This window comes from Megalops cyprinoides, chromosome 23 (assembly GCF_013368585.1).
Source record: "Megalops cyprinoides isolate fMegCyp1 chromosome 23, fMegCyp1.pri, whole genome shotgun sequence".
Taxonomy (NCBI): domain Eukaryota; kingdom Metazoa; phylum Chordata; class Actinopteri; order Elopiformes; family Megalopidae; genus Megalops; species Megalops cyprinoides.
The window spans coordinates 13,302,393-13,446,571 of record NC_050605.1 but is presented as its reverse complement, the minus strand read 5'-3'; the positions used below and the strand labels follow the sequence as shown (position 1 = coordinate 13,446,571).

The following is a 144,179-nucleotide window of genomic DNA, read 5'->3' as shown; positions in this document are numbered from 1 at the left end:
GCCAGATTAATTAGCATTGAATATTTTTGAGAAATCCATTTGCTCCAGGGTAATGCATGGTATCACTGAGATGTAAATTAAACCACAGCTATGCATTATATTTTCCTCAACTGCTGAGACATGTTCTGCCTTAAAAACAGAAATATTAAGGTTTTTACAATAAGGATACTATGATTAAAATGAAAATGGATCCCCTCTTTTTGAGAGTATTTAATCAAATGAATGTCAACTAGATGTGGACTAGTGTTACACTGCAGTCGTCCTTAAGTACACTCTTGGTCTGTTCTTTCTAAACACTTCCCACCATCCATTATCCTTTCCCTAATATAATTTTATGATCTACAATGTTCTTATGAATCTACTTCTTTTGATATCCAGGGCTAGTAATTGTGTCTTTGACTGATTCATTCCACAGAGATGGAGAAAAGCTCCAGCTCTCTGATCTAACAGCTGTCATGGCTGGGGCACTGGCCCCTGATATTATGGACTTCTTTAATAAAGAGGGAGTATTCACTTGCCAAAGGACAAAATCCCACTCTTTCTAATATCATAAGCAAGGGACTCCCCTTTCCAAAACACCCCAATGAAATGGCGGCTGTTGCATGTCTCTTAGTCCCATCAGAGACTTTATTTTGTCTTTGTCTTTCTGCGCGTCTGTGAAGGAGTTAGGATCCTTACCTACAGAATCAAAGACATGTCTCTGCTCGGCTGCTGAGAGCAAGGACCATTAGTTAAGATATGCCTGTAAAGAGCTAAAACGTGTTTGTAGTTTGCTTTTTTTTTTCATTCCGTCTATTTGTTCTGAGGCCAAATTGTTCTCAGAAGGGCTGCAGAAACAAAACAACGGGCATTATCTCCAGGTCTCTCTCCATGTGTGTCATCCGCAGTTGATAAGATGTCTGCAGCAAGTGAAGTCTGCACCGCTCTCCTTTCTCCAGGTAGTCTGGAGCTGTTCCCAGCCCTCCCCTGTTGAACTCAGACAGGACCGTGCTGAAAGATGATCTCCCCAGTTCTGTGCCACGTGCTTTTCAACTTTTTTTTTTTTTTTTAGCAAGTGATATGGCCCTTGTGGAATTCCCACTCATGCGCAGATATTATGACACGTGGCAGGAATGCTCGTGGCCATTGGCCGGTCCAAGTATGCTGTGAGGGGTTAAATAATCCATGTTTCCTTACCAGGGGTCATAAATCTTGCATTTTTCTCCAACAACTGGCATGTCCACAGAATCTAAAAATGCTTACCAATGCTTTGAATGTGAACAATTCTTTTCTGACCATACAGTGATGGGCATGTCATTTGTGTGCACCAGTGCAGTCAGAGAATTATTTTCTATGTCCATTTTCTTTCACTTTAAGTAATGGTGTGTTAAGATGGCAAATAAACATTTTTAATCTTATAGAGGGAATGAGGATTGTGATAGCAAGATTCCTGTTTTGCACCTTTGACTGTTTCTACATTGTGCTGTGAATGTGTATTCCTAGATTTGTGAGCTAGCCACATAGAGTGAAAATGTGAAATGTCTGGTTTTGATATTCTCTAGGATTCTTGAAAATATATAACCATGTAATGCACTTTAAATCTACAGTATATTATGCATTGTTTTCCAAACCTAATGGTGTCAGGACTTGGATTCCAAGGAAAAGCCAATGTGACACAAACATTTTCTTTCTTTTCCATTCAGACATGGATTGATTATTTAATAGCTATATGGTCAGAGTGAGCGCTATGGGGGAGTATTAGACAGCACATGGAGGATGTGGACATTCATCTAACTAGTTTTACTTTCACAAGACAGTGGGAATTCTTTTTACTGTGTATTCTTGGATTCTCTGAAGGTGAAAGAGGTCTCAGGAGGACAGTAAATATGAAAAGAACTGTATAAATATTTCCACAATAGTGGAGGCTCCACACAATGTCAATGGATGGCTGGAGATTTATGAACTTCTGGATGTTTGAAACTGTAAAAGCGTTCAAGTCATATCTGTCCCTGTGGAAGGAAAGCTGTAAACCTCTGCTTGGCATCCGGTAGAGAGCTGTGGTAACATATGTTCCCAGGATATCATTTCTGATATGCAGAAATAAAAAAGTGAACTTTTTTTTTCCTGTGCAGCGAAAACACCGGTCAAGGCTGATTTGAAACACATAGAATTTTTACAGAGCCTGAAGCTGTGTGATTGGTGGACTGGAGGAAACCCTCCTTGGTAAAACTCGCATAACTGATTTTTATGCCATTATGTAGTCGCCATTTTGACTGCGGCCTTTTCCCATTTTCCCGAAGTTTCCTGTGTCCCAAAAAGTGGCATTGAAAACTTCATGTGTTATAGTGTGCATCAACAAATTGGACTGGAAAGGCGGTGTTGCGACTGCAAACCGAAGACTCGCACATATCAGCTCACAGGGCCTAGGGGACATGGAGAAGCACCATAAACATCTGTAAGACTGTCCCTCAGATGTGGAACACAGGCAGAATGACAATACATGAATGATAACACTAAAGTTCAAATTACAGTTATTCAAAATGAGAAACAAGGCCGACTGAGTCTCTTTACCCCACATACCTCCTTATGACCCAGGTGTCTGAGCCTCAGCAATGGAACCCTCCTGGAGAGTTACACACTTTTCTCCTGGACCACTGGCATCCAGTGATCTCTGCCAATACTGACTACATCCAAAAAGGGTAGAATACACAGAGAAGCAGTAACCCAGGTTGCTGGTTCGAGTCACAAGCAGGCCACTGCTGTTATATCCTTTGGGCAAGGTACTTGTCAAAAATTGCCTTAGTAAATATCCAGCTGTATAAATAGATAACGTAAATAATGTCTGTTTTGTAAGTCACTCTGTGTGTCATTTGTCTGCCAAGTAAATCTAATGTAATGTGACATGCCATCTGACACCTAGGAAAGAGGGACACATGTTACACAATGTTATTTTACATTTCTTTACAGGAAGGAGACCTTCTTTTCAGCTGCTTTTTCTCATTTAGTCTTCTCTCTGTGTTTTTATTAGATTTTTATACAGCTGCCCTTTATGTCTGAATATGCAAGGATATCCCAACCTCAGAAGAAAACCTGAGTCCAGGAGTCATGCACTGAACACAAGATTGAAATGTAGCCCTGAAACTATGTTGCATGTAGAGTCCCATATTGGGTATTTTGTTTAACTGTATCACTACCATACAAACAAATGTGATGTGGAGATGACAGTCTGTACTGATCATCATCACTTGATAACATCCATTTAGCCTTGGCTGCTCACTGGCTCAAAGCTAAGCGCAGGTAATACTGAGGTGATTGGGCAATCAAATCATACATTGTTCCTGTCTTTCTGTTGGAAATCTGAAATCTCTAAAGGAAAAGAAACATGGTGCATGTAACATGCTATGCCTTGGCAGGTTGCCAACTTAGATTTCAACACAGTGATCAGTTTTTTGAGAACAATCAACCGAACCGAACAAGTACAAGTTCTCTGATTTATGCATTAATCAGAGAGAGACTCAAAACGTTTAAGTTGTTTTGTTTTTTCGACTGAAAAAAGATATCACACTCCAGATGTTCTCACAGTTACAACTACTTTTCCAAAGTGGATAGAGGCATCAACAGCATGAGGGTTTTTGGGATATTTATTGAGTTAGAAGAATGTAAAGGGTTGGATCCTGGAAATCCAATGGTTATTTCATGTGTTTTAAATGAGGACAAAGCTTTGTCCTCTGAACTTTGGAAACATGTTGTTAACCACTGTTCCACATGACAATGTAAATTGCTTTTCAGAATGTGTCTCTAATGGCTCAACTTGTAAAATATGGATTATGTGGTTTCCTGCTTGGCTTTTGATTTTTAAAGGTGGAACAAAACTTGTCTATGGGATTAAGCATAATTCATCTTAAATGTTCCCATGAACAATACTTTGAAGTTAAGAGATGCAGTGAGCCAAGTATTAAAGTGAATGGATCAGACTACAAATACTTGTTTAAAGGTGACCTTTGGATAATTTAATTAGCTATTTTTTATCTGTTAGAAATGATTGATTTGTAATCCCTTTGTTCTTTGATTTAGATCTCATACTCCACTTGCGATTCCTCTTGTAATATGGCACATTCCTACATGAAAGAATTATCTCCCAAGTTTAACCTCTCTTAAAAGTACAGTGAGTGAACACACACACACACATCATTATAATGCAAGAGGTCCAAAGTGTTACTGTGGGAGCTGGAAGAGCCAAGTTAAAATATGTTTCTTTATTTTTAATGTCTGTCTGGACGAAGGCCTCTAAAATATTGCGTCATTGGGAATTCAGCAGGACGGAGCTCTCATTGATCCTGTCCCCTGAGTTAAGCCAGAAATTGCTCAGTCTCCTCCTGGAAGCATTAATGGTTGCAGATAGATCCAAGAAAACGTTTTATCTGAGTTTCACACATTTCTCAAAGTAGTCAAAAAAACCTCCCAAAGCCGTATTTTGTTCAGGTATTATCTCTCTACCTTTAAGGTTAATGTTACGGACTTCTGTAAAGCAGGGCTTATCTCTTCTGAGCAGAGGTATAGCTGGTTCAAGGCCAAAAATTCACTTTTCATGGCTCTTGTTTTGGCTGCGAGTATGGGTGCGCGGAGGAGTTGGTGGCCTCTTCTTTTTTCAGCCAGTTGCGTGGGTCAGCAGGAGTGTGCTGAGGGACCACAGAGGGGCGAGGAAGTAAGCGGTAACGTAAACCCGAGGACGAGACCGGAGACCTGATAATCCTGTTGTTCATGGGCCGTAAATTGTGGCACAGCGGCGGTGGCGTCCACCTCCTCTGGCATTCCAGGCATACCAGACTGCAGCCCCAGCAGAGCGCTGGAGTCACAAGACAGGCCAACGTGGGCCCTGTTGGGCTCGAGGGCGCATGTTAGCAGGGCCTCAAGTCATTTCTGGAGGTGACAGACTTGCAGACAGTAAACACTGGTGAGCAGGACCTTGTTACACTGTCCAGACCCCTCCCAGGAGGGTCAGATAGCCCACTCTAACCAGCCATCATACTGTGGAACGCTTAGTATAATACTGTGTGTGTGTGTGTGTGTCTGTGTGTTTGAATGCACATAACTCACATGCATGAAGGCTTACACACAACCCAGATCTGTAATGATGTGGGTTTTGATATAAAGTCAAAGAGACAGAGACAGGGAAAGAAAGAGAGAAAACAAGTAACGTTTTAATTTCAGATTTAAGTAAAGATCGGTTTCCTGTTACTGGCGAAGTGATGTAATTGTGCAAACAACGCTGAAGTCCTGAATTTGCCAAATAAATAAACAAATTGTTCCTGTTCTGTAAACCAGAGAGGATATTCATGTTGAGCCTCTTCATTTTCAGAAAGGGACTCAGCATCTTCAAGCAATTATGGGCCATAAAACATTACAGAGGGGTATAAGTGAATAAAGGAAACAAATCCAACATTAGCCAAGATGTTGCCTGGCAACCAAAAAAGAGGGGGCAGTGTAGCCAGTGAAAACTAGGTGAAAAAAAACTTTGTCCTCTGTGTATCACAAACCACAGGAGCTCCTTCTCCTCCTGTTCTCACATCAACAGTGCTTTTCGAAAACCTTTAAATCTATAGGTAGATTTATAGTAGTCTCCCTTTACAAGCTGACAAACGAGGGTGCATACTTGTGTGAGTGGAAGATTAATATTGTTAAAGCAATAAAAATTCTTTGGAATATTATTCTAGCTTTATAAATTAAAAGTAAAGCAATAGGAAGAGCTGTCTGTGTCCACATTCTCCTCTGAAGCCATGGCTGTCATTATTCTTATGCTTTTCTGGATGGCAGGTCATCAAAGCTCGTCTTCTGTCTCAGAGAGCATGACTTCAGCGGAAAACAGTTTTAAGAGGTTCACGTGATGCAGATTAAACACTGAAGGCTACAGCAGAGGCATTCTTTTCACTATACGCCATAAGACCATTTGGGATTTCATAATGTAAATCAAGGTGAGAGATTTTAAACATAATCTTTTGTAATCTTTTCTTAAGAAGTCATGACTTGAGAATCTGAATTTATGTAACTGAATACACAAGCATTCCAAAAGTTGTTGAGTATGGACAGTGTTAAAGATGTGTTAAAAATAATCATAGTAAAGTAAGAGTGGGAAAAGATGTTTTGTCCTGTCATGTTGTTCAAATGGCACACTTGAGAAGTAAATAATAAAAATACTGCCTTTCTGGCAGCAGGAAATAGAAAAAATGATGAAAACAACATTTTACACTTTAATACTAATGATCAGGAGTATACAGGATAAGAATGAGACAAACATTCAAATGCCAATTTTATAAGCAAACTCAATTCATATGTATTTCATGCGTGATTTTTGCCTGCTATGTGGCCCCTTCTCTCCAGCCTGCTGCTTGGGAGTCCATGTTGATAGGCAGCTCTGCCTGCCTGAGCCTTGCTTTGTGGTGATAGGTGTCCTTCACCCACCGTCTCGCTTACATTGCATCTGGAACTGGACCCCAGCACTACAGAGAGAACAATGCAATATGAGTAGAGAATATAATTCCAGCAGTGCCCCTCTTGGCCTCTCCCAAGGCAAACGGGCTTACCTTCCCTGCAGCACTTTGAATTACTGCAGTGGAATCATCTTTTGCAGATTTTTTAAAGACCTGCTTGTAAATTGCTAATCTGCCCGTGGGCCTACTTCCTGAAAACGGCTTTATTGCAAACAGGTGGAGGATTAGCGAGAACGCCCTGACGAGTGAACTCAAGTCTTCGGGTTACCCCCCTGTGACAGCGGAGATGATATAGGTGTCTGTTCTAGGGCAGTGACCAGAGCGCAGTTAGCATCTGTTCGCCCCCACAGATAAGGGCTGATTAAGTCCCCGCTTCTTCCGTAAAGCCCGTGCCACTTTGTAAAAGGCCTTCTATTAGTGACTTTACTAGAGGCGTCCGGTGTCAACAATGAGAATATCTCAGCGATACGGTCATTCCACTGCCATCTGTTTGCATTTTCACTGTCTAGAATTTAATCCGTGATATACGACTTTCATCCGTCCGAGTTATTAATAAAAATAAAAGGGGAAGTGTCGCTAAATCCGTATAACAACATACCGTTTCCTCTGAGATATGTATACTGTTGTCTCACCTGTGGTGGTTTGACTCAGATGGTTTTACATTTCCATTAAAACAGTATTTTTCAAAAGGCTGCGGATCAAACTTCCTGATCATTCAGTGTTTGTCTGTCATAGATTGCTTAAGGTATTTAACTAAAATGATTGAATATTTTGATTTTATTAAAAAAAAGGCTTGTGAAGTTCTACAGTATATCTCCAGCCTAACTTTAGTTTGCTGCCTAAGGTCATGACATTATAGAAAGAATTCTACAGCTGAACTGAAAGGCCTCTTTCCCTTCCTTGAGGTATTTGTGTAAAATACCTCAGTCAATAGTGGTGTGCAGTGGAATTCTGCAGATGGCAACAGTGCCAGATTTGGGAAACGTTACAATTACATTTATTCATTTGGCAGACGTTTTTATCCAAAGTGGCCTACAAGTGAGACAGAGTACAACACAAGCAAAAAAGCCATATAAGGAGTCAACGACCTTTCAAACATCTCTTGGTTCTTTGGCAACTCAGTAGACAGGGGGTATAACTGCTGCAGAGACAGTCAAGGCCTACAGAAAAACCCCATCTTAAATTCCTTTCTAGGGAGAGGTGATGATTGGAGGCAAGCAGACCCACGATGCATCGCTCCTTTGACTTAAACTCAAAGTTGCTGATGTGTCGACAGCACAACTGTGAACTTCATGCCATTAAATGTCTGTGGGATATACTAAGCTTGTATGATTCCGTAAATCATTTCGTGCACATGATCAGAGATTTAGTGCTCAATTAAAGTTTTCCCAGTGTACATGTCACACACTATTTATAATGGTGCAGTTATAGTAAACACATGCATCCCTACTATATTCCCTTCAGTGTGATATTTTTTAAATGAGAAAAGGGGCATAAAACAGAATGGAGATCAGATCTACAGAATATAGTCATGAATCTGTTCTCGGAGAAATTTCTGAAAAGATTTTTAATGTGTCTCCACTTGCCTCTGTGAGGAATGTGTCATCTCAGGTAGGATACTATCCATATGTAGTAATACAGTTCTGGTTAAGCCTTGACTTGCTATAAAGGAACCAGACTCAGCAATTATAATCATAATATTAATTATACATTATATTTGAAAGTATATATTATACTTATGATGATAATTTTCTGCTTGATCATTTCTAAAAAAAATCCCCCAAAAATCCTTACATCAAAATAAGCAAGAGCATTAAATCCATATGCGGTGGAATTTCTTGTCACATTTAAGTTGCCGTGTTTTTTCCACAACGTTTGTTATTTTCAGTGACTACCAAACTTATGATCATGTTCGAACCAAAAAAAAAAAAAGAAATGTTATACTTCCTTACATTTGTTACTTAAACACAAAGGACAGAGGTTAGACTGAATCACCCCCTGTACATTCTGTTCAAGATTTTTTATACACAGAGTTCTGGCATGATCTGCAGCTTCCCCCACAGTTTATCCATACTGAAGGCCTGGCCTGTGTAATACCACATTCACATTGTGTGCCTTGGTTTCCTTCCTGACATTTCTGCATTATACTAGAGGTCTTGATAGGATTAACAAAGTTATTAATTCAGTGCTATGTATACTGAATGGACCTATGTTTGCATTGTTGAGAAATTAATTATGGTAAAGATTGAATGAAGAGTAATATTCAGAATATTAATGAGTCAGATGGAGGTTTATTGTAAATGTAAGAAATTAGGCTTCTGTTTGATTATATTTAAACCCAGTGCTTGTTGTGTAATTAAACAGACATTAAGAACCACTGTGGTCCTTGGAAGATTTACATTTTGTAGATTCCTATACAATATTTTCTATTAAATCCAGCAAACAGCAAATGATCAAACAGGACATAGGGAACAGGGAACACAACAGCAGTGCAAATTCAGCCTATATTTTTGCACCACCAACAGTTCTCTCAGTTACGTCAAAGAGATCTCCAGTTCATCTCTGTCCAATATCTCGGCCATTTCAGGATGTAGAAACATTTTTCTCTTTTTTTCTATGTACCAGAAATACAGGTATTTATTGCATGCTGTCCAAACAGATGTCAGTAAAAAAAAGAATTGCACACGATGAAGACATAATCTCTGCCTTTTGATACCTGCAGTGTATTCAAATGTGTGTCAGCAGGGACAACAAAATGGAATTTAATGATTACTGAAAGCACTGCTTGCCTTTCTCACCATAGCTGACATGGTTGAGAAAGGAATTTGATGATTTGATGATCAATGAATCCTAAATCTCTTCCTGGTTATGAACCTTTACCTCCTTTTCACCCTGTGAGACCACAAGGAGGCCAAAGATCAAGCCCCCTAACCCTACTCCTTACAATATCCCTAACCCTACTTGTAACCTAACACTAATTTTCAGAACCCTAACCCTTAGCCTTAAACCCAACCCTAAAGAAAAAACCTGACCCTAGTTATGTATATTGATTTAATTTTCACCCCAGTGGCCGACTATTAACCACTATTCACCTAGTAACTTATATTAGTATCTACCGTATTAATATGTAGGGTCAACTTGTACCTTACCTTTCTCAATGGGCTCCACTCCGGTTTCTCCCATAGCTTTCCTTAACCCTAATATAGACATCATGACCATTCACAGCAGCATAATTGACAACCATTTACCCGTATATATTTTTGTTGGCATGTGAGGTATGCCATAAAATTATCTATTTACTTTTTTAGTGTCTTCCATTTTAAACACTGTATTTTTTAAAAATCATCTTCCAAAAATCCTTAATGTGAAGTGGCAAGCCATTCCAAAACTTCAAATCAATATAAAACAGGAGTGATATGTCATTAAAATATAATGCTCTCACACTAATGTAACCACCTCCTTCACTATATGTGTGTCTGGGATCAAAAACTGGGAACTCTCATAGGAGTTGGTGTTCCGATTTGTCACAGTGCACCAGGGTGACGTGGACCCAGTGTTGATGTTTTCAAAAGATCCGGTCTCAAGGTTGCACTTTAAACAACCTGGCAATGATCTTAATATAACTTGTAAGAGTCAAGATTTTGTTGTTAATAATGTCTGTGCAATGTGCAGGAGCAAGCATCGGGGATTCTCAAGGATGTTTTTAGCATGTGCGTATTGTGATATCTCACCTGTGTCCTCTTGTCAATATTTGGTGTAGACATTGCTGTGTGGTATTTTTGTAAGTACTTGGCAATGATCTGAATATAACTTGCATGAGTCATATTATTTCAAATGTTTCTATATAACGTCCAAGGTAATCCTCATCTCTGCGTAATTCCTCCACCATTTGATTTTGACAGTTACATGTTTTTCATTACAGTTATGGTATGACTATTTTCATGCATTGTGGAAACCTGCCATATTAGGTTGCAATCAAAATATAACCCAAAAACGTTATTAGACCATCAGATGTTCCACTGGGTAGGGTTTATCTTGTTATAGCTGAGGCTCTACATACAACACATATGCACAAATCCACAGGCTGCCAACAGTGTTTGAAAACATTCCTAAAGCCTTAACAAAATAGCACATATGTTTCCAAAATAAACCCACTCCAATGTGACATACATTTGTGTCTCAGAATAGCTGTAGCTGTGAGATCATGTTCTCCCTTACGTGTTATTGCCATGTCTATGCCTAGGACTGACACAAACGGAGATGGACAATTTTTTTATTCTTTGCAGCACTTGTCTGAGTCATTTGATGGATGCATGTGTAAATTACACACCTTATGGTACCAAAGAAAGTGAAGCACAGACATAAACACATAAACTGAGTTTGATGCTGCTAATTTTCAGAGCAATGGATAATTGCCTGCCTGCAAAATAAATATATTTCTTAGGGAACAACTGCATCACGTGTGTCTCGTACCTCCCATGATGCCTGAGTTATGTAAGTATAATGGTCTGATTCAATTTCCATGAAAGTTTTTCATTGGTTGCACCCAGAAATTCTTCACTGATAGGATGTCTGCTATAAAGTAATATTGTGGCTGTCAAGTAAATTCTGTCCTTATCTCTTCACATTTGTTTCTGATTGAACAAAGTGCTGTCAGTTTAATTTTCACCTGCAGCAGGGCTTTAATCTAACTCCAGACCAGAACTCACCACTTAATATAAATTCAATCTCACAGTGTCTCTGTTGCCTCTTTGAGACTGCTATGATGTTAATCAACCTTCAGTACATTTTAAGTGTGGCAACTGCATTATGTAATGAAGGATTATAAACATTACAAGACAAAAAAAGAGGAAAAAATAATAAACAATGCTCATTGGATCATTTTTCAAAAGTAGTGCAGATATACTGTATGTCAGCAATTAGATAAAAGCTGGGTTCATACTCATATATAACATAACCATAATTATTACAAGTCAGTAGCAGATGAATAAGTCAGTGACCAAGGACAGTCAATCTGTGATGTAACAAAAGACCAGGGTATCTGGAAGTATCTGGAGTCCATGGAGTAAGGCCATCAAAACAGTAGCTGCTTAATTACACCATCAAGCCCCATGTCACATGTATTGTGCGCATGTTATTCCACAAAGCCTCCGTAATTTAAAGCATGAGCTTTCTGAAATCAACATGGAAGAAAAAGGAGTGTAGTATAGCCTCAAACATCATCAGTCAAAATAACCCAGACACATAAAGATGTAATAGGATGCAAATATTTTTCTGGACAATTTTGTTGCTTGCGGAAGAGGCCAAACTCAGAGGGTCTCTCTCAGAAAGGTTTCCCCCATCTTACATCTATACGATAAAAATGGCTTTGATATGAAATGAGATACTCCCTTCAGTAGTACAGCAGCTACCTGGTGCTTTACGGGGCCATTTTCATTAAGCAATAAGCAGTTGCATAAAATTATATGAATAACAGGATGGAAAACAGTTGCATAAAACGTTATATATAACAAGATGAAAAACATCACTCCCTGCCTCACACAGAGCCACGTGTCCTGTAAGATGTTTGCATGGTTGGACTCTAATGTCAGAGATTGCCTTCTTTGTTTACTTTCTGTGTTGTCATGCTGTCAGCATTAATAACGTCTCAAAGAGAGCTCAGATTATTCAATGTTCTGATTATTTACATGTTGTTGGGTCCCATCATCTCACATCTGAAAATGTCACAAATGTTGACATTGTGGAAACTGACATTGTTGATGTCTGCCTTGAGTCACATAAACACTTCCTGTTGACAAACGGAAATATTCCTGTGGACATACAAGAATTGAGTATGGCACAGCTGAAGGCAATAACTCCAGTCCAAATGGAAAACAGACTCTATGAAGTAACTGAGTCCAACGAGATGGGATGTGTCACGTCATTAGAGTTTTTTCTTGAACAAACAAAATGTGTCACATTATAAATGTATTCAGCATGAAAAGAGATATCAGGCATATTTTATAGACAGAGGTAACCAAAATGTTGCTTCTATGAATTGACTAAGCTTGGAAGAGATTCATTCTCTGGCAGAACATAAGCTTTGCCACTTTGAGACTGAGTGTGACATTGACCTTACCTGACCCTTACCCTAAGCTAAAGCTAAACAGAGTCTTGCTATCAGTACATGCTTACATTTCTCCTAGGTCTACTTCCCTGTTTACAGATACAATAAACTCCCTGTGACCCCAGTGGTGTTTTGTCTGTAACCCTACCCAGCCAGAGATCAGGGGTATGGGGGTATCTGGGATTGAGGAGGCCAGAGGTCAAGCCTCTGATTTCATGCTCTAATTGGGATTTTTGTAAGATTTACTTGGAAATGATTAGCAAACTAATTTAAGTCTGTAATGTGAGTTTTAGGTTGCTACATTGCAATTCTAAGATTTACCAGAATTGTATTATTTGTCATACTTGTATTGCCATTTACTTTTTATTTTAGTGAAAGGAATAACAAGTTGAGGTTAGAGGTAAGAAGTGGCTCAGCGATTTTAAGCAACTGTCATCATAATTACAACCGACAGCTAACCCCTGTATTTAATGCTGAACTGAAGCGGCTTTGAATATCTTCACCTTATGAGTGCAGAGCATATATATATAAGCAAAACATATAATTACCCATACTTCATAGTTACAAACTGAATAATTCCACTGACATTGAAAGTGACAGTGGGTTAATGCCATTTTAGTTCAACTGAAAATGGAAGATCTGAGCTGAGCTACTTTAGTGCAACTGTGGAGGAATCAATATCTGGCAGTAAACTTGGACTTCAGATATACCAGTCAGCTCATCAATAATATACCAATAAGATCGTCACCAGTATACCAGCAAGCTCTAACAATTTAGCCACTTCATCACAAATATACCATTACACCAGCTAGGTCATCTCTAATATGCCATTCAACTCATCACTTATACACCAGCCAGCTCATCATAAATATCATCATAAATACCATTCACACAAATGAAATGTGTGAACATAAGAGTTGTGTGTTTTGAGTTGCATGGAAAGACCATAGTCCTGAATGCAACAGGAAAATCATAAAACCCACAGACACCAATCCCTATCTGTACTGACTCTTTCAGCAGCTTGAATGATTTCTCTGGACAATTGAGAAAACATATGGGTCCACATTTAATTTGTTTTCTTTAGCAAATTAACTCAAAGTCTGACTCCCGTGGTAAATCCTCTGGGCTTTGTGTGGAAACAGACCGTTATTACAGAAATAAATGCTGAGTCTAGAGGGAGGGAGATGGGGAAGGGGAAGATTATTTCAATCTCCTCCGACCGAGGGCCACCCCTACTCCCATATGGGCCTACACTTCCTCAAGACCCCTGAGCCCTGGAATGTACAGTCTGACTGTGGTAATAAAACACATGTGGGTACACAGGCCAGGAATGGGGCGTGGTAGAAAAATACACATTTATTTTTTCTACACATGGTACCTACACATGAAAAGGCTTTCAGGTTGTCAAAATGATCAAAATATATAGCTTACAAAGTAATTCAAAATTATACTGTTCCTCAAGTGCCTAGGTAAGTTATATTTTAACTATGGTGGATTCCTGAATGCTAATTCCTTGTTTTTATCTTTTTTTTTTTCTTTTCAACACAATAAGAAAACATACCTGGGGAAAGTAATGTTTTTGGTTTTTTGCAACAGTGCCTTGGATTCTGTGCAAATGTTTTGCTCATATTACTGTTTTATGAATTATTGGTGCTGAACTACATAACCCCATTGGATACTTTGTTAAATCCACTGCACACAACTGCAACTATCAATGTGAGAGGGAAAGTTCTTTTATTTCCTAAATATCTGCGCAACAGAGAGATCTGGACTAACCTGTGCAGGTTTATAAAATATCATAGCTGGTACCGTCATGCTACTTAGCAAGCTAGCTTGATAATGTACGCTTTATATATATATATATATATATATATATATATATATATATATATATATATATATATATATATATATATATATATATATTAAAGAAGTCATTGTCTGAATGACACAATGTTCTTTCAGCTATGTTTCAGTTGAACTTGAATTAAAATTTTGTTTTAATTCAAGTTCAGAATTTCAAGTTCAGTCCCAGAATTCTTTGCAAGACTCATTGCTAGGAAAGCAATAAAGAAAAAGCATTTTGAATATAATATTTCACTTTCAAAGTGCATCATCTTGTAGCCTTGATAAACTCAACAAGTACATAACAACGATAACCAGAAACAGTCATAGCCCATTTTTAAACTATTTGTAACAACTGCATAAGGAGCCTCTTTCTGTCCAGTCTCAGTAACTACTATCCTGCAGAGCTATGAGCCAGAGATAACATTGGTGGGCAGAGAGCACAAGACAACTCACCCTGTGAAGCAGATGCCAGTCCACACAAGCACACAAACCAAGGACAGTTTAGTGGCGCCAATTACTCTAGACAGTCTTGAACTGTGACAGGAAACCAGTCTACCAGGAGAAAACCATAACAGCAATAAGTGAAACATGCCAACCCACATGGAAAACAAACTGACAGATTTGAACTCAGGGTCCTGGGGCTAATTTGTGGAAATGCTCATTGTTTTGAAAATAACAACATACGTACAAATCAAGTATCATTTTAAAGAAAGCTGATGCCTTGTTGTGTAGCTTCCAAGAATGTATGGTTGCACTGTTCCTACATCAGTACAATCCCAGCCATATCACTTAACAGTGGGAAGGGGCCTAACGATAAAGAAACAAATACACCATACAAAACACACCACTTATTGAGATAAAATCAGATCTGAAACAGATCTAAAACAATCCCCCTTAGACAGTTGTGTATGACCATAAGACTTTGTCAGAGTTCCTCCAAAGCCACAGAGGCTCCTTCCTTGGTGTACTGGGAATGCGACCGTGGCTGATTGCCTGCCAGAGAATCTGCGCTGTAGACCGCTGTGATCACAGCGAAGGAGATGGTTATCAGAACGCCCAGGGAAGTTAAGAGAGCACTCTGCGCTGGTCTCTGATGACCTCAGTTTAATTGTCGCCTTGGATTAGGTTTTAGCTTTCTGTGTTCCGTTTGGCATCTACCGTGATCAAAGTGTGCTTCGCTAAGCATTACCACAATCCTTCCAGTAATAAACAACACTCTGAAAGGCCTCGCTCTGGCTTCAGCTCAACTTAAAAGGACTTAAAAAAGCCTGTTTTTCTTTATTGATATTCCTATTTTTTGTTTACTTTGATGTGAGCTACAGTAAAGCCTTTTGTTGGTCTCTGTCCTGATTGACATACAAGCCAACAATGACTTTGGGTAAGGCTGGTTTTACTTTGTGCTAGCTTTTTTGTTATTGTGTTCAATCACTAACATAGAGAACATTATCATAGACTTGCAGGGAGATTTAAAGAACAGGGTGGGACACATACAGTACCTATAGAACTTATGAGAAACGGATACATACCCCAGGTTCACTGAACCCCAGGGGGTAAACAGATACACTGTGAGAGCTACATACAGTGTATTTAGTGTATGTAACAGCACTGTACTTATAAATACTGTATATCCTGATTGCTATAAATATAAAATTATTGGATCTTGGTGGAACCCCACAATTTTCAAATGTAGTTTATATGGTGACAACTGTGAAATCATGTTAAAATGCATTTATTTGGGGAAATGTGTTATTAAATGTTGAGTTAGACTACACAATAGTGCTCTAATAATGTGTCACATAGAGTGTCACATAGTAAAACTAAATGCGGAAAGCCCTATGATTTTCTCTCATCCTAATTGACACTTACTGTTTTTTTAACGTGATAGCCTTCCTTTAATATTTTATTTACCATTATATGACCTCATAAAACTATTAGCTTATGAGATGTTTAAAATCATACAGCAATCCAGCACCTTAACATTAGCTTATGCACATAGAACAGTTTCAAGAAGCAGTTATACAAGTCATGTTTATGAAAAGTATTTCATTTTTATAGAATATTTTTATTCATTTTCTCTGATATTCCCTAAGCATAGTATGTGCAGTCAAGGAACAAACGCTATGTCACGTTTGTAGTTACCCTTGACTGTACCCTTAACCTGAATTGTCTCAGTAAATTTTCAACTGTATTAATGGATGATGTCTAAAAAAATTAGAAGTCATTCTGGCTAAGACTGTCTGCCATGCAAGCACAAGGTAATGTAATGTTTTTGCAACCATTAAGCCTTGGCAATGTCGGCACACTGTTTGCTTGTAGGCCTGAAGTCAAAGACACGCTACTTACAAATGAAACGTTACAGAAGTGGGTTACTTTGCCTCAAGTGAAATGAGGCAAACATGCTCCAGCTCTGCGATTTCATCATTTATGCGCAGGGGCACGGCTGCTTTAAAGGTAGAAATGATTTTGTCTCTGTTCACACCACTACTAGCGACACTTTGAGTAATGCAAATCCATGGGTTGTTGGTCTGAAGTATTCACCACAAGCTGCTGCATAAACTGTATATTGTATATGTAAATAGACACTGCCACTTTTTTTTCCCATCAACACAAAAACTCTTAGTATTATATAAAGCAGGTGAAGGGCTGTTAAGAGAGGGCAAGGCCTGAGATCTTGAAACCTTCATGAGCTGCTATGTTCCACAGAGACAGGCTTGTTCAGGGGTCTTAGTCCATGCCCTAACATTGAATCTGCCATTGTTGTGAGCCATATATAGGGGACACGTGTTGGGTATATGATTTACAGTGGCAATAGCTCTGACAAGGATTTTGACCCTACAGAAATAAATGTCAGTGTGCATTATGAATGCAGCTTTCAAAACGTAGTAGTTTCTGTAGGGGAAGAAAAAAAAAGAGAAAAATGTACAAACTGAAATGACTACATTCTAGTGATTTTTAACATTCAGATAATTTGATTGAAATAAATTGATAAATAAATTGATAGAAAACTTTGCTGTAAATATGAAAATATCTGATATTACCTCCAGGAAACGTAGCACTGCCTGTAAACTTGCCCTGAATGAAACAGTGTTAGCAACAGCTGAACAGATACTATACAGTGCTTTAAAACCACCCTCACCACGGACACCTGTTTCTACTTAAACAACATTCCAGAATCCACTTACTTAAGCCAATAAACTCTGTTATCCAGTTGGAATATTGTAAAAGTACAAGCAATCAGCATGCTTTTTTAGCAGAAGAATGTTGATAGCTTTCCACTTTGTGGAGAAAGCATTTAGAAACTATAAATGCGTAGCTTATACTGCTGCTATGCTGTTGCCTGCAATGCTTCCCCTATCAAAGGGCACACATTCAGAGTAGTGACAGTACAAAGTAGTAATAGTATAAGGGAGAGAGACACTCCAGTGGCAAAATAGGTGAAATTGAACTGTAATTTACCATTTTTTGCTGTATATCGTATAACATTGCTTGGATATATGCACATATTACAGAAGTGATGATCTGAAGCGAGCTCTCAGACTCAGACACTACGTATGGGGTGGCGCTCATCTTGCACTGTTTGGGATTGTGTCCAAAACATGTGACCAAACCAGATCTCCTTTTCCGTATAGTAAATCACTGTATATGTCCCTCATAACATCAGAATTGAGGTGTTATGGCTCTCTCTGGTCTGGGGTTTTCCTATGTTCTGAATGAAAAGGCCTTTGCCAGAGGAAGACATCATTTGAAATGTGTTCCATGTGTTCTTATGCAGATACAGCCATTTTCGTCGCCTTTGCTGTTGTGTTTTGCTTTGGTTGTAAAGCATTTTCTTTGTTAATCTCAATTAATACTGGCTACCTTTGCCTAATAAAACCCCGATTGAATTTATGGCTGCGCTCCACTTTTTTGATTATATGTTTTCACTGCTCCTTTGAGCCCCCTTTTCCCTGTTCATGCCCTTGTTTTTGTTCAGTCTGTGCAATATTTTCTTGACATAGCTATAGTATATGGCTCAATATTTTATGATTACAGAAAATCAGTACATACATCATTGTACCAGTGGGCGACTTGCATACACAGGTGACTACCGCTTAAATAATTAAAAAATACAAGTTAAGACTAAAAGTAACGACGTTTAATTAAATTTTCATTTGATTTTGAGTTCAGGTGTGTTTCACATGTTCCCATGCACTGTTCCCTGTGGCTGTCTTTGTTTAAACAGAGGAGGAATGTTTATCATTTTCAATGGGGGCAGCTCTAATCAATTGAACACGGTATATGTCTGGTATCACCACTGACACGGTTGAAACTAAGTCCACAGTGAATCCATTTCACTGTTTCCCCGATCATGTATAAAACAGTCCTCATTTTACAGGACTTCATCAGTACCTCCTGTACATTTTCACCCCACAGCTCAGCTACCCTGGGCTTTTTCGATCCTGCGTAAACTTACTGTGCTGTCTGTGTCAATCTTTATGTTAAAGCAAGACCTAATTTCAGTGTGTGAAGAAATATGCTCAGCTGCATTTTGGTATTAAGACAGAGGACTTTGTTTATATATAAACTGTTTAAATTCCATTCAGATGAAATAAAGCAGATCATTACTGCTCAAATGGTGAATAACCATAATTAAGGAATTTATGACTGTTCACTTATTTGACAGAAACAATAACCAGGGGGGGCTTTGGTCAGTGTCACAATTTTTAATCACCGTCAGCATTGTCATCATCATTGTCATCACTCGTTGTCATCAATTGTTGTCATAAATCATCGCCATCGTCATCACAGAACAAAAAGAAAAGGAAACAACACAGTGAATATTTTTGGGGTTTCACTTCCTGTGATTCATTATCCAGCTGCCCACAAATATGTTCCCATTTGGCTGTGCTGTGTGGGGATTATCACCAGCAGAGAAAAGGGATGTTTAAATATTTATATACAGCTCCAGGGTGGCACAAAAAAGCCAGCCTGAGTGTTACCAGCACAGGCTGTAAATTTGATGTGCCGGGGGTGAAAGGACACTGACCAGAGCAGCACCTTACTTTATGAACCAGAACTGGAGCAGAAGGAGTCTCGTGTTTTGTAAACAGTGGAAACATCACAACAGGGTAACACTGGAGGGACCCAGCCATGCTTGAGCTAAAGCTCAGAATGCCGGTGTGGCTAATCCCATTGCCACTGAGAATTGGAGGGGGATTAGGCGTTTAGCCCTGATTCACAGAGGAGGTTCCTCTCTAAATAGGTTCCCATTAGTAAAAGCAACCCTCTGCCTCTGCTCAGTCAGGTTTCCAGCTTATCGTATTGTTCCCTTTGAGGGGATCGAAAGCCAGCGAAAAGCAAATGATGATTTTTGGTTTCCTGAAATGACCCTCGCTGTGTAGTCAGTAGGATACCGGGATTTTGTAGAGGTTCAAAGTTATTTATGATGAAGCAGAGATTAAAATGCCAAGTTTAAAATGATAAATGAATGGATAGAGGCCACTTGAAATGTATTTCTTTATGTATTATTTGTATTCTGCTCCCCATATTGTCAAATGTTCACTCATATTGTTTACATCCCCTAAAACAAGTGTGCTGGTTGGGCCAGAATGTATTCAAATAGATATTATTTGTCACCAGTCCCGGCAAAAGGGCTTGTGGGTATTTTGTAAACATTGTTCCTTTAAATCTTGAGCAGAACAAGGTGCTCAGAGACCCTGGGTCTTGCATTATCATTATAACAAACTTGATCATAATAATCCCAACAAATGAATGACATGGCAATTCATGTTTTCTTAGGCTGGCATAGGATGTCATAGGTCATGACTGATCATATTCTCTAACCAGGGCATGGAGAAAACATGAGGTTGTAACAGAAGTGTGTAAAAATTTCAAGGATCAAGGATAATAAAGATATCCTTGATCCCTGAAATGTCATAAATGACTGCAGAAATCTCCAGTTTATTTTCTCCAATATGACCCTATTGATACTAGAGGGCTATTCCCTCTATTACAGTGTGTGTCAGTGGTAGTGGGGTCTAATGCACTGTATCGATCCACTACTGTAATATAAGGCATCCGGGGACGAACAAAAGTGCCTTCCTGACAAGTGAATTGACACCGTCAGCATGTCAGGCTGAGGTCAATGTCATTGACCAAAATGAATCAAACAAGTCTCATCATGCATGACAATGCTCAAATCACATCTTTGTCACACAATTTGTTATTACATCTGACTGGAATTGAACTAGGTCGATCCACTACATTCCAGAAACATTACCAGGCCTCTCAGATGGTCCGCGAGATTTGTGAGTCTCTCAGGTTGTAGAAAACAAAGATAAGTTTCAACGTTTTAGCGGAGGAGCATATCGTCACTGTTCTATGCATTTGAAATGGCCTTCGGGTCTCAAATTAAGCACACAGAGTGCGTCACTGCCACTGCAGACTTAAAACTGTGTTAGCAATGCCCAGTTGCACTCACGCTGTGCTTCTGCAGCATGTTGCCCACAGCTTCTTTCTCGGTTAACTGTGAATTCACAGCGCCCCTCTGTCAGTGATGTGTTAGCTGTCAGCTTTCCACTGTCTTGCTGGTGGGATCTTTGGACAAGGACAACCATACAGAATGTTCTGGAAAGCCCATTCTGTGTAACTGTCTTGAGCATGAGCGCGCACGATAAATTACTCTCGCTCTTGTTAACCTTCTTGACGGTGATGGAGACATGGCCCAGGGACAATGTGTTGACAGTTGAAAAAAAAAAAAAAAAACAGGGATAAAATAGGAACTGTGGGATTGATTTACAATACATTATCAGCTGTTGCCAGCTCTCCTTTTTTCGAAGATTTCCATTTTAATGAAGGTAATTTATTACTCTGACAGGCAGTGTGCTACATCAGCAGCAGCTTTATCAGAGATGTTAATAATGTTTGAAACAAATGCCGTGATGAATTTGTAGAAGTGTGAGGTGTCCTACCAGTGCATTGATCTCAATCTTATTACAACACATTTTTTTTCTTTCAAATTGACTGCATTGAGGAGACTGTTGTAAAAAAAAAACTATGAATCTATATTTTAGAAAATTCAGAAATTGTACATCACTACAAACATTTTTCTTTGCTTTATTCCATACCATGAAAGTGAAATCATGCTGGGGGCTTGAATAAAGCTTCTACTGGTAACGGACACCTCCGGGCTCACAGTGCAGGGTCATGGAGAGTTCATGGCCTGGTATTGACTGGCGTTTGTCAGTGAACTTACAGAGCAGTGAAAACATGCAGGTACTGCCAATGGGTAAATGACTTTATTGTGTAAAATGCATGAAAAAAAATTTTGAGAGACCTGTGCTTCAACAATGACATGATTGCACTCAGTTTTTTCACATTTGCTTGTGGTTTTTATGATCACTCATGCAACTGCAGTTAACAATGCTCTCTGACCTCCACGGAATAGCATAAATATGTTGTGTTGTGTTATGTTGGACTGTATAGGAGTGCACTGAGTGTATTAAGTGTATTAAGGCATTTTAAATAGACCTCTTTTCTTTAACTCCCTGTGTGTGCGTGTGCAAGTCTGATAAATCAGTAATATCCTGTATGAAACCAAAATAGAACAAATTTGTCTTTTAATTAATTGATCAAATGGGAAAAAGTCCCATGATAATAATGAAAATAGATACAGACTAATTAATCATTTGTTCTTGGTGGCTCACAGGTCTAACACTCAATGCCAATACATTCTATCAGTCAGCCCTGCACCTGCTCTGCTGTTGGGGTGACTGAAAAGCAGACTTATGATATCTCCACTGGGGCAGAATGTGTTTGAACGATTTTAGGCGGTCCCACCATGCCTCCAAATCTGGGCCAGAAACAACAGCACTGTAAGACCAGGCTGATCTTCTGAGTTAGTGCGGCTGGTAATTGGGCTTAGCATCAGAACTAGAATCAGAATCACACTTTATTGGCCGAGCATGGTTTTACACATAGAAGGAATTTTACTCCATTTCCAGTGTCTCTTGCGGCGCTTTCATACAACGTCATGGTGACAACAACAAATTCCAAACAACAGCAGTGATACAACAACTGTCATGCAAAACACATAACTTAGAAAATTAGAAAATTCCACACATGGAATAAGGATGGAATGAATGAGGTATATAAAAATAAATATGAAGCTGCACAAAATTCAAGCACCGGTTGATGAATCAGCCTGTTGCAATTCCTTACCATGCTTGTGTCATGGGGCTGTTGAATTATTTTTTATGCTGTAGATGTTCTCCCAGATAAAGAGGATTTTCAGCAGCTGTGATTGATTTGCCACAAACTCAATGAAAACTGATCTCAGGTGTGCTTAACTTTGCTTGTGTGCTTTGTCCACACAAAATGTGACTGCACAAAGTTAAACTGCATTCACTAATTGTGCCTGTGGACATCAAAGTGTACATTTCAGAAACTGATATTTTCCCTATGCTCTGTTTGTCTGTGTACATGTTGAAATAAAGCTTCAAAAATCAAAGTTAACACAACACTTTCCTGATTCCCCACCCAAACACTCCCTCCCTCCTACCACTACTGATTGGTACAATGATTAAAGATATACGTTCTTAGAATCTGTTAAGTGCAGCATTCTCCTCTGCTTAACTACCTGCCTGTGTACATTCTTCTTCTTCTTCTTTTTATTATTATTATTGTTATTCCTCTACAGATGAGCTACTCTCTGACTCTATTAGTCATTTCTGATAATTGAAAACATCCAAGTAAAAGGTTACTGCGGAGAGGAAATGGTCAGGTACAAAGTGTAACAGCCACTCTCACTTGGCTGGGAAATTACTCACCAGATGTAAATCATTTAAAAAACATTTGTGCATGCATAAACAAAGAGTCATGCAGTGCCACATGACCTCTTATATTTGCATGCATTCACAGGCCCTCTCCAGGGGGTAAGCAGCCAGTTTGTCTTTAATAACTCCTGCAAGAGAGTTCCGGCACAGAGCAGCTCAAGTCCTCCTCATGGTCAATCAAGCAAATTAGGTTAATTGTACCTGCTGTTTCAATCATCTGACCTCCAATAGTGTGTCACTTCATTCTGGCTCCTAGGTAATAAATGCAGTCCTGCCCCAAGCTGGGGTCCCCATCCACCCCCTACACCTGGGAGCCCACTCTGTCACGCTGTACCCCGATGCCAGTACACTTTCAGCTGTCAGATTAGCCACCTGTCTTTGAGAGTTCCTCCCTCTTTAGTCTTATTGAGAGTCAACAGCTTGTTCATAATGAGAGCTGTGTCTCTTAGTGTCTGTCTATTGAGCAAAGACAAACCCCACAATTATCACCGGAGACAAAGATGCATTCGTTTTGAATACATAGTGTAGTGTCCATAAATTACTCTACGTTTAAGCGCCTTTCCAGTTTCCAGAGGACTCTTATGAAGTGCTTTACCTGCACTTCCCCTTCTGCAAAGAATGCAATAAAAATGTCTGAAAAGGGAAGTCATTTTATTAGCTTTGGCAAAATAGCCAATGACTTGTTTGATATGTTTTGGAATTAATGAAAACATGAAATAATACACCTTCTGCTAAATTTAATAATGTGGTAAACATTGACACAATAACACCCACAGCAAATGTATGCTGTTTTACCATAATAACCTATTGGAACGCTATTCATGATGAGGTAATACCACTATTGGTGTTAAATGACAGAGGGGTGTAGTTGAAGGTAAAGTGTAGTGTTGAAGTCGCAGGGCACACCACTTAGCCATGACATGTAGAGTGCCCAAGTGATGATGTTTATTAATGCAAATTACCAATAAAACAAACAAAAGACAGGATTTGGCAACCACAAGGTGCAAAGATTCACACTTATATACTGGCATAAATTCAGGCCCCCACCTAGGACGCTCAGTGCTACCTGCAAAGGACTGAATTTATGTTCATACAGAGAATGCCCCATCTAAAGTCCACCCAGTTTTAACCAAAGGACTCTTCACACCTCACTGTTATGTTACAGGTGCAAAGAAATAGAAACAAACAACAAACTGTCTGATATTAAATTAATCCATATTTGCCTAAAACAGATAATGTTAGAAATAATAAATTACATTTCTCTCAGTTTTATACATTCCCTCACTTTACATTGACAATGGTTACAATTCCCCCCGTATCACCCATGGAACGCGCCATAGGACATCACGGCCGCCCGTCTTAAAATGGCGACGTCCACTCTTCATTAGAAATGGTAAGTTACAAGTATTTACGCATATTTAAACATAGCGCAAGTTCGCCGTTGCTGTAAAATAGAGAAACGTTATACACAGATGTTATAAGTGACACATCTAAATACAGGTAGCATGCATAAAGACGTAAACGTTAATCTCCTTTTACGGTAACCTCCACAACTCAAAAGTTTGTTTGTTGAACCAGTGACGAAACTCGATCCACAACCAGTATTGTGTTGTCCGTGATTTTCAGCACAACTGAAACTTCCTTTGTTGCGAAAAAAAGAAATATTCTGTTTATCGCAACCGATCCAGTTACATACACAGTCAAGGTCAGCACAATGAATAAGGTGAATGCGCCCTTGTCTGCGTGCGTGTGTAATGGAGATAATGGACTTCATCGAGTTTCAACTCAACTTAAGCGGGTCCTAATCTAAATAAATGGAAGGTTTTACAGTGGTTTTGTGGCGAAAATGCCTAAAATATTCGATAATGCTTTACTTGTAATATTTCTCATACTATTGTGTTTTCTAAGATTTTCCCTTTATAAATATGTATTGATGGTTGTTTGTAAGAATGTTTGTTGGATGCAAGAAGCTCATATATGAATCGTCTGAATTCGTAATGTTGATGGCTGGAATATGCGATATTGCCTTAATTCTGTACAGTAAATGAATTTGAGTTTGGTTTGATGTGTCTGCTGCAAAGATCAGTGTCATGCGTGACATTGCAGTTATTAGGTATTACAAATTAACACCGTTTTAAGTGAAGTGTAACATTGAATGTCGTATTTATTTCCTTATGGGGTGTGGCAGTAGATAACAGGCTATGAGAGACTTCTGGGTAAGCAGGACTTCATTCATGGGTAGAGCGACCAACTGTTTTCTTGAGGTCTCGGTCCTCAGAATGTCCACTCCTATCCTGACCTGAAAGTGAGTTCTGCTGTCAGCAGCTTCTGTGAGCTGCCAGATTCCAGTCTTTCATCCTGGAGCAACGATGATGGTAAAGAATCACAGTGCATTCCTGCTGTTACTCTGCACCTCTTCCAGTCTTCAGCTTTGCATTCTTGAGTGATGTATAGATGCAGCTGACGATTAATATAATGCTGTGCCTGTATGGTATTTTGAATTTTAAAAACTTCATTCCCCCTAAGAGTGGGGAATGGTAAAAACAACATTAAAATAAGCTGTAATGAACTTGGAGTGAGCCATCATTTTGAATGTTGGCAGAAAAAAGGACCCCCCCCCCCCATGTATTTCTCATTTTGTTTTGGTCACTAGTTGTAGATGTTGAGATTACTAAAGCACACTTGTGTTCACAGCTCAAAAGGAGGTGGCACAGATCTCTCTCCTGAAATGACAGGAGTGTTTTCCATTTGCCTCTGTGGATCAAATATCCTTCCAACTGTCCCAGGGATCACAGACTCCATATATGGGTAAGCTTTAGAGGGGTAGAGCAGTGCTCCATCCATGCCCCTCTCAGTCACTCGATTTATTTACATACAGCCTTGGTGCAGACGAAACCGTGGAAAATGTCTCTTATCAGGCTCACTCTATATGCTTTCAGAGGGGAAACATTTTCACTATGTCTGGCTCAATGATATTAGGATTTATCTGTTTGTACATAAGCCAATTAAATCTTAAAACCAGTAACTAGGGATATGATAGGGTAAGGTTTTTCCACATAGTGCTATTCCTTTCATTAAAAAAAAAAAAACTGTTACATGGACTGTGGCCAGGACTTTCTGTGTGTTCGCAATAGTTCATTTCAAGACTAGGCCTTACACACCGGTTATTCATAGTTATCTAGAATTGTGCCCAATCACAATATAAACAACAATTTGTTATTGTATTTACAGTATAAATAACTCATTTAAATGTCAGTAAAGCAGTAATAAAGATCCAGAGATAGTGTTTTAAGCCCAGACTGTGGATAGGAGAGCATTTCCAAATCGGTCTGTCGGGTTAACCAGTGTGAAAAAGGTAGGGTGTTTTTACCCTTATTTAGTCATGTGACCCCCCCCTGAGTCAACATTAATCTGACACGTGAACAGAAGCCTTATTCAGAGTTGTGCGGACAGAGTCCCTGCTGCTTCAACCACTGCATTCTTTATCCTGTTCTCCACAAAGTCTGCATTTAAATAAATGTATACACACTCCCTGACTGTGAGACCATGTCCAGGTTTTCATCAAGTATGATGAGTTCTAGGCTAGTTATAGGAGTGTGAATCTCTCAGATGAATTATTCCTTGTTGAAACAGATATCTGTATTTGGGATTTAATTGTCACCATAGTCAGTTGCTAGTGGGTGTTGGTAGATCTTAGGTTTAGGCTTCAAAATAATCAGTCTCTAGAAACTCTGAGATTATGTAACCTGATTAACACATTTAACATGATTATTTTATGGAGAACCCTAATGGAAGTTTTAAAGCAACGGACTTTTGATGCTGGTCGTCGGCAGCAATTCATTTGCTGGCTTTTAGGTTTCATGCAATTATCTTGTACTCAAGTCCAGCCTGAGCCAATTAAAAATGATGCATGGTTTTATGTTCAGATGAGAGCTGCATTTCAGGAAACACACATCCATCAAGTAAACAAGCCGTCTATTTAGCTCTTGACAAAACTACATAATTTGATTGGTTGACACCAAAGGACAAGTAAAACTGGGTGACTGGTGTTAAGAAATGGAAGTGCCGTTATTGTTTTACCACTTTATTCAATTTTCTCTGCCTTCAATCCTATTTCCGCCTGTGCTGCTCCCCACAAAAATGCAATTAGTGACACTTCCATGCCCATTTCTGTTTTTATGTAGACAATCGGTGAGTTTAAATAGATGAAGTCATTGCAGCCCCTCCATTCTAAACGCTGGCTATATTAGAAACAGTTCAGAAAAAGAAAATTACCTTTACATTGGATCTCAACTCAAATGCTCACATTATTCAATGTTCCCTGCTTTCCAAGCTGTCAGTATATACTTTTTGAGGAAAACTGAAACACTACAAATCCCAACCATCAGTGAATCTTTTTGCAAGAGTTGACAACATCTCAGCTTTTGAATGTGTTTTGCTCTCAATATCAGCACTTCAAACCACATGCAAATAAAGCTAAGTCTAGGTAAAACAAATGTGTTCATTAATTACACAGTCAGACAGTTAGTCTAGCCCTCTTGATGATACAGCTGTCAGTTTTGTCCCTTTCCTTTACGTCTGATTTTGATATTATCGAAGGTTTGCCTCTTCATTTCTGCCAGCATTTGTTTGTCAGCTTTCAGACAACATGCCTGTGGTAAGTCAGTCTTTCTCTCTAACTCAGGATGATCTCACAACCACAATCCCATTCAGTCGGTGATGATGAAAGTACACCACATATATCCAGCTCTACCCACAGGGTGTGTGACGGAGCGGTGCCTCTGCGGATGCAAAGTAAATAAAGCTATTTGCTGGGATGCTCTTCCGCTGTCAGCATCATCACCTCAATTCAGGAAAGTTTGTGTTCCCTATCTTCAGGTGCCGTTTTTCAAACATTCTGTGAAATCCTTTGCTCTGACTGTTTTGACAAGCGAAAGTGAGTTGGCTTTCCTCTGCAGAGAAAAACCTAGACATGTGCAAGTCAAAATGAAATTGTACGGGCTTGCATGTAGAGAACTGCAATTTGCCTGTGTTTTTAATAACAATGTGAAGGCACGGAGTACTACCTTCTAATCTTTAAAGTTTTATGGTTTTATGGTGCAACAATTGTCAAGGTTTGTAAATGTCTGAAGATAAGACTGATGACTCATTTACATTTACATTAATTCATTTAGCAGATGCTTTTATCCAAAGTGACGTACAAAAGTGCGTATAGTGGGCAAACGGGCACAAGGGCAAGATGTGTACAGGTCATACGGTGCAGGTAGTGCTGAAGCTGAGCACAAGGTCGGTGTAGCGAGACAGAACTAATCTGATTTAAGGTTAGATATATACTGAATACAGTCACTGGGGCAATACATTGCTGCTATACTACCTAGGCAAAAAACATGCTACAAATACAAGGTAAGAGAGAGAGCTACAAGTACTCAAGTTAATATGTCCCTTAATGTCAAATACATGTAAAAAAAAAAAAATACATAAACTGCATGAGAGCAAGTCTTAATGCTCAATAATTCAATAATTTGAAATGGTGTCATTTAAGTTCACTCATCTCCCGAGAGGAGCCTCAGTTATGGGCATCCAAAGGGCAGATGGCTGCAGCAGAACAGATAATGAGGTAGTGGAGCCAGGCTGGGGACAATGAGAGCAGTCTATGGAGGCTACAGGCGTGTCCGCTGTCCTGAGCAGCACATCACTACCCTCTTCTGCAAGAAAGGGTGGGCAAAGACGAGACCCCACACTCAAATTACTCAGGTCTTCTCCAAGAGCAGGAGGAGTGAATTGGTGAGCTGTTGTTATCGTAACAAGATGGCTGTGCTGCATGCTTATGGTCAATTTCTGCCTTACATACAAATTAATTATTTCCTTGATTTGCTGAAACTGGAAGAAACAGCTGTAGATTATGGTGTTGTCTCTTATTTACCACCTGACTTATGGAGTGACTGGTTCCCTTTTATTAACGATAGTAACTTGTTTTTCAACATATAAAACAACATAGTGGAAAAGGCAGGCAAACCAATGTTTGTTCATTTCTTGGTTTCACAGATGCTTAGCTCCATAAGTGTGAATTCTGATTTTGGTATTTCGATTTTGGTAACTATTTTTGCATGTGCATACTAAACATAACAGACCGTCAAACATATAATTGCCCACTGATGAGTTAATTATTTCCACCAAAGGGTGTATCTTATTACCAACACAAAATCAAGAAGTAAAGCAGAAGCAATATTGAATGAAGGATAAAACTTGCGTGAGAAGCAGTGATTTCTGCTTGAATCTGTGGCGAATCCCTGTGCTGTTATATATATGTTAGCCAGCCAGCTCCATTTCCGGCCTGGGTGATGGCATGACTTTGGTGACTGGTCGGACTTGTGGCAGACTGAAAGCTCACCTCTTTGTATCTTTGTAGCCAGTATATACACGCAGCAGGTCCCGTGGGTCACTGGGTAATTACTTCTGAGTCAGAAAGGGCAAATGGAGTGTTTACTCTGCCCTGGGGTCAGTGTTGTATGAGAGCCAGACAGGGATCACATTGGTTCCACTTTGTATTTGTTGTCTCTCTTAAAAACCTAATTACCCTTTTACCATTTGCCCTTTAAGACCTGCAATTTATGCATTTTATTGCCTGCTTGTTTATTCCAGTGTTGTTGATGGCATGGTAGTGGTATAGAAAAGGGATAATTTGTCAGGCGAGGTATGTATTATACTGTCTCTTGGCCAGTCCAGAAAATTACATCAAAGTAATAAGATAATCAACTCAGAATGATCCTCCTTTTATTGTCATTTATTTGTGTAGTAGACACCCTCATAAGGGCAACTTGCATAGATCACATTTTACAGATTAACTTTTTATAGAGAAGTATTTTTCAATCATGCACTTCAGATGAAGAGTATTTCTCAGTGGTGATGAGGCAGTGTCTCATGGTAATTTGACCTACAACACTGTGGCTGCACCCGTAGTTCTCCACTGGGTCACAGACCCTCTGTCCCCATCTCATAAGGTGTTCCTTATCCCAGCATCCTGCAGCCAGACTTATTTTTGGCTAGAGGAGCGTCTGAATGATGAAGTCGTCTTCCATTTCTCCACATCTCCCCATGGCTTCTCAGCACCTCAGCTGTGGCGTTCGTCTCCCTTGGGGCTGACCTATGACCCCGAGCCACTGGGTTTTGCTCCCCGCTGAACCTCACGGCCCCGGGAGCAGGTCCCAGCTGGGAGCAGAGGCAGAGCCCAGGGGCAGAGAGACATGTAAACACACAATCAGCCATTACCACCGAACCATCACTCAATACACATCATCTCAGTCCTCAGCGGGAACACGTAACAGAACAGCCCAGCAGTGAGTCTCTTTTATGTGTGGTTACTTGTGCTAGATTAGCAAAGGCTTATAGGAAAGACTCAAGTCATTTGAATGCAGTTTTTACTGGAATGTTTGTTTGTTAATTTTTAAAGATAGTGGAAGTCATCATTTTTGTTTGTTTAGCATTAAGAGTTCACCAAAGCTCATGAGAGGGGAAAAAAAGATCAATTAGCAGCCATTTATGGACAATAATGATAGCTTTTCTCTCATTTGGAAGTGCAATTCAGATCCAGAAATTAAGATATTGCTCTCATGCTATTTCAGTTTTCAGTTTCAGGAAGGTAACTATACACACACTGCTTCTGTTTAAGTTTGCTGTTGATATGATCCCTGAACCCCCCCCCCCCTCCTTCCCAGGCCTCTTATTACTTGTCATTGTCACAGACTGAACAGCTGCATTGGGCTAGACTGGAAAGACTGACTATCACCCAGCATAAGAGATAAGAGGAGGGTTCCTTTCTTTTTTTGAATTACAATGCCAAACCTTCTCAATCTATTTAAAAAAAAAAAAAAACTGTGAACACAGCCACTTTCTGCACGTTCTTATCCCAATATACACATTATAGCACATTCCACTTTCAAAAATCAGTGACAAAACAATAAATTAATTTCAGTGTGCCGAACATCTGTGCCACACCAGCACAAAGCTGCATAAAATGCTTACCTTGCATGAATCAATTTTTTATAGGATTCAGATGAGAAGGGGGAGTTCTTTGCTTTGCACTGTACGATGGCTTTATTAAATGCAGTAATAAGCAACAAGTGATTTATGATTCCACTCTTTGGTGTCAATTCATTGATGTGAAATGTGTATCACTAGAGTTCATGTCTCATGAAGAGCACTTTGATTTGGAGATGGAGAAAAATCGGTAGTTCCACGTAGTGCAAAAACCTATTTGTCCAGTGTTCAAATGATCTTGTTCCTCTTTCATCCGTACTGCTTTACTTGGCAGTAAACAATGTGGACCCTCCAAACCAAAGTCTGCATGGTCTTAATCTTTTTCCCTGCTGCTTAATTGGCTTTAACTTCAATGTTCACTGAGCAATCATTCCAAGGCAAAAATACATAAATTAAATAATAATAATAATCCTGTTAATGAGTTAAAAAAAAAAAAAAAACCAGCAGTCCTTGTACAAATTCAGTTCATAAACATACCACAGCTACATCAAAGGCTCTGCTATTATGTTAGATGGCATGTCTAAATGGCTGTGTTGAGTACTGGTTGCTTGTAGCTTATCTCCCTTTTGCAAATAGCCACATATCAGTCCAATTGGAATATTGAATGGCCTCTGTGTGTTCCCTTTCTCTTGATTTTTTTTTTTTAAACTTGATGTTCTAAATAATAACAAAAAACCCTGCCTTTTCACTGAGTCATTGCCCCTCTGTAAACAATAATTTCATAAAATTGGAAAAATATGGGCTGGGCTCCGGTAAAGATAATAGATTTCATCTATTTCCTCCCATAAAGGTAGGGGAAGTATGATACAGCAATGACAGCAGGTTACTCAAAGCACGTCTTGTTGGGTGCCCTTTAAAAAAGTTGAAAGAGATCTTCTCTGGGATAAAGCCGTGAGTTTCCGGGCCAAATCAGCGGGAGGGCTAACCCAGACGTCCAATGGAGACTTTGAGGGCTTTGAGTGAAGAAAAGATGCTGTTTGAAAGTGACGCAGTTTTCACTATTTGCCTGTGAAATGGTACTGTTTGTGTGGCGTATTCTCTGCGCTGTGATGTTTTACTCCACTGCTACTTCTGCTGCTACCGTTTTACTCAAGGTAAGTGCTTAATCAGAGTTGCCTCAGGAAATATCCAGTTGTTTACATAGGTAATATGTACATTGAATGCTGTGCGTAGATGAGTGTTTTCTGAGCAAATAAATCATGTAATGTAATTTCAGCAGTCTAATACTCAATTACTCATTTACCTCATGAGCTTTGGCCAGCCCCAGAATGCCAAAATTTGAAGGTAAATTCAATGAATTGAGGTTTCCAGCAAACAGGTTTCATGGGACTCTATGCTACTGCTCCAGCTATACTCAAGAAGGCTCCTCCAGGAAAGCTCAGGCAGTGAGCACACCCATGGGATAGCTGAGCTGTTTGGAAACATGGCCTGCCCATGTGATCATCAGCCTGCATAGTGCCCAGAATTCCTCTCCCTCTCTCTCTGTTTCTCTGGCTGGACTCAGAGACTCTGATTATTACTCTCATAGGGGTGCATGCACGCTCGAGGTGCACAGAGGAGGATATGGGTGTGAATTCTGCCTACTCTGACGCCAGTGATGTCATGGCTGGATGCGGGCAGTCCGCTAAAACAGTGTTATGCTGACATGTTTTGAAAGCTGAATGTGCACCTTCAGTAATGAGGACATGCCCACACAATGTAGGTAGGAGATGTGACAGCTTCATCATGTTCCTTTGAGCTTTACATGTAAATTTAAATGTTAATTAGGCTTTTGTAAAAACTAAATCTGAATAGCCAAGCATAATTATAATGTTGTACCTAAATGGCCACAGTTACTTCCTTGAATGTATAGTAAAACTGAAGCCACAATTTACCCCATATAATAACCCAGAAGAGTTTGACTCAACAACGTATAGTTGTTAGTTATAGTGCATCAGGGGTTTATAAGATATGATAATAACTGCAATGAACACCCACCAAGCTGCAATTCAGTTTCTGGAAAGCTAGAAGATGTTCACCATGGTCATACTGAATAGCAATTATGACCTGAACGTTATTGTCAAATCTGGTAATGTGACAGCCATACTTGTAATGCACTTGCATATTTTGTAGAAAAGTTATAATATGTATTCAAGCACTTTGCAAGAATTTTCTATTTTCTACACTAAGGGCAAATTCAATCTAGGGTCAATAGTCTACATCCTTACTAAATATAAGTGCTACATTTTTTCATGTTTTATAAAACTTTTTATTTGTGTATTTCATTGGAACAGTTGCTTAAATTTTGCCCGAGGACAAAGCACACTATGCTCAGATTGATTCTGAACATTTTGCTGCAAGCTGAGAACGTTCAGCCAAGGTTTATTTCACCAACAAGAGTTCTGACACATCACATTTTGTTCAACCATGAACAACTGCTCAACAATAAATATTAAGATTGTGATTTATAATCCTTGCTTGAGCAACCACAAATATTTTGGCATCAGATGAAATCAGAGGCGATGCTGTGAATTGATTGTTTCAATCTGAAGTCATATTTCTCATTTTAATTAATATGACTTTGCATTTCCTGTGTTAAGGCGCTGAGTGTTTCTCATTAAAATGCTGTGGAAATGAGTCAGAGGAAGCTTGATGACTTACTGGTTGTTACAAAATAGGGTGATTGTCACCAAAGCAGACAGAACATGCATGGGTATTGCAGTAATATCTGATAACATTTCTTGCACATCACACTAGAAATATTTAATATGTAGCATATAGATAAATTAACACTCTATATACAATAATGCATAATCTCTGAAAAGAATGTATTCAAGACTTATGGGTGATATTAATGTATTGGCTTGCATTGTACTATAGTACAACTAGAGTTTAAACCTCCTTGTGCAGTATGAACAAAGAAGCAGGTTGATTGAGTCAAGGACATTAATCAACCTATAAAACTCTGTTCTAATTGAAACTGCTCTTTAGCCAAAACAAATTATAATGTTGATAAATACAGGTCAGGGTACAGGTGTTTGACATAGTCCTGTCCCCCTGATTGTCAAAACACTTATGTTTTTCAATCCCGCACTGAACAATATTATTAATATGAAAAATAAAGACTAGAGATAAATGCCAGAGCAGGGTATCAAATGAGCAGCCTCAGTCCAGGTGTGTGTGAGAGAAAGGCCACTCTCTCTGGAATGCTGTTGCTTGAAAAAACACATTTTTGTTCATGTAGTGAAGGAGGGAATGAAAACAAACTGAAACGAACAGGGACCCCAGAAGCCTGATCTGATCCAGAGACAGAAGCCAAGCACCTAACACTGCCAGACAGGATAGAACCTAGAGGGTTTGTCAAAATAGGGGACAAATAGGCATGTGGAAAAAAAATATGTGGATGTGGAAAATGTGGATTTTTTTTTGATTAGCTTTAGTTTGGGAGTTTTGGAGGGTTTCTTATATATGCTGCACTCTTTCATGAATCATCCTTGATTTATGAGGAAGTCTGGCCTTTGACATGCTGCTCATTTAACAGAGTGTGCGGCCATTTATCCATTTGTAAAACGTAACTTTATTGTCTTCCTTCTTGTTCTCATCCACTCATTTTAAAAACCTTCACTGTCACATCTCCCTAACACATTGACTTTAAGATGTCATTGAGCTTATTTGTATGTTGCTGGCAAGGTTTTGTTAGTTCTCAGTTTGCTGGATAAGAACAAATGCGGACAATGCATTAAAGAGCATAAATGTTTTTTAAAATAATATGTAAAATTCTCCTTTCTATTTTTGTTATGCAGTTGGCACTGTCTTGATCATATGACAAACAATGGAACAAATTTCACGAGTTTCTGTCTGAGAGCCCATTCTGCTGGAAACATGATGTTAAATAAAACTCAATGGTATGTATAAGTTAGATGTGTAGAAATGGAATTGAAATTGCATTAGTGAGAGTTAGAGAATACCATTTCCCCAGTGTTCCCCGGTGCACGTATTGCTTGGCATATGTAAATTCAACTTCACATAAGCCCCTTAAAAAAAGGAAAAAAATGAGGTAACAATGAATAAAAATATGTAAGAAAAATATAAGATGTGTAGTGTACACAGCACTTACTGTATTTATGAGGTAAACAAAGAGTAAAAAAATAAGAGTTGTGGCATTAATGTGTCGCACACTAACATAATGCTGGTAGGTTTATTTATGTGAGTGTATGGCTTAAGTGCAAAATCTTAGTTGTGGAATGGTTCCATTACGTAACTTGGGGACTGGCAGTATTGTTCACATAACTCATTAAGTCTCACTCTGGAAGAAAATGTGTAATCAAGGAGGAAATTGATGATGTTTGTGGTATTTTGTCATTAGAACTCATGATTCTGTACTACTGCAGCTAATGTGCATTCTGGGAGCTTTCACATCTCCTCACAAACCATGATATCTTAGCTTTTAGTTTTCCTGAGAGCTTGGCACAGCTAAACCTGAAAGCCTGGTGTGTGGTTGCTGTCCAGGGCGCATACTGTGTGCTGTAATGCTGAGTCATTTATAACAGGAACACGTCGAGTAACCATGGCACCAAGGCATCAGATAGTGCTCCCCCCCAAAAGGAATTGCCAAAATAGGAATCAAAGAAGGACCCATTGATATTACCCTTATGATACAAAGTGTTGTCTGTGACAAGTTCCCACTGGCTCTGAGCTTCAGAACCAGGAAAAGCAGGGCTTTCGGGCACTCGTCAACTGAGGACAGATACCGCTCTCATAGCTGGGAATAACCCTGGACCAGTGGTGTCTGGTAGATGAGAATTTACCCACCAGCTGATGCTGTTTACTCATCATTGATACTGTCCTGGGATGTGAGTGGGCCCATCCCGACAGTCACTATAACTTACACACAGCAAATCCCCTCATATTATTAAAACATATCCAGACAAATGGCTTTCTTCTCTTCCGGGAGCACACGCCTGAGCCCCTGCTGTGACTTTTCTGCTAGCGGAGTGAGTGGCGGTAACAAATGGAATATCGTGAAGCCTGCACCGCCTTCACTTCCATTTCCTTCCAGGTTTCACGGGTGGGCGTTTTAAGCAATCATGACTGAGAACTGCAAGTTCCAATAAACACGCTCTGTCTTTTAAAATGAGATGTTTCCCTTTCATGTTGTGATGATAACATAAACCATCATTATGACTTTTTTTGTCTTCACAAATTAGTTTAAAAGCAGCTAGATGTTTTATTTGTGTGTAGTACATTGTGTGCGAGTCATTACCCCCTATACCATGTAAATCAAAGCTGGCGTGGATTGTCTCAGTGTCGAGCCGGGTGATAAAGTTCCCTTCTGAATTAATAGCATAAAGTTCAGCCTTGCCGTGAACTGTGCTGTTGTGACTTCAGGAGAAGGCCGTGCTGCACACAAGAGAGGTGGAAAGAGGGAGTTTTTATAAAGTGCATGCATAAGATATATCCCAAAGTGAAACCATATGAGACGGTCTTCCATGAGTGTTTTCCACAGTAACAGAATGAGTTGTGCAAAGATGTCCAAAAATAAAAGAATCCGCTCCAGATGGAGCCTGCCATCGCCTGCTATTGATTGAATTTTGAGTTTCTTGCATGTAAAATAAATGGAGTACGGCGTCCATTGTGTTTTTTAGCCCTGTGTTCTCGGACAACGAAGCAAGGGGAGATTAGGTTCTCTGCACGTTTCCCCGTTAGTCTTGGCAATTGTCCTGTTTACATATTTGTGCAGATGTTGAATGATGCCGTCAGAAGATGTGGAAATCTGACACGCCCGCCTAAGTGCTGCTGTTTCGTGCCCTGATGGACTTAGTGCTGCACGGTTCCTTGCCCAGCTAAAATGTCTGACTGCAGTTAGACGTAAATGCATATTTCTAGAACAAAACTTTCCCAGATGATGTTCCTGAGATTTGCAGCTATTTTTTAACCCTTTAATTCAGACAGGGCAGAGCTCATTTTATTTCATCTGCTCTGGAAATCTGCATTCATATGACATTTAAAGCAATTGTTACTTCTGATAAAATTGAGCTAATAGTTCCGCTTTAACTGAAATCAAGTCAGGTCATATAACTGATTTAAATCCCTTTACGGCAATACAGCGAAATCTAGATTCAGTTGTAGATTCAAGAACAACGCAAAAAAAATTAAAGAAATAAAGCTTTTTCCTTCCTCCCCAGAGAGTGTAACAGAATGAAAGAATTAGTACAGAGGAGTAGGTGCAGTGATTGTTGTGTGCAGATACATCAGAGCTTTGAGGGATATCTGTCAAGGCACTGACTAGAGCCTGAACACTACATTATTATTGCCCAGAAAACACAAAGCTGGGTACAGAGTGTGTTTTGCATTTAGAATATTTCTTGGATATTAAAATAGAGCTACGTGCATCAATGCCTCAGGGAATTTCTCTTCTGCGGGTTTGCATGGCAAACTGCTCCTGAGAATGTCTCCCCCGTCATTACTCATTTGTGGCATTGGATCCATGTTCCTCATCATCTATTAAATGTCCAAATCCATTTCCACCTGGCCGCCGCATCCCTTAAGGGGCCTGTTTGGAAACAGAGGAGTTCCGCCATAGCAGCACAGTGAGAGCACATCAAGACCGATCAGCCCCCATATGTTTCTGTTCGTTCTCTCTGCACGCCAATTCGGAATCACATGTTCTCAATAAGACAGACTAATCACTAATCAAAAGCACATTCCCCTTCATTATACTTGGACATCTTTAACATGACAAAGGGATGCAAGCACCTTGGAATCTAAAAAAAAATAATGGATAACTCCAAAGTGAGGTCTTGTATGTGATCGATAGAGTGGGCCTCTTCTCCTCCTAAGAGCCCCCATGAGGAGCGGAGCAGAACAGAAAGGCTCAGCTGTTAGCAGTAGGGTGGGAGGTGTCCAGGATGGCAGATGTCTGTGGCACTGTGCTGCTGCTGCTGCATCGGAGGAGACGGATCTCCCAGCTGACCTCTGGCTCCAGGTCCCAGCTGCGCGGCGCCACCTTTGCGTGGACGTGGGAGACCCGGGGCCACAGCTGGCGCTGAGACCCTGCAGGCTGGGAGACATGTTCACTACATATGGGACAGGGTCCCTGTTTGGGAGGGGATTCCTCCAGGGATGCTTCAGAGACCAGGGCTGATCTCTTTCTCACCTGAGTGGCATAAGGCAATTGGCTCTACCTGATTTATGCTGAGCTGGTAGGCACTTCAGTCAGAAATGCTGTACATGATATGAATTATACTGCGGTGCATTTAGAAGTAATGAATCACCCTGCTCATTTAAAAGTAACTATACTGCTGCTGTTGTTGTTCATAGCCACTTTTGTAAGCAGAAGTGCTATCACCTGCTAATTAATATCGAACTTGGCTTGGGGGCATTTTGATATCCTTTATTCAGCCATTCAGCCTTGAGGATACTGTAAAACTTTTTATTTTTGCAAATATTTAAGAATGCAGTATGCTTAAATGGTCTCAGAGTGCATTGCCCTGAAAATGTTCATAATCTTTCTTATAATCTTAATATTATTCTGCATGTATTTTCAGAATCTCGGAGGAATTGTCGGTCCACTGGACACATTTATATTAAAATATTTACATAATTTAAAGGCTTTGTTCCCATTCAGATGCTCACCACTTCATTCGTCTTGTGTCCTTATATAACCTTTATAACCTTTATAAAAGGAGAATGTGACAATGAAAGATATAAATGAATGCATTTGTTAAATTTATCAGTCTTCAGATCAATTGGAGGAAATATTTTATATTTTTCTTTGACTCTTAAAATACTATATATCTAAAAGTCTGTGTATAAGAAAAAACATCAAATATATTTGACAGTTTTTAAGTGTCCACACTATATTTGTCAAATATTGTCACTAATTAAATGTAGTATTTTGGAGTACATATAACACATTTTACACCATGAGTTCTGGAATTTGTTAAAATGCACCACAGAAAACAAGGTGTAACCATAACTGGGCCAGACAGCCTGGCTGTGATCTGATCAGTGCAGATGTGGACTTGGTTAAGTAAGCCATTCCTTTCAGTTCCAGGACTGTGATCCATACTGAGGTGGATCAGACTGACATTTGCTGATGTGAAGAGCCCTTCATTCACTTCAAACATGATACAATATTTGCCTAAGAAGATGGATAGAGCTGTAATACAGGTGGCTGTTTCTGAGATGTTTGTTTTAAGTAAGGGGCTGATGAGGATGAGTATCATGCCAGTAATATGGGGCTGGCACCAGACTGTTTACTCAGCTCCTGTGCTAGATAGCCTCTATTCTGAGAACCTCTTCTTTTGGCTTTGTGCTGCTCTTTGTATATGTTTTAAATGGCCTTGTGGAAAGCTTGCTGGTACTTAAGTTGTTGTGGGATTCCACACTTGAATAAACCCGTCTAAATATAAACCAGTTCAATGAGTGTGGTCTGATATTGAAATATACATCCACGTTTATATCTTCCCAGACAAACCTTGTTAGGCCTTCTGTTTGTTTCATGTGGCTTCTAACCACAGAGAGGAAAGCAGTTGACATGAAAAGACAGCCAAGGTGAATGAGGACAGGATTCAGTTACCCAACCTGTTTCTCACAAGGTTTTGTATGTAATTTTTGAGGCGCAGATTTAAACGGCCTCGCATTGTGCCGCTGACAGAACATTCCCCCCCTGTGACTGATACGTCCTGATCTCTCCAGTGAAAAGGTTCTGATTGTTGCCGGAGAAAGGGGCCGAGTGTCTCAAGTGCCCGTCGCCAGAGGCGACTCGGGTCTCGCCCCCCCCCCCCGCTACCGTCCGTTTCAGCGAGTTTCAGGATCCCACCGTGGCCTAGAGAGTGGCTGACTGACGCAGGGAGGATGTGTTGTTTTAATGTGATTGATGGGGGCTTTTAAGGGGGAAAAGCTTCCCGGGAAATGACAAAGAAATCAGCTGATGGGGATACATACATAGATGTCATGTTATACCGTCAAAGCGACGATGACTTTGTCTTCTCAGACGGGCTTTCGAGCACATTGTAAATGATTTCAAAGCATAAACTGCTGGGAGTCACAGTCTATCACACTGTTTCACACACACTCACTGAAATTCAAAGGTCTTAGGTGTTTGATTTCTTTGAATACTTTATCACATAGATCACAGGTTTAAATGCTACCCTGGCTGTAAAGGAGGGTGCATGCATCCATCCAATGTATACAGTACATAGTGATTTATTTGGTTGTATTAAAGTAATACAGCCACAACCTTCATCTGTTTGTTCCTAAATCATTCTCAGATTGTGGACACCGGCTCTCATTCTTTCAGCTCTGTTGAATGATTCATAAATATGATAATGAGGTCGGCTGACCGTGAGCCGCATGTAGTCTTTGCATATGATCTGGACAATGAGGTGAGTCAGCTGTAGATGGAGGAGTTCCTGTATTTGCATCTTAATGCAGTACACACTCCAAAGGACCTCCAAAGAGACACTTAATAGTATCTTTTGAAATGGCCTTAAATGAGGACGGCCATTCCACAGAGCAGGATTTATGGAGATACGGTTCATGAAAGTACATGAAATGCAAGTGAAAACAACGATTCATTTGTTATGGCTGTTTTTGTATTCCCCCCCACCACCTCCTCTTCCAGCCATCTGATCTTTGGGGGCCATGTCACCTCTGTGATTGATTACTGGCCCGCATACCAGTTCTGATGGCAAGGACAAACAGATGCAAACCAGGGAGTGTGCGGATAAGCCACAGAGAACCTTCACCAAGGTCAGGCTGACACAGACAATATGAGGGGCATTAAAAAGGTAACCTTTCATACCTATCAGACATATTAAAGCACATTTTAAATCCCACACACATATGTCCAAAGCTGTCATTTAGCAGTTAACTTCCACAATAATGTCTCTGATGTATGGATAGACCACAAGGAAACTCACTGGTAGGTGCATCCAGGACATTTGGATTTGTTAAAAAGCAGTCAGAGCCTGCTTGCTGTTACTGACCCAGCCAAAAATCTATTCATGAATGAATGCTTATCGATTGTCTATGGCAGTGATGAGTGAGCCCTGGGATTGCACTACAGGGAGGGATAGACATGGCACACGCCCCGGGATTGGACAGCGCTGGGACCACCGTGCCACCAGCCAACATTCTCGCAGCTAGTGAGAGTGGCATGATGGGATACGCCACCCTGATGTGCGCCACCCGCAGTCATAAGCCCCTCACTCTGCAGCAGAACACATCTGGCCATTAGCGCGGCGCTGAAAATGTGTCACCCAGACGCTTTGGTTCATTTCCAATTAGAGATAACTCACTCTGTAAAATGAAATGGTTTGGAGATAAACATGGTTATCAGATGGCAAGGCATGAACAGGGCCGAGTGCTGTTTAAAAGATATTCTCGCATATTCTCAGATATTAGTAGATTCCTTCCCTTGCTCTTTGGTTGTGCATCCGTGTGAGAGAGCAGGCCTGTGACATCCTTTGATTGTCTTTTCTTGAGGCCGCAGTGGGCAGGTTGCTTTTAGAGGATGGAATTTGCACAATGCTCCATAACACACATCTACCTTGGGAAAGCCTGCTTGGAAATGTGGCTCTGTAGATGAATCATGTTTAAGAGGAGGTAAGATAAGTATCTCTCCTCAGACTCCTCCAGTCTCATCAGTATCTGTAACCTCAAAAGTGAAATTCCACACCACACACTTCAGATGGAGAGTGTATATAAATTATATTTCAGTCGCGTACATTTCATTGGTGAGATGATGTCTGAAATTACATACGCCTCACTCATTTGAATTTAATTGTCACTGCTGTTGTTGCACGTATTTATACCTTTGGTATGTTATGAAAGTGATAAAAACAATTGGACTTTGGATAAATTATGATAAATTTACACAATTCTACTCTGATGTGCTGGTCCATGCTGTATCATATAGTGGGTTTGTATGGTCTCGCTAACTGGTGTGTCTGATTAAAACATTATTAAGAACAAAGTTAGATAAACTAAAAGTGCAACAATTCACATTTATTCACACCCTTCATGGCGTTATCTGTGAAGTCACATGTGGGGAATAAGACGAAGGAGGCGAGTTTGAACAAGGAGTGAAAGGCTGATAAAGATCTGTTTATGGGAGGTTTATAGGAGAGTGCCGCTGGCCCCAGCAGCGGTCTGGGGCCACTTGGCAGCACTACCTGTACGCGGGGAGCCCAGCATAGGAGACGAACAGACTTTGTGGAGCACATGTTCTGGACTGGCTCTCAGCCAGGAGGATCAGGAGTAGACAGATTCCTTTGGGGTGGGGGCTGGGTCTTGAGTGCTTTTTCAGCCCTTCGTCCTTCAAGAGGTGTAGACAGACTCTCAGTGGCACGTGCCCAAGGAACAGATCTCAATATATAGACCCACTGCGTAGACTCATGAAACAATGTACAGCATAGAAAGGCAGATTTCTCTGGTTTAAGATTGCTAAACCATGGTACTGCTCTGTGAAATAAGTATGACTTGAATTTATATAAAGGAGGTCAACACTGCACAGTAAATCCATTTATTTGGTTCTGTGACCATTATATACAAGTCTTTAAGTATTGTGCCCGCTGCAGGGAATGGTACCATGAAACACCCCAGTTCTCTGCTGCGGTTTAAACATTTTTTGTGCCGTAACAAAGCTGTTTATGGTATTTTCCAAAGCAGCTCAACCATAGAATTCTAGCAACTCCGATTAAATTTCTGCTCTGTATTACAGCATACTGCTACTGACATGAAAAGCATTTAAACTTAAAACATGTATCTAAATTTTTTGAGAAAGGTGAACAGTGCTGCTTACTAATGTGAAATTCAAGAATTTGTGAATTGCCTTAAGTCAGTATGAGGGTCATGTTTTACGGCACGGATGTGAAGAATTGTATATTGTATATTTGAACAGTTCATATTACTATTATTGATCTATTGAAAATATTAAGCAAGAAAAAAGGTGATGAATTTTGTACAGCATTGGGTTTGGATATCCACAGAGTTCATCTTAATGTTAATATCTTTTATGTGTGGTTTTTATTGAGCTGTTTGTCAGATGGAAAGAGCTGTTGAGCTTCTAGCCTCAAAATGCCACATTAAATTGTCATTTGGACATGAAGTAATAAAGTCATCCTGTCGTTTATATTTCCCAAAATTCCAGTGCTTCACAGCGAGACAAAGATGTAAATCATCTGATGTAAAGACATCTGATACCAATGAAGAGCAAACTCCTTTCACACCGTCCCTCACTGTGGATGAATTCCCTCCTCTCACAAAGCGATCCTTAACAGCTTCCTTCCCAGTGGACAGGCGTGTGGTGAAATGTGTGAGGTGTTCACATGGCTCTCGTGAAAACCTGGGCGGCCGTGAGCATGGCGCGTCAAAGTGACGCGATTCCACGGCTGACAAACTGTGACACAGAAACTGAACACCCTGTCCCGAGGTTTGGCGTGGGCAGCGAACAAAGGCTTGGGCGAAAACTCAGTCTGCAGCTGAGGAGAGGGGGGGAACAAAACACAAAGCAAAGTGGCTGATTTAGAACAACCTGGTTCCTACGGTCAGCTGACATCAAGCAGCTCTTTTAACACCTCCTATCTCTGCAACAGAAGGAATCTGAACCGTGTGGTGTGTTTCTGCTGGGCTATCTCACAGACTGCAGAACACTGGCCTGGAGACTGTGCCGTGCACAAAGGGTCTCAGTTGGCCTCTCCAGACAAATTTCAGACAAACCATGAGTCATGAACCATAATTGCTGCAAAAAAATCATTAATAAGCTGTTATAATTTCCTTGTTTTTTCCTCGTTTGTTGTTGACGATCCGGCTAGAATTTACCCCAATGAGGTAAATCTCTGCAAGAAAGCACAGAAGCAAAACAAGCGTTTGAGGCAAACCTAATTTAACCTTGAAAGCACGTGTTTTGGAATGTCGCAATGTGTTATAGGCTGGCTTTCTCAGCGCCACCAGTCTTTTTGTGGGGAAGATCATTTTTAGACTTGGTCACATACCAGACTGCGTTGAATCCTTCTTGCAGGCACAGAGTACCATAGAGCTGCCCCAGGCATGGGCTAGAGGCCTTCCGATGTGATCTGCACGGACGGCAAGCATTGACTGACCTCCGGCTGACACCTCAGTTGCTCGCCATCCTTTTCACAGTCGCAGCAAGGACAACAAAAATCACAAGCAGAAAATAAAAAGCTGGCAAAATGAGGTAGGAGTGACGCAAGGAAATCTGTGAAATGACAGGAAATCTGTGAACGCGCAAGTGGCAGCCCAGACCAGTTTTTTTATGAGGCTTTAATCTAAAATGCACCGAATTGCATGAATTATTCATGTGTGCTGACGTGTGTACGGTCTCTCAGTGCTCCACAGCTTCCAGTACCTGTTTATCGACAAATATAGCATTTACAGGTAATCACATGACTGAAACACTCATCATTTAAAGTGTGACTATTAGTGGTTAGTGGTGGTGGGTGTGTGTGTGTGTGTGTGTGAGTGTGTGTACAGTACTTCTGTTCATTGTCCTGCCATGTGTAACATCATTATCATGCCAACCAACCAAACACATTTCACTGAGGAAATTGTCAAAACACCAATCACATCTGTCTGTTCTCCACTCTGTACCATTTGGCTCACATTTTATTTTCCTTTTTACCCCCCCCCCCCCCCCCCCAAAAAAAAAAAAAAAAATTCCCATACATCCCTTTGAGATCAGATACTGATTGAATATACTTCCTTCAGCCTACTTGAAGTCCAAAGTTAAACATCGCCATCGGAAAATATTTTAGTTAACTTTCAGGGGTGCTGTTCCGTGCATTCCTGGGAATACACTGCGGTCTTATTGCGTACAGTGGTTAAAATAGCAGGGAAAACCATTAATTTCAGGTGACTTGTCAGAACGATTCGCTCTCAGCCAGTTAGGACTGTGAGCACGGCGTGGTGGTAGGCTGTTTTTCCTGGTCTCCACCCCACCCCCACCCCCACTGACCCCCCCCTCACCCCCTTCTCACTGGCTGCCCAGCCCCTGGAGGGCTCTGTGACATTCCACAGCCTGACTCAGGAGCTGGGCTGCCATCAAGCACTTCCACTCACACGGCAACCCCCCGCCGACAGACCAGCCCAGAGGCCACTGCCATGGAGACGCCGGCGTTCCACGTGTTCTGGACACAGGGGTGAAGCTCCGCTTTAAATATGAAATGTAGACAAGACGGACGCTACATCTGTGGGCTGACTGCTCGAGATTATTACAGTGTGGTTTACGGTGTGAAAGCAAGAGAAAAGTTGCAAAAGGTACCCTGTCTTGCAAACATCCTGTACTAATGTGATCCATAACACAGCATTTTCAGATGCTAATAAACTTTTTAAAAGAACAGAGAAGGACTGAGAACGAATATGAACATTTTATAGTACATCTTTTTCACTAGTGAACGAGAATTGGAATTCGGCTACCTTCTACGCACTTGAAAAAGACTGGACACCCTTTTAGTTCTCGGTGCGTCTGCAAATGTGTCATTCCCCACCGACGTCTCTAACAACAGACAATGCAAACTGGCTGAGAGTGCAGGCCTTTCGGCTTTCAGGAGTCAGTCCTAATTGGCTTGTGTTTGAGCATGGAGAAAAGCCAGGTGACTTGTGTAACAGGGCCGGTGGCTGGCTCACATCGCTCAGCTCTGGTTGCTTGTTCTCTCTCTCTCTCTCTCTCTCTCTCTCTCTCTCTCTCTCTCTCTCTCTCTCTCTCTCTCTCTCTCTCTCTCTCTCTCTCTCTCTCTCTCTCATATGAATCCTACCATCTTTTCCCCATCTACCCTCTCCTCCTCACTCTGAAGTTTGAATGCATAAAGGATTTCTTTTCAGAATTCCCCTGTGCTTCATGTTGAATATTAGCGTATATTCATGTAAGGGATTTTATGACTTCCTTCAACACACCAAAGTCAAATATTTCAGCATCATGTCTTCATTTAAATGTATTTATAATTGCTATATGTGTTCTTGTGTTTCACTTGTGTTATATAGTCAAACCGTTGGTTCTCTTGAAAGAACATCAGGAGGTATTCTGACATTCACCAAGTTCCAAACAGTTAAGCAGTCACTGGCAGAATGCAATGAGATTCAACATTAACTAGCTTGTCAACGCTGAGAAACAAAAAGTTAGTGAAGTAGAGCAACTCCTACAAAAGGCATACATGCACTACAGCCACACAAACACAGTAAACAAATGGTGACAAATGAGAGCATGACAAACATGTACTGTAACCATTTGCTACACTACACAACACCTTTTAATCATGTTATACATTTATACAGCTGGATATTTAATGTAGCAAGTCAGGTCAAATGCCTTGCTCAGTTTTGCTCAGATACCTGGGAACTGAATGATAAATTCAGCTTGCAACCTTTGTATTACTAGTGCAGCTCTTTCACCACTACACCAATATGGTTTGATTTGTGCGCCCTCACTGACTTGTATTACCCTGCCTGCCATTGTCCTCTAGCTCTGTGTCACAGTCAGAATTACCATATGTCCTTTTAAGATGCATGCAGAAGTGAGAACTGACAGGATTAATGTAATGTAAAACAGTAAAAAGGACTATTTCCTATGTAACATAACTCCTGTTCAAGCTTGTGGTTTAACTTGGCTGTTACTATACATGACACATTTTTTTTGTGTGTAGCTTTTAAAGCATGCACGCCCTTACACTTCCTGCGTGGCTGGCAAAGACTTGTGAGCAAAACTTTTAAATAACTGAACAGGAGATATACTGCATTGTTCCTGGACTGACTTTGAGGCATGTTTAGCAACAGGGCTTATCAGAGTGGCCAGATTTACTCAGGAAACTTTCTCTCAGTTAATAAAAGAAAACAAAGCTCAAGCATTCTCTACGCTTATACGGAGTGGAATAGAAAGTCAGGAAGTACTCCAGAATATGGCATCTTGTCTAATTAGAGGGGGTTTGTTTGAGAGTTATCACAGCAGGGACGGCCCTAAGTGGTGAATCTTGTTATAGGGATTAAAGATTTAACTTGCGCTTTGAATGTATCTCAGACCTGACTAACTCTACCAATGACACAGTTTCCTCCTGTGAAAGCGAGCAATTTTTTTTCTGTGCCATTCCACATAACATTTTCAGCACATGACCTAGATGTTGACATCCCCAGCACTGAGGGAGGAGTTCTTAGTGACATAATTCTCTATTGCAATTCAACAAGCATGTAATAATCTGCGTTTATACTACCTAAAAGTGTATGTCAAAATGTATGTATTCAAGGCAATATTAGAATTAAAATGACAGGCTTATATAGCAGTAAATATGTATTTGAAACTAAAAATAATATATTTGTATATAATATATTTGAAACATAAACATTAATTTTATCAATTATTAAATTATGTTTATGGATGATTCAATGATACTGGTATAAAATTATTAATAATATTGCTTTAAAAGACTAAAGAATTATGTTTTAGCTTTTAATTGTAGAAAAGGAATATGTGGCACAGTTCCATTTCCTGTAGCATACATAATAGAATTTGAAAAATTGGTATTGCTTGTAAAGCAGACTTTACAAATTATGTAAAAAAAGCAAAAAAGCATAATGATTTTTTTCACTGTTTTATGATTCAGTTATATTGCTGAGAGCATTTTACCACTGACAGCCATAAATATTAAGAAAGATAAGAGATAGATAAGAGACAGAGTTTGCTTAAACACTCTGGTTTTACCAGTTCAGTCAGATGTAAATCAACATGACAGGTATGATATATGCATCAATTTTGTTTCTGCAGGAATGGCTGATTTTTTCTAGACTGTAAAGTGGTCCTTTTTTGATTGATTATCCTTCAATATGAAATGCGCAATATCTCTGATGAAAATACCTGGGAATAGCTCAGAGTTTTTGCTTCAGACTGGAATCATGGGTTATAGGTAAGTGGGTCATTCTATCCTGGCATTCTGCTCCTGTCTGGAGGACCAGGGTGATAGTGACATGAAACCACTTTGTCCCAAGCAAAGATACAGAACTCAAGTCAATGACAGCCAAAAAGAAGGACCACTGACTAGATCCATCTGTTGTTTGTGAAAACCTTCAGTACTATGAACCCTACAGTTGAATCCCGCTGCCAATGACTTGGACATTGATTGGCAGGTTTCGGTTTACCAAACCTGGTCCCACTTATGAGGCTTTCACTCTGGGAAGAAATGTGACGGACAGTGGGTCACGACCCAGGTCAACACAAGTCAGAATGCCCAGCATCAGACTGAAGGGGGCTTATGGGTCAAGTGTCACACAAATGGAATAGCGACTTTGTCACATTTATGATACACGTTGCTTTCAATGAAAAGATCCCGTTTCTGAAAAATGCAGCGTATAATCTGTTTCAGCATGGACCACAGCTTTATTGCATATGTGAGTGAATGTCTACATGGATGTGAGGATTTCTGGGATTAAAAACGGCTGCAATCACAATGCAACCAATTCTACATCAATCTGGCTGTGACAGAGATCATTTTCAAAGTAGGCCCCAAGTGTCTACCATAATAGCTGAAAAGAAAAAAAAAAGTAAAGTTAGTTAAGTTAAGCAAGCTTGATATCCCCTTTTCTACTGTAACCCATTGAAACTGTTTCATTAACAATGATTTCTGTGCACTTTAATGCAAGAAGACCCAGAGCCATTGTCTAATATAAGAAAGCACTGCTCTATACTTCCCCTTTCAATGTGTGAATATAGGTTTACCTTTTATTCTGCAATGTAAATAGGATGAATGTTATAGGGTCTGGTTAGCAACAAAAAGACAAAGTACACCCTGGAAAGCGATTTCCTTTAAAAGAGCTATTCTGTGGGGCTACAGAGAAAAGGTGAAGAAAAAGTAAATGAATGTGTGCGGTGCTTAGTTCAATAACTTGTCCATATGTCTAAATGTCACAGTTCGGAGACATCGGAGGTATCATGTAGGTCAATGAATAGAAAGATTTATTCCCACAGCCTTCTAACGGATCCATGTGGATGAGTTTATGAGAGAGCAGACTGTGGCTCATATATGTGCCTCATGAACAAGGCCATGGGCCTGACCTGGCCAGTGGAAAGGAAGTCTCCTGCAGTGTCCACTGTCCTTATGATTAATCTCATGAAGTGTTGTGTTAAAACTTGTTTAAACATTTCCTTAATTTCAGCCACCATAGTGGTCACGTTTTCAGTTCAGCGTACTGGAATTCAGTACTCAAAGTGACAAAACATACAGTGGTTTCCCTGTATCTGGATCTCTATAGAAGTGTCACTTAAATTTGAGGAGGTGAAGGCATGGGGTATTACAGGGTAGACATGTATTCTTAAGGACCTTGAGACCTAGGAGGTCTAAAAACACCGCAACACTCCATTTATGGAGAAAGTACTTTATTGATGAACAGGGGAAATGTACAGACAATCACAGATGCACACCAATCAATGAAAAGTTACATTTTGTAGACAATTAAGTGGATAACAATAAATGCAACAAAATTGACAACAGGCAAAACAATAAACACAGAAGCATACTACATTTCTAGAATTTCACCCAATGCCTCTGACTGTTGATTTGCCCTCTTTTACAACTGAGTCCAAACAATTTGTCCCCTTGCTGATGCTTTTCTTTAGTTTCAGTAGTAACAAATGGATAACAGTGAGCATTCCCTTGAATGGCATACTTAAAAGTGTTAGGTATGTATCTTAAAAGACACATGAACGTGGACTCTTGTCTTATATGAAGTTCTGCCCCAAAAGGATTTCCTTTTCAGCAGTTGTTACACACCAATACTTACTGACTGGTGGGACACTTCAGAATCTTTTTAACCATCGCCCTCCGTCGATGCACGCTTAACATCAGACTGCATTCTTTTGAACGTAATCAGAGGTGTAATCTGATTATATGGAACGAGAGCTTTGATATACCGGGAAAACAAACGTAAACGTTCACTTAGTTAATCAGAAACCAATGCCAGTGCTTTATTTTCTCTTACTGAACTTCAGGTTAGAAATGCAGAGAAGAGGAAAGGCAAACCTTCCATGTTTTCCAGACTGCCAAGAATGTCCGTCTCTCGAGGGTTGGTGGGGGTTGCTTGTTTAAACCAATAGGCAGGGAGTAATGTAATGTCATTTCAGCGTGCATGAAGCTCCGAGTCCATTACCCAGCGACGCACTATAGGAGTGTGTTTACTTCAATGCTGCTACTTATGCTGTTTGAGCTTTGACAAGATCCTCTCCCCCTGTCTTTTCTCAAAAATGCATGTACTGATGCTTTACCGATTCTGACGGGGTAGTTTCAGCAGGACACAGCAGCACTTTCGGTGAATTCTGGACATCGCAACTATCGTCAATGAGACCAAATGTGATTCTTGCTCGTAAATAAAGGAATAACTGACGCCGGCCACTTTGCATTACCCACTTGATCACTTTTAGGTGAGTATAACTTTTTATTGTCGTAAAGTAGTGAATATATTTCGTTAATGTGTCTCATGGCGTAAAATAACACGCAGTTTAAAAACGAATACAAGCGTTATATTTACCTTTGATAGACCCTCTGGTGTGCTGTCATTTAAATGTCTTGGCAGTTGTAAATTATTCGCTTGACTCCAGGACGTAGAAATTGAGTATCGTTTATGCTATAATCGTTAAAGCCGTACGCTGCGTCTGCCGTATTTTCAAGCTAAGTATTGAATTAAGAAGAGAGGCTCTTGAAAAAGTCCGTATTCTGTACATTTGGAATTGAGTCTAAACTGTCCAAGGAACAACATATTGTGAAAAATTAACATAAAGCTACAATTGTCCTCATTTAGTTTTATGAAAATATACTTACTGTTGTCATTGGGCTGTTCCTCCAGTTGGTCTTATAAAAGTTTGTATAAATGCGCTTCCCATGACAGAAATCGAATCTATCCTAATCCATCTAATTAAATGCCATAATTCATTTTACATATAACACCGAGAGCTTTTAAATCTCGTAAACAGACAACGTTTATGGACAAATAAAAAATCATACTACATTTGTATTATCAGGGTGATCTTCTTAAGTAAACAATTTACTGTTCTACGGTTAATGCAAAGATTAAACAAAGTAGAGACCCTCTCTCAGGGGCGTGGGGTGTAAGATTTCGGGTGTGTAGTGCCGAGCTCCACGGGGCTCCGGGTGTATGGATTCAGCTGTTGGCTGTCACTTAGCTGACAACTGCTAGCTGCGCGGAACGCTGATGAGTCTCCGCTATCCACTACGCCCCGGCGTTTATCAGCCCGAGTGCTTTTTGTGAATCCCACGGGAGAGGTTAGTGATTTTTTTAGCTTCTTTCAGCGCTATGCATCTCTTCGACCCGCCTCTCATTATTTTCTTGGCAGAAAGATGGATTCAGTCTTGACAGGTTTTTTGCCATTTAAAAAGTGAAGGGATTTGTCCTGGGTGATGGGACCCCACCCTGAAATCCGTAGCCCATTGCTCTTAACTCTTACACTACATGAAGGTAGTGAGCCGGGGCTGGAGTTGGGGGACGGGGGTTTGCCTCTGGATGTGGATAGTGCATTTATCGAGTCGCACCTCTCAAACAGTACTTGCTCTCACCAAGCGACAAGGGACTGCAAACTCAATCATGAGGCGTTCCAGCTCCTGTAATCTCTCAGGGGCTTGTTCGGCATGCCTGCAGTCTGGTCAGAGGGCAGGGTGGGCTATGGGTTTGAGGCTGGCCTGAAATCTGTCATTCTGACCACAGCTGGGGGGCAGAGTGGAGAAAAAAACAGCGTGCAAGGCTGATCCCAGCAGCCACATTTAAAGCCCATTAGCTGGGAAGGTGAGGCACTCTGGGTCATTTCCCAGACTCCCAAGAAGTGTAGTTAAAGGCCACAATTACATTCAGAGTTTTACAAAAGCAATTGGTTCTGTTAATGCATTATGCAGGAAAACGTTTTGCATTTTTCCCATTTGGAAATTGACTGAATCAGAGAAACAGAGTTGGTTACATAATGAGGGACTTTTTTCCAAATGACAGGTATTTAGTCTCTTATTTCTTTCTACATTTCAGACACATTAGCAATGTACTGTACTATAGGATCAGTTGAGAAAAATATGGATTTCTCATCTGAAGGTTGAAGTGGAACATACACTATTTATGGCAGTAATCAAGGTGGTGGTGTCACCTAGTGGCTAGATTTGTAGAGCGGGTCACTGGAAAATTTGTATATAGATGTGCTCTCTTCCATATTCTCTGTGAAGAAAATACTCATTTTTTCATCGCAGTGTAATTTTTTGTTTAATTGTTTTGACCCAGCCTTTTATTCAACATGATGCAATGTACTGAAGAGTGTTCTTATTTTCAGCTTTGGCTGTTGAATTGTCAAGTTCAGTTCCCTCTGTCATTCAGTAAACATGTGCTGTACTGTTCACTCAACCAGTGCAATTCAGTTTTGTCTTCACTTAGCACTGTTACCAGTGCAAGTCAAAGGTAAACCACCAAGAACAATCCAAGTGGGGGTCAGGTGACCTGTTTGCCTCCATATTGAAGCAAATGGCAGGCAGCCAAATTGGGCTGACTGAATGTATAAATTATAAAGTAATGTAAACACCATCTTCGGGGTTAATACATTATCCATTAAGGTTACATTTTGCTGTATCTCAGAAGAAAGGAATTTGTCTAGTTTTTTTTTTCCCTGCCAAGTGCTTTAACTCCAGGAAAATAGTATCAGTATGTATAGTATGTAATACAAATTATGTATTATTAGTATCTGTGGTCATTTGTGCTGTCTTCATGCGCATTTATTTATTTATTGTAATTTAATTCGAGATAGCGAATGAGAGATTTACTTCATATGCTGCCTTTTCTCAGCAAACCTCCCTGGCTCAGCTTCCACAATGCTCTGGAACATTGTTCTGTTTCTCCTGAAGTGATCTAATAGACATGGCATGCTTTGTAAGGTGTTTTTACAGCAGAGTTGAGTTTCGGAAGAAAACTATTTCCCTGCAATGTACCTCACTAAGGTGCAAATCAACTGTTTTGGGTAACTCGGTGATTTTGCTAGGAGAGGGGAAGTTTATGGTAGACACTTGTGCATATTTATGAAGGATTTTAGGGACAGGGCATATTCAGGACCAATGCCATGTAAGCTTTGAAGACTGATATATGACAGGGCATTCACTGACAAAAGCATGAGAAAGGTGATCTTTGCCACCAACAGAGCCCATTCTTTAAAGCTTTGTTAAGAAAATATGTCCTTTTCCATTTTTATTAAAATACAACGTTACTCCAGAGAGGAAATATGAACTGAGGTTTGTTTTGGTGTTCTTGGACACCTTTCTGGAAACATTTAAGAAACTCTTTGATCAGTTCTGCTTTGTATATATGATGGCTACTTCAAAAGTTTTTCAGGTTAAAAATAACATTTCTTCAAGTTTTTAAATCTATTTGTTCTTGTTTTGCAGTGGTATATAATCAGCAGTATGTCAGAATAAGAGAAGAATAAGGAACTAATCATGATAGTGTTTGTAGAATATAGAACAATGTTTGACCTGTGTGCAGTACAGGGCAAACCAAAATGGTGTCAATGTCAAATCTGTCATAATATTCATGTGGTGTCTTCCTCCAAGATGGATATGCTTACTGCTGTTGTCAGATATTACCAGTCAATCCAGTGCACACCGGGCTATGTAACACTGCACTCTGATAATGCCAACTAGGGAATGCTGATGGTTCTGTGAGATCAGTATTATTGAGAGTTAATGCTTTTGTAGGAGTCCTAAGGAGAGGCAAGAGAGAAAATAAATGAATCCCAATATGTACCTTAAATAGAAACATGCATTTGGCGTGCATGCGTGTGTGTGTGTGTGTGTGTGTGCGCGCGCGCGCTTGTATCTAAAGCCTACATCTATGACAGTGTTAGTGAGCAGGATGTGAGCCTTGTGCCAGCATGTATATATGTAGTTCTGTTGATTTAATACCCCAATGCAGCAAATGTACACAAAGCAGTGTTTGTGCTCAGTGGAATTAATCATATACATGTCTGGGTAAATCACACTAAACCCAAACACTTTGGCAGCCTTTTATCCCCAGAAGTTGTGGACTGTGCCAAGTCGTGAAAGGAAAAGCAGAAAGCCTCCACGTTACAGGGCTGCTGGAATAACACTGTCATTTATATCCAAGACGAGAAGCAGTGGGGGCAGAACAGAGCCGTGAACGGGCTGCAGAGCACGGCGTTGGCCGCCCATAAACGCTTTGTGGTTGGCTAGAGGGGAGCTCAATGATGTGTGGCCTGTTTAAAGGATGGTGGTCTGCCTGTCCATGGTCACAGACTGGCTGTAAACGGCTGTGTTGGTTCTTCATAGAAGTACCTATTATGGTTATTGAAAAGGGAGGAAACCTACTGGCACTTGATGCTCAAAAAGCAAATATGAATGCCTATTAGGTGTTAATTTTAAACTTTGCAGCTTTGCCAAGACATGTACACGTAGATGTGACATTGATATCTGATTTATTGTGTAATCAATGCCTTCCAGTGCAAGTCAATTTGGCTCCCTGTTACATGCACACGCTAATCATTATTAAAAGCTCGTAAAGTAGTCAGTGATTTATCCCTGTCAGACATCGCTGGTAATTGTCAATTCTGAGCTGATATGCCATTTAAATATACAACTGAGGAAACAGACTTGATTCAACTGTGTAGCAGTGTACTAGATCTCTTCCATCCTGAGAGTAATTACATTATTGGCATTTAGCAGATGCTATTATCCAGAGCAACTTACATCAGTTACAGGTTTTTACAATGTTATCCATTTATACAGCTGGATAATTACTAAGGCAATTGTGGGTTTAGTACTTTGCCCAAAGTTACAGCAGCAGTGCCCCTGTGGGGAATCAAACCAGCAACCTTTCGCTTACAAGTCCTGCTCCTTAGCCACTATGCTATTAGACCACCCTGATGGCAATGCAGCTTTTAAAACCAGTCTCTGGAGTTTTTTTTTAACCCTGTATTGTCATCATAAAGTAGCATTGTTGGAGTCTGCCATCTCATTTACATGTTTTACACCCGTCTCACTCATTCCTTATATTGTGTATAGTAACATAACCATTGATAAGATGCCCCTGGATTCTCCTGAAAGGTGTGGAGCATGTGGCCATGTTCTGATATGGATCTCTCAGTCCTCTGTTTCATCAGTGAACTGTAGTCTAGCAAATTAGTTATTTTACTGTTTTGTTTGGGACTAGTAGATTAGTCCTGTTTGTTTCACAAACAGTCTTTCAAGGGTCTGAAATTCATAAATACTCTCAGCTGGAACATCTTACATAGATCTACAGATATATGTTTTTGTATTGTTAATAGCTCTAAAGCCAGTTAAAATGGTAATGCTTCAATCAAGACTAGGTACAGTGGCAAACTAAGCAAAAATACATGTTCACTTTGCATGTAGGCGATGTCATCTTACACTGAAAAGTTGGTTCCACTGTAAGGACAGATGTCACTGTTGCTGAATGATTCACCTATCAATGCTAAGTTACAGTGTAGTCATGCAGTGACCTAATTAAATGCCCAGAATGCTTTTGACTATGTTATGGCAGAACGCAAGTGACAAGAATATTCCATAAACAGTCCTGAGAGATCCATTTTAAAGTTTATTTTTTTTTTATTGCAGCCTCACTGGCTCTGAGTCTACCTATATGTCACTGCCATGACAATATTCACTTTTTGTACCGCTGCACAATATAGCTTTGGAATTTTTATTGGGGTCTACAGTTAAATGACCACGTTAGTTATAGGATAGTCATGCATTGCTGTCTGGACTATGGCTTGGGTTATGCTTATTGTACCTTTATTGCACCGTCTTTTGAGTGCCTTGGCGGCTTGATTCTAGCAACCTTGTGGTCATTTTCAATCACCAGCCAAAGAAGTAACACACTGCACAAGGTCACACAGTTCCTCATAGAACTCAAGTGTTGTTTTCCGTGGAGTGTGGGTATAAACAGAGAAAACACTATATCCTGGTGTAGCTGGAGAATTTCTGTATAGTGCTTTTCAATCAATAATTCAGAAGGCACTGTGTTGCCATCATATTGTCACAAAGCCTCGGATAGAGCACATTCCCCACTGGTAGCCAATAAAACAGAAAGCCTAGAGGAAATCTGGGGAAACTTGAAAAAAAAAAATACTCCCTGACTTGAGAAATCAGTGGACAGGGGAAAAAAAATGATATTTCTGAAATGCTTCATGAACAGCCATAGAAATGTGTCCATTCACAGAGTGCTCTGATAGGCTTCCAGGTTTATGGAAGATTTATCTTGACAATTACATATGGACATTTAGGTAACAGAGTTGTCCACTGTGTTATTTGTCAGGTGACAGCTTGACAGCAGCTAAAAAAGCTCAAAAGGTTATGTACATTAGGTCCAAAGACCACTTGAGTCATATCACTATTAGAAACATATGCACACATTCAAAGTATACATTTCAATGTGATAATGTTTAAATACTTAATGCCACTTCAAATGAAAGTTTTGATTGTGAGCCAGTTCCCTTCAAAAACTAAGGTGTTATTTACATAATCGCATGTGACAATATGATATCTGTGGACTACTTCTTTCCTTGAATTTGTGCATATTCTAACTGACTGAATAAATCTAATGAGTTTATTGCTCCAGGTCAGATGGATTTAACTTGATCACTATTAAAAGTTTCTCCATAATGGTTCAGAGGATAAAAGTCACTCCATAATGGTTGGGAGGGTCTGTTTGGGAACCAGAATCCCATTTTAAGTCCTCAGGAAGGAGCATTGGCTGTTTTCACGTTCGTCAGTTCTGTCAGAAGATTTGAAAAGTTATTTTAGAACACAGAGACCTTTGCCTCAATCGATTCCTTCTCGCACATATTACCCCAGTTTCTTATGTTGTTTTTACATAAGATACACAAAGATGATCTTCCTGCCCTGCTAAAATTCTTTAATATAATCATCTGGCCATGGCGCATTTCTGCCTCGAGATATTTTGCAAGACTGACGCCTCTGTAATGAAACTTTGACCTCTTTCGCCTTCAACACTGACATTCACACATCTCGGTACACGTGGACTGGCGGAATTTGATTTAGCTAAGTGTTTGCGAGGCAGCCGGAGCTGTAGCCAGCGCCAGTACCCGGGGCCCGTAATTACAGAGGAACAGCCGTTGCTTATGTGAGACGAGGAGAATCTGTGCGCAGATGAAAGGGCAAGCTGTCCCCTCCTCTAATGACCCGCATGTGGACATCATTACATTGCCCAGGCTAATCCAAAGCATCCCCTGAATTTTTCTTCTGCAGATCTAATTATGAGATCTCACCAGTAGGGTCCACTTTTGTCCCCCTGAACACTTTACTGCCCCCAGTGTGAAGAATCCCTAAATGTTGTAATTGCAAGTTGTATATGTGGGAGAGCCACAGTAAGGACACAGTAAGGACAATGGACATGGTGCTGGCTTAGAAAGAGAAGGAGGAAAGAACTTCTGTCTGATAGCCAAAACTGTAGTATCTGATGTCACTCTGTCTGATTCCCAATATCTGGCCATCTGTACAGTTTGTAGTGGTTTGTAATCAGCCTTCCTTGACTGTAATTATCTCATTTTCGTGCACAAGAATGGCAAGATGCTGATGATAGTACAAGCTGAACGCTGTGGTGGTCCTGTTATTTGCTGGTAGCTCAGGGTTTCCTAGATTCCTCTGAGAATCACTGTGTTTGTACCAGCAGTCATTTTTATAGTGTACAGTCATTAGCTTAATATGCTAAATATTATTTGCCTGCAGTATTAAAGGCTGTTGGAAGAGGAATAGGTCGGTTCTAAGATGAGGAGTTAAGCATTTCTCAAACATATTTAACTTTTATTATAATTAAAACCAAACATTTGTGTTTTGAATCCAGTGTTTGAAAAGAAGATTACATATATTAGGTGATTTATTCATATGTATGCAAAATCTGTTGATTTCACTGACCCACTTTTATTTTGCAAAAGCACCGAGTAGATATTTTAAGATATTTGGATATGCTGCATGCATATGTTGTGTAGTTGAGATGTTTGTTTGTTCTCTTCATGGCCGTTCGTTTGAGTGAGGATTTATTTATGTGGCTCAGACAGTGATTTGTTTTCACAGAGCTCTGTTTACAGAGTTTCTTTGGGTGAGAGTAGAGTCCAATGCAGCCTTTGAGCAGTGATTGAGAAGTAAAGGGCTCCGCATTCCATGGTTATGGCCCTCACTGGAGCATAAAGATGGCAATCAAGAATGCTCGACTGCCTTATGTAGCACATTACATCTAGTTTGCAGATGGCAGCTCTCATTTTTATATAGTACTAATATATTTTATATGAAATAGTAAAGCTTGAGAGAAAATGTGTATGTGCTGTTGTAGAAGTAGCATAGCCTGATTGTAGCAAAGGACGAGAGCAGTCACCCCACCCGGCCTGCGACGGTATGGCAGTCAGAGCACATACTCAACCGTAGTGACAGCACTCTGTCACACTGATACTTTACAATATATGTGCCTATGGAGGATATGCGATGGCTACAAAAAAAATATGCTTGTGATATTACCTTGGGAGGCAGACATTGGCTTGGAAAGTAGGTATGATATGTGTTCATGCTGAGCTTTTTGAAACTGTGATGCAAAATTAATGACTCCTCAATGTTTACTGTACAACTTCAGACAGAACCAGCTGGCTAATTTAAGCGTGCCATCAGTGTGGAAGTTTGTACCCACGACCAAATGTGTATTCAAATGCATGCTCTGTGAATCTTTCAAGTGGAAGGGAAAAGTTCAAAGAGATTGACTACAAGAGAACAGAACATAGCTCATGTCATGGAAAACAAATCAAGTCTCGCGGCACTTTGATAAACACAAAGTAAGCATAACAACATTTCTGCGAGGTCTGCTTTAATTTGTAAGCTTTTAGTATGGATCATTCAGTTTTCTTGCTAACATTCTAGGAATCTTCTCAATTTAGTCACTGACAGCCTGCCAGATTTTCAAAAAGAAACCAATGAATAAAAGGTATTCTTAAAAGGGAAGTGCAATAAATCGTTGGCATTTTTACTAAATTAAGCTTTAATTACTGTTGATGGAATTAATGAAGTTAAATGAATTGTGCCTGTGTTTATGCTAGTGACCTCAATCACCACACATAATTTAAGTTCTTTTTTTTAGGTTAAATGACATTGAATACTCGGTGCAAGTTTCATTATCTCAAGTAAGTCAACTGTAAAACCCAAACAAGTGAGGGCCTGTTATGGAGGTCTCAGCATTTTCCACCAAAGACGGTCCCTCTGGAATTCCCCCCAGGGAACCATCTTTGCCATCTGGATTGGGATGGAAAGCTTACCTTTCAATCATTTATGATAGTTCCTCTCTGGAGACTGTAATTTCGATCATTATACATAAGTGGATAAGAAACTGGATCGGTAACCGGGAGGTAACGGGTTCAGATCCCAGATGGCTGTTATACCCTTGAACAAGGTGTTTAAAATAGGTTTTGAAAATAAATACAGCAATATAAATAATCATGAATTATGACATGATATCCTGGATGAGGACACCTTCTAAGAAAATGCATGCTTATAACGATTTGATTTAGAAATATAAGTAATACATTTCTTCTCCGCTGGAAGTGGTGTTTTTTACGTGTGTAGGGCTGAGAGCATTATCGTTACGCTGTGAAAACGGATGTACCGTGGTGAGGACAGCCGGCAGCTTGTCCCGCAGGTGGGTCAATATTGACCAAGGCTGCTAAGAGGATGTGCCTTTCATTGCGGCGGCTCCCGGCGAAAGGCCCGACAAAGACGGCCTGTTTGCCCGAGACTCGCGTGCCCCGAGGTCCGAGAGGGCCATTGACAGCACAGCGCGGGCGTGGAAGGCTTGCTTCAGCTTCCCTGTCGGTGGCTAGGGGGCAAAGAAAACAGTGAAGTGACAAACAGCCCGTGGTGCCCGCTTGCTCCACGGCACCTCTGACAGCACCGTGGGGTAATGAAAACATGGGCGGGGCGGGCGTCCCTCTGAGGTGATTCGTCACACTCTGTTGGGGCTGCATCTTCTGTTCATCCCCTGTTTGGATGCCCAGCATTCTAAACCCTGTAAGCAAAAACTATTTCGGGAAGCCAGTGTGTTGAGGTCTGTCAGAGGCTCCTGCAGAGACTCATGTGGAGTGAGGAGCTGTGTGGAGCACCATACTGTGAGCAGTAGCGCTTTGTGAGTATGTGTGTGTGTGTGTGTGTGTGTGTGTGTGTGTGTGTGTGACTTTTAGTGTGAGTGTGTCTGTGTCTGTATGTGTGTGTGTCTGTATGTGTCTGTATGTGTGTGTGTGTGTGTGTGTGTGTGTGTGTGTGTGTGTGTGTGTGTGTGTGTGTGTGTGTGTGCGCGCGCGTGTGTGTGTGTGTGCGCATGCATGTGTGTGTGAGTGCGACTGTGAGTTTGAGTGTGAGAGTGTGTGTGTGTGTCTGTTTGTGTGTGTGTGTGTGTGTTCCACTTCAATAACTACTTACCTGGGGGATATGTAATGCAACACTTCCCCTGGCCTATATCGTCAGCTGAGAAGTAAAGGAGAAAAGCCATCCTGTAATTATCTTACAAATTGGGGTGATGCAACCGCCCGTTATGTATGTCTTGCTATGGTATCGGATGTGGGTTTGTAAAGAGTTATTATTATTAAATAAAAATAGGAGTGCTCCTTTTGTATTTCCCCACTTTACTCAGCCCCTGTTTGGTGAATGGACCGTGGAAACATAATGATGTTGGCCCCTGTGACCTCATTTCTATGAGGCTTTCACAATGAAAGGGAATTTCACTCAATGGGATCTTTCACTCAAACGAGCAATTCCAATGGAATATATACAATAGCGTATGAAGTTGTTCAACAGTACAGGCACCTCTTCCGTCAGCCTAGAACAAGGCTACTAAAGCTTACTAAGCATAATTTAACGTGTGCCTGCTGAAGGCGTAAACCTATAGAGGACCGAAGCAATACTCCCAGATATGTGAATACAACCATGTTTATCCCTTCTTTCCGTTTGTATTATTTTTGTCTGGCCACCTTCCTTTTAGTGCTGACAGTGGGGTATTTTTCCACAGTAATTACAGGCATCGGTCTCCTTGTTAAGCAGATGTTTTCTATTCATCTGGGACGAAGGTAAATGGTTGTAATTGAGCAGATGTTGAAGCAAGGACCTCTCCGTTCATCCGAGTCCCCGGCCCAGCATCTCGGCAGTGGACTTGGGGATGTATGAATGGGTGGTCTGCAGCCTCCATGCATGCAGAACTCTTTAACACTTATTTCACATCTCGTCAAAAGTGTAATAATACCAAGGGGGGTGGACTGCTCCAGGATTTCCTGTTTCTAATAAAGTGGTTACTGTTTCCTTCTGTAGCTTCAGATGTAGGTTGCCATTTGCGTGGCTATCTGAGAGATACCTAAGGCAGCTCTGACAGGAAATAAAACCCAGGGAACGTGTCTGGCTGGATGTAAGAGCCAGGCATCTACTCGATGTGTGAAGGGTTCACATCTTACCGATATTTGATTGAGTTATTCCTCTACTCTCTGTCTCAGTAAGGCCGTGTTTTTGTAGTTTTGTGGTTTACTTTTGCTGTCAATCACTTCTTAGCTAAAGCTGCATTAGTTTTATTTTTTGGTATGTTGTTCATTACTGTAGATTTTGTGGATGCAAAACTCCTATCATGCATCTCAATTAGCACTTTCCCAATGGTTCATTTTCAAATATTTATTGACATTTTCTTGAAACTTGATATCTGTTTCAAGGCCTGGTTAAAAATACATGATATGATAATTTCGGGAAAACTATTGATCATATTTTCAGAAAGCAGCCCTAGGTGCTCATTAATGAAGCAGTACATTGACAGCTCTTCTGAAGTATGGTAGCAGTTTAGTGCTTTTCATGTCACTAAATATTAGCCCCATCCACTTTTTTAATACTTTTCTAACCATAGCCTGCACCCACTGACTAAAGCAATTATAGTCCCTACTTTTTGGGTCTGAGAGAGTAGTGTGAGGAGAATGCCATATGCACTTTGATACATTGGTCTCTGCCCTGTTCCCACCTTCGGTCCAAAGCCATCTCCAAGCATCTCCCACACTGTGCAAATAGCTGTACCCTAGCTTCTGTTTAAACTGCACTGGCCGTGGATTGTCAACAGGTGGAGCCCCACACCTAAGCCACTTCAGACCCCCTTGAGCAAGGGTGTGGCCCCACATGTTTGATTGGGACCACCGCCTCCCACACTGAACAGCAGGCGGCAACGTCCACTGCCTCCCCTGTAAATCACCTCCCCCATTTAAGGAGAGAGGGGTGGGGCTGTGAGCACTGACCAGAGTGGAAGCAGAGGTTCAAGTTTGGAGAGGAATGGCCATGGTTACGGCCCCTAGTGACAGGAGATTTATTTGTTTAGTTTTGTACGGCATACGAAGTTCACGATTTTATTGGGTAGGGGGGAACGGAAGGTTTGACCTCCGTACCCTTGCAAAGTGAAAAGTATCAGTTACAGTATCAAATTAGCCAGGGGGGTGGAAGCAGTGGAGGGATGGTGAGCCGTAATGAAACTTGGCTTTTATGTGCACGCAAGTGGACCCTCCATCTGGAACCTGCTGGATGAAAGGTGAGGTCACCCAGGCTGCAACCACAATCCAGAAGCAGGCTTAACCAACTAGTGAACACTTTCAGAGCATATTACAGACCATATCAGGGCCCAAGCTAGTGCCTCAGACAGTTTTGTTACAGCTGTGACCTGCCTCGGAGCAGGGGTTAGGGGACAGGGCTGAACATCAGAGCCAGGGGGGAGTGGGATGGCCCAGGGATTATGTATGCTGGCTCCTTTTACTGCCTCCCCTAATGACTTAAATTGTGTCTTATTAAGCTGAGACAAAATGAAGCTTCCCCACTTGTCGCGGTGAGTCTACCCTCTGTAAAATGGCAGTAGAGCATTAATGTTTTTAATTTGCCTGTTTTAAAAAGACTTTACGGAGCGTTTCTCAAGGAATGTTAATGATTAGTGGGGTCCTGACTGCGGAGCGTTTAACTGTTTCAGAGGATTGTCGAACGCACCAGTCCTTTTGAAGCTTTTGAGAGCTGGAAACGCTCCCATGTGTGGGCAACTGCGCGCTTTACTGCCCCCACCCAGCTCCAAGCGCTAACACTCACACTCAGCGAGGCTGCCATGTGCCAGTTTCATTTGGGGCCGAAAGAACAAGAAAACGTTCCCACACCACACTGACGTGCGGTTCTGCCCTCGGTTTGAAGTTACAGAAAAGGGGGCTATCCCTGGTTTATGGACTTTGAGTATATAATTACAGTGGAAACGTTCACATATGAGTTCAGTCTGACCACAACAATAGGACAAGAGAAACTGGTATGGGGAATGCAAGCAAAAAACTTCCCATTACCAAATAGCTCCTACAGTTCTGAGCAGTGGTGTGGATAAATTTCAGGGCCTTGGTTTCATAATGAGTTTCATTTATACAGTGCCGTTCATCACTTCATAGATCTCAAAGCACTTCACAGTTGGAGTGGGAGCGCATGACTCACCTCGACCTCAACTCACCTAGCACCCACCTAGGTGATGCACGTCAGCCGTTTTGCACCGGAACACTCACCCTTCATCAAATGAGGTGCAGAGGTAGGGATTTATTTACGCAATTAAACTAGGGGAATGATTATACAGGCAGATTTAGGCAGCTACATTGGGAGTTTCACTAGGACACCAGGGAGCCCCCTGCTCTTATCTGCAATAAGATGTTTTATGAGCCTCTGCTGAAGTTGATTCTGAAGTTTTACCGTAGAGGATTTGGTATTAAATAGCTCCACTGGTGGAGTGAACCAGTGAGCAAGCACATTTCTCTTTTAATGTGTTCAGACAAGATGTCTTTATGAACATCACTGCAAAGCTGAATCAAACTTCTCTATCCAGTTAGCACTTCAGCTTTTTTGAGCGAGGAAAATGCTTTCATTTGAAAGCTGGCTGTTAAACAAGGACATTGTGGATGAAAAAAAAACTGAAATATTGATAAAACTGACTGTTTTAACAACTTAACATTCTGTGTTTTGAAAATCCCTCATTTCTAGTTGCACAAACCCTTTCATGTTTTACATGCATTTTTAAAGAATGGGAATGCCAAAGCAGCACTGGAGGAGCCATTTAAAAATACATAACACTTCTTAACTCTCAGTTTCACTGCAGGCAAGCAGAGTTCTTCAGAAAGAATGCGTGAGTGTCAGAACTCCTTCATTCCAAGTCTATTCTGTTGACTGTTGCATTCACTCTTTGTTAGATTATAGTGTCTGCAAATAAAAGAACTTCCTCCATTTAACTGCCCTAGGGAGTTCAGTTGTTCTTGCAATTGTTTCGAGTGAGCTCCGGATTTTACAACTAGGTGAGAAGGTGTCAGATTGAGGGTGAAAAACGATGTCCTATCCTATATTTCAGTGTAGCTGGCCTCAGAGGGCTGCTGACAAAGTGAAGTGGTGACCCGTGATTCTAGGTTGCTCTTCATGTGTAGGTCAAATGTTTGTTTTTGTATGTTTATACTTTTATGAGTTTTGCATTCTTTCCCAAGACTTTCCATAAGTTCTAGCTCAGCATTTCCCAAACCTCTCCTGGAGGACCCCTTTGTCCTGCATGTTTTAGATCTCTCCCTACTCCAACACAGCTGATTTAAATGATCAGTTTGTTATTGAGCAGCTTCAGGAGTTCATAACGAGTTGATCATTTGAATTAGCTGTGTTGGAGCTAGAGGGATCTAAAACATGCAGGACAAGGGGTCCTCCAGGAGAGGTTTGGGAAATGCTGTTCTAGCTAATTAAATATTACCATCCCACCTCTGCATCCTGCTTGACAAACCTCTGTCACTAAAAAGTATGATCATTCAAATTTAAGCATATCTTAACTCAGTGCAGTCAAAAACTTAATTTGCCTTTTTTTGCCACATAAGCTTAAAATAATACTGCATAAGAATTATACTTGTTCAGTATTAATGCTCAGCTGAAAATGCAGTCTTCAGCACTGTAAGGAAGTGTACAGGTTATGCAAGTGGTGGCATATTTACTATGAGAGAAGAGTAGTGAGAGTATTCTAGCTGGTTGCTTTATTAACTGATTCCAAAACACCTTGTCAAGTATTGGCATTGACAATTTTCCCAAGCTCCAAAGCTCAATGTGTCTTCATGGTGCATTGTTTCAAAATCTTTAATATCGTAAAAAGTGCAGTTGAGAATTATGCTCGTTATTATCACCAACAGATGCTGTTAGGACATTGTGCTTGAGGTTGCTGAATGCAGTCACATAATGTAATTCAAAAAGTCAAAAACAGTTGGCACATTACGTACAGAAAAGATTTTAGTTTGAATGCAGTGTTGCCAGGAAGCACTGTTTTGCGTAGAGGAAGCTGCAGGAGAAACAAAAGAATGCCAATGGCTGGATAATCCTCCCCATAAAACGAAGAGATTCATTTTTTATTTGAAACAAAGATCAAGAATTAAGCAGCACTGCAATTTCATGTAGCATTAAACAATTCCCACTGATAATGTGATGCCTACACTGAAGTGAAATGAAGTGAATAGAAGGTCAAGTGTAACATGATTTCCAAATCTTCCGAATCTGCCGTGCTGTTCAGACTTTACTAAAACACTGAGAGGAAAGGAAAATTCTGAGTGTGTTTCATGTCCAGTTGTTTCAGATTTGCCCGTATGATGGTTGTAAATGGGGTTATCTAGGGGTTATACGGCTAATAAGCGCACTGTATGGCTTGGGTTTGTCAGACCAAATCTAACGACAGTAAAGTGTAGGGCCTTCAAGATCAGTTGACCTTTTCTCTTTCAATGGGAAGAGGGTGGTGATGACAGTAGAATGTCAGCTTTTATTGGGTTTTATTGCTCAGGCTTTTGTTGTCGTTGTCCTGATAACATCCATTGGCAAGCAATTTAAGTCTAAGACAGCCTTACTTTTATGATAAGAGACCTCACACTCCAGTACATGTTATATTCAGCAATAGTTTCGAAGCAGCAGTAAGTACTGACAGCACAGAGTGAAGCTCAGACTGACGTTCTCCTCAGTGTTGTTTTGTACTGTTTGTCAGTGTAGAAGTAGGGCTCAGATGAAACTGAAAGAAGAGCAAAGTACCAGTTGCGGTTCAGGATATATGGGAGGAACTGGAATGGACCAACATGAAACAAAGTGAACTGAGATGAGGTGTGTCAGTATGGGAGTGATTGACAGTGGCCGAAATTACATTGTGGTGAATGGAAGGTGATTGACCTCCCTGTTGCTCTTTTAACTTGAAAAGATACACTTATGTTCTATTGTTCTGGAAGGCAGTCTTGATAAGAGCATCTGCTAAATGCAAGTAATGTAATGCTTTTGCAAATTCCGGCTATCCGGCTAAGGAGGATCGGCGCTGATGGGTGGTGCTGTGGAAGGCGGTGGGGTTGTGCTCTGAAGAATTCGGTTTACAGTGGGGTGTTGATCCTGTGTTTGTTAGGGCTTGCTGGGCCTGGAAGTGCTGTGGTTGTCAGGGCATGTTGGGTCTGGACACCAGGGTTTTTATAGTGCAGGGAGGTGAGAGCCAGGTGAGAAGTGCTGTTCAGGTCGTTCTGGCCATGACTTGAGAATGGGCCGTAAACTCTCCTAGAGATTTATGAGTCATCTGGAGCTCACAGAGGTCACAGGTCAGGGATGTGTGGGTTTTGTTCGTTTATATTGCGCATGTACATGTAATGCGACACTTGGAACAGAGGGGTACCCCTCCAACAGCAGTCCCAAACCAAAGCTCACTTGCAACAATTCACTTACGATAGCTATGGCTGTTAGTATTGGTCTGTTGACTATTTGTGTAGAAGACATTTGGCATCTGTATTCATCACAAACTGTTTGCTACTTGCAGAGGTATATGGGAGAAAGATGGCATATGTTAACTTGACGTTAATGTTAACTTTATGTCAACTCCACATCAGCTTTTAGTTGAGATGGCCTTTAAAATAATCCTACAAGTAATCAAATTGCACATTGTATAACACACTGGTGTTTGCAGAGTGTGGTCTTTATTTGAAAAAACTCTGTGAAAGAGTTAACCAACAGAACTGGAAGAGATGTCAAAGATGTTTATTCCTTCCTTTGGCTGTGAGTTAGGGCTTTGGGAAGTTATTCAACAGGATGTGATCTGTTTCTGCAGTTTCATTTAACTGTTCTATGTGGAAGAATCATTCATCACAAGTTAATGGAAACAAATCATAACTATATTGCAATGAATAATATGTAACACTGGATAATATATAGCTTAATTTCTTTTTAATTTCTATTTAAGGATATAAATTTTGCTTGAATAGGCAAGTGGAAACAAATCAAAGCATTGTGGTTCTTCATAGTTTGCATCACTACTGCAAAAGTGCCATTTCAAATGAGGATCCCAGGGTTTTTGATGGTTTGATTGGTGCATCATCATCTAGTGAGAGACTCCACTCATCTTCAGGGGAAATCACTGTGACATTAGAGGCTGTCAGACAGAGTGTTCTAAACAGTGTCATCACTGTAACACATTAGCAGGAATTCAGCATTGTGTATTAGACCCATGGTTATTCAAATGAACACTTGACTGATCACTTTGGGGTACATAGGAACCTGTGACCTTTCTACCACAACCGTCAGATGTCCACTCCTCCTCTCTGAAATCAAACTCTTGGACACCTATTGCAAATTCATTGCCAATATTTTTATTTGGTAGTATGGTCTTAAATGGCTGCATGCATTTGCTTAAGGCTCTATTTTTCTTATTCTTCCTTTACATTGTAAAGGGCAAAGTAAAAGCACATTTAAAATGTTGTGTATACATGGCATGCGCTGTTTGTCTCTTGTCATGATGGCCATTTAAGTCACTCTGAATCAGATTGTCTGCAAAATCATTTATTTTAATGAATATATTGTGCATCTTCATTCACAGCCTTGGTTTGTATTTTGTCAGTAAGGCAGTGAAATGGAAAGTTTTGAGTGTGGTTATTTAGTGAGCATGTGATGATTGGTTATTACTGGTTCATTTTTCTAAGAAAATGCCAGATGATGGTAACTCAGAGATGGGGAGTTTTACATCTCCATTTGCACCTCGAAACACAAGAATGAGTTCTCAGCAGGGCGGCGGATTGTTCTTCCTTTGCAGAGTTGCTAATGTAACGGTGCAAATTCTCCCCACTACAAAGGGGGGCCTGGCTCACGGCTGAGCTCACTGTGAATGGACCCTGCCTCAGTGGCCTTGGCTGAAACAATGGCTTTTGCACAAGACCGGCTGTCCCCAGAACCCCGCAGACCAAATCTCTGCCCGGACAGCCAGACTCAGCCATAGACAGAACCATGCTCACCATTGCTGCTTCAGCATCCCAAACTTGTGCCGCTTTCGCCTTGAAATGTTGAAACGGTTCATTGCAGGTCTCTTTTCTTGTGTTAGTGTTTAGCTGGAACTGTGAATAGACATTGAATGGGGAACCTCTTGGGTAGAACGGGGGAGGGGGGGGGTGTTGGTGTTACCATGCCAGAGGTTGCAGAATAAATCCTTCATTAGTCAAGCAACCTCTCAAACTGCAGATTGTGTGAATGAAACAAAATGTTCATTCAAGGCGTGTCCAATACGTGACAACACATCCTCTGTTGACCCGGCAATACAGTGAAATATTTGCTGTTGCATATAATTACCTCCCAGGGGAAGGAAGCCCTGTTTGGAAAATGGAAAGAAAGGAAGTGCACCCTAGGTGCTGGGGCCAGGATGTCCAGTTTCTATTGAGAAAGATGTGTGCTGGGGGCAAAAGCCTGACACAAACCCAGGGCCCTTGTTTTCTGAAGCAACAGGAAAAGGCTGTACCTTTTCAGATCCCCTTGGAAATAACCGAGACAGCATGGTCACCCCTCTCCCACCCCAACTCCACACACACACACACACAATCTAGGGATTTCACTGAATGGCTCCATAGTCACTGGCCACAAGCCAAGCAAATCTGAATTACTAATATCTCTCTATTGTCTGGGAGAAAGGCATTATGGTCTGCGACACATCCTTCATTCATTTCCACACTTGTCACCCAAACATTGGAGGCCCGTGATGTTCCAACTTTTGTTGGTGTTTTTCAACAGCTTCTATGTCTCACTTTTGCCTGTCCTAGTTTCTGCCCCAAAGTTAAAATAAGTTTCTGTATGTTTTTTTTTTTTAAAAAAAGGGATTTTTGAGAGGTAATGATGCTCATCCTGAGGTCAAGAGTAAGTTCCTCGTAAGTAACATTCTACTTTTGTCATGACTTGCACACTTACAGCTATTTCACTTGTGTTCTGCAGACTGGTCTCAACTTTGGTCTAGAAACTTTTAGTTGGCTATAAAAATAGTCCTTGCTTATCGCTCATTTGTACCTGGTAACCTGGCAAGTAGCAAACAGCAGGTTTTGTTTAGAGATGGATTTTGTGAAGGCAGGCTTTTGTCAGGAACACAATGAGTCAAACACATTTGTCACTTGGTTTTAAATGATGCCAGTATGGCTTTTGAAAGCCTTCATTATGACAAATGGCATTGTCTGATTCAATGTAAACCACAAGAACTTGTTATGCAGTTGTTTCCGTGTCTTTATCTCTGTTTATCTCTGAAACCTATGTTGAAATATTTATGTCCTTGAATTACAAATCTGTTCCTTGTGGAACTTGTTAATTTGGCAAGGGTCTGCTCTTTGGATTCATATGTTAATGATCTCTCTGGAGTGCTTGGAGAGTTGAATTATTCTGCCACAGTGGTATAGACTTGCTGACATCATTGTTAACTGAGGAAGTGAGAGATGAATTTTCATGGGGACCCTCTCACACATCCATTCAGGCTCTTGTGGGAGAAGGGGGCTATTTGTGCATCTCTGATGGGAATATCCCACTGGCTATTTGTGGGTTAATTTCCAATGCTTGCATCCCAACTATCAAAAGTGAGTTTGCAAAAACACAAGATCTTGGAAGATGAGGTGAGAGTTTTGCATAACTGTTTGTGTTTTGTATCTGAATCTCATTACTGAGGAGTTGAGACGTGTGAAGAAGAAAATGTCACCGATCTGAAGCAAATAACAGCCTCAGCATGACTTGTTCCATTATTACGGGTACATGCATATTTGCTAAATTGTATCTTGCACTGGCACTCCATGGGGCCCCAGACTGAGGGTAGCATATGACATGGAAACAAAAATAACCTGAACAGTGGGAATGAATGCTAATTTAAAAGGAAGGCTTTCTCAATTGAAATTTGCTGAGACATTTGCCACCGAAGACTGCACTTCATGACAGTGAGCATTTGAGAGCAGACTTTAGGAAACAGGCTGACGTATGCGGCCCACTCGAGTGATTGTGCGGTCTGTGTGCTGACAAAAAGAGAGCCGAGGAGTTTGGACCGCAGACAGAATCCAGGGGTTGACCTGACAGGTGGGGGGGGGGGGGGGGGGGGGGATTTGGTTCCTGGGGAGCCCTTTCCCGGTGGATTTATTTGAAGTACGTTTGAAGTGTGATGGGAGGGTCGAAGGGGGAGAGGCCAGGCCTGAGTGGCTGGGTTCGGGTGGATGGGGGGGGGTGGGGGGCGGGCGGCTGGGCTGAGAACAATCTGGGAGGGCTGATCTGCTTCCACACACCACTGTGTTTTTACAGTCTCTCTTTGATATGGGCTGTGGCCCCACTGACAGCTTCTGCAGTGGATGTGTGGGCTCTGTGCTGAGGAGGGGGGGAAAGTGCTTGTCCTGGATGCAGACAGAGAGACTGCTGGGCACGGCTTAGCAAACGATCGTGCTCATTTGTGGATTCATGCGGCTCAGAGGCTAGCGGTGGATCAGGGATTGAGTGCATTGGAGAGACCTGCTGGGAAAAGTGACCGTCTGTGGAGGTAAGGCTATAGTGGGTTCTACTTTCACTCCAAAACATTGAGTTTCAAGCAGTAAAAACTGTGGAAATAAGACCTTTTTTGTGGATTTTAATTAAGATTGACTAGTTTGTACTGTAATTATTAATTGATCTGAGGAGGAACAAGTCAGCTTTACAAAAACTGAAGAGTGACTTTTAATTTAGATTTTTTGATGTAAATTTCAGTAAAGAGACTGATCATATCTCTTTAATGTAACAGAATATTGTATTCATCTGTGAGGTTTCAAATATCAACAGGACCGTTATGTTTCCTGAATATAAAGAAAACAATGTGTGGAGTGTATGCTTAGGAAGATCCTGTTTATTTGTGGATATGCACAAAACAATTAGGATAGTCTCTAAGATAGTCTCCAAATTCTCACACCCAGTAGTATATGGAGAGTTAATTGCTCATTGTACAGAAGCTGAACTAAGAGTTGAACTGTGTGCGTTTGCGTGTATGTGTGTGTGAGAGAGAGAGAGAGAGAGAGAGAAAAGTGAGTACATGACAGCGGCATGATAAAGCTGGGGTAGACTCGAGGGTAGAGGTGTGTTCTCAATGTTGTCAGCTGTCTGCCAGCAGCACATGCATATCCAGGCTGACTTGCTGGAGGTCTCCAGAGATAGCGATGTCACCCGTTTGGCTTTGATACATTACTCTGTCCATAAAGTTTCTTTCTGCTTTTCAGTTTTGTACCTTAAAGGGGCTGCCAAAAAGCAATCTTCTACCCTACCGTATCAGGATGAACTAATAGAACCACAATCAGTCACTGATAGCGTGTTCCTTTTCTGGGGATTTTAATTTACATGGGATTTAAATTCCGTGGATCTTTTTTGGACAGCTATAAATTGATGTACTGGCCTCAGATTACGTTACATTACATTCATTTAGCAGAGACCGCTCAGACATTTAGCAGACCCAGACATACAACAGCCTTCTAAGGAACCTCTTAAATTCTGTGAGGAGACAACTGCTGCATGTTGAAAACTGTTGGGGGCGGGGGATTTGTTTTGTACATTTTGATGCTTTATGCGTGGCAAACAGTGTCTCTTTCTCTGTCTTATAAATATATATTTTAATAATTGCTTGTCAACACAGAGCACAATGGCCACTTTCAGTCTGATTCCTCAGCAGATGGGCTACATTACATTTGGAATATGTTTACACTGCCCTGGTGTTGTGTCTTTTAAAATACTTTTTTTCCAAATGTTTTTCCCCAAGCTTGCTTTAACAGGAGCCAGGGCATTTTTTAACAAAGGCTGGTGTTGTTTAAGTGCCAACAGGTGACATGGTGTAACATTAGAGTCTGTATGCTGGAATGAGAGCCTGCTCTGGCTGTTTCTTGCATTCAGAGTGGAGAGATGCCGGAGGAGGAGAAATACAACTTGGGGTATGAATTAAAACCTCAAGACCTCTGACAGGAAAGCATGATCCTTTTACAAGAGAGTTCTAATGCACCATTTCACTCATTACCATAGAGCTATCCACTCAAAACATGCAATCCAGGCAGCCTGACAAAGACTGCAATATGTTTTAGGATGTAAAAATCCATTTATTGCCATGGGGACAGTGACAGAGATGGTGAGGAAGGTGTTTTTGGTCATTTTAGTTCTATTCACTGTGTTAGTCTGGTTGTATGTTTGGTGGGCAAGCAGATTCCCAGATGAGATGTGCAGTACAAGAATGACACAAAAAGAACTATAAAGCTGGGTGTTATCTGAAGCAAAAGGAATCTTTTGGGTACTGGTCAGTTATCTTATTTATCAAGTGTTGAGGTGATGGGATATTCCCTGGGGCCTCTGTTGACCCTATCTTTCATTGAGGTCAGACTGCAGAACATCATTTATACAGCATGTCTAAATTTGCCTGAAATCCCTCCATTTGAACATACAATTGACAGGCTAATGGACACGCCTCATTGTGTTGTAATTGCGTCATTAATCCTGAAGGTGGGTGAAGTGATCGAAGAGCTTACTTTGTCTCCCGCACATCTTGACCTCATCTAATTTTTCTCTCAGGAACAAAAAACTGGCCATTTTTCCCTAGCAACGAGGTAAAGGGAAAGTCTTATAACTGAGAACATCTCTCTGGAAGTTTCCCCACATTGATGTGTAACTTTCCTGCACACCAGCTGGTGTTTTTTGTTGGATTTTAAGAAACACAGCTGCATTCCATTACAGCACATAGTGTCTTCAACACTGTCTCCTGCCCCCACTGTGTGACTTTTCACTTCTATGTCGTCACATGGTTTGGTGTGATTTCTTTTTCTGTCTGCCTTACCTGAGTTGGAATCCTTCCGTAGCCAAGAAGGAGCACAATGCCTCATTCTTCTTTGGAATCATAATGCAGCATGAAGGAATTGTCGCAGGAAAACTTTGACGTGAGCCATGCCAGGAGAGAGGGTTTGGTCAAATTAGTCAAAGGCAAAGGATAGTGCTTCTGTCAGGTGGGGACAATAAGTGTGCCCTTTCCCCTCTGTGAAACCCCCAACACACATTGAAACACTTACTATGTCAGCTGGGTGTGTAAAACACTAGTGGCCTGGTACGGCCTGGTTCAGGTATACACATAAATGCATATAAGTGACTTTCCCACCAGCAACATTCAGTGCTGTGAAAATGGATCTGAGGAGGGCAAAAGACAACATTACAGTGGAGTCCTTGACTGAGAAATTGTTCAAAGAGCAGCGAACATATACTTTTCGGCATGTTAAGCGTGTCCCTCGCGGCCTGTGCTCTGTATGCAAATGCAGCGAGCCCCCTGTCATTTTTCTCTGGCCTTTTGTTAAAGCCCCTCTCCATTGTCTGAGGGGTCATTTCCATATGAGTCAGCGGTGAAACTCCCAAGCGCCCCTTTGCCTGTTCACCCATCAGGCCTGGCACCCCCGGCCTGCCGGCTCGCAGTGCACCATGGGTGGATCTGTGTGATATGCATCTTGTGTTCCCCAAAGCCTTGTTAACAAGCGCCTTCACAAAAGAGAGGCTGTTAAACAATTTGTGCCGGGGGGACAGGGAGTTGGGGAGCCACAATGGGGGGGGGGGGGGGGGGGGTTACCAGCTCTAAGGTCCGTCACCCCCTCGGAAGGAACTGAGGCCCAGTGGAGGTGAAAATAACCAAGGAAAAGAGGGAACAAACATTATCTTCTTCAAATCTCTCAAGGAATTGATTGGGTGTGGAAGCTTAGGAAATTGTGTTGACCCCACTGCCTGTGGCAGAATTATCATTAGAGCTGTTTCAGGAAGGGGAACTGCAACAGGAATATTTAACCAATTCATGCAGAATTCTGTCATTACTCAGTTCACTTTCCGGTGAGCATTATAGTTAACGAGCATCTCAAGCAGGAGCGAAGGAAGCGAAGGAAATTGCTTTGATTTACCTAGGCTTGTTCACTTGTTGTTTTCTAGATTTGATTCAATTCAATCCTGAGGATACTTGTTATTATTTTCTGTCTCTCTGGTAACAGTGCCTCCTCCCATGTAGTTTAATTGTGATTTTGCTAGTGAATAACTCGTGACAGGAAATTGCCCATATTGGTGCTGATGCTAATTATTTTCGATTAAGTCTTGACTAAGGCTTTGCTTTCATCTTTTTTGGAGGAGGGTGACTATCTTCAGGCTGAACTTTTCTCTGGTGTGAGAAGTTTGTTACATTCAAACTTTTTTCCCCAAACAAGGGCATTTTTAGCTACTTCAGGCTCATTTGCAAGTCAATAGACATGAATAGAACTGAAGTGCTTTTTCAACACCTAGACTAAAGACTTGTTATCTCAGTTTTATGGCTGTAAAGTACATGAATGCAGAGATAAGTGGGCTCATTTTCAGGGATAAAAGGCGAAAGAGATTAATTTGCCTTGATGTAACATGTTTCATTGTATCAACAATGAAAGGCACAATTTAAAAAGCAAATGCAGAGGTTCTGAAAGGGGAATTTTCCTAAATCTAAACTCCCCAGACAATTCTCAACACAAAGGCATATTTCCATTTAAATGTAATATGCTGGTAGCCTTGCCTAAGACATTGCAATATGTGGTGTCAGATATGGCCTTGATCTGCTGTCTGCCCTTGAATGCCCAGTTTATGAATAGCCAGTAGCTGCTGACTATGGGGAAGTTAATCATTGCCAGGGAGCCAAAGGCATGCGGAGCTATCTGCCAAAAAGGCATTGCTAAAATGGAACTGGGGGGTTTGCGCATGCAAGTGACGTTAAACTACCAGGCAACTGTGGCTCCCTTTGCCTGCGTGCATGTGTGTGTGTGTGCATTTATGGGTGTGAAGCACACACTCCAGCGTACATTTCTGCATGTATGAAATTCTAGGAGAGGCATGTCACTCAGCACTGTTGTGTCTGTGTTCTTCAAAGGCAGTAGCGGAGCATGGCTGGTTGTCCCAGCTGTCCACTCTGCCTCCTGCACCCGTGGCGTCACTGGAGGGGTGGGGGGGTCGGTCCTCAAATGGTAGCTGCTGGGTCCCGTTGAAGTCCCTCGCTCAGAGCTGAAGCTTTTGAGGAATAGGCACAACTGCATAAGCATCCATTTTCATAGAGTCTGCATTGTAGTTCACTCTTAAAATAAGGAAGAGGGACGTAAAACTGACTCCATTTGTTTATATATATATATATATATATATATATATATTAGTCTGTGTGTCTATATAGCCAACTAATATTGTCCACATTGTACAGAAAAAAATGTAAGATAATAGCATAAGAATGTAGTCGTTGAGGCACTGAATTGTAACCAGAAAGTTGGAGGATTTAATCCTGAGTGGTGCATTTCTGCAGAACCCTTGAGTAAGGTGAGTAAGGTATTTATAAATATCCGTCTGTATAACTGGGATATTCATCTATATTGTGGATATCTGTGTAAATTACCCTGCGAAGGGACATCTGTTAAGGAAAACATGAACAATCGAGTAATTAATACAATGACCCTTTCTGAACCCGTTCTATATAACATTCATTTCTGTCAAAGAGCATTTTCATCCCCTTCTGATTAGTACAAGATATCTAGGTTATACTGGGGCTTAAGACTGCAAAGTGCCTGTCTGTCCTGCTGCATAGGCGCGGTGATGTCAGTTACATGACAGGACATGACAGTGAGGTCATTCTGCATTTTCATGCCTCTGCTTCTGCTGTGCTCTTACAGTGTAGAATGAGGGGGGGGGGGGGGGCACTCTTTGACGTCCCTGCCCGGTTTGCATTCCTCGGTTCGGCTTTTTGTAGGACTGCTTTCATCTCTCCCTCTCACCTGTTTTCCATGGTCTGATCTCCCGTTAAGTGACCTCCGTGGTTAAATTTAAAAGCCACGTCACTGAAATGTGGTACAGTTTGGCAGGTCAAAAAAACAAGACCCTTACCATCTGAAGGCAGGTGAAAGAGCAGCAGGCTTATTGGTATTGTCCATTTGGAGCTGATGCGCTCGAAGAGTGGAGTTATGTGGGTGTAAATATGTGTGAAATGTCAGCACAAGGAAAATGCTTGCGTTCTGTGGGTGGGTCCCTGGATTTAATCAGTATTTGTCCATAACTTTGAATCACAAAGTTTTATTTACAAACATTTTAGGTGGATTTCATGATTACCAGATCCATTAAAATGTATTTGTGTTGAAAAATGTAACACATGTATTTATGTGCAAGTTAGAGTTAGAAGAGCACTGTTGATTTAAACCAGGGGAATTTCATTAATTTTTTAACATTGTTTCACTTGTTTATCAAAACTCAGACCATTGAAGGAGCCTTATAATAATTTAAATAAGGCTTTATAGATCGTTGGGAGAGATTATTTTCCCGGTTGATTAGAGTATGAACCATCACCTTACTAAAAAACTAAGAAGAACCAAATATATTTGTGGTGAGAACAGTCAAGAAAAGGTGTACATTTTGAGGGTGGCACTTGAATGGCAGTTAAAGAGTAAACCTGCAACTATCAGTCTTTTTATAGGCAGATTATCTCCATAAGAGCAGAGTGTTGCCTAGATACCCTGAGAGCCTCTCATTGCAGCTCCGTGCAGAGAGCACTGGTGCTGTAATCACGTGCCGGCTCTCTACCTTGCAGAGCGAGCAACTGTTGGGGAGAGAGCTCTGAAACAGGGGGGCACCGGCACTGGCCCCAGAAACAATGACAGCACGTGTGACATGTGACGGTCCTCCCGAGTGACACGTTCCTCTCCCCTCCCTCTCTCTCTCCTCCGAGCAGAAGCTCGCGCAGATGAACCTGGAGAACGCGGCCCGCTACCACCCCGCAGCTCAGCTGGTGGACATGGAGCAGAAGGCCGGCAAGCTCGGCCTGGGGTTCCAGCGCAGCTCCACATCCGACGACGACTCCGGCTGCGCCCTGGAGGAGTACGCCTGGGTCCCGCCCGGCCTGCGACCCGAGCAGGTGTGTCCCGCCTGCTTGTGTCATCGTCACTTGCTGAGCTTTTTCAATGTGAAAAGTTTTTAAAAATTATTTCTGTTATTAAGAGCTTCCTGAAACATGCATTGTCTTTAAAGCAGTGGGGTGGCAGTGTAGCATAGTGGTAGGGAGTAGGACTTGTAACTCAAAGGTTGCCGGTTTGATTCACTGCTGGGGGACTGCTGTTGTATTCTTAGGCGAGGTGCTTAGCCCAGAATTGCCTGAATAAACACCCAGCAGAATAAATGGATAAACATATAAGAAGTTATAATCTATGTAAGTCGCTCTGGATGAAAGCATCTGCTAAATGCCAATAATGTAATGTAATTTAAAGCTGCATAAATGCAAAATTGACTTGTGCTAATATGGAGTTATAGTAATATATGCAGATTTTGGCTTGTAAAATATGAAGGTGCATATAAATATTACCACCTGATTGGCTGTGCTGTGCCCCAGTGCTTTAATGCACGCTGGAATATTGAGTGGATTTCTCTGACTTCTCTGAGGTTTGTCAGTCTCACAGTGCTAGATTTCCCTCATAGATGTCGGTATCGTGCCATGAGATATGTGCGTCTCAAACGTAGATTCAAGTGACTATGTGGAGAGGCCTTCTTTCAGCAAAGATAGAAGAGAAACTCAGCAGGGGATTGAAATGAGGAGTACACACACTTCTAGAGATAAAAGAGTTGATAATACACCAGCAGGGGCATAGAGATGGCACCTGGCGGGCTCAAAACATTGCTCACTGTTCAGCTGAACGAGGCAGTGCAGTGTTCATGGATGTGGACAACGTGGATGCATTAAAATCTCTATATCTTCCTTAGGAAACCAGAATGCAATTCAAGTACAATATATTTCAATCAGAGCTGAAGCAGACTTTACTGTGAAAAATCTCATCTTTGATTTTCTCTCTGCTTATATGTGATAATGAGAACACGAGAATCCTTTCTCCTCACTCTAATGGAGGGAGACTAATGAGATTGTTTGCCACAGTGTCCTATTCTGTATAAGCTACTGAAAGCCATCTTTATGCCAGTGCAAATTGCCTGGGTTTGCGTTCAGCATTACTGAATCGCTACCTGCGGTACGTTTCCATACATGTGTTCCTTTTTACGGCAGCTACCAGGCTGAACATGTGAAGCCATCCAAGTTAAATCCTCACACAAACTGCAGCCAGCTCACAATTTATTATTCATGTCTAAAAATACAGCATCAACAGCGAGCTTTGCCTTCCAGCAATGCATTTGCATTTTCCCGGAGATGTCTGCTGTAGTCAGAGCAACGCCAACATAATATTCTATAAAATATTTATATTATTGCACAAAAGCACATATTGTAACAATTGTAAACATACACTAACACTATGAGGACCGGTCCTGTCCAGAATGGACAACTTTAATGGAACTGTACTTTATTCATTATTATTTCTGCAGGAATATTTTCATAGTTGACATCAGGAAGGCTGACATCATATTTAATTTACACATGAATTTTTTTTTTTTTTTGCCCAAGTTCAGTAATCTTTGATGTTTGTTCTTGGACAGTGAATCTCTGGGGCTCAGTTAGGGGAGGGCTTCCTCAATTGTTTAAAAAAGACACTCATGCTCCTCTAGTGTCCAGGGGCACAGCCAATTAGCCACAGGATGTGTACGCTTTTTTTATTTACAAACTTTTTTTTTTGCATGCAAAGTCTGCAAATAATTATTGGCAACTGGCACGCATGAGCCCTTGTGGTGTAGGCCCTTGCTCCTGGCAAATGGGCCCAGAAACAGAGTCAGGCCTGTGTCTGTGGGGAGATGTGGCTCTTTCCCAAAGCAAGGGGAGGGGGGGGGGGTTGGTGGGCTGGTCCCATTCCCCCAAACAGCACACATGGAACCAATGAAGGGTCGAATCAACAGGATAGCTCTGAAACCAAATACACAGATTTTGTGTAGCCCCCCAAACACACCCCCAACCTCAATGTGTAAAATGCATGGGACAAATGTAATCTCTTTATAGCAGCCATTGACTGGATTGCCCCTCACATTAAGGGCAGCAACTGCGGTGCAAAACACAGACTTTCAGGGATCTTGTTGTCAAGCCTAAGAGAGGAGGGCGGAGATAGTAGCAGCATTAAATGTGCATAATTTATGACCCCCCCCCCCCCCCCCCCCCCAACCCTCCCGATTGTCACTTGAAATTGCATTCCACATTACGGGTTCAACAGCAGGATACTACTTACACTGGAGACAAGCTCATTCGACCACAAGCCCTTTATCTGGGGTGTGTGTAATGACCGGGGTTCATAAATTCTCTCTCTGCTCTCTGGCTAACATGCCATCACAGCAGTTAAACCAGCATTGTTCTGCTCAAAGTGACGACAATATGCTACTTGCCCCCAGGGAACTGCTTTGCGAGGTGCATGGTGGAAATCATGACATGGCAAAGGTGTGTCACCCTTTCTTCTTGGTACATCTGACAAAGCTGTTAATGCCTCTTTCTCTCTCTCGCTCTCTTTCTCACTCCATCCCAGGTCCAGCTATATTTTTCCTGCCTGCCCGAGGATAAGGTTCCCTACGTTAACAGTGCTGGAGAGAAATACAGAATTAAGCAGCTCCTGTACCAGCTGCCGCCCCACGATAATGAGGTAGGAGCAATTCCATTGTTACATCATAAAACGTGCACCAACACCAGCAGGATCCCTTGTTAAGAAAATTCCCATGGAGAGCATCTTAATAGCTGTCACGTTTTCCCACCCCATTCGCCATGGAAACCCAGGGCATTGGAACTTTTTGGGCCGTTTGTATGTACAGTTAATAAAATGCCTGTTACAACGCCTTATTGGGCCTGCGTTGTTCACCATAATGCGTCGGTGAGGGTTTATTTGGCAAGATGTTCTGTGCTATCACAGAGGAGATCATTGTCTCTTGTTCTCAAGGTGGGTGTTGGTACAATAAAACTTTTGACCAAGTGATTTTATGATGTTTGCTGCCAGAGCCTGCTTACCATGCGCCTGGGGATTCCTGGCATAGCTGTGGTTTACGAGCAGAGCTCGGCATGGCGGAGGGGTTGCTATGAAAAAGTTTATGTGTGGCATCATTGTTTACTGCGGTCAAGCAGCCCCGCAGGTCTTGTTGCGTGTCTCCCCTTCGTTTTTCTTGAAGTCTGCCTCTTGATTTGACTCTAAACATTGGGGCCGATTCGTGTAAACGTCCGCTTTCCTTATGTTAAGATTTGGGGGGACATCAAAAACGCCATTGTCAGACCGCGCCCTGGCGAAAGTGGCTTTGGGGTTTTGATCTGGGTGTTTTTCAGGGACAGCACTTGTACGTTTCACGCGAGCTGAAAGGCCTCTTTCCCTCTGTCCCGTCTCCCCCCTCAGATCCGATACTGCCAGTCTCTCAGTGAGGAGGAGAAGAAGGAGCTCCAGATGTTCAGCATGCAGCGGAAGAAGGAGGCGCTGGGGCGGGGAACCCTCAAACTGCTGCCCAGGGCGCTGATGCACACCATCTGCGAGCATGTAGGTCTCCCTCCACCCGCCTCCCCGCTCCACACCTCCTCCAGTATTCTATTCTTGGCACCTTACGGCAACATAAGGAATGATTTATCCACACCAAATATGTGATTATCAATCTGTTTGGTGGAGCTCCTTTAAGGTATTGGTGTGAAGAATATCAGAAGAGTTGCAAAGAATTAGACTAATTGAGTGCACCACAGGTGTTTTATTTGAAGATACTCTGACTTCATGAATCCTGCCTATTCTTCATTCTGTGCTGCACGAGTTAAGTTGTGGAAAGGCTTGAATAGAATTATGCTCAAACTCACTGGTCTGGGAGTGTTGTTAGTCTGGTCACTGTTGCTCATTTAACTTCAATGGATACAATTCTGTTCTTTTGTGCTGGAAGTCACTCTGGATAAGAGCTTCTGCTAAATGCGTGTCATGTAATGTAATGAGACAGAGAGGAAGTAGTGAAATTAGGAGGTTAATAATTTAGGACAATTAGGACTGTTAATAACACAAGTGTGGAAATCATTAAGCCCTAAAAAATAATGCAGAATTTTCCGCCATCAAAACCATCTGAAGAGGTTGTGGTGTGTTTTTCGTCCAGTCCGCTTTGTACAGCGCTCACGCTGTGCTTGTTGTAGTGAGAGGGAGCTCCGTGTTTATGGTGGTCAGAGCGTTGCCTGGGGAAGAGTAGCAAAGCCTGTCAAAACAGGCCTTTGTTCGCTGATACGAATCTGCGACCAGGCCCACATTTTCCCTTCCGCTCCGCTGTCTCCTATTTGACTCCTCAGCTCTCGCCATTTGAGGAGAGCCAAAGAGAGCGCGGCTGCGACTCTTTACGGTACAAAATCAGGCCGCAGAGGAAGCTTTTGGGCCTGCGGTCGTCATTCCAGCAGACATCAGATGTCAGACGCAGCCGCAAGTTCCACGCAGATGGAGCAGAATACCGCAGCTTCGCTCTCCGATTCCGAACCAAAACTTCCTCGGCCACATGACTCCCCCGGTTGCCTGGTCCAAGCACACAGCGTTGTAATGGAGAACAGCTGTGAAATAAAGACACGGGGCCATGTATTTGGTCATGGTTCATTAAGGTGTCCGATCATGTAATCTATAGGGACCATGTAATAAGAAGGGTGTGGAGTGAGATGTTATGTGTGTGTGTGTGTGTGTGTATAATATATACACACACACATATGTGTAATGTGCATAGATATATATACACACACATTTAGGGGCTGGCTGCATGTGGTCAGCGTGAGTGTGATACTCATGACCCCGTCTCATTTCGTCCGCAGTGTGGGGAGAACATCAACGGGGGCGAGATGGCCGTGTTTGCCTCCCGAGCTGGGCCCGGGCTGTGCTGGCACCCAGCATGCTTTGCCTGCTCCACCTGCAGCGAGCTCCTGGTGGACCTCATCTACTTCTACCACGACGGGAAGATCCACTGCGGCCGGCACCACGCCGAGCTCCTGAAGCCGCGCTGCTCTGCCTGCGATGAGGTAAATGTTGTAATGTTGTAAATGTACCACTGCACAGTTACTAAAGCACGTTAATCTAACGTGTGTCTGATGCTGGATTCATCTGTCTCAATGATTGAGAGCATGTGTGTATGTACATGTATGAGGCGGCAGTGTAACAGTGGTAAGGAGCAGGGCTGGTAACTGAAAGGTTGCTGGTTGGATTCCCTGCTGGAGCACTGCTGCCCTGGGGCAAGGTAGTTAACCGAGAAATGCCTCAGTAAATAGCTGTATAAATGGATAACATGTAAAAACTAACCCGTGTAAGTTGCTGTGAATAAGAGCGCCTGCTAAATGACAGTAATGTAATGTAATGTAATGTATATGTGTGCGTTTGCTTCTCCAGATCATCTTTGCCGACGAGTGCACGGAGGCCGAGGGCCGCCACTGGCACATGAAGCACTTCTCCTGCTTCGAGTGCGAGACGGTGCTGGGAGGGCAGCGCTACATCATGAAAGATGGCCGCCCCTACTGCTGTGGCTGCTTCGAGTCCCTGTACGCCGAGTACTGCGAAGCCTGCGGAGAGCACATCGGTGAGTCACCGGCTAATCGCCTTAGCTCCACCACTAACCCCCAGATTCGTCATTTACATGTACATTTTTTCATTATCCAAAGCAACTTACAAAGGAGGCAGAGTACAGCGTAAGCATATAGCCTAAGACTATATACTAAGCCATATACTTTGTAACATTAAATTACTGTTTCCTCCTAGCTAATGTTAGCTAGAATTTTTCCAAGCTAGTGTTCACACCAGTTTGACTGTACGCGCGAAAAGGGTTAAATTATTGCCATTTAGCAGATGCTGTTATTCAGAGCGACTTACATAGGTTACAATTTATACATATTATCCTTTTATACAACTATTTTACTGAGGCAGTTCTGGGTAAGGTACCCTGCTCAAGGGTACAGCAGCAGTGACCCAGCAGGGAATGGAACCAGCAACCTTGCGGTTTGCTCCTGCACCGCCACCCGAAACCCCAGACTCACCATTGCGAAGTAACATGCACTTAACATTCTTCCTCCCTCCCGTCCCGTCCAGGGGTGGACCACGCCCAGATGACGTACGACGGCCTGCACTGGCACGCCACCGAGACGTGCTTCTGCTGCGCCCAGTGCAAGACCTCCCTGCTGGGCTGCCCCTTCCTGCCCAAGCAGGGGCGCATCTACTGTTCCAAGGCCTGCAGCCTCGGTGAGGACATCCACGCCTCCGACTCCTCGGACTCCGCCTTCCAGTCAGCCCGCTCCCGCGAGTCCCGCCGGAGTGTGCGCATGGGTAAGAGCAGCCGCTCGGCGGACCAGTGCCGGCAGTCGCTCCTCTTCTCGCCGGCCGTCGGCTACAAGTTCCCTGGCCTGGCCGGCGGTGGCCCTGAGGACACGCTGTCCCGCAAGCTGGCACACCTCAGCTTTGGCGACGACCGCTTCTGGAAAAGCCGAGAGGAGCAGGAGGAGCAGGAGGCGACGGAGGACCACGAGGAGTGGGCGGAGCACGAGGACTACATGACGCAGCTGCTCCTCAAGTTTGGGGACCGTGGCATGTTCCAGCAGCAGGAGGACCCACGGGCCGCCGAGGCCTGGATGTCGGACACGGAGGTCAAAATGAAGGCGGAGCCCAACGCCGGCGGCCACAGTCAGAGCCTGGCCAGTAAGAAGTACCAGACGGACATGTACTGGGCCCAATCCCAGGATGGCCTGGGAGACTCTGCCTACGGCAGCCACCCGGGCCCCGCCAGCAGCAGGAAGATCCAGGAGCTGGAGATGGACCACGGTGCTGCCAGCTTCAAGCACGAGCAGAAGCAGTGGTATGACGACTCTCTGGAGTGCATCTCTGATGAGCTGAAGCAGCCAGAGCACAGCATCCGGGACTCCATGGACTCGTTAGCACTCTCTAATATCACTGGTAAGAAAACCTCCTTCACTTAAGAAGGCTTGCTGTCATTTTAAATACATTTCACTCTTTGTAATTGTAAATCAGATAATTGCATATATGCATATTATGCAAGTGGTTGCATTTTAACCTTTATGCACTGGTTATGTGAATGCTCCAGGAGCATAACGTCATTATAGCCATGAGTTTCTTGTTTCACCTATAGGATATAAATACATGGATGATTTTAAGACCACAGTTTAATCCAACACACATCTATGGCAGACAAAGATGATCTTCTTGGGGCCATATATATATTTTTTTTACTTACTTTTGCTATTCGTGTTTGACAGAGCCACCCATTGTGAACCTGAACCTTTCTGGCATATTTTCAGTATTAAATATGCATTTAGCTGAAGGCACATTCATATTTAATCCATCTTTCCCTCCAGGAGCCTCAGTGGATGGAGACAGCAAGGATAGGCCATTGTTATATTCCTTACAAAACTTCCCGGAGCTGGAGACAGAGGACATGGAGAAAATGAGCAACATGGGGACTCTGAACTCATCGATGCTGCACAGGAGCGCCAATTCTCTGAAGAGCTTAAATTCAGAGCTGGAGCAAGAGGAGGACGTGGAGGAAGAGGAGGAGGAGGAGGAGGAAGAGGAGGAGGAGCTGTCCCTCCCGGAGGAAAAGCCCAGACCCATCCACATGCCCATGCTGCGGAGGACCCGGTCCCAGTCCAGGCCGCAGCAGGTGAAGTTCTCGGACGACGTGGTGGACAACGGGCGCTACCAGGAGCTGGAGGTGCGGCAGCCGCCGATGAGCGAGCGGACCCGCCGCAGGGTCTACCACTTCGAGGAGCTGGATCAGCAGGCCAGCCGCCCCCAGCACCACCACCACCACCACCACCACAGGCGGCGGCGGAGCCGGAAGTCCCGCTCCGACAACGCCCTGCACCTGGTCCCGAAGGAGCGGGCCCGCATGTGCTTCAGGGATGACTACGACAGGCAGGTCCCCACCAGGCGCCTCCAGGACCCGCAGGCCTTCCTGGCCAGCCAGGACCTGTACGGGCAGCGCTACCAGTCCCACGCCACCTCCGACTACGCCCTGCAGAACCCGGCCGTGGACAGGTTCCTGGGGCTCTACGGGGACGACGACTGGTGCTCCACCTGCTCCTCCTCATCTTCCGAGTCGGAGGAAGAGGGCTACTTCCTGGGGCAGCCCATCCCTCAGCCCAGGCCACAAAGATTCCGTTACTATGCCGACGACCTTCCAACTCCTGTGTCAGCCTTACCTTCCCCTCCCTACGGTCCGCGGACGAAATCCAAAAAGAAGGGACACAAGGGCAAAAACTGCATCATTTCATAGACTGGTGATTGACCCCTGTAATTGCATTATTTTTTTGCTGCATTTCAAGTTGCCTCCAGCTGAACAAAGACACCCGCTTTTAAAAATGCATTTCAACACTTGCTGACCTTAAGATTTTGCACGTGCTTACAGGAGTAGTTAGTGCTGTTCCTTCGCCACGTGAGACCGTGTTTACACCAGCTTCTCTGTTGATGTGGATTCATATTGCAGTGCAAGGCCATTACCACAGACAGACGGTAACGTTTTAAGTCTCATAGTTTGCCTTTGGGTTTATAATGTTGTCCACACAATATACTAGTAACACTATATCAGCTGTAGTGTGTGCATTAAATAACAACAGCATTATTATTTCTAGGAAACACTTTATTTATAAAGTAGCATTTAGAGACTAATGGAAACTATTTAACAGTGCAAATATTAATGTATATATTGTAAAGTTCAGATTTTAAAACTGATATTTTTATATCCCTGAGTTTCAAAAGAGTTTTTTTAAGATTCTGATGTAAGAATAGTATTGAGTGGCTCTGCCTGCTCCAGTTATAGTTAGGAAGACCTACACTTTTGTTAATCAGGGTTTTAAAAATAAAAATGTAACATGTTGCCAGGAAAGGCATTATGGTGTACATTGACCCTTGCTATCTACATTTATGTGCTTTTTTTGCTATTAAATCCAACATGGCCCCAGTATGTCAGGGGATCAAAGACCCCTCTGTATTAACCATGGCTTGGTTTGGTTGCAATATTTTATTTATGGGTCATATTATTGTAAACAGATCATTGTAGTCTGTATAAATGTAAAAACTGGAACATATGGCTAAAGATGATAATAAAACAAATATTGTGGTACTTGAGATTCTGTTTACTGACATTTAATGCCAAGTTTTGCTCAAGTTCACACACCACATTTGTTTTAATGGATGGGATTATTTGTGCTTTGGCACAGGGCTGAGACTGAGCTTGAGCTTTCAAAAAACTACAACTACAGTCACTCACAAATAGATCCTCTGTCATTCTTTAAGCTGTGGTCCGCGTTGTAGATGTTTTGCACAATACTATGACTCAAATTTCTTACACTGAGGGTTTTCGAATTTCCAGAATTACAAGTTACACTTACCTAAATGATTTATACAATGAAATTGGAGGAAACAAAAATTACAAGAAAAGGACCTGCACATAATTACTTTTTATTATTTACAAACGCACATTCAAAAGTCTTAAAAAGATGACCAGGAAACTGAAGGATAAAGTAATTGTTGCTGCTGTATGTTTACGCAGTTAGTCAACCTACATTTTCTCCAACATCTCCAAAATCTACATAAGGACACTGGGAGTCAGTCTGTCATAGAAAGAAATGGTTAAGGAAATGAATGATTGATAATAAGGTAGGTAAGAGGTATAATACCTGATATTCCAACAAATAACAGGTGAACACTTTCTTCTCCATATACTGTACGTACAAAAAAAAAACATTCAGGCAGCATGATTATAAGGGGTTAAGGACTGAACCAGGTTTCATGCCATTTTAAGAGTCAGCTAGATTAAGTACCTTCTTGCTGACCTGAAAAACTTGTCATCGAACACCCGAGTGTGTCAGACATGGCAGTGCACATGTGCAATTAACCTGAGATGGACAAGGTTAGCACTGGAATGTACACAAGTGAAGAAACGTGAGCTGTTTTCACAAGACACAGAAACGTGACCGGTGACCGGTGGATGGCATAGGGGGCTTGTCACCTCAACACGGACTGGAGGGCTTCGCTCTGATGCTCCTGGAGCTCAGCTGGAGGTGTCCGGTTGCAGCAGCACCTCATCCATCTCGGAGATGAAGTGCCGGAGGTCCTCCAGGCAGCGCTCTCGGATCTCGCTCAGGTTCTCCTTCAGCGGGTTCTGCAGCTGCCTCTCCAGGCTGGGCTCTTTGGCCACCAGCATCTTCACCACCATCCCGAAGGTCTCGCAGTCCTGCCTGTATACCTGCCCCACACAGAGGAACTCATCAGCCCACCTCAACAAGCTTTCACCCCCCAAACCTGTACACAGCGTCCTCTTCAACATATGGTCTGTTACACGGCATATTCTGGCTTGCTCTTCAAATGGTACGAGATTTTAAACACACTGTGATCTAAATGCCACACCATATAATCAGGCAGCAACATCCTTCACTTTGAAGTAGTTGATTTACTGTATGGGTTGGATGCCCTGTATTGTGCCCAGATGGAAAAAACAAGAAAACACTGGTAAATAAATGAAACTGTAGAAAGCCAGGCAAAACTAGCTAATCAACTGACAAAACACTGCTTCATTTCCTTCCCATCTTTACATTCAAAGGACTGTTTACTAAAACTGACCGAGTAGCTTGCTTTGCATCCTGTCTGTTCAGCTATTCAGGATTCTATTTTCTCAATTTGCAAAGCCACTAATTGACTAAATAATTATAGCCTCTATCTGTAATGTGCAGACAGCATGCGGCTGGAGGAGGGCACGGTATAAATCCCACTCATATCGCAGTGTCTTCAAAAACAAAGCAAAGACGTGTCACTATTTTTTGATACCCAGTCTACTTTAGCCCATGTGAGGAAGTAGGGCACTAAAGTGTAGCCTGGCAGGAGATTTCAGAATCAATGGGACCTTCACAGTACTTTGTTTTTGTATGGGTTTGTTGTTTCAATGGCACTTCAAACATACAGACTGTATTTACTTTATTTCTAACATTTTCCCCCATTCTGTCATTTTATGGACTGTGAGCTAAAGCACATTTCTAGTGCTACAAGCTGCAGGGCTTTGGTGGAGATCCAACCTACACACTGCCGTGAGACCTGAGAATGCAATCGGGGAGTTCTCAAAATGCTTGCTGTCATTAACTCTGTGCCCCCGCTCCTCCTCTGGAGCGGAACGCAGGCCCCGTCCAGCTAGATGATGTCAGTCATTTTCACAGGGAACGTCTCCATTTTCTAAAAGAAAATATTCAAACCAGGCCTTCGGAAACATACCAGACTGTAAGTTGAGGTGGAGACAGACAGGACCCGTGTTCTTTCGCTTGATGTGATCAAGTTGGAGAAGAGTGAGAAAGTGTGACAGCAGCCAGTTACCCGGCGTGTGCTGCGGGATCTCAAGTCCAAGGTACGGTCAAATAAAGTAGCTACACGGCAGGGGAAAGTGTCTCACTGGGTCCCCACATACACCCAGGCTTCCCATGACTGGGAGAGACTTGTCTTCCCTCCAGTCCTTCTGGATTTAATAAAGGACATTTCTGATCGGGGTCTGCAAAAAGGATCATGGCATTCAGCAGGTGTGTGGAGACAAAGGAGAGAGTAGGTGTTAAAACCTGTTAGCGAACTGCTAAGTTATTTCGCACCAGACCTTTACAACCTTTACGATACGACTGCAGTTTTACTGCCACACAGAAAGGCAGTTAAACACTTTATTAAAGCCAATAAGTATCCCAGGTGTGAGGCCCGTACCTCTTTATCACCTGTAGGTAAGAGCCAGGCTTGGGCATTCCATTTGATCAATCCTGCTGGGAAGGCCAGGCAGCTTTCACACTGCACTATGAAGTGGCCCCACATTGGCTCAGCCTTCACACTGCACTATGAAGTGCCCTCACATTGGCTAGCTTTCACGCCGCACTGTTAAGGGCCCGCACATTGGCTCAGCTTTCACACTACGCTATGAAGAGCCATTATGGTATAGCTGGGGATGCAGCTGGGTGTAAAGCACTTCCGCCTACTTATTATGGCTCAGATACCTTCAACACCAAGGGTTGACTTTTACTAGGTTTAAAAAAAAGCAGCATGTCATTATAAGGGATTCCATTACGATAGATTGCTACGGTAGACCAATCGATGGACCTGAAATCACCTGGGCTATGTGATTCTAGTATGGACTCACAATGCGACAGTTGCAGCAATCATAAATGGATTTTTGATAGCAAAATTAATTTTGGAAGCCATATTAATAATTCCTCAATGTTAGGTCTGCCTCAAAATTTACACAAAGGTGCCTGTCACATGGCTGGTACATGAGGCCAATACAGTCTAAACAGCTAATACAGGTACGAGAACACTTCTGACCTGAACAGTGCCTTGGCTTTCTACAAGAGATGATGCCACTTACCCTGGATTGTAATAGGTGGAGAAAAGAAAGTATGAGCAGTAAAGAAGCATAATGATTATTATTATTATGACTTATGTAATCAATTTGATGCCTTGTGCTCCTTAAGGACATTATGCTGCAGTATTGCTCTTCCTTATTAGGTTTTTGGGGATCCCAGTCCTGGGTTGCCAATTACAGGTGCCTTTTTAAATACTTATGTTTCAGATACCATTCCACTCAGAGTAATGAGAACCATTCTGAAATGATCTGAAATGGAACCGAGGAAATACTACACTAAGAAGATATATGCATCTCCTGAATGTGTCTTTTAAGATGCAGAATGAATATTTTATATCTATGTATGGGCTTATTAAAATAACACCCTCTGTCTGTACTCAAATTGAAATGCCAGGCTACAGAATTACAACTTTTTAAGTTCTCAGATAGAACATTGTGGGTTCTGGAAAATTATCTGTAATATAAATCCTTGCAGCAATGAGATGACCAAAAGCTGAGTTCAAACAAGTGCAGTGGAGAAGTAGAATGGCTGAAGATTTAAAACAAGTTAAATTCAGGGTATAACATTAATCTCTTATTAAGGATCTTTACGAGATTATAATGCTAAAAAAAATTCAAACAGGGAGGGACCCCTGCATTTTCCTCACCTCTCCCTCAACTGTGGAATTGACAGCAGTCAGGAAGGGCCATATCTGTTCATCTATGTTCCTGAAAACTGTTACAGCATGGGTTATGTATCTGAAGAGATTTAACTTATCTGATCACGTAATTATTACAACATGACAGATACACAGACAAGGTTTAATTTAATAAATTCCTATTTCCTTAAGAAGCAATATATTCCACCATTTCTCAGAGAGCAAAGGGGAAAGGACTAATTCACATTAAAGTGCAGTACTGAACACTAAGGGAGGGGTTATACGGGAAACAGGGAAATAAAAATCAGAAAACCTGCCACACTGAAACCCTTGGCTGAAAAGGAAATAATTCCTTCACCAATGAAACAAAGCAGTTTAAGATCTGTCCCAGTTCTCCAACATAGCAATTTTCTCAAATGCTTGTGGTTCTCCTAGTTGTGTAAATATGTCATATTAAGACCCTGCGGCTGTTTTCAGCCTGTAGTTATATTTTTCTTACATGAGAATTAGAAATAAGAAAAGCATGATGAAACATGACCTAATTCAGATCTCGACTGCAAGCCACACCAGAAAACCGCTACAGTGAATTTTTCTGGCTCTCTTAATAACATGTTAATAAATGGGGCGTGTGATCACGTGGGTCCACAACATATCAGCAGTTGGGAGACTAGTTTATAAGGCATAGAGGCCGGCCATTGTGAGCAGCATCACAGAGGGGTTAACTCGGCTGGTTCTTGTCCAGCACTCAGCAGGGGGTCCAGAGGCAATGCTTCCTTCAGTGGACACCAGTGAGCAGGAGCCCGGTGCCATGGAGATGGGAGGCTGTGATGGTGGTTAACCTGCAGCTGCTGATTAACTAGCACACACGACCGGTCAGCGCAGGTTGAGGTTATGTGGTCTGGTGAGAGCTAACCATGACAAATATGGACTAAGGAACCGAATGAGTGAAAGACAAATCCATCCATAAACACCATTTTCACTGAACACTGAAGACACCACTTTAAAAGCAGTACCAACAGAAAATAAAAGTGATTTCCTCAGACTGAATTAGAGTGCCATTTCCCTTAGCTGGCACACAGTGATTAGGAAAGGGATAGGGAAACAAAGCCTTTGCACAGTATAACTCCCTGCAGAAAACAGTGCAGAGATCCACGCTTGTGAAATGAAACAGACTCTATTCTTCTTTCCAGAGAAGACATAATGAGGAAAGGGCCTCCTCCTCCACTGAACCTGGTGATTAAACCGAAATTAGGAGCAGAGCTGAGCCTCCAGCCGGCAGACGTCTGAAGGTCTCCAACCATCCCTCTGCCACCCTGAAACACCCCAGCCAAACTAGTTTGTGCTTGTTGAAACGCGGTACTTCAGCAAAAAAAAAAAAAAAAAAAAGAAGAAAAAAGCCTGTTCGTTCCCAGAGCCGTAAATCATCGGCTGCAGCCTGCTCGTCCTCTCCCTACCTGCAGTTTACAAGTGGCATGTGCTGCAACTCGCATCACGATGTAGGTAAAGCATGTCTGCAGCCCAGAAAAAAAGGCATCTCATTGTTTAAGATACTTTGCTTTCGTTGCCAGGCCACTGCCTTAAAGGCACCAGAGAGACTGCGTTGGGAAAGATGCATGCAGCAACACCTGCAATGTCTTTTACCAATGAAAGCCAGATGGAAGTTGGGTTCTGAGTGAAATTCTATATAATGGCAAAAAAAAAAAACATGAAGACGGACTGTAAACAAAACTAATTCCACTGCAGAGATTAGCAACGCTTTCCCTTAATCCTTAATTTAAAGCCTTTATGCCTTTGCCTTAAGTGTTCTCATCAAACGCAGATTAATGGGAGGTCTGGAAACATTCTCCTGGGACTGACCGCAGCCTGCTAACAGATGAGGTGATTCACAGGCTGGCAACACATGCACTGAGCAATCTTTATGCTATGCTACACTACTAATAATGGTCATTAGTGTAACCCATAGGAAACTTCATTAAAACACACAGGAGGGTATAATGGAAAACTAACAGATACAGGAAATCAGCTCCTGGGGCTAAAATTAAAAATGCAATTTTGAGAATCACTGTGGATGAATGTGACAATTTCATGGTGAGAATATCCTTAACAGAGCATCCTTTAGCAGAACTGCTCAAAGCGTTCTGAAATACTTTTCTGCATGTTGTAAATAATGACACTTTCACAATCATTTTGGTGGTCATATTGGTTGTAGCCTACGTGATTGTTAAATGATTTATCAAACTATTCAACCAATTAGGCCATCTTTTATTTAATTTTTCATAGAGTGGTATCTACAGCTGGGCGAGGGGGGTGCTACTTCAGTGAAAAACTCACAAACCTCTCTAAAATGTAAGTTTCTGTGTGTATTTAATGCCACAAAAACACCTAAATAAGTGGGATTAAAAAATTATAGTTAAAACAAAAAAAGCATTAACACTAAATTGGACTAACACTGTTGCATCAGCTGTGATACAAGGTCTTGACATCTCACAATGACTGGAGTGTTACTTTCTGGTTGTTCACATTCTGACTGAAGGAAATCATGAAAATAATATTACACTTAGTTGCAACTTTGTGAAGAAAAAAAGTAGGTGATGAAAAACTGTAAACTGTTTGAAGTTTTTGTCCTTAATGCAGAGAAAAACTGGAGTAAGATGTGGGAAAAGTCCTTCAGTCCTTTCTGTTTCACTGTGTAACAGGAGATAATGCATGGGCCAACTGGTTTGAAAGAAATCAACTGCTAGCACCGGAGGCGCTAACTGGAGGCGCTAGTAGATGGGCTGTATGTGTGGCCTGATTCTTTCCACCTTGTACAGTACAAATTTGGGGGGGGGGGGGCAGTTATTCCCCCTCCTCAGTCTTCCACATGATAAAGACGGATAAGGCGTTTGTCCTTTCCGGAAATTGTCTGCTAAGCTAAAACATAAACAGTTTCTATTTTGAAGGTCAGGGCTCAATTGAAAGAATGTATTAGAATTCCTTTAAACAAATATTTTTCTTCCGTTTCATAATTAGGTTATTTTGTTGTATTGTGCATGGGGCTAGGTAGGACTGCAGAATAAAAAGGCTGTCTGTAATTAGTTGCAGGTTTTAAGCAGAAAACCTGGAACAGAGGCTTGAGGCTGCCACACATCGTGGCATTTCTGTTTCTTCACAACTGATTATGTTTGCCATACTTCAAAATAAACCTTCCACAAGTCTTTCATACAAAAAGCATTTTTTTCCCCCAATTGATTTCATTTTCACTACACTGCATTTTCTACACACTGTGGCAGTTGACTTCAAACAGAGATTAGAACACATAAAATGTTGTTTCCCCTGAGATTGCTAGGTACACAAAAACTCATGACTGCAATGTGCTTTGAAAAGAAAAAAAAAAAAAAAAGAAAGTGAAGGGAGGTTTCGTGAAAGAGGAAACGCCTCGCCCAGATTGGCTTTATTCACAGCGCTGCTAAGAATGTTCAGGAGGCATTTCCTAGAGCGTACTGTACTTTCATGACTCTGTCCTTGTTACCTAACATAACAGGAAGGGCGCGTTTGACCTTTGCATGCTCTTTGTTTTGGTCGGTGTTGATTTGCGTAGGTCCGTTCCCACTGAGGGAGCGGGAGCCTCATCTCTGGGCCTGATGCTGCAGAGACACGGAAGGGCTGGTAGGTGTGTCTCTGACAGACGGCACAGATCAGCAGATCTGGGCTGATATAATGAAGGGGCTCATTCCAGTAGTGTGGACATGGAGGACTGAATGGGAGCCCACTTGTCCAGTACAAGAAAAATAAATATATAAATATAGACGACCCAGTCTTTCCACAGTCTTTTCCCCAAATGAACCCTGACAAAGGAAAGGGCCCTAAGGAATGAGCAAAGAGGAAATAACTATTTAAGGGCTGGTATACATTAGGGTAAATCAAAAGGTCCTGTAAGTAACTAATCACTCAAGCTGTGAAATTATCATTATAATTTAAGGCAACAACAGGCTGAGTGAATGTTTCCCTTAGACTGATTGAAATGATAAACTTATTAACAACCATTCCAAGACATTCTGTCCATTCCACTTAAATCTAGAAAGCTCTCAGAAATTTGTAGACAAAACTGTCCAAGTTTGTTGTACATTGGCAGAACACTGTATAATTTGAAGGTACAAAGCAAAAACTACCACATATATTCCAATTTATAGTCATCATGATGGTTACGATTCATATGAGAAAACGTGTCTCCTTTCGACAGGCTTCACAATCCCCAAATTAGAACACAGTTCAGCCATGACACAGGAAACGAGAGGCCTGACAATCAGCGTAATTCCCTCAAAGTAAAACAGGAGATTGGTGTGGATACAAAGTTAATGTATGATATAATGAGTCCTCCGTCTGAGGTAATTGACTCAATTTAAAATTAGAAACATGAAAATCCTATTGGCAAAATATAAAGTGAAAAACACACCAGCAATCAGACCTTTCATTAGCACTGACAAATATAATTTTAACAAACTAAAACACACACATTAAAGCTGAGTTTCAATCTTTCAGCATAATTACACAGTTTATACAAACCGTTATGCTGTGCCTCAGTATGCACTGTCAAACCTATTATCCAAGCATATAAGTGGGGAAAAAAATCTGGTCAGAATAACAACTATTCATGTAGCTCATATTTCCAGATGAGCCAAAATGACACCCTCAATGTGACAAGCCAGTCTTTGAACAATAGTACAAATGAGGTGGCTGTTTTGCCAGTTGTTAAAAACTTCAATGGCTTGAGGGTTTAGGATTTTATTAAGATGTTATACAAGTTACATATGTGGTTTCCTTTTTACAAATGTCAAGTTACAATGTGGCTTTGTAAATTTGTACAGACTTTCCCAGATGATGCCTTAAAGAAACTTTCTTGACATGCACTATGTAGCTATACGGTATCAAGAGAATGTGAGCATGAAGAGAGTGAGAGAGTGAGAGAGTGAGAGAGAGAGAGAGAGAGAGAGAGAGAGAGAGAGAGTGTGTGTGTGTGTGTGTGTGTGTGTGTGTGTGTGTGTGTGTGTCGGGGGGGTGGGGGCTGGGCTAGCACCATCCTGAACAAATTACTTAGCCCAACTTAATGATGTCCCTAATTATTTAGGCATTTTCTCTTCCAGAAGCAGTAAGGTGCAGAGAAATGGGATGACCTTTACTTCATTTACTTCAGCCAATTATGTATTCTTAGTCTTGGCCTTCAATCAATTTTGACATTTCAAAGTCACAGCTCAAGAAAGCACCACGGCAGCAGATCGAAATCATTTTCCATTTCCAACCGTTTGATTTTTGGCAGGCCGCACAGAGGAAGTCCAATTTTCTTGTGTGTCTGCGGGTATGCCAGCGTGAGAGCTAGACTTTGACCACTGTTCAATCCGACCGCGGTGCCCTTTGACCTTACAGAGTAACGCATTTAACCACGCTTTATTTCCATTTCTCACACAACATTGTGAGTCAGTGGAATAAAATGAGAAAGGCAGTATAAGAAATGAAAAACAGAAACCTCCTTCACTTATTTGCAAGAGCTAAAGACAAAGTACACTGTGGTTAGAATAAAAAGAGGCCTTCTACAAGCTTTCTCCACTGTGATCATTTCTATGCTGTAACATGAACTGTGTGCATCTAAAGCTGTTCTAAAATATTCAACTGATTACAGTCTTTCCCTCACTATCTCCCCCTTGCCTTATGAGGCATAAACTCCACAGTCAGCATGTTCTTTTAGCCTGTCTTCAGTTATTATCCAAAGATACACTGAAGAATAACAGCATCTGGATGATGTAAGACTCTGAAAAACTCTTCTTAAGTTGGACTTTTCAGAACAGCTTAAATTGTTTTATACATTAATTGAACATAATGAAAGACTTAAAGACAAAGCAGGAAATAAAGCCAAAGCATATAACCTATGTCTAGGAAAATCACTAACACATTACATGACATGTACTTTGCTTTCAAACGAATCTACATAAAAAATGAACTTGGGTAACAAATAAAACCATGAGACTGCAAAACAAACACATTCAACTTATAATAGAAAACTATCTTTCATGTATCACATGATCAATGCTGAGTAGATCTACCATGCCTATGCACATGCAACATCACCTCAACAAATACATATTCTTCAAATGATCATAACCCTAGTTTGAGAGTTTTAGAGTTTTTCTCATAATTGAAGAGCAATTTGGAATGATCTACTGATATACACATCACTGTAATCACCAAAAGTCAAGCATAGGTGCTCTTGAGTAAGAAAAGAAACACTTCTTTTCTGCAAAATGGTCAGAGTACAGCTGCATTTTTAGTGTGCTTTCTCAAAATACAAGTTTTACCTGGTGTGAAATCTTAGATTAGAAACTGGGAGAAAACTCAGATTGTGAAAGAAAAATAAGAAAAACGGGTCACTAAGTGAGCCATCAGGCCTCTTCTCCCATGCCTGCTTGTGTCCTCATTGGTAGGAACCTCCACCTCCACTCTCAATTTTCCAGTAAAAACACCGATTTCAGAGTTGCCAATCCCTGGACTGCTGCACAATTCATTCCTATGCAATGACCTGCAGTCCAACATTCTTCTTTCTCCTACACTGAGGAAACTCTGAAAACGCTGTCAAGAAGCATGCACAGTGTCATGAAGTGGCACTTTTCACATGTAGGGATAAGGGGGTTGCTTTCAAGCTGCTTAATTCTGATAACACCACATGTGTCTAGATATCAGCAATCTGACAGTGATGTTAAAACAGGAAATGATCACCTGCTCAGCCCAAGCAGATACACTCCACTGTGTAAGGAAAGAAAGGCAATACTGTGTGCTGTTTGCACAGTATGTGTTACTGTGTTACTTGATGAACATTGTGTTACTGTGTTCATCAAGGCGTTTAGCCCAAGCAGATGATATGACAGGATGGGACAGGATGGGACAGAACAAGATGGGACAGGCGCACAGGGTGGAGAAGGGGCCATGCGGTTTTACCTCCCAGTAGTTGTGCCCCTGTGGGTGGGGTACAGTCTACTGCTTTGCCTGGACTAGGCTAACGGCAGGACTATTCTGAGGTGTGGCCTATGTGACCATAATGAGACTGCCTTTGTTGGCAGCAAACAGCGAGCAGGAAGTCTCTAATAGTGTAGTCACTGTACCCTCCCTGGATTGAGGAGCTTATGAATAGTCACATAAGCCCTTTGCTCCTTTTTCCCATAAAGTTCAGCTTCACATTTGACAAAGTAAAACCACATACGCTAAAAAAAGAAGGTCTATGGTCAGGCATTGCTGTGTGAGGCTTGTGGAAACATGCACTACAGGCATTCACGGGGGTACATCTTCTGAAAAAATATCTACCAACGATCAACTTCACACGAGCACCAAACCAACACCATTAGTGCTGGGATGGGCGTCTCACAGCACACCAGCTATTAAATTCAACTGTATGAACTGTACCAATTTCTGCTGTTCACTGGCCACCTCTCCCAATGAAGTTAGCAAATCTATCGGAGTACACAAATCCGAATTATTGCCCCCCTTTCCACCTGAACTACAATATTTACAATAACACATATTTAACCATGTTTAAGACAAGGCATGAGAGACAGGAGAGCGCTGGACAGTACTTGTAGAGCTGAGTAAAATGCCATTCACATATACGATGTGAACTGAAAACAGCACGCCCGGGTTGGAGCCACCGTTAGGTTCTCCATCTTTCCTTTGTTATGCTGCTGGGTCTGTGCCTGTGGTGATGAAAGCTGGCTCTGCAGCGTGGGAGCAGATGAGCTTTAATGAGCTGTACCCAGCCTCCTCCAGCACAGGGGCTGACGTCACGCCCTGGCGCCCTCGCTCACAGCGCTGCAGCGGAGGAGACAGACCGATGATCTCAGCCCTCACAGCACTGCTCACCAGGGAGGGAGGGAGGGAGGGAAACTTTTCGTCTAATGTCCAAATTATTCAATTATTCCAAAAACAAAGCAGAGGTAAGGAGAGAGAGAGAGAGAGAGAGAGAGGGAGAGAGGGAGAGAGGGAGAGAGGGAGAGAAAGAGAGGGAGCCGAGTCAGACTATCCAGCCTTCACTCTGGCTCCAATGTCAACATATACATAGTGCTGTGCCTACCTGAGCCCTCTATCTTAACACAGTGACTGGACTCGACCTGGAGTAGTAACCAGCTGCTATTCTCTAAGAAACTGACACCATAACAAATAAACCCCTGCATATACTGAGGACGATAAACTAAAAACAGTGTATCACTGTGGAACGACACAGAGAGAACCTCTACAGATGTACAAAGCCTTCAAGCAGAGCCCCCTTGAACCAGCTCATTCACAGCAAACAGAGCCTGCGAGACTGACTGATGGATGTTTCTCACTCCGTGGCTCTGCGTTTAAATTTGTGCCATGGCAAATCTGTCGGAATCTGTGTGTGAAAGCATTGCATTTTGTCTTCTGTCACTCACCAAAACAGAAACACAAAGCGTTTAACAGACATTTTGGAAGGAGGTACAGGCGGTCAGTGGAACTGCTGTGCAGGAGATGGCTAGACTAGATTGAGGAGAAAAAGAAACAGATGCCTGACATTTACTCTGCAGTTGAACAGTATACAACACCGTCTACCTCACAGGCAGTCAGTGAAATAATATCGTTTTCTGATTAGCAGCGGTATTCTCACTTAACTATGAGTTTCTGGGTACTAAAATTGATCTCTAAATGAAACCAACTCCATATTTCAAGTCCGTGAAGAAATTCTCCAGCTCCCACAAGAGATGAAGTGACCTTTCCATTTCAGCTGTAGAAAAATCAGATACTGTACGACAAACCCAAGAAAAATAAAAAGGACTTGGTTGAATGCCAGCTGGCCGGTTGCATGGCAACAGCAGTGTGAGTAATAGGCAGCTATCCTGAGATGACAAAGGGGAAACGCAGAGCGAGCTGCCATCCTGGGGCTGCCGCCCTCTCTTTGTCCCCCTCCGTCCAGCACACTGCTCAGCCAGCCACGAATAAACTGAAGGCTCCGCTTTGACACTTTGGGCACAGATGTGTCACAGTTCAAAAAAAAGCAGACGAGTTTTACTTGGTCACTTCCATTGGACGCCTGTGGCTACTCAGCGCTGAGTCAGTGTGGGTCTGGGAGAGAGTCGCTTATGCAAATGGGCTTCTCCCTGTGCGACACTAATGATTTCCTCCCACTCCAATGTTAGACAGCGCCACTTCCATTTCACTCATCCAAACACACTCTCAGCACAGGAGGGAGAGTCAGTGTGAGCAGGGCACTCTACGTCTCCTTTGAACAGCCGTCTACAAACATACAGATTGGACCTTCAGCACCGTTTCTTAGTCATACTTACCCTGTTTCTGCTGTTCCCTTCTAATTCTGTGACACACATATGAGCACGAAAACACTTACTGGATTACATATCTGTTGCATATGTACGCCTTAGGTGAGAAAAAGCGAGCCGTGATTTTATCATCATCACACTCCTTCACATTTTATGCCAATCTCTAAATTAATTATTATTCTGAAATGAAACTGAAAGTCTGTCAGAGATACAGTCTCTTGCAACTTTAATTGCTTCTGTGGCATATTCAAAAAACAGGATGTATGGTGGAAAAAAAATGCTTTTTTCTAAGTTTTTTTTCCCTACCAAAGGTCACACATAAGTAAATCACATTCAAACTATAGTGTTTGAAGGCCAAAGCGTCTTTGTCTTCCCTCATTTTCAGATAGAAAAGGTCTGTCACACTAGCTTGTACCTTGTCTGGCCAGCTATTGAAACTTGGTCATGCAGCACTTCTAATATTGTGACTCTGTGTATGGTGTTCACTTGTGTTGTACTCTGCCTCACTTGTAAGTCGCTTTGGATAAAGCATCTGCCAAATGAATAAATGTAAATGTAACATAATGGACCCCAGAATAGGATTTCAAACACCCAGCAGCGCCAAATAAATAGAGGTTACAGATACGTCATCTTATGGATCAGAAACAGGCTCCCCTGCCAATTAGCATGAGGATACCCACTGGTTGCGTGGAGAAAGAATATCAGATAAACAGGCTGAATTGCACACCTGTTCAATCTCCCGAGCTTTGGCTGCGATGGCTTGCGACCGTCGCTCTTTCATCTTGGCCGCTTCATCCTTGACTGGCAGCATCTCCTCCTGTTCCCCTTCTAACACGTGCGCTTCCTCCTGGCAGGGCAGAGAAACAGGGTCACCACTGCGCTGGCCTCAACCAACGGAGGCCCCGAAGCCAAGACACAGAGACCAATCGGGCTAGTGACAGATTTACATGCAAATTATCAGCAATGCTTGTTTGCATGCTCCTCTACAGCTAGGATGGGTTAGAGATTAATCTTCAAACTACTTAACACAGGCTTATGGGACAGTATAATCACTTTTTATTTTCCTGTATGGGGGATGAATCAGTTTCTTCTATCACTTACTTCTGAGAAAAAAGGGTTTCTAATACATCGTCATGAAATGCCAGTCATTCCCTTTTAGAATGGTTTCTTTTGTGCTCCCAAGTGGCAATAACGCCTCGACTCAGAAAGCCAAGAACGCAGAATTAATAAAAAGGGAGCAACGCTATCGTCACTGTGCCATCTCGCCTTTCTTCGCTAGTCAAATCTGACGGCAGTTGTTAATGTTATGACATGTATTAGATGTCTTTCTACTGCTTCAAATAATCTTTTACAGGGTGACAAAATGATCTTTTGCAGCTCGGCACACTGTTAAAAATGCAATATCCCAATGTGGCTTCAATTCAGGCTGTACTGAACTCCTAGGCACGATCCAAACACATACTAAAATGTGAAATGACAGAAATGAGGACTCTAAACCTGCTATTTTTTTGTGATCCTGCTGGCTGCGAGATGGAACTGCTACAGAATGCTTCACACAAATGACAACTGCAGAGCAAATTATCGCTCTTATTATAAGAAACAATGTACTGCTTCATTCCATCTAACACATCTTAAGAGAACAGCCAGTCTTGATCTTGATCTCTTGCAAAGTATAGCTTTCAACATGTACAAATGACATCAGACCAAGTGAACATGATCATTACAACCAGAAATCAACTTGCACCATCACATTTTTCCCTTGTTCTTTAAGGCATTAAATCAGATCTGATCACTGCTCATTAGGACTCCCGCTCTTACAGAAAAAAAGAGCAGAGTCCAGCATTGCTAAGAGGTTTCGCACTGAAATTTGATGCATAACCCTGTCAATTATTTCCTCTTACATTGCCCCAGAGGGAATTTGGACATCACTGAACAGACCCATTACCATGACTCACAGCGCAACAGTCTGATTCGATGTGTGGGGGGGCGGGGACGGATGGACAAATGCCTCTCGGCTTTGAAGCTCCATGTTCAGACAACAGTCACAGATGAAAGCATGAATTTGCTAACATCAACACTGACACCAAAAGCAGACTGTATGGTTTTGACAAGGATGAAACAATCCATAAACCTCAGTGGTGGTGTCAACCCCTCCCCTCTCTTCTTCATACTGCAAATCTGCAATGCCAAGTGTGTTGACACACTGGCCAAATGTACTGAGCCTACGGGGCGGCTAGTACATTTTGTACTGGTGGCAGCGGCTCGCATCTTCAGCAGGGCTATGGTGACATGCTCACCAAAGAGGCTCAGCTAATACGACATGATCAAATGTTAAACCGAGCGGGAGCCATTTAGTGATTTCACAAAAATACAAAAACAAAAAAAAAAAAAAACAAACCAGCATTTCTGACTGAATCCAGGAATTGAAATAAATAAATAAATAATAAAAATGCACTGTGGCTATTGAGTAGAAGTTCACACACTAGCGAACGACACCTGTAGGTGTAATGTGTGAACGCGCATTTTGTTGTCGGGGAATACAGCTGTAGGTCACCAGGGGTTGTCCTACAAAATGAACCCGCTGACACTCTTGTTTTAACATGGGTTCATCTCGTTAGCCTATGTTCTATTATGCAAAATATTTCTCAATATGCAAGTGCCTGGTGGGAAAAGAGTCATACTGAAGTAATAATACTATTATGCTGGGAAAACAAATTCAAAACACTCATAAAATGTCAACAAATTAAAACTAAGTGCTTCCACACAAAACCAGCAAAAATAGCAGGCAGTGATTTTATTTTCTGGACAGCAGAGATGACATTAAAACAATGACTTCAAAGGGAGTCTGTTGTACTCCTAAGAAAACAACTACTTTCATAAACGTGTTTGAGATTTTATTGGAATATAAAGACAGAGATAAACACATTGCTGAAAATGCCAATTGGGTAGTCCAGATGGGGACGATGTGTCCTAACACGGCATCGTTAGCTAACACTGCAGCATGCGAGGGGGGGGGGGGGGCGGCTAGGAGTCGAAGGAATTGCTTTGGTTAGCGGTCGGCAGGCAGGGGTGGGCATGCTTGCTGTTAGTGTTATCCGTGGGGGGGGGGGGGGGGGGGGGAGCAAACTCTTACAAACTGCGTGCGAGCCTCGGGGCCATCACTGGATCTGTTGATCGATTCATCCGCTTTCTCCTGCAGCGCCTCCGTGGGGTGCAGATCGACAGACCTGCTGCCCTTATCTATGGTCATCTACAGACAGACACACAGGCTTAAGACGACAGTCTCTGAGTGCAGCACCACTGAGCTGCACAAGCAGAGACAATGATGTCCAACAGAAGAGCTGATGCCCGTGGAATGGAAACAAGTTTAATGCAGGACTGGCAATTCCTTTATGGGAGAACACAGTTCATGCACATCTTGCAGGCACAATATGCATGAAAAAGTTTGACCTCGCATTTAAAGTAATATAATCTATATAAAACATTGAGATGCCTAATAAGAGCATTTCAATAGACTGATACAAGTATATGTTCATGTTAAAAAAAAAACAGCAACAGACTCTCACAGTAGCAAATTATATACATGTAAAATGGTAAAACAATGTAAATGTAAACTGAAGTCTGATTAGTGATGCTGAAAGAATATGCAAATTCATTTTGACTCCACACAACGCCATTATCAACAAAGTACTAAAGAAGCAGGCTGTTTTTGCCATTGTTGTTCACTGGGCTGAGTCAGTGCCGTCAGGCTTATCATTTAGGTGAAAGGAAACAAAGAGATATTGTGGGGAAGGAGGAAAGAAATGGAAATGCAGGGAGCTTCAAAGGTAAGATCAAATGATGAGCTGGTGGGTCACAGAGCAGTGGCCAATGCATTTCTCTCGTGACTTTTCAACAGTGTGCATGGCCAGAATGCAGGTTTAAGTTTGCTACGTGTATGCAACACTGATGCTGTCTATAAGGATACACAAACTGGAATGCTTCAGTGGGGACACATTATCTCCATGAAAGCTATATATGAGCGCAGAACACCAATGTACATTTTAGGTGCTTCACACTGGCACACAAGACATGCAAGGTATTGCTTATCAGCTAAGCACCAATTGATTTTGGCACCTTCAGGCACATATCCTAGATATCGGTATTATCTAGTGGTATTATCTATCATTAACTTATTCTGTTGGCCTCAGGAGGCAAGGGATCTATAGTATATTTTATCCAAAGATACTACAAAGAGCAGAAACTGTACAATAATATGGAAAAATATATGGGCTGAATACCAATGAAATAAGTAACACAATGGAAGTCCAATGTGTACCAGGTAACTGTCTGTCTCAATAACTCCAGACTAGCCCAGATTAGGGCAGACTAGGGCAGGAACAGCTGTACACAATCATGCAAAATGAAATCCACCTTTGAAATAGATGTGGAGCTCTGCGGAGACCCGTCTCTCGAAGTGTTCACGGAGTGGCTGGACGGCCTCTCTTTGTCTGTGGAAAGAGAAGAGATGTCCCTTCAGCAAATTGGCTCATCCAGCTCATATGTTCTAAATCACGGCACATATGAAACACAAAATAACATGACAATCAACAAAAATATGATTATTATAACAATGTATCACAATCTGGGCCTGTTAGAATTTAAACAGCTAAGGGTTTCGGATACGCCAGCTGGACATGAGGGATATCGAGTTTTGAACCTCAGCCACAAAGCAATCATTCAGTGCAGCCGAATGGGGACAATGGAGAAGGCAGTCTGTAATGAGAATGTCAAAAGCGAAAGACGAATCGCTGCTTATCTCATGTTCTTCGTGGAGAGTAATCACACACTAGTGGTTCTCCAGTTGAGCTGTAATGACACTGAGATGTTGTGCTCTACAGGCTTCAATGTCTATAAAAAGGGAATTTCACCATGACAGAGATGTTTGTTATTATTTTAGGGATCTCCCATTAGGATGAAGCGGAGCCAATATAAAATCACAAACAGACATGGGTATCATGCTTTCTGAAGAAAGCTAACCCCCTGAAGCCAACAATGAGCGTTTCAGAAATTGAGACACCAAATGCTTTTTGTTTTCCCCCCCCCCTTTCTGTATGTAGGAACGGTGAGGCAGCAAACTGAATTATCTTACATCAAAGCAACTGGATCTGATATGTTATCAATAAATATTTTTAATATCTGATCCAGGTGCTTTGATGCAAAATATTACAAGAAATTATAAATAAATCAAAATCTAGGGGACTGTAAATATGATGCAGGAAGAAGCTAATTATTTCACAGAATTGCCAACACTTCTGAAATCAAATGGTTTGTTAATTTTGCACTTGCCATGGAAGACAGGTCTACTTTTGATACGGCAAAGGAATACTGAACGCCTATATATGTCAAAGGGAGGTCCAAATATGTGCAAAATGTGATTGTGAGTAGACAGGGAACAATAAAACAACAAACAAAACTGAACAAATTTAACAGAAACAAAAAATACTTGTGTACTTCATGCTGTACTTTTAAGTCCATGATGACCATGCACAAATACAAAAAAGTAATGATAAAAAAAAACATCTGGAAAGCATAGCTCTAACACATGCTTTTCACTGCAGATCTAACTATAACTGCGTACAGTGCAGTCGTGCCATGAGGGGAATGCATGACCTCAAAGGCCTTTATGTCACTGAGGGCTGTTACAGCCTATGGCATGGGAAGTGCTCTCCCAGACAGCTGCATAGATTCACAACTTTGCACAGCATATTTCATCAAGCATACCAACATCGTCAGCATCGTCTTACAGATGATGTCCTTGTTTCATGTCAGCAATTTACTTAATATTTAGGCTACAACCTCTCACTGACGTTCTACATGTACTTACAGTACAGCCTTGATATGTTACAAAAGAATTTTAGTGGTAACTTACCTAACCTTCCACTGCAGCCTTAGTGACCCCCTACTTCAAAGGACTTGTCTATCATAAATGAAAATGCACTCTCTGAACTTAAATCTAGGAGCAGTAAGAGGGAAGAAATTACTACTTAGAAATACATTCATTCTGAAATCAGAGATGATATAAACTTTCAAAGAAGACATTACTCACGACATCCCTTTAACTCTGATGGGCAACTTGAATAAAATCATCTCCTAGGGAAGAACACATCTTTTTACATCAGAATGATGTGCCCATCCCCATACAGAGATAATGCCCGGGGACAAGCAGGGAGAGCTGTGACTCAGTACAGCATCACAGCACCATTTCATAGCTGTGCTCCCCAATGCACTACCGCATCCACTCATAGCCCTGCTCCACAATGCAGTGTTTTTTTTTTTGTCTCATAGCCCTGCTCCATACTGCCTTATTTTACTGTGCCAGAGCCCTGTACCACACATGACTATATTTTTGACTGTCGCACAGCCCTGCTCCACACCACACCGTTTTGCTGCCTCACAGGGCTGCTCCACAGTACACTGCTGTGAGAGACTACTGCAGTTTTAAACACTGTCAGAATCAGTATGTTCACAACGCACCTTACCAACACAAGCTATAGGCTGTGATTATATCGTTCCTTAAGTGAATATATATCAGTACAATAGTAAAGCAATTCATACACATCATGAAAAACACCATAAATTTCAAATAATTATAAAACACTCTATTTCTCAGATGCTCAAGAATTGCAAATGCAAGATCAACACAGTGAGTACATCAAAGCAAACTAAAAAAACCTTTCTTTGCTAAAACATCTATGCAGATGCTAATCTATGCAAACTCAACTAATGTATACTGAAAGGGCAACCTCATGAGGAATTTCCATACAAATTATCTCAACCAGAAACTTAGACGGGTTGGTGTGAATGCTCGGCAAATCACAGATGTCTTTACAGGGTAGGCGACTGGTTCAGAAATCCACTGTTACAATAACTCGTAAAATGTATTTTTATGAATCTTCATACAAGCGTGACACACTTCACACATACAGAATGGGCAAACACAATCATATTTGAGTAAATGAATGACAGTCCTTTCCCCCTGCAATTCTTCAGACGTCAACGTGATTAAACTCCACTTTATCCTACATAAAGCTATAATAAACCTTATTGCGTAATCACTTGCTTTCAGTAGCCAAGGTGGCAACATGTGAAACAGTGGATGATCCACCTCTCAAATAGCAAGGAATCAGTCACTGGAAGGTCTGCACAAGTGTTTCATTAAGATGAGAAGAGTGATCAATCTGCCCCATTGTTGAAGCTCAGCCCACGCCAGCTGGGGCTCTGCAAACCTCTTTGACACTGTAGACAGGCAGGGAGTGCATGCCAAGAGCTGGCATTCTCCAACTGTACTCAGCTCTCGACCTGCTGAGGCCTGGAGGAGAGGCACGGCAGCCTGGAAAATCAAAGGCCCTAATGGGGGCTGCAAGGAGAGACCCTGCTCTGGCGTGGAACAAGACAGGCCTCACTCTGGCCTGGAAGAGGAAGGGCCTCACTCTGGCCTGGAAGAGGAAGGGCCTCACTCTGGCCTGGAAGAGGAAGGGCCTCACTCTGGCTTGCAAGAGGACAGACCTCGCTCTGGCTTGCAAGAGGACAGACCTCGCTCTGGCTTGCAAGAGGACAGACCTCGCTCTGGCTTGCAAGAGGACAGGCCTCGCTCTGGCCTGCAAGAGGACAGGCCTCGCTCTGGCCTGCAAGAGGACAGGCCTCGCTCTGGCCTGCAAGAGGACAGGCCTCGCTGTGGCCCGCAAGAGGACAGGCCTCGCTGTGGCCCGCAAGAGGACAGGCCTCGCTGTGGCCCGCAAGAGGACAGGCCTCGCTGTGGCCCGCAAGAGGACAGGCCTCGCTGTGGCCTGCAAGAGGTCAGGCCTTCCTCTGGCCTGGAAGAGGACTGTAAGAGGAGAGACCAAGACCCCACTGTGACTTTTAAGGACAGAAGCCCAAATGACAAGACAGAGTGCCTGACGAGACGATTTTTATACTGAAGTATGAAAAACACCATATAGACACGTCCTTCCTTACAAATAAGTAGGGCGCATGTCTTATGGCACAAAACTACACTTTTGTGTACTTTGAAGTGGTAATTATAAAGCCAGACAGGGGAAAAAATGCTGCTGGCTTCAAGTTTTATTACAACTTCAAAAGAAGTGGAACATTCAACCCAAATGTAGGGCAGTGTGTGCATTCAAACGTTTCTCCTGGTCTGACCTTTTTAGCACCAAATAAAAGGGGGTTCAGCAAGCTTTCCACAAAGACTCTGAATGAGTACACACTGTGGTATCAGCACATAGGCAGCCGGGGTGAAACACTACACTGCCTGTTACATGGGCTTGTGACTTGCAGACCCCCAAGTTCAACACTTTCCTCATCAAGCTGGAAAAAAAAGGGAAAAAAAAAACGGCCATTTGATTTAACGACATCTGCAAGCTGCTATTTTCACAAAAAATAAAGGTCAGGACTTTTAAGAAAATTACCATGACAAAGTAAGACTAGCTTAATTTTGTTTAACTACCATTTTAAATTCTTCCATCCAAATCAACACCCTCACTTAACATCGATCATGTGTACAGAAACAGATGGTTTCCTCAAAATGTTATCCTCTGCATTACTCTCATTTTCAGTACAAATCAAGACTGCTTTCTGGGAACTTCATCAATTAGGAGGTTTATATGTTTGTACCAATGCTGCACTGCTGTCATCAGCAGTGCCCCGAGACAGGAATATTGTAACTCAAAACCTTACCCAAGTAATACTAACAGACTAACAGAACGCAAAAATACAATATCTTCCACGCTCTGTACTAGATAACATGCTTTGGAGGAAAAAAAAAATAAAGGGCTTCAAGGCATTTACTTTTGAGATGTGAAATGGAAGCCCTTTTTCCTCACAGGGTAATTTGTTTCTTGAAATCAAATACCTGATGCATTTCCTTTAAGCCACAACACAGCAGCAATTTGTGTGCTGTGTTTATTTTTCTCTAGTAGGAAAATACCACGTGAGTAAAGGCTTTTCAACTAAAAAAAACAGGGCCTTGGCAGGCTGAGCCCTATAGCCCAGACAACACGAGATGGAGTCTGGCCTAAGTCATTAGCTGACTGCGACTGGCAGGCTACAGCACTGGGACATTATTGGCCTCATCCTCAAGGCCCTCCTTCTCGCTGGAGAAGGAGGGCCTTGACCCATCACAGTTCTCTGGGTCAGGGGAGTTTTAGTGCTTCCCAGTATAGGAGGGCCAATTAGGCCATTTGACAGCTGTAGCTCACCCGCTATGGTCAAAAACACCAAATGTAGTGAAAGGAAATGTTCATAATGAAGTACATCAAATATAGTGCACAAGTATGGAAATCTTCTATAAATACAGAAATAAGCATAGAAATGACAGTACAATCCAAAAGGAATCTACTTTAGATACCATTTATCACTATAATGCTTTAAACATCTCCAGCATCTTATGCACGCTTTTTAAACACACTCTTGGTTATACAACTGGCACCAGCTGGCCCTGTGAGCAATCCAATATGGACACGAGACATCTTAGCGGAAGAGTACCAGCCAGTTAAATTAGAAACCTTGCACTGAAGTACTTTGGTGTCCAGCCTTTAAACAGTGGAGGGGAGACAGTGCTTTGTCTGTTCCCAGGTCAGCATCACCTGCACCATGTGCTCGACAAGGCAGGCTCTAAACCACTCTTTGCTGCAGGTACGGCTGTCTGGCACTTGTCACTTCAGTACAAGGCAACCTGAACGGTTTATGTCTGCCACCAGATACAGGGCTATACTACCCCTGGCCAATTAGTAAGGCTAATACAGGCCCCACTGTGCCATCACACAGCTGATGGAAACACCTTCTGACAGGAAATAAACGATTTTGCATTCTCCATGCAATATTCTGTTCAAACAGATGTTTTACTTGAAACAGAACTGAGGAAAAAGCATTTTAAATTCAAATAAAAAACACAGGATGTAAGTCAAACACTTAATTTATCAGATGAATTCAGGAGTGCAAGCTGACGAAAAACATGCTTTCAGCTGAAGGTGGCCCATGATTAAGCATCAGCATACGCAATTGTGTTACCAAAAAGTATTTCTATAGATGTTGGATTTTGGTTGGCTGTGCTTGCATATGACTCCAGGAGTCTTCAGACACATCATGCTTTTTTTCCCTCTAAATGATGTCTGCAAGTCCCACTGACAATGTGCTCATGTATCCAGACAAATAATGTGTAGAGTCCTACAAGTTTCTCTGTACACGCTACTTACCGGGCTCCCGGTTCTGGCAATAAGACTCTTCATACCCTGGAGGTGACCGAGAAAAAGAGGGTCAAAATGACTACTGTTGATAGGGTACAGGTTCTTACCAAAGAAATGAAACTATTGCAATGATAGGTACCTAAAGTTTGAGGGACATGTTGCATGACATGATTTCCCAACTAAACCATGGAGGAGTATACAGATATTCCAACATTGAAAGAGTCAAATTCAAGAATTTACTTTGTGGGAAGTATTGTGTATTGATATTTCTGGTATTGCTCTCCAACAAAATCATCTATACAGTTTTACCACACAATTTATGGGACAAACGAATAGAAAACCTAGACATAATTTACTGCCGGTCAGAAAACAGACATGTGGTGGGAACAGTCATATTAAAAGGATTGCTCATAAATACAAGCCTGCTTAGTGGTGGAGCGTAGGCATGCCCAAGATAACAGATTCGCCCTCTGGTACAACTATGCATAACTTTGTTGATGGCAGCATTCACATCTCACATTCTTTTAGAATTAATAGAACAATTTCATCCTTTTGAACTGCAGCTCCTTCAAGTTTTGAGCAGCTGTGGTGCTATATTTGAAGTTACTTCTCATATACTTTGGATAAACAAAAATTATTCAAAACACATGGCTGCATGTGCCAGTCTGCCTCTTTGGTAATTAGCATTGGAAAAAAAAACAATATTTTTGAGCTACACACGAAGTTTGTCATTTGTTTCAATACTCCACATGTATTTTGTGCACTTCAAGCAATTTGTGCACTTCAAACCATACAAGCCACACAGAATGTCATGCAACAGAAACTATGCTGCATTGGTCAGAATCCCTTTGTCTTTAAGGCAATTTCACAAGCTGTGAGTGACATGCTCATATTTGGATTTGTCAGTAAAAAGACTGGTGAGTTCAAATAGTTCATGCCAAAGCGTGTGAGTAAAACCAGCTCTCCACTTCACCACAGGCACTGGCACTGACCCAGGGCAACATTTCCTGTGTGTTGTGGGAGACAACCCCCCCAGAGAGGACACGCTGCTCTGGTGAAGAAACCCTGTCCTAAGGACAGCGGATCAGAGCAGCTCATACCTGCAGACATCACTAACATTACAAACAGGAAAAAAAAAACTCTATCCATTAGGGCTCCCTGGACTGGCCCGTTTATTTTAGAGCCAATATCCACAAGGTTTAGTGCAGTGATTTTCAATCATGGCAGACACAACCAAAAATGTCAGCTTAAAAACTCTGGTGACTAACAAACTACAGAGGTGCACTCCCTAGTCTGATGAGAACTGGTTCTCCATGAGACTGAAATGTTTGTAATTACAAATGAAAGAGTAACAGAAAGATGAATGACATACCATCCAGTTTCAATTATTGAACTATTCAATTTGACTTGAGAATTGAGAATCAATGAAAGCCTGTTCGCACTCTGGCTTCCCAAGACCAGGATTCAGTAGGGCCTAGTTTAAAGAAAAGTACACAGCGTACCGAGTAAACCTATAGTGTTGCACAGGGACCACAACCACCAGGTGGACCAGAATACAGTGAGGTTAAACAAGAAGTGTACTGCCCAAAATGGATATGCCGTGGTCAAAATCTCCAGCAACGGGCCAAGAGATAGTTCTGGAGAACAGCAGAACACCTACTCTTCTTCTGCTGGGTCTGGTAGGAGTAGCTCTTGCTCTTTTCTGGAGAGTAGCTCCTGCTGCTAAGGCTGGACCCGGAGCGGCTATGAGAGGAGGGAGGGATGTCTCTCTTGATCGGGGACCGGTCTCGCTGAGGAGGGAAGGACTCTTTCCTCCTGAAGTGGTCCCGGTCGTCCCTGGGGAAGAATCGAAAAGGCCACATACTCCATCAGCAGACAGGGTATAGTAGAACTTCATTGAGAATGGCTTGTAAAAAAAACCCCTCTGATTCACTCAAGTTTTTTCATGCTATGAGATGCATCTTTTCAAGGAGGCACTGAGCCTGAGTTTTAGAGCTTTAAAAACCGAGAAACAGAGAGGAGAAGAAAAATTTATTCTCATTCATCATACTAAATACACATTCACACATTTTTTTGATCGATTTTTGAAACTGGTCAGAATTGTCAGAACATTTGATCATGGTTATGATTTGTCCAGTGCTCCTTACAGAAGGTGCAGCTGACGACATGAAAGTCTTAGTGACTCAAGGGCGTGTCCAGACATTGGATCAAAAGGATTCCAAAAACCCTCGGTCAGACAGAGGCGCAGCAGATTGCTGGATAATGGACAACTGAGCTAAACTACAGTCCACTCTGACCACCCCACTTCACACCTGCCGTGGCGTGCCAACCCTTTCCCATAATGCACCAGACAGATGGCCGTACCCTCGATCCAAGTTCAGAATGGCCTGCATTAGCGTGTCATCAGCACCATCAGGGACTACTGCCGACAAGCTTCTCGGAGTGGGATACAACCCCTGATTTCTAACGTTGGGTTGGGGGCCCGTTCTGCTGTTGGTTCTGAGAGGCAAAAAAATCAAACATCAAATATCACATCGTCTTAACCCAAGGTCATGAGTTCTTAAAGTGCATTTTTCCAAAAAAGGGCGATGTGTTATCCTCCTCTGTGAACTTTGAGGTAATCTGAGGTGAAAAGCGCTGTTTAGCTTCAATTGAGTCCTGTGGAAGAGGATCGTTAACAGAAGGGTACAAAATGTCACTCAAAGAAATGACTCAAGAATTTTGGGGGGGGGAAATGTATTTCGTTTGATGGATATTTGATATTGATTTTTTATTTGAAAAAGAAAAAACCAACAAGGAAAGAAAAAAGAAAGAAAAGAAAGAGGTTAGAAATGCTGAAGTAGCACCTGCTTATAACTCCGTAACAGCACCTTTATGGTATTATTATTATGGGGCATGGTGGTGTCCACGTTCACTTTGGAAAACATGTAAAACCTTAGTGGTTAATCTTACCAAAAGCAGAATGGACCGCTATGTACTGAGAGCGGTTTATCCACCTGGATACCTTGTCATCCCCCCCAATCCAGCCATACCAAGTAAAGCCTTAAGGTCTGTCTATCGGAACTGTTTCAAATATTGCCAGGCATAATTATAGGCCTTAAGACTGCAGAGCAAGGCTCATCTTTCACCATGTGAATCATTAACAATAATTTCCCTTGTGCTCTCAGTCTTAAATCTTTCCCAAGAGAATTTTTAATACTTTCAAATGTTATAATCAGAGCTATGATTTTTTTTCTCCAAGTGGCCATCTAAAAATAAGCAAATGAAAAAGACAGCTCAGACACAAAAGTCTGGTCTGAATGAAAAATATCCTACAAAACTCTGCATTAGCTCAGCACAGCACTGAGACAACTACAATGTACAGGCCAATACTACGAGCTTCATGCATGTCATTTAATGGAGAAGTTAATATAAAGCCGTTCAAGTATTCCACAATTCTTTTTAGTTGGGAAGCCATCCAGTGTTCCTCCTGAGATTCCAACATGCTGAACAAGCAGTGTGGATGAAGACTGTGAATCTGTTAAGTGCAGGCAATTCCAGCATGAAAATTTAGACTGAAGGTTGCTTTTTTTTTTTTCCTTTACCCTTTGCACTCTTATTTGAGTCCAATTGAACTCTCGTAAGGACTCTCCCTGTTATTTGAAGGGAAGAATCTGTGCCAGCCAGGACAGTTAACCCAGCCTCTGCAGTGGACCTTCAGGTATCAGTCATTCTGAACTTACAGGAAGAGAAAGAAAATCATTAACTACGCAAGTTATGCCACTGGTGGTCTCCGCTCACAGCTGCGTTAAGGAGGAGGGCAAACGGCAAGCCCTCCTTTATGGTTACTTAACTGCTTATTTTCCTAACTCTTCCCTGGCCTTTTATGTCAGCAGCGGAGTCTGCCGGGGCGCTGGACGCTGACACTGGGGCTGCCTGGGAATGGCCTTAATGCCCCGCTGACCGCTGGGGGTGCAGGAGGGGCCCTGAGGGCAGAGCAGCTGCGGGGCGGCGCTCCTCCTGCCACGGCCGATGGGTTGCAGATGTGGAGCCTCCCTTCTCTGGCCCTGCCGCCGCCATTACGGGACCTAGGCCTGTTTGTTAGCCTCACACCTCCCGCCATCCTGTGTACTGCTGAGCACCAGGGTTATAGCTCTGCTAACATGTACAGGGTGCAGTCAAAACCAAAGGGGGGGGGGGGGATATGCAGGATTTTCCACAGCAATGAAATTTAACAAAACAAGGAAAACCAGATCAAAGGAAAAATGAGAGAAAATATAAAGTGATAGCAAGAAAACATACTGGAATGTCTGTTTTGCTGAAAGACAAGCCGAGGTAGAAAAAATAAGGATATGAGGTAGAGCCTACTTAAATGTGATGTCTCACACAAATTATAGCAAATCATCTGGGCCTGTGTTGTATCCCCGCAAAAAGTGCTCTCTTGCTTCACCCTTAACTGACGTCCCAACACAGCCTGAACACAACATCAAATGTTTGCATACACTGGCACCAAGTCACCAGTCTTAAGGCAAGATATTTTGCAGAGCCACTAAATTAGCCTTAAACAAATGCATTGTGTCCCCAATTTAAAACGATGTCCGCCATTCAGCACCAGTAACTTGTTTTCCTTCTTTTACGCATATCTGTATATACTGCAGTAAAATCATTACTTTACTTACTGGTTTCAATAGTTTTAACTCTTGATCCCGCCAATTTTCCATTGTGACCATCAACTGCTATACGACGTGCCGTAGTTCCTCACAGAGGTATAAATGAATTACAGGCACCTGGTTTTCCTGACCTTTATGTGAACTCGGGCCACGTCCTTAACAAAGGGCAGACTTTAAGTGTAGCCTCGCAAACATTTATGACCCTGGGTCTGTTTGAAGTATCCAAGACCCTGTCTGCCATTTGCTTCAGGATTAAACTGTCACAGGTCTTTCCACCAGTACAAGATTTCCCCCAATTCAGGTTTACTTCCCTTTCCTAAACCTATAAAATGATTTCATGGTAAAAAAAAGGGTACTACGGAAACATGGGACATGGAGGATCACCTTACAGGAATGGGAATACAGAACGTGTAGGCTGTAACCTGATTATACATGTGAACGTGCTGAGGTTTTGCACTTTCAAACACTTATTCTTCCACAAAAATACTTCCTTAATATCCATTATAAAGGACTTCACTTGATATTTATAATAAGAAGTGAGCAAAGTACCTCCCATACTAGCTTATTCAGTGTGGTTTCATTAGTGGGTTACAATATCAAATAAATGCTGATCTTCAGAACACAATACACTACACACTGTGTTAAGAAACCTCAACAAAGATGACCTCATTTACCTGAAAATAATGAAAGATTCAAGTCAGGGTAAGATTTTTAAACAGGCCTACACAATGGCTCAATCTCAAAGATGAGTTTGAAAAATACTAAAAATTACAATTAATTGCAAAAAGGTGGCAGAGAGATTTAATGAGTGCTCTACAGTGATTAAAGATGTCTGCTTACATTAGAGCAGCAAGCACACCTTTCCAAAGGATATTAATGTTTATGGTCCCAAATAAAAGCCGTATTAATACTAAAAACCACCAGGATAACCTGCTCGAACTTAAGGTAAGAGTGCTTGCTTGCTTTATATTTTTACGAGCCTGTTTCATGCATCTCCCCATATAAAGATATTAAAATCCAAATTTATCTGACGATCCACTCCAACCCAGTAAAATTCATATTACACACTGGAAAGGCTGCCAGACACATCCAATTTGGCCCCTATGGCCAGATGCAGCTAGGTCCCTGTGCTGTAGCCAGGCAGCGTAAGTGATGCTTAATTACCTGCTGGGACTCTATCCGGAGGCCCTCCTGATAAGAGCCCACGCTGAACCGATTCAGAGTCTCAATATCCTGACCTTGATTCTCTGATTAAATGAGCGGGCTGCTGTAAAGACGACTGCCGGTTCTGAATCCTCTGGTCCCAACGGCAAGCCGCTATCCTGCAGAGATTTTCATCCCCATCTTTTCATCTCTCTCTTTTTCACTTTATAAAGGACCTTATGACAGGAGCTTCACTGCTCAATCTCAAATCCCATTCTAATGAATTATGAACAGTGTAAAAGCCACTATGAGAATTTCCTTATTCCAAACAGTGACTGGGTAGAGATGAAGGCAGGAGTGTGTAAACAGCAGGCCTTGGACAGGTAGACATACAGGTATGTCCTGGAGGTACGAAAACACACAATGGACCCTGAGCATGTTACATGCAGCACCAGAGGAGCAAAGTCACCAGTCAGAACACCAGACAGGAGCGCCAATCTCTGGGCTCCAAGGACACTGGGTCAAGGTAAAGAAATTCCATTACTCACTGGGGCGACATAGTTTTATTTTAACACACGAATAGGCTTTCAACAGCATTTTGTATTTCACACAGGAGTAATGATCTAATTATAAAATAAGGTAAATTGCCCTTTAAATCATTTAAAGTTATTTAGCCCTTACATTTCATCTCTGTTCTGTCTTTCATCATGTTCCTAAAGAATAATTAAACACACCCTGCCTGCAAAAATAAATTACACATAGCTAAATAATTACAGTTTCAGGACCCTTTACGAAATGACGTTAGAGACCATTAAAGCCAGGGAGGGTTATGGAGCTGACTTTGATACTTCAAGGAGAAAAGACTACAGCCGGGCTGCACTTCTGGCAATCAACCAGGCCCTCATTTAGCTCATTATCTGAAATTCATCGCATGAGGTCAAGAGCCACACAAAAGAGCAGACTGCGCAGTGCTCTCCACCAGCACGCTCCTGCTGTGCGCCCCGCCGCGCGCCCCGCCGCGGCCCTGTGAACCCCGCGTGCCGATTCCAGCACAGCTGAGCTCCTGGCTGCCCGCTCCAGGCGCAGGCAGTTCGTCTGGTGTCTGGACTCCGCCCCGCCCCACGCGGTCGCCCCCCCCGCTGCCTCTCTGGCCTGACAGACCCTCCCAAAGACTTCCTGCCCTACTGGGGAGAGGCCGTGGCCCTCCTGACCACACTAATAGCTGAAAACCAGGCCCGCATGGGCCTCCCTGGCAGTATCTGCCCCAGTCGAGGACAGCAGTCTTCAATAGAAAATTCTCAAAGATATACTGGGGACTTGTATTTAGTTAAAATACAATAAGCTGAAACAAACTGAGCAACACAAAAAAAAAAAAAAAACAAGTGACGTTGGGAGAAAATCGACGTCTAACTAAAATGACAATATGTTAAGGAGGCAATTAGCTTCAAAAGTGTTGTCAAGGGAGATGAAAGTAAACCTTTATTTTCAAGCGAGTGAAAATAACTGCTCTTATATTTGCACAACAATTCAACAACAATTTCATTTTAGCTGACCTTAAACAAAGTCGAGCGGCAGACAGCAGCAGGGCTGGCGCCCTAGCTGTGAAACGGTGCCATGTTCCCGTTTTCTGTGGCACACTGAGACAGTGGCCGGCCCAGGCCTTTCCTTTCCTCACACATTAGAGCGTGCGTGGGTCTGTCTCCACAGCCCTGGCCTGCGCTGAATTACAGCTCCCCAGCTGCTCTTCCTGTCGGGCCGAGCTCTTTGGCTCCGCGTGGACAGAGGTGCTCTTTGTCTGTGTGCTTAGACTGGTGCGGCCCTGCTCGGGAAGGCACTGTGCCAACGAACCGCTGCCATACAGACGGAGACAGGGCTGGTGGCTGTGTGGTGCTGTATGGCACGGTTAATGGACAGCACAGCCTGACCTTCAGTTCAGCAGGACGCTTCAAAAGGGATGGCTGCGATGATGGAAAATATCAGGCTGGAAATCCATTCTACCACTCGACCAATTATTGTCCACACCTTGGAGACTTTTTTTTTTTTTTGATGCAGACCATAAATGGACGGTTTTTCCAATAGGATGTGTTGTCTTTGAAGTGATGAATTTCTATCTCACTGTTCCCCCTTCTGTAAACAGCAGCTTGGACAAAGATGAGCTTTCACCCACTCATGAACAATGTTGTGAGCAGCCAAGTTCAATGTTCTTTCCATTATGCCTTTCAATCTGTGTCATTCTAATAAAGAGCAATGACCAGTCACTGCCATGAATTTTACTCTAGATTATTAGCTTCCAAATGTCTGTCAAACAGAAATCAACTAATACTTTTTTATGGTCAACAGTGCAGTCACACAGCTTCATGGTGCAGAAAGCCATCTTTTAATCTTGAAATGTTTTCATCTTTAAGTCAAGAAATGCACTTGAATTTCAAAGATACTCCAGCCAGAAGCAATGCACTTTAAACATGATCAACTGCTCTGAGCGCTGCGTCCAGGAGCACATTTATAAGAACGACACTGAAAGAGACAACTGTATCCATCTTAAATGAGCTTTATGCACTCTGTAAAGGAATATTTTACACCCAGAGACCCATAAAATTGAATAAATGCTCCAGCCTCCAGAGGAGAGACAGAGCCCCATTCTTTCAGGCTGAAAAAGAGCAGCAATGCCCCCTGCTGCCCAGTATAAGTATTACAGAACCAAATTTCCAGTTATAAGCATAGCACCAATATGTTTGACATCTCTTCTAATAATAGTAGCTTCACTGATATAACATGACTGCCTCTGAAAATTACAAATAAAAGTTTAGGCTTGTGGAATAGGTATTTAGTGAACAATCCGCAAATTCAAACCACAGCTACCTACCATTTCCATCAACTGGTTCTCACAGGAAAAGCATTTGATGAATTCATTGGATTCTTTTGGTATTTCACTGCTGAAAAGGTTATGGTATGCCATTACCATGAATCATAAACAAAACCAACCATTCATGTGGGACAGCCTTTTTTGAGGCTTCAGACTCGCCATTAGGAACATCAGTGCACAAACACTGAAACATGCTTACATAAACAAACCTCCAGCAATTTGTTGGTAAAAGCATACAGTAGGTTTCAGACACATTATTAAACACTACTCTTTGTTTCACATACAAACTATGGCATTTTCTAGCTAGCTGTGAAAGAGATTGTTTTGTGCATAAAAGGTTCAGCTTCTACACCAGCCCCTCAGTCCTCAGCCTCCACACAAAGCATTCAGTTTAAAAGCATCAGCTTATTTTTCTGACAGTTTAACGTAATTAAATAAATATGCCAAACGCCAACTTTCCAAACTTGTCTCTTGAAAGCAGCTAGAGTGGGCCGATGCCTGGCCTCCACGAAAACTATCTTCTGCTGACAGCCGACACATTGTTTTCATTGGGCTCCCGCCCTCTGGGCCTTTAAAAGAGGCTGTTGTCCAGCTCTCCCTGAGATGTGCCAAGTTCTGAAGCCAAACACACAGGACCTATGCACATTGCCACAACCTGCTTTGAAAGAGACCCATCTGGAAGTGCAGCTCGGGTTTCTCTTGCAGGAAGTCTTAAGGAGGAATATCTAAAACATATTATGTGTGTATTTATCATTTGTTTAAGGATTTGGAGTTAACAGTTTGTAAGATGTTGGTTCTATATGCTTTAAACGTTTTTCACATATTGCAGTAAATAAGCTACCATTTTATATATTGGGTCATAATTTCTAAGCTTATCTTACTTAGGATGCAAAAAACTATATTAAGGTGCATATACCCACGAATGTAGAGTGATACTTGGTCTATGCTGATTATACAGCAGGGTTTTTGAATTCAGGAGCTTTCAGCAGAGACCAGGTGATTCACAGCCACAGATGTGTCATCATAAATTGATGGTACACAACAGAAAAAGTATTCTATTTATATAGACTGAACAGGACTGAAGAACCCTCACAAGATGGACCGAGATACACCCCCGAGACCCATGTTTCACACTGTTCTCACACACTCCACCACTGCAAGGCCCAAGCAGGCTTACCTGAACTCCATCTGCCGACCTCCGTGAGGGTCTTCTCTGGGTCCCCTGTAATAATGGTAGCCGTCATCCTGTAACATAAGCAAACTGTTACAAGCTGCACAAAAGATGCTGTTACAGGACCAAAACTCAGACACACCCCAAATATCAGTACTTCCACATATTTCGAGATAATCACTTTGGCAATACTTCAAGAAGTGACGTCAGCTGTAATGTTTGTTTTACTTTCTTCACCTTTTCATTACTTATTACAATGCATTACTAACACCGACCACATCTTATGTGACTGCTTTGTCATTTGTTACTACCCATTAAACATTACAACCATTCATTACAACATTACAGCATTCATTCATGGTTATCAACAAATAATTACACTGAAAGAATGAGAAAAGTAATAGGAACACCTGGATGAAAATAATGAAAATAATCTCTAAAAACAGGAATAACGGCAGTGTAGAAAACACAAAATGACATCTTAAATAAGAGCCAAGAGTTTTTAAAATCTGCGCCACTGTCCTCCAAATCCACTTCGACCTCAAGCTGAAAAGCACCTGTGTCCCCTCTCCCTGCCCTCACAATGATATGTCCAAAAACATGTTTTCTGAATCATCTGAACATGCGACCCCATGATCTGTGTTGCCTGATCAAATGATAAGTCATTCGTTTCTAAGCAAAGATGAAAAAGCATTTGGCACCACATATATCCTCCTCCCTGCTTCTATTCCCTCAGTTACTTAGTCTTCTTTACAGGCACTTCATACAGTTTATGCTGATGTTATAAGTCATGTCAAATACACCGTGCAGTCATATTGTAAATTGCAAAACACTAATCCAGCCCAAGTTCTGGGAAAAACATGCTTTAATTTTATTGCAGGGCATTACAATATTATCATACTGTCACCAAATCTGGTGAGATGGTAAACTCAAATTCATTCATTCATTTTCCACTAAAAAAGTATCACACTTTTAAAGTGGGGATTGAAATCATATAGCTCACTTGACAAAGCAAATAAATTGCATCCTCAATCATATAGACAGGGCAAACTTTTCAGCGCTTCAAAAGTTGTAGTACTTTAGAAACTATAAGAGAGAGTTAAACCAAAACCCTTCATCCAAGACATACACCTTTTTGTGTAAGTTATAAAGAATAAACCACACTGAAAACAGGTCAAATAGGATGCTGTTGAATCAGCCATCTTCCACATATGACCACCAGGTGGCATCAAAACCGAATTAATTATCTTGTAGCTAATAGTCTACGCGAGGCTGACTTCAGGCAGACAGCCATTACACCAACAAGAGTATACATGTTTGTTAGTGGTTACCTGACTCCTTTGGATTGGGAAAGGGCAGTGTCAGGGTTGGCTGGCACTGATAAACAATTTCATGGAAAAGATTTCAGATTTCAGCCACACAAAAGCCTTTGTGACACCTTTGTGTGGTGTTGTGAAAACACTGAACATACACAACAGCTTAGTTTGCAGTGTTTCAAGTAAGACTTCTAAAAGTACTGACTGATGACATCATAGTACAATGTCTTTGGCACTGATCCTTAAAAGCAAGTATGAAGAGGCATTTCCTTGTTCATGTATTTTACTTGTGTCTAATTTCCCAATGTAGTTACAGAGAATCCGTATATTAACTCCATCTGTTGGTGGACCACATGCACTGCATAGAAATAACTTCACAATACCTCTAATGTCTAAAAGCAGAAACCACAGTTAGCCAGTAAAGATGATAACGCTATTGCTACTTTTGTTCTTAATGTCAATTATGTCATTAATATCAGCTAGGTTTTCCAGCATATCCAGTACCATAATGTTAATATCACCTATCTCAGTTTACAAAAAGAATCAAGAGACAGGAGAGAGAACAATTAGGGCAGAGACCTTCAGGTCTATGACGAAAAGTCAAAAGTCACATAGATCGAGTGTAACAGAGAGGAAGCAATAAGGAGGCTAAGAAAAGGCTAAAATTTGCTTTTAAATTCAGGTTTCTGAGATTTTTTCATGGCTAGCTTCCCAAATAATGTTGCTAAGGTAGTAGTCAGTTTGCTCATAAAAAAAAAAAAACAAAAACTAGATAACACTACTCTACTGTAACTGTAGACACTTTCTGTGTTGACCCTCTTACTACATATATTTATGAAATAGGTTGGATGAGAAAGTCTTTAAAACAGTACCTTAACCTGATGTTTAGTATCAATATTTTTAGCATTGAGATTTTTGTCTTCTATCAAGCAGGTAACAGAAAAGGCATGTGCCACCTCTCTTCACATGGTTAAATATATTATAGATCAAGTATACTGGGATTGTTTTGAGGCCTTTAGCTGTCTGATCTCATTGTGAAGCGTTAGGTCGATGACTGTGGGGTTGGGGACTTTGTCAGTCGCTATTGCCCCATTTGATGTCGGTTCTGTAATGTCCTCCTCCTTGAAATGCCAACTACAAACCCCCTACTTTTTCCTTGCATCCTTATCAGAGGGAAGTGTGAGGAAATTAAGGGCAGTATTATATCTTGCAGATGCCTGACACAGCTCAATACACAGCTATGCTCAGCATTGACACCATTGCATCTTTGATATTTTTTTTGAGGTGAGGATATGATTAAAATACAGATAAACATATAAACATATAATAAAGAAAAGCATAAGAATGTAAGCACATTGGCTAATTATAAACTGTGTGTCAAACTTTCCTGTCAGCTGTGACTAAGGTAAACTTTGGAGATCGGAAGACGCATCTGGCTAATATTCTAGTGGAAATACATAGGCGCAATCGAGTGCCTAAGGTCAATTCAAGGACAGGCACTGAGACCAAATTCAGCTGAAAAGTGAGACTGTTGCTTTTAAGGGTGAAATCATCCATGAAATGCTAGTCAGATTTAACATTCCTGCGTCTTGCAGTAATTGTCAAAAGGCTTTTATTGTGTCTGCCCATGAGACATGACAACTCTGAATGAGCGTGAATCCGCCAAAAAGCACAAACAATGATGCCTCACAAACCCAGTTACGCTCCACTGAGGCACACAAAAGTGAAGAGTGATTTGAAAAGTTTCCCTCACCCAGATGGTCTTCAATTCATACTCATGTTAATACTCATACACAATGTTCCAACACAATTCCTTCCCTACTAAGTTCAATACATGTATCCCATCCCAACAATATTCAAACTTTTATATCCCTTTCCTGTAGTATCCACTTCATGGCACCTATTATTTCATTATCACTGACAGATAAATAAGAATTCTGTTTACAGAGGAGATCTAATCCAAAAAATAAAAGTTTGCCCAGAAAATAAGGTAGAATTGAGAACTGAGTTTGTTTCCTCCCTTTCTTCAGATTAGCCCTTGCATCGACTACTTTTATGTTATATGTTGTGATAACAGCAACCAAAAAGTTAACTTTAGAGCCTGTAATCAGGTACAATTCTTAGTGAGACATGGTTATTATTATGCTGTAATCCATACTACTACAGAGAGTTTTCAACCAGTGCTCAAAATGTAAACACTAAATGCAGGAACTTCAACGCAGCCTTTGATCATAAGCTCTTTAGAGTGAAATCATTCATAAAAAAAAAAAAAAAAAAAAAAAAAAAAAAAAAAACTTTGAGGTGTGTTGTTTTTTTGTTTAAGTTTTCATGTTCACATTTTAACCCATTCATCACTGTCAGTGTGCAGCTGAACAGGTTTTGCTGGCATGTTTACACATGCTCCAGGGTACCTGCGAGCGCTCTCAGCTTACTCACCCGTCGTGAAGGCGGGCCGCTTCGCCGCATATTCCCAAAGTGCATGTTATCAGTATGGTAGCTCCTGTGATCCTCCCCGTGGTAACTTCGCGGGCCTCCATTTGGGTAATAGCGTGGGCCGTCGTATTCAAAGTCGCGAGGATACTCCTCGTCTGGCCTTCCAAAATCACCCCGCCTGTCAGCTACATTTACCATTCTTGTATATGGCACCTGCAATTCAAACATTGAACACCCTTTGTGTAGAACTGCAACACAGAATCTCTCTCCCTCTCTTTCTATACCTCTGCATATGTACAGAGAGCAACAGAAAGAGAGAGAGACAGTACACAGTGAAAAACTGATAATGCAAATATTAAACTGTTTATCAGGAAATGCATATGGTGTGCATGAGTGAGTGAGTTAATTCAGTGTATCATCTTTGAACTAGTTGAACAATGAACAATGAACAATGAACATATATGAACAATATATGCTATTAATAATTGAAACTTACCCTGAGGGACAAGACAGAGTACCACAACTCTGAGAAATTGTTCACTGTCTCATCATTCTACCCCCCCCCCCCATTTAGTTAGCTTTACCCCTTTAAAGCAATAATTCTGCAATCTCCAGAGTGAAACAAAATAAAAGCACAAGGGAGATGATACATATCACAGGAGCAAATTTAAATAAACATCTACATCTGCAGCGTTTACATTCCTTATACACTTGAAACAGGTTTTGTAGGTTTGACACTCACCGCTCTGTCCCCATGAAAATGTTCATCGTACGCTTCACGGATACTCCTGTCTCTCCTGTAAGCCACTACAAACACCACAAAAGAATATGAAAAGGAGGAATAGGCACACAGTGCACAGCATATTCTCTGGGTGTGGCTGCAATTTTAAATCAACCTCCTGAGCAAACCGCATGCCTGATAGCATCCTGCTCCTAACGCATGACATTCAGTGGTGGTCTACTGCAGCAGACTGTCGATCTGTTTAGTTCAAGGCCAATTACAGATATCAGGCTGCTGCCTTTCTGTGATTGCAGCAAAGCAGAGACACCGTACTACGTAATTATGTTCTGATTAGGCATCAGGAGACATCCACCTGGGATGAAATTGGGGGTTTTATCTGGCCCACAATGCAGGTTTGATGCTAATGATGCCTTTGGGGTGCTGAGCAAATTGGTGTTTAATTCCCTGTGGGACCTTGGAGGTGTGTGTGTGTGTGTGTTCCACAAATGAATTCAACCACACAGCTCAAAAAAATAGTGTGGTGGAATGCTCAACTGTGTGAACACACACAACCTCATAATTATAAGAGTCTTGGGCTCATGGTTAACTCAACACCTGTAAGCACAGCATCCCTGGGCAGGAAAGTACTTACACTACACTAGCACCTACACTAACAGCCGACCCATTCTCCTTTCTATGATTTTGATTCTGTTATATGCTAAATACTTACCTCTTATAAATATTTCATTTAAAACTTGGTTAACGCTTGTAGGTTTACATTTCCATTTGAAATAAATAACCAATGATTCCAACCATTTAAATGATTTCTATCAGTAAGATCCATTACATTTGCTCTGACGTGCTTTAGCTGAGCGATTATTTCCATGCTGGGCAGACCGGTTACAACAAAACGTCGGACGCTGTGATCAATCAGTAAAGAGCACTGCCCTAAGCCAAAGAAAAACGAGTGGAAGTACTGGACATGTTCAGCAAAACTCCAAGGTAGTGAAATTAATACTTACTTGTGGAGTTATGTCCACGCGTTACTCTTCTGTCAGGTGGTGCTATCTAGATATATTAAACCTGTAAATAGAAAGTGACTTGTAAGTAGAAAATGTGAAACGCGATACGATAATAGAGCTCACGTTCGACATGTGGACATTGAAATTGATGGTTATTCTATTCCGTGACACACTGCTAGGGAACGCATGAAACAGTCCATTTCCATAAAACCTTTTTTATCATACGTGTCGCACAACTAGTTAATTGCCAATGTAGCTATCGGTCAGCTAATAAAAACACATTCAACCATCTGGGCCTATAACAACAAATGCATGAAAATAGCCCAGATAGCGAGCTAACAAGCTATTGGCTAATATTCTACGTCCAAAACAAACATACCAGAGTCGCTAATTGTCATATACCCTCCGCTTTCCAGTCAGTGGCATTAATATTGTTTAAGTATAGCTGTTTAGTTGAGAAAACAAGCTTCTAATGCAGGTAAACACTTCATTTAAGAGGCTATAACTGTGTCGCTAACTACCCAACGTGAAAGTTTACCCCCCACCATACCCACGACTATTACATTCGTCATTTCCGAAATACTCCGGATTCATTGGCGGATAATAACGTCAATCATTTCGCAATTGCGTCATATCTCAGCGACGAAAATGTTCGTCAAGAAAAACGGGTTAATGATAGAGTAAAAGGTGTTATGGAAGTGTACGCGATTTCGGAATCATCCTGTTAGTGGACAGTAAGAATTTACTTATTTTTTTTAGATCGCCAACGAGATAGATGGACGTGCATGCAAACGACCAGCTATGTATATTAGTACAGTAGCATCTTTCACTGTTTCCTGTTCATGTTTCCAGCAACACGGAGACTTTTGGAATTTTAAAAGTGGCACATGACTAAATCATTTATCATGATTAGTTGCAACCAATGGCATATTTAATGGAAACTCACTTCCAGCATCATTAGCTAGACTTGCTGGCTAATATGAAATGTGTATGGCGACCTGCGTGTTTGCTAGCTATGTACTGCACCAAGTCAGCTGGCTATCTGAACACCTTTCTCTGGGTGTAAATCTGTCTAAATTGTAATCTGCGCAATGAAACCTTTTGCTCGTCGTGTTTTTCATTTACAGAGCAGCGCTGACAGGCGAGCCAAGATGAGCGGTGGGTTGGCACCAAGTAAAAGTACAGTCTACGTATCCAATTTACCCTTCTCTTTGACCAATAGTGATCTACATAAGGTAACTATTACTTACTGTATCAGGCATGTAGAACGAACTGTTTTATCAAGTTAACAGTAAACAGACTGGACAACTGTACCCAAGAGTACACATCATCCTTTGGTTATAGCTTGATAGGTGGTTGTCACCATGGTTTTGCTTGGCCCTTGTCGATTAGACATGGTAGATACTTCTACCTTAGTCTAAATGTAGTCTATACTACATTTCTAGATACTATAAATGTTAATAAATGTCTTCTTTTACTAGACACCTCACCTGTCTTTGTTCATCACTTTGCATGTTCTTACTTTTCTTTCAGTTATTTTCCAAGTATGGGAAAGTAGTGAAGTAAGTGGCTATTTTCTTTTTGCATTAACATTAATATTGTGACATTGCAACATGCCCTTCCCCTTACAGCTACACAGATCTCACCCCCCGACCCCCCACATATATTCAAAACAGGTGTGTGATGTTGACCTCTTGTTGTGGCTTTAGGAATTTGTTGCAGACATGCAGTATGCATTGTTCTTTCTTTTGAGGGTGACAATTGTGAAGGACAAGGAGACACGGAAAAGCAAAGGCGTGGCGTTTGTACTCTTCTTGGATAAGGAATCCGCACACAATTGTGCTAGATCACTGAACCACAAACAAGTAAGTGATTTCTTTCTTATACCCTTCTTTCTTTCTTTCTTTCTTATATTATTTCTGTACTTTAATCTGTCCAGTCATAATTGACATTTGTTATGCATCCTGTTTTTTCACTGTGCAGTTGTTTGGAAGAACTGTGAAGGCCAGCATCGCTATTGACAACGGAAGGGCAGCTGAGTTTATCAGGAGGCGTAACTACACGGACAAGACTAAGTGTTATGAATGTGGTGTATGTTATCATTTTTCTTATCATGAAATACTGCTGTGTCCTTAATACAATCGAAAGGATCTGGTGGAAATGATTACTTGTTTAATTTTGCACCAGTTTGTATGTGTATTTACATAATCCTCTTTGATGATATACAGGACTGTGGTCACTTGAGTTATGCATGCCCTAAAAATATGCTGGGAGACAGAGAACCCCCAAAGAAGAAGGAAAAGAAAAAGAAGAAAAAAGTAGCAGAACCTGAAGTCATGTGAGTCCATTTTTTATTTCTATTTCATTTCAAGTGTTTTTTGTTTGTTTTGTAATGCCCTGTGTAGTTAAATGACATTGATATTTTTAAAATTTTGTATACATTTTGTTTCATGGGCAATACTGGATTTTTTGGAAGGTGCCTTTTTCATTGCCTGTTTTATTTTCAGTCCCAGATATCACCAACAGGTGCTGCATGTGTTTGTTCATATTGATTTATTATGTTTCTGTATATTTCATATCATTTTTAGGGAAGAGGAGGAAAGTGAAGATGAAGGCGAAGACCCTGCTCTTGACAGTCTTAGTCAAGCAATTGCTTTCCAGGTTAGAAGACAGATGATACTGTTCATAAAATGTTTCTCAGTGCTTTGCTTTATTTTGTAAAATTTGATTGTAAATGAATGCATGCTACATTAGAAATGGGTATTTGCTCCCACTGTCCTGAGATGAAGAGATACTGTATTGGTTCTGTCATTCACAGCAAGCACGAATTGAGGAAGAGGAGCGCAGACGCAAGCAGGTGGCAGAGGAAGCAAGTCAAGCTTCAACATCAGAAGACTCGAGGAAGCCACGGATTAAAAAGAGTGCTTATTTCAGTGATGAGGAAGAGTTAAGTGACTGAGATGTGTGGGGGATAAGTTTTGCAATACACCTAGAACTGGTTTTAAAGTCTGGTAACATGCATGTATGTTTCCTCTGATAAAAGGCATCTAGACATATTCAATTAATTTATAGAAGGACCCTAAAAAAGGGTCCATTTAAATTTAAATCCAGAGGGTCATCGAGTCACTTCAGCTTATGGATGAATGTGTTACTTCACTAAAGTGAATATTTTCGAAGAAGTCCATTTTAACATGCAGTCTATATAAAGTCTCATATTCATTGTTATGGTGGGCACACTGGTGTGTCTGACCCCCCTCCCCCTTTCCCATTTATTTTATATTTACTTCTTCATTTCTTTTGTTTTTCCATATGTACTTTGTAAATAGTCTCTCAAAATGTGATTGTCATATTACAGATTCTGGGTACTTTGAGATGGATTCTGTTAATAAACTTACAATAAAGTATTTAAATGATACTTCTTTCCCATGTCATTATATGGACATAGTTTTAAGTGAACACTGTGAATCTGTTTATTGTTTATTAGGGCCTTTTCTATGTCACTCAAAGATTTTATCAAATGATATTGCCTATATTCCCGCGTATGCTTGTGAGAGTGCTGGCTGATGCACCACACAATAAACAACAAAATGTGTTTGTTTTTTTTTTTCCCCAAAATTCAAACCAAACAGCAGAGCCAGCCTGTGCAAAGCCACAACCACAGCAGATTCTGAAAAAGTGACTCTAGCTCTCTAGCGCTACACCTGTATTGAACGGGTTTGCCTAATGTCTACATGACATACATTCACAGACAAAGAGTTATTCTACAATGCAAGTTGATGCAATGCAAGTCTGTTATTTGTAAATTTGTGAATTAGTGATTCTAACAGTAGATACACCATCAACACAAAACATTTAACATAATTTAAAACACTCATTAGTGGAAAAACCTTTCTAATGTCAGTTTTTCAGGACAGGTGAAGGCATCTCCTCACAATGCTTCTTTATGTATCAATTTTAAGTTATGATTAGATTGTCCATGTGTATGGGAATGATGAACTAGGTCTCTGATAGTAATAGGGATTTATAGGTTTTATAGCAGTTTAAAATAACAGGTGTATTAGTACTGATACACAATCTATTAAATGCACTTGTAATTTGGGTAAACCATGGAATTCACTTGTAGACCTAAGCTGAGCAAGGGAATTCAGCGACCATCCGACTATACGTGGTGAGATAACTATGAGAAAGATAGAAAAAACTTTTAACCGTGATATTTTGGCTATATATATCTAAGAGAATTACAACCATAACAAAATGCAATGTCTGAAGAGTTCACATATTTTTTTCATTGGCCATAACCTGTGAGTCACTTTGTTTAATGCTGCAACTGATCATTTGAATATTTTGCTGACACTATCATCTTTGAATTGCATTTTTATTATCACAGGTCCTCCTCTGTCATTTTTTGGGCAGCTGCTGAGCAGAGATCAGTGCGTAATGTGGTGCTATTCTGCTAGATCCAGCATGCCCGTATTACCTGTTTTCTATCAGAGAAAAAGCTCAAGGTGATGGAGTACCCTGACAGAGAGCCAGATGCAAGGCTCGAGCAAGTCTGGCAGGCAATGATTTAAGAGTAAAGCCAGACTTACAGCTTGGTTGAAGGCCTTCAAAGAGCTCACTTCTAAGAAATGAGTTTGGATGGATGTGGATTTGAGCCAGATCGCTCACTCTGGCACTCGAAAACATACATGAAACAGGGTGCTCTGCAGGCGTCCTTCAAGTCGTAGTCCTTGCACGCATGCATACTTATAGACTGAGTAATGCAGCAGCCGTGTGGCTTCACGAGGCAAAGACAAGTTAACTTTGATACCCAATACCACTAGATCAATGAGAAAATGGGGGGAAAAATACTACGAATATCATTATTCTGTGTGACAGGTTTTATAACTGAAATAAGTAGAGACCGCTGCTGATGGAACAATGTTTCAGGCATATTTTAAACAGGTGAAATCCTGCCATAATCAATGTAGCTACAAACGAAAGTAAACCGAGGTGTTCCAAAGTTGTGCTCCCTTCTACTGAATCAAAGTCAACAGAGCAGGGAAGTGAAATCAGCCAGACCGAAATCAATATCGCTGTTGCAAAAGTCAAAAAAACCTGTAGAAATGTAGAAATATTCTGTAGAAATAATCTGGGCACCAACCAGAATTTAATATTCCGTGCATAGATCTGTCAGTTTGTTTTAACAAATTTTGTCTGTCTGTCGATCCTTCAGATCCTTGTCTTAAAACAGCATCCCCCAACCGTTGCTGGCTGTCTTAAGTTGATCAGACAGGCAAGGGGGCAGCTCAGTTTGTACAAGGGGAACGGTCAATGAGGCTGAACCTCAATAGACCCATTCACGCTGTGTTAAAAGACATCGAATCCTGGCACGCGATTAGGTGAGCAGTAACAGTTAATACCACGAAATTCGAAGAAATGACATGGAAATCATTTAATGCAATTTGTTCATTTTACGCAAACCTGCCACCACCAGCCGACTGTTTTTCCTTTCTGAAAATTGGTCTTCAGATTGATTGGATAGACTGCACCATGTGACCAACCTCCGACTGGAGTTTCCACGACAGCTGGAAGCTGTGCGATCCGGGTGCTACGGTCATTTTTTAAAAAATAAAATTCTCTGCATAATTCAGTGTAAACAAAGAGAGTTTCAGCACCATGGGAGACAAGAAGAGTCCGACAAGGTAAAGCACATTTTTCCATTCGTAGCTTAAAAGCTAGGGATGTAGAGAAGATGCGGCGAGGATTTGAAACACTCAGCGAGCGCAGTATGTGTGAATAAGGCAGTCTCCACAGTGTAGCAACCATGGCGGACTGGCTGTTCTATTACAGTGTCAAATCATATACCTCGTAAAACGGACCGCTTTCGGTTCGCGGGGGGGGTTTCATCAGATGTTTACAAACAAGTGCGCACGCCTGCATACAGAACACCTGTAATCGCGAGTGTAAAGCTGTGCTTTCTGCCTTGTTGTTTTGTTTGAAGGCCGAAGCGGCAACCCAAGCCCTCTTCTGACGAAGGATACTGGGACTGTAGCGTTTGTACATTTAAGAACAGCGCCGAGGCATTCAAGTGCATGATGTGTGATGTCAGGAAGGGAACATCAACACGGTAAGTGGATTTAGTGATCCTCGATAATGTTACTGCCATTTTAATGCTCGTGTAACTGGAGGTGTTCAACTAGTATCAGTGCCGCAGTTACGATATGCTGTTTTCAAACTGAGGGGTAAACAATACATGGAATCAAAGCTCAAATCATTTTCACAGCTATCATTTGTAAAGATGTTTAGCGTAGACCCTTCATCAGCTGTCAGTGAAACAAGCTTGTAAAAAACGTAAAAATGTGTTCCTTGTGCAAATCTTACATCCAGCTATCTTGATTTTTCTAAAAAAAAAAAAAACAAACTAGTAGTTGTTTGAAATAGAAAGCGACCCGCGCAGATATGGAAATATTCCTAAAACTTAATTTTTTTTAGAATCGACCTCTGGGTAGCCCATTTGTGCTGGCTCCTTAGGTAACGTTAGTCAGTTTTGTATCTCTTTGCATTGCAAGCCAGCAAAGTTAACAAGTTTTATTTTCAAAGACTTCCGAAACGCTTAAGCTTAGGTCAAATTAAGCGTCCCGGGAAAACGCTATAACTCGTTTTTGTTTTTATATCATTTTTTTTTGTTGTGAGTGAAACAATTCCTTGGTCAAAAAAGAGTTCCTTAACATTATTTACATCTGCACGTAGTGGAAGGAAAGTGTCTGAATGCACTACACGTTATGTCTTAAAGCCTTATGGTGATGAGTCTCGAGAAATTCTTCACACTGAGGGCTACACCCAAGTTAAATAACCATTGAGAAACTGCTGCGCTTCACCTTTCTTTGTTAATGGGGGATGCACAACTCGATGTTAAAGGTTTGAAGTAGTTCAGGTTTTTCTGGCCCGATGTAGTCCTGTCTTTAAATAAATTTTAATCATTTCACAGGTTTTTGATATATTGCCGTAAATAGCGCATTAATGTAGTTTGACCTGAACAGGCCTGTCAAATTTTATGCTTGACACCAACAAACCAACAACAGCATTAAAAAACCTTGAGGCTGTCATATATAATGCTATTCTTCCCTTTGCGTTGAAGGGCATGACCATCCCATGTTAGAGTGGTCTGCCTCAAACACTCTTACGATCTAAGTACAGTAGATCAGATTGCATTTGTCTTCAAGCAGTGGCAAGGCTGTAAGAGTTGATGACCTCTGAGGAGGGGTGAGGAGACGTTCAGTTACTGCAGCTCCCTGGCCATCAATCACGCTGGAGTTTTTGTGGCTCTGTGAGAGCCCGTGGCAAAGCCAGCTGGCAACACTGAGCTATGCTTCTATTTGTCCTGATGTTAACGCTTTTGAGTAAAAAAAAAATAAATAAATAAAAAGCTGCTAAAAGAAATGTGTCGGTCTATAAATGTCCTTGCAAACGCAGTTTCTCTGACCTGTCTTTTCATCCAGACTAGACGGGGGCTGTCAGTTCAATGTCTCAGTTGTGACTTACCCTTTGTAATTAAGCTGTTTTTTTTTTTTTTTTTTTTTTTTTCTGAAGCATGGCAACGTTCAGTACGCAGACAGTGAAATTATCTGCATTGCCTCAAAGAAACGCCGTTGGGGGGTCAGCCCCCTGGAGCTGACAGAGCTGCTTAAAAGTAGAGGCATCCGCAGCAACTGTCAGGCACGATATGCTCCCGGCTCATTAGCATGCAAAAGGCTTAATCAGTGTGCAATCATCAGACGCAGTGTGGTTTCATTGGGACGTTTTATCAGCAGTGGGGTTGCATCACTGAGATGAGAGCACGGTAATGTCTCCTCCAGCAGGGATCCAGTTAGTGCCTGAGCAGCTGGAGGACCGTCTGCGTGCACTGTGATGAAGGTGACATGGTCACAGCCCAGATCAAGCTGTGGATGTGGATGCAGGCTGAACTTGGCAACGGGCTGCCTCGATCAGTGCTTCTGTAGAGGACATGCTTTATGAGCCAAATGTGGTATCAGTATGAAGGCGCTCATGGATTGGCTAAAAATATACGTTTGAAATGCAAAATTTCACATGAAACATACTTTACATTGTCTGTGATAATGGCTAATTTACTTTAATTTATCCAAAGCTCTCAATTTCCTCATTTCATCAATTTAGTTTCGCTTGCAGCAGATTTAATCAAGTGGGCCTAACCTGAAGGTAGACTAATGAATGCTGATTCTCTGTACATTTGGAGAAGGTTGCATGCGGGGGCTGAGAATGAAGATTAGTGCTTTATCAAGCGCAGCATTTGCATAGCTCTGATTTAAGAGATGAGGAAAGCACCTAACTGAAAGCACATTAATGAGAATGTGCTTGGAGATTATTCACAGTGGATCTCTGTTTTGACAGAGTTGTGAAATTAACATGAGGTCAGAAACGCAGCACTGTGACCTCGGGTCAAATGTAGGCTAATGATGTTTGATTCCAAAAGAGCTGCTCAATGTTCTAATCATACAAGTGAAGAAGGAAATGGGAGGTCTCATTTAGAAATGAATGCTAATGTATTCAGTGGTGATTCTGAATAAATGTAACCTTCTTTCATTAAGGTGAGACATATAAATATCATGCTGGCAGGTGCCACCTTTCACGCACATTTAACTTCTTCTTAGCCTTTCAAGGTAAAACAGTTTGCATTTGAAAACAGAGACATTGTCTATGATTGTACAGTGCCTAAATAAATCAACACCCAGTATGGCAAAAATGTAGTCCTGTCCCACACGTTGTCATTTAGGCTTTTTGTCTTAGGCATCTGTGCCATTTTTGTTTGTTTGCACATTTAGCCACATGAAGCAATGACTAAAATTTGACAGTGACATGGAATATGTTTTTGGGGTATATTTTCATAATTGACTTTGCTTGTCTTGCGTCAGCAACTGGCTTGATTTTTCTATGTTGATACATACTGGTAGAATGGCATGGTAGGTTTGTCTCATTGAGCAGCTAGTAGTACAGCTTGCCTGAATTCACCGTGCCACTCCAGATGGAATTTCCACCTGTTTGAGAAAAGGCTGTTTCCGCCCCGGGCGCTCCTGACCCGCGTTTTTCACTTTGCAGTGCAAATGAGCACACGCTGGAGTGAACTTCACCTGGGGCCATTGGTGGATCTTGGAATGAGAAACTGCTGATCTATAACACTGCATCAGCTACACAAAATCAACTGTCAACTCATTTTGGATTATAGAATGTCCCTAATTTGACACTTGGAGTGTTAGTGGGAATTTGTGCGATTCTAATACCTTTGAATCCAATAATTTCTGTCATTACTAACTGTTGGTGTAGTATTAGGATTTTAACCATGCTCTCTTTGTATTGAACTAGTTTATGTGCAAAAGCAAAGTAGTTGAATAAACTCTTCAGTTGCAAACACATATCACTGGTTTATTCCAATAAACTACAGTACATCATTTTCCCAAAATGGACAGTGACCAGATTGGTTCAGTGGTATCAAATCAGTTCTTATCTACACAATAAATCTTTTCATAAATCCCTGCATGTCTCTTCAGGGGAAGATGTTAGAATGAACAGTGAATGCATTTATAAAATATGTCACTGATCTACAAAAATGGAACCAGAATTACCATATATGCACTTGGAATAAGGCCAGATATTCCAGTATATGAATGTTTGCCATAAGATCACTAATCCAGTACTTAAATCAGCATTCAACTGCATGGTGATTAATAAAAAATGAACAAACCAGCTTTTGTTGTCTCATTAATATTCATTAGACAAAGCTTAAGAAACTTAAGAAAATAAGGCTCTATTGACACCTTTTTTCTGCTGGATACTGAATGCAGATCTCTTGCAGTGAATCATTATTTAAATAGAAAGAACTGACAATTTTTACAGCACTTAAGGGAAAAGCTTGTTTAGATCATTTGAATAATTGAGCTTGGCAGTCATAAAATATTAAAATATTAAATATTTGAAATGCACATCTCTAATATCCAGTACATAATGCCATATGTAAGGGGTAAATTTGCTATTGAGCCATTATCTTGTAGTCATATCTGTCCAATTGTAATCACTATATTATATTCATTATATGTTTTTTTTTTTCCATGATCAGCAGCAGCGGTGTCTGCCCCAGCTGAGACCTCCTGATTTAATGAGTTTTTGCTTTTAATACATGGACGCATTTTTAATTTCATCTCTGTACCAAGCTTACTGCAGTGAAACTAATGTTATGTAAATTTCAGAGCAAGCCATAAATGTATCTCCCTCAAATTATCGCACAGGGTTATTTAAACATCTTTTTAAAACATGTGCGGTACCAATTGCACAAGCATGTCTTTCCCCCCCCCCCCCCCCCCCCCCCCCCCTTTTTCTTCTTTTTATTGAATGTCAAAAGCGGCATTCCCTGAATATAGAAGAAAATCTGTTGAAGAAATGAGTTGTTGATTTGTGTAAATAGGAGAAGGGTTATAGCTTAGCTAAATTATGCTGCTTATGTGCAAGTCTCGTAGGACCAGGGGGTGAAATCTTTGGAACTGCTGTAAACCATAGGAGGCAAAGAGCCATCTGTTTAACATGGGGGTTACACAGAGCGGAGGCGACGGAGCAGCATGGCAGTAACATGTTTTGTCAGTGTGGGCGTCTAAGGACATTAATTATGTGCTGTATCTCTTCCCTAGTGTCTCTTTTATTGGAATGACAGGACAAAAAACTGAGGCATTGAAACAGGCTGGTCCTAAAAGGCTGTTGCTTTACAGTGGTTTTAAGACTGTATGCATGTATTTGATGACTATGTCACTAATTTACTTTTTAAAAAGTAAACCTGTTCATTTCCAAGCATGGTATAACTGACAATAGCAAAGTTATATTACCTACTTATTTTGTTTAGCATTTGCACTCTACTCTGTGTGGGCACATCATAGTATGCAGGATTGTATATTTAGATGTGATGAGATAATCTTGTCTACAAATGAACCAAAACCAATAAAAACACCTCATCACTGTTGTAACAAGCAGCATTTCGTTACAACAGTATTAACCAGGAATATTATCAAGTGCTTTGTGAAAGAACAGAACATAACACTGAAAGCCACAATCAAATCCTAGGATTGAGTGAGAAGTACAGCACAATATTTTGTAGTAGTTCTGCAGTTATGTACAGGTACATCGACTGTTTTTTCATTCTTTCTTTAATTTCCACCAACTCTTTTGGAAACAATATTTCTCTTGAGTTTTTAATAATGTCATTCAAGAGATGCTTTTAAATGATTCACGGAAAACGTTTGGCATTGTATTATTTGCATAACACATTGTGGTTTATTAGTCACTGGCACATTACTTGAAGATTGGACCTTTTGTGTTGCATCATCTCAGAGCTGAACATGCAGTGTGTTATTTTATTTTAATTTATATATGTATTCACTTTTTTATTTTATTTTATTTTATTTTACTTTTACCACCCTTAATGATTTTCACATATGTATGTCAGTGTCAGATTTAGTACCTGCCTAATTTCTGATGTAAATTAACAACTTACATGATCAAATTTTCATGTGTGTTGGTCCCAGGAAAAATGTTAAAATTGAGGAATTTAATGTATTTCAGCAACCATTAAAATACATTTAGAATAGAAGCATATATAAATGTTACTGGCTGAAATTGGCAAATATGGAGTTTTAATTACAGTGTTCATGAGTGACACCCAGAAAGGTCTTATATTGGGCCTCCTTTATATTTCTAATGAAGGCTAGAGGGGTTGGAAGCCATGATTAAAATGAGATTGAGGTTATTTCACAGAAATATCTGTGAAACAAGCATAAATGCATGACGTCACAGTGTCCTGAGGGGAAAATGAGGGAAATGTGTATCTCCCAGTGGTACTGTATTTGAAACAGCTGTGGGCGATGAACAGGGAATACGTGTGTGAAGATTAAAGTAGTGGTCCTATCACTGAGCCATGGGGAACACCTGTTGAAAGAAGGCTGAATAGCAGCACTAGTGAATTCCTATGAGGGAACAGCTGAGTTGACAGTGTCAGAAGGGACTGCAAAGCGTGACAGTGAAAGGCAGTCGACAGTGTGGGGCAGATGAAGTTGGGAGAGAAAGTAGTAGTTAGCATTGGTTGTGGCAGCAGTGGAAGGGTAAGAGAATTTGCTTCGAGAACAAGAAGAGATGAGGGGTTAATGCAATCATTGGCGTGCTGAGTACAAGGAATTATACAGCAGCTGTATTCTGTTCATTTACTCAAAGGCTTTTAATATCCTAATTTCATTGTGTCTGACTCCATTAGGCACAAATTGGGCTTCTGAAATGGATTGTGCAAGTGGAGTATTGATCGGCACGCACAGTATTTTCAGCAGAAGGCATTAATGTCAGAGGAGTCGCACTGATCCCTGAGCAATTCTCATTGAATTATGCTTTTATGTTGTCGTTGAGATTTCAGAGTGTAAATGGAGGCTGTCCTTATGGTGTAATAGAGAACATATAATGTACTCCTAATTGTGTTTATTGTGCTTCTCTGATTTTCATGGTTACACATGAAATTATGAATCCTGACGGTACATCATATTATCTCATTGTGATCTCCCATGAAAACCAATTAGCAAAATGCATTTTTTTTCTGAAAGAGACTGCTGCTAATTAAGCCTGTCAGCATTTTCTGTGAGATGTGTTGTGGGGCAAATGCTGCTAAAAGACTCCACTTTAGCATGTATGTAGGCCATTTATTTTTATTTGGTGGCCTTAATCCATAAATGAGCCATGGAGAAGTTCCAAGGGACAATTACAGATAAGTGGGACTTCTCCTGAAAGCGAAACCAAGTCTTGTGTGTAGTGTGGTGAGAAATCAAGTCAAGCAAATTCATTTTTCTCTTTAATGTATCTTGGGAAAATGTGTAGGCTTTAATGCTGGGACAGTAGGCACTTTTGTGTTACTGATATATCATCTAATGTTATCTGGAAAAATATTAATATTACTAATGAACATAAATTGGCAGGGTGAACCTGTATGTGGGCTGTTGTATAGCACGATAATGAAAACAGTTAATTATCTCAAATTACATGTACATTCCCCACTCTTAAATAGAAGTTTAATACCTAACCACTGAGGAAGTTCTGGTTTCTGGTGTGATTTCCAGAGTTCAAGCTGTCCCAGTAACTTTTGCAAATGAGAAACCTGTTCTCCTGAACTCAAGTGACTCCCGCAGTAGGCTCATGCTTTTTGATGTATGGAAAAAATTAAGTGAAGTCCACAATGGAGAAAGTAGTCACAAAGTGCAGTCTGACTGTAAATCATTTGCCGGCTTATTGTGTGTGATGTATTGGGTTGGACTGGGTGGATCTCTTGGTCAGCAAAGTCACACTCTGTACAGTGGCAAGGTAAACCCTGCTCCTGATTGCTATGAGGTAGCTCTGTGGAGTAACTGGCAGTTTCATGTACATCGGCGTGGGAGCTAACAGGTTTCTCCACTGCAGGGGTTTGCTGACAACAAATTTAAATTCAAAAGCCTTTTTAATTTCAACAGATGTTTATGTAGTTTTACATATGACGTCAGTATCTAATCCAGCAAAAGCAGTTATTGCTACATTTGCACAATGCTCCCCTGTTATTTCCAAAGTTATGTTCATTCTGGCCTGGTTTGAAAGAAATTCAAGGTTTCCAAACCAATGCTCAAGGCAATTCTGAACATACTTACCAGGTAATATGTGAGCACTTTATCAGAGTTTGCATGTATTTCATAGTCCCGTAGAGATCCACCCTTTGTCTGTACTCCATATACACAAAATCTCTGGGTTCAGTCATTTCCTCTCATGGCCTCTCTCACTTTTGCTTTGCAGATTACATGCAACTCTTTATTTTATTTTCACCCAATGACAAGCATATTGCTTCACGCATCGAGGCATTCCTCAATGATGTATCCAGCTGGATGATCAACAAACATCTCAAGCTCAGTCTCTGCTTATTAATGTGTCCTTCACAGACAATATAGCAGCAGCGACACGGAGCTACAGATCCCCGTGATATATCTGTCCATTTTTTCCTACCAGCTGAACACCATTCTTGGTCCAGGCCTTTGTGCTTCCCAGACTGGACTACTACAGTCTTCTGGCTGGCTTCCTGGCAAGTGCCATCAGACTTTTTCATCCAGTTCAAAATGCAGCAGCTCAGCTGATCTACAATCAAAATACATGCTTGTCACTCTCTCCTCGTCTCTCTATACTGGTCACCCCCATTTTGGGTCAGATAAAATTCAAAACCCTGGTTCCAGCTTCTGAGCAGCAAAAAGAACAGCATCCTCATGCTGTCAGACCCTGCACTGCCGTCTCTGGTCCCCCAGGTGTTCCTTTCTGTAAAGGTCCCTCATTGCAATTGTATCCCTTCTCTATGCTTAAATTACTGTCATTTAGCAGATGCTCTTATCCAGTGCGACTTACATAGTTTGCAGTTTTACATGCTATCCTTTTATACAGCTGGATATTTACTGAGGCAGTTGTGGGCTAAGTACCTTGCCAAAGGGTACAGCAACAGTGCCCCAGCGGGGAATTGAACCAGCAACATCTCGGTTACAAGCCCTGCTCCTTTTCACTTTGCTACACTGCCGCCTCATCATGGACTCCAAGTGGTGGAATGAGCTTCCCACAGATGTCAGGACATTGGAATCCCCGTCCATTTTCTGGCTCAGATTCAAGTATTCAGACAACATATTGGTTCCCTGAGTTCTGTTCCCCCACGCCCCCTCACCCATAGACTTCATTGTAGAAGTTTAGTGGTGAAACCAATTGTGGTTTTAGCATTGTAGACAAAAGCCTAGTGATAGTTTAAGCTTTTTTTGCATTGACAGAACATCCATGGTCAAAACAGTGAAGCAATACAAGCTTTGTGGCAGTGCAGATTTGGTGGCTAGAAACTGTTGGTTGTTAGTTTAAGGTTGAGCACCTTATGATAGAACTTATTCTCCTTGTGGCACTTCCCACAATGATATTGTATTTCATGCACAGCACTAATGATTCAGTAAATGGCTACTTGCCTAATCCAGTTGAATGCGCTTTTTGTAAGTCACTCTGGGTAAGCGCATCTGCCATATGAATAAATGTAAATGTTCTCTTGCAGGTCGTTTGAATGAAGACAAAAGGCTTTTATGCTTCTATGAGCTTCTCATGTTGCTATTTCGTTTGTTCGCTGTATACAAAATACAGTAGTTCCTTGGTTATTGTGGTATGGAAAATCTTATCTGATGTGTGGTGGGTTGTAGGTGTGAGACTGTTTATCAACCTAATAATGGAGGAGTGTGTTTATGTGCATTGAGACAGTGGCTGAAATAAAGGTTTACACCCAAGGGCTGTTCCCACTGTATGCTTATGCCATGGCAAGGGAACATGTGGATCTTTCACCAGCTCCATTCACACTGATGAATTTTTATCACAAACATTGTCTAAGCTTACGCATTTTGCTACAGAACAATTATGTAGTATGTGCTTCTTCTGTCTTAATTGCTTTGTAGTCTACAACACAAAGTCTTAAATTGGTGTCGGTTACACAATACAGTTGGCTATGTAGGTTGTGCCTCAGCTTGAAAATGTAGAAATTGAGAAATTTTGGAAAGGGATTTTTCCATGACAGTAATTGTGGTTTGTCATGAGCACTTCAAACGTAGCTGTGGGTTTGTGATTTTGCACTGCTGACTGTTACAGATGTAAAGGAGGTGTAGTACAAGAGGTGACGGCATACGAAGCTGTACTCCAGGAGAACGGAGCAGAATGCATAGCTCACATTGAGAAGGTTCAACAGATCATAGGTTGTAGACAACTACCTGACAAACCTAAACCAATCTCCTAATAGAATCCTCACATGCACATCCAAACCAATTTTAACGTCAACTGATCAAAGATCCCTAGTTAGCCTTTTGGAAGGCTAAAAAAAATCTGTCAGTTAAATGTAGTGATAGCAAGCTCATCAGTTTCCTCATTTATTTTTATTGCAAAAAATAAATCTTTATGTCTGATAATTTAGGATTTTTTTTAAGGCCATCTTCAGGTTTCTTTCAGCATCACAGAATTTGTGACGTAGCCAATTAACAGCTTTTAAGCTGGTCCAGGATCAGTTTTCTTTTATGTATGGATTTAGACAGGAGAAGCTTAACCTGGACCAGCATTCGGTGCACAGTCTCTCGAGAGGGACTGGCTCCTCTACACGTGAGAAAGCAGCACGTTGTTTCGATCTTGCTGAATGCAGTATTGTGGGCAGCATACGTACTAGTAACATGACCAGTGAGATTCTCTGTATAATGGAGACCAAAGTATATGTGTAAACAATGATATGGGGAAACTCTGCATCAACAGGCGCATATGTTCAAATACAGAATGATATATATTTCTGGTAAGTAAATGATATATAAATCAAAATAAGTGCAACTAGTATTTATTTTATGTGTTTGAATTTCTTAGCAAGGGGGGCAAGATTATTTTGTTTTTCACATGTATCCTGAGATTCATCTGATTCTGAACCCCAGCCTTGAATCACCACTGAGTCTCAGCCCACAGTTTGGGAACTACTGGACTACAGGACTTGCATCTCCTGATCTGTCTGTAGTGAGTTATGAGTAGCAAAGAATGTTTATGGAGTAGCTTTGTAATACAATACCCAGCATCAGACGAATGTGAAACTGTACTCTAGATTGTCACTTCTCCTTTGTTATTTGTACTTCCATGTAGACCCATTGAGATAAGTGGTTTAAATTAAAACCACAAACTTTTACTCCTGGCAACTCCTTAGTGAATTAAATCTTTGACCACAAATCTAATTTCAGATTTTGACTCCATGGGTTTTTAGCAAAGAAGAATGCAATTATCCAGTTGAAAAGTATTTAGTTGTTTCATTATTCTTTCGTCTCATTTCCATTCATGAAAAGATTATAGCACCTTTGAGTTGGAGAGTCTATCCCTCTTTGTTGACATTTTTTTCTTAGGAATAAGCAGTTCTCTTTAAAAAATGTGTTTTTGACAGTTGAAAACAGTAAGCAATTTCTGTCAAAAATATCAAGGGAGAGTGTGAAGTGTTGTTATTATAAGTTTATCATTCAAATGTTGGGCCAAAGTTTTAATGGAATTATTAAAATCCACTATCATAGTGACCTTTCTTCAAGGTCATTCTCATTATTTGCTTCTCTGTTCCAGGAAGCCGCGTCCAGTTTCCCAGTTGGTTGCACAGCAAGTAACCCAGCAATTTGCCTCCCCCACACAACCAAAGAAAGAGAAAAAAGACAAGACAGATAAAGAAAAAACTGAAAAGGAGCCAGCACTAAAAAAGAACAGCCACAAGAAGATGAGGTAACAATTTGTCATATTGCCTACCAGATCAGTGCTTGTATGTTTCATGTCTCAGAAGGGTATACATTTTGATGATCAGTTTTTTGTGTATTTTAACAGGTAGTTGTCAGTTCATGTAAAAGAATATGTCAATTTGATGTATTTTCTATCCTGTTTTGATAAAAGAATACAAGCTGGCTGCATTGTTTGTGGACAAATACACAATCTCCTCTAGCCTTGTCCTATCAAATTCCATCCATCAGAGAGTTTGATTGTGTATTCTTCTCTGCCTTGTCCCCCCAGGCCAAGATTAAAAAATGTGGACAGGAGCAGTGCACAGCACCTGGAAGTCACAGTTGGAGACCTGACTGTTATTATCACAGACTTTAAGGAGAAAACAAAGTCCGCGCCGACGTCCAGCGCTGCCTCGGCAGACCAGCACAGTCAAAGTGGCTCCAGTTCTGACAACACTGAAAGAGGAATCTCCAGGTCGTCCTCTCCCCGAGGGGAGGGCTCATCAGTCAACGGGGAATCCCACTAAAAGCACCCCTCGTGTACCCCCTGTTTATTTAGTCATTGCTGAACATGCACATGTTGTAGAACTTATGCCAAGATATACCACAAGTCCTGGTTACAGGCGAGACACACCCCCCGTTTTCATGATATGCAGGCATTGTGGTTGGCATTTTGGAAGTCTTCCAGAATGTTTTCTGTCCTGGTCAGTTTGTTGTTCTCAACAAGAGTTGTTACCCATCAAAATCATTTAAAGTCAATTGTAATTTTTTTTTTGTTGTCCCTTGGTGATGAGAACACACAGAAAATTGTATTTTTATCCCCAATTGGTACCAGCTGTAGAGCACCATGTGAATGTGGTAGTATTTTACATCAAATCAGTGTTATATTGTTAATATTCACAGTCATCTATTTCTATCCCTTTTCAACATGAAATCTATTGTGGCATGAAATGGATCAGGGGTTTAAGCAATTGTTTAAGATAGACGAGTAGCATTATGAGAGAAAGTGTGAAGCGGCTCTCTCTTATGTGTAAAATGACATTGATAAGTCTAACTGTGATAGCGACAGAGCTTTTTCTCACTGACTTAATGCACCTGCTGGTACTTGGTGTGGTTTCATGAGAAAATATTCTTTAAAAAAACACGTGTATTATGTTTTGCCAACATTTTACAGCACGTTATTATAGATTATATCACTGTTACATTTATGGGTATAACCAAGCCGTGCTGTTATGTGTATGAAACATCTCAGTTAATTACATTGTTTTACTGTCAGAAGAAAAAAAAAAGTTTATTAGTAAAAGAATGAAATTATGAATTTGATGTTAAGAAGTCAGTCTGCTTCTCGTTCATTTTATAGATGCTAGCTTGTCATTAACAGTGGTTTATAATATAGAAATTATCACAAAATAAAATTAAAAGTTATAGACTCCTTCATAAAATGCATCTTAAATATGAAGTTATTAGTGTCCACATTTTTGGGGCTTGTG

At 41.4% G+C, this 144,179-nt stretch overlaps 4 protein-coding genes across 8 annotated transcripts; 3 read left to right on the top strand and 1 right to left on the bottom strand.

Annotated features, from left to right (window-relative positions):
• The first annotated feature begins 32,311 nt into the window (after positions 1-32,311).
• Positions 32,312-86,179, top strand: LOC118770415 (prickle-like protein 1). 2 transcript variants are annotated; one of them, XM_036518065.1, is made up of 8 exons: positions 32,312-32,365; positions 77,340-77,522; positions 80,050-80,163; positions 80,899-81,036; positions 82,317-82,520; positions 82,885-83,071; positions 83,578-84,435; positions 84,855-86,179. In XM_036518065.1, the coding sequence occupies exons 1-8, from the start codon at positions 32,321-32,323 to the stop codon at positions 85,772-85,774; spliced, it is 2,649 nt and encodes an 882-aa protein (XP_036373958.1). In that variant the 5' UTR covers positions 32,312-32,320; the 3' UTR covers positions 85,775-86,179. The 2 variants fall into 2 exon arrangements, with proteins under 2 accessions (XP_036373958.1, XP_036373959.1); XM_036518066.1 differs by lacking the exon at positions 32,312-32,365 and adding an exon at positions 50,394-50,673.
• Positions 86,180-86,921: 742 nt separating this feature from the next.
• Positions 86,922-125,914, bottom strand: pphln1 (periphilin 1). 3 transcript variants are annotated; one of them, XM_036517839.1, is made up of 12 exons: positions 125,754-125,914; positions 125,375-125,435; positions 124,374-124,438; positions 123,635-123,844; positions 119,889-119,956; positions 112,421-112,555; positions 111,717-111,892; positions 110,066-110,101; positions 104,244-104,320; positions 102,964-103,080; positions 100,558-100,677; positions 86,922-87,745 (listed from the first exon to the last, which is right to left on the bottom strand). In XM_036517839.1, coding segments are annotated over exons 2-12 (1,200 nt in total). In that variant the 5' UTR covers positions 125,376-125,435; positions 125,754-125,914; the 3' UTR covers positions 86,922-87,550. The 3 variants fall into 3 exon arrangements, with proteins under 3 accessions (XP_036373732.1, XP_036373733.1, XP_036373734.1); XM_036517840.1 differs by lacking the exon at positions 102,964-103,080; XM_036517841.1 differs by lacking the exon at positions 112,421-112,555.
• A 109-nt stretch (positions 125,915-126,023) lies between these two features.
• Positions 126,024-128,630, top strand: zcrb1 (zinc finger CCHC-type and RNA binding motif 1). Of its 2 annotated transcripts, none has more exons than XM_036517843.1 (8): positions 126,024-126,097; positions 126,502-126,609; positions 126,908-126,936; positions 127,128-127,239; positions 127,358-127,465; positions 127,603-127,712; positions 127,963-128,035; positions 128,193-128,630. In XM_036517843.1, exons 2-8 carry the CDS (start codon positions 126,526-126,528, stop codon positions 128,331-128,333), a joined length of 657 nt encoding a protein of 218 aa, XP_036373736.1. In that variant the 5' UTR covers positions 126,024-126,097; positions 126,502-126,525; the 3' UTR covers positions 128,334-128,630. The 2 variants fall into 2 exon arrangements, with proteins under 2 accessions (XP_036373736.1, XP_036373735.1); XM_036517842.1 differs by having other exon boundaries at positions 126,032-126,108.
• A 2,301-nt stretch (positions 128,631-130,931) lies between these two features.
• LOC118770386 (YY1-associated factor 2-like) lies at positions 130,932-143,910 on the top strand. Its single transcript, XM_036518027.1, has 4 exons — positions 130,932-131,058; positions 131,358-131,483; positions 142,544-142,696; positions 142,979-143,910. Exons 1-4 carry the CDS (start codon positions 131,033-131,035, stop codon positions 143,214-143,216), a joined length of 543 nt encoding a protein of 180 aa, XP_036373920.1. The 5' UTR covers positions 130,932-131,032; the 3' UTR covers positions 143,217-143,910.
• The last annotated feature ends 269 nt before the right edge of the window (positions 143,911-144,179 follow it).

Excerpts from the sequence above, each read along its gene's own strand:
- LOC118770415 (XM_036518065.1), top strand. The coding sequence starts at position 32,321 with ATGTTTTACTCCACTGCTACTTCTGCTGCTACCGTTTTACTCAAG. Across the intron at positions 81,037-82,316 it reads TGCACACCATCTGCGAGCAT|TGTGGGGAGAACATCAACGG; the intron begins GTAGGTCTCCCT and ends TTTCGTCCGCAG. Across the intron at positions 82,521-82,884 it reads GCTGCTCTGCCTGCGATGAG|ATCATCTTTGCCGACGAGTG; the intron begins GTAAATGTTGTA and ends TTGCTTCTCCAG.
- LOC118770386 (XM_036518027.1), top strand. The coding sequence starts at position 131,033 with ATGGGAGACAAGAAGAGTCCGACAAG. Across the intron at positions 131,484-142,543 it reads AGGAAGGGAACATCAACACG|GAAGCCGCGTCCAGTTTCCC; the intron begins GTAAGTGGATTT and ends TCTCTGTTCCAG. Across the intron at positions 142,697-142,978 it reads AACAGCCACAAGAAGATGAG|GCCAAGATTAAAAAATGTGG; the intron begins GTAACAATTTGT and ends TTGTCCCCCCAG.
- zcrb1 (XM_036517843.1), top strand. The coding sequence starts at position 126,526 with ATGAGCGGTGGGTTGGCACCAAGTAAAAGTACAGTCTACGTATCCAAT. Across the intron at positions 127,240-127,357 it reads GATCACTGAACCACAAACAA|TTGTTTGGAAGAACTGTGAA; the intron begins GTAAGTGATTTC and ends TTCACTGTGCAG. Across the intron at positions 127,713-127,962 it reads GTAGCAGAACCTGAAGTCAT|GGAAGAGGAGGAAAGTGAAG; the intron begins GTGAGTCCATTT and ends TATCATTTTTAG.
- pphln1 (XM_036517839.1), bottom strand. Across the intron at positions 104,321-110,065 it reads TTGCCAGAACCGGGAGCCCG|ACAAAGAGAGGCCGTCCAGC; the intron begins GTAAGTAGCGTG and ends CTCTTTCCACAG. Across the intron at positions 103,081-104,243 it reads GCTCCACATCTATTTCAAAG|ATGACCATAGATAAGGGCAG; the intron begins GTGGATTTCATT and ends GTCTGTCTGTAG.